This window comes from Cucumis sativus, chromosome 3, assembly GCF_000004075.3.
Source record: "Cucumis sativus cultivar 9930 chromosome 3, Cucumber_9930_V3, whole genome shotgun sequence".
NCBI lineage: Eukaryota > Viridiplantae > Streptophyta > Magnoliopsida > Cucurbitales > Cucurbitaceae > Cucumis > Cucumis sativus.
In genome coordinates, this window is record NC_026657.2 from 25,283,358 (window position 1) to 25,408,334 (window position 124,977).

Sequence of the window (124,977 nt, forward strand, 5' to 3'; positions counted from 1 at the left end):
CTGCCCCTAAAGCTAATCCCAAACGCATACGCAGTTTCAATGATGAAAGGTAGGTTCCAATCCGGTAGAGCTAGTACGGGTAGGGTTGTCATGGCTAATTTCAGCTTATCAAACGCCTTTGTTGCTTCTTCCCCCCATAGGAATGAGTTCTTTTGTAATAATTTGGTCAACGGTCCTGCCATCTCTCCATACCCTTTGACGAATCTTATGTAGTAACCAGTCAGACCTAAGAACCCCCTCAATCTGGTTACATCTTTGGGTTGGGGCCAATTTACCATGTCCTTGATCTTGTCTCCATCAGCTTCAACCCCTCTACTGGATATTAAATGCCCCAAATACTGAATCTGTGAATGAGCTATTACGCATTTTTTTTTGTTAGCAACTAACTGGTTATCCCGCATTACTGCAAAAACCATGGCCAAATGCTTTTCGTGCTCTGTGAGATTCGTGCTGTATATCAATATATCATCAAAAAATACCAGTACACATCTCCTGAGGAAGGGTTTAAAGACCAGATTCATTAAAGATTGGAAAGTAGCTGGTGCGTTAGTGAGGCCGAACGGCATGACCAGAAACTCGTAGTGTCCTTCATGGGTTCTGAATGCTGTCTTTTCCACATCCTCCTCCTTCATCCGTATCTGATGATATCCAGATTTGAGATCCAGTTTTGAAAAAACAGTGGCCCCATGCAGTTCGTCTAGCAATTCCTCTATCACGGGTATTGGAAATTTATCCGATATGGTTACTTGATTTAATTTTCTGTAATCAACACAGAATCTCCACCCTCCGTCTTTCTTTCTTACCAGCAAACACAGGACTCGAGTAAGGGCTGTGACTGGGTCGTATTATCCCAACTTGGAGCATTTCAGATATTAACTTCTCGATTTCTTCTTTTTGTGTGTGGCCATATTTGTAAGGTCTCACATTGATAGGTTTCTGGCCGGTTACCAGCAAAATACGATGGTCACACTCCCTTTTTGGTGGTAATCCCTTCGGTTCTTCGAATAAATCCGTGTACTGCTGGAGTAAGACTTGAATCATTGGAGATTCTTCCTCATCCCCCTTTACTCTCTGTACTTCATCCAATTCCCCATCTTCCTCTGCCTCATAGTTCTGCATTTCGAGTAAGAAGCCTTGGTCGTCCTCTTCCCATGTTTTTTCAATAGTTTTCAGAGAGCACTCTGCCCTAATAAGTGAAGGATCTCCTTTTAAGATAAACTGTTTTTTTCCCATCCGAAATGTCATGGTCAAGGATGGCCAGTGTATCTTCATGGTTCCCGTTGTGTTCAGCCATTGCATCCCTAGAATAATATCTACACTCCCAAGTTCAATTGCTAAAAAATCAGCCACGATCGTGATCTCTTTAGGTTTTAGTTCTTCCTTGGCATCTTGTACCATCTCCGATAGTGACTCCAAAAGGAGTATGATTCTCTAACTCCAGTCCCACTTCCTCCACAATTTTGTTGTGTATGAAATTGTGGGTGGCCCCACTGTCAATCAGTATCAATACTTCTTTCCCTTTAATTTCGCCTTTGATCTTCATCGTTCCTTTACTTGTTAGGCCATGTATTGCCTTTAACTCAATTTCGGTTCCCTCCTCCAGTGTAAGCTGATTCAACTCTAATACTTCTTCATTAGTTTCCTCTGTTCTGTCTTCGTCTTCCAGACTTTCTTCTTCATTCATGATAAACAGCATCAGCTCTCTTTTGTCCTTCATTTTGCATCGATGTCCAGGGGAGTACCTTTCATTGCATTTAAAACACAGACCCTTGTCAAGTCGTGCTCTGAATTCCGCATCCGATAAGCGTTTCACTGGTGGTTCACTCTTCTGGTAGTTGCCTTTAATGGGAATTGTCACCTGTTTCAAAGGAAACTCTGTTTTCCTGGTGATTCCCTTCTCCCCACCTTCTGGACCCTTGTTCGTGCTTCCCTTCGCCTTTTTTGTAATTCCGTCCTCTCCCTTCTGCCTTGGACCATTGCAGGGCTAAATTTCTGTCGTTGACCAGCTGTGCCTCTCTCATACACTCCTCCAAGGTTAGTGGATTGCGGCTCACGACTTCAGCTTGCAGGTTCGGCTCTAGCCCAGTCAGGAATGCATCCCTTAACACACTCTCTGTCATGTGGGGGCAGGGGTGCTGAATAATTAACAAATTTCTTTACATAATCGTTGTAGGAACCGTCTTGTTCAATCCTGATCAGTCTCGCCACTAAACTCTTCTGACCTGTGTCTTTAAAAAAATCAAACATCCTTTCTTTTAGATCCTCCCACGATTCCACCTTCTTCCGATTGTGTGACCATCTGTACCAGTCTACCTCATCTTGTCCAAAGCTGACTACTGCTACCTTGACCTTTTCGGTCTCGGGTAGATTATTGATCTCAAAAAAATGCTCTGCCCTGTAAACCCAAGATTCCGGGTTTTCTCCCAAGAACATTGGCATCTCTAATTTCTTATATTTACTACGGTCAACCATGGTCAAGTTCCCTTCGTTATGAACATCGGTTTCCTCAGCTTTTCCCTTCAGTTTCATTACTGAACCGTCGGAGGTCCCAGATTCCTCCCTTCTTTTGTAGCTATGGTTCTCTCTTAGATCCTCAGCCATTCGTTCCATTGCTTTTTTCATTTCTAACAGCATCTCTTTCAGACCCATTATTTCCTTCTCAGTTCCATCCACTCTGTCTTCTATTTGTCTCTGCGCCATTAGTCTAGTAACCACCCCCAGTTTTTTCGGGCTCTGATACCAATTGTTAGGATACTAACAATAATTTAGACCGAAAGGACTGTATAAATGGCTTAAACAGAGGCGGTACTCTGGTTTACTTTATTTATATATAGCCAAATGATTACAGAGTCACAAGATGAAAAGAAATAACAAGGAACAACAAGGAAAATCAAAGAAAGAACATACCGGCCTCCTTGATTTACGAGACCCTGGTGGCTGCTGCAGCCCTACGTTCTAAAAGATAAAAAATACCCTAGCTACTCCATACCTAATACTCTTATTTATAGACTCACATATTTCACAGCCCAGTGGGCCCTACCACTTACGATCTTCCTTCCAATCATTCCTCCATAATATTTTCCTATGCAATTACTTTTCTACCCTTCCTCCTATAAGTATGGATAATTGGGGGTCTTACACTGTGATAGCCGCATTTTAGTGGATTACACACAAAAGTGGAAGTGAGTTGAGGGGAAGCAAAGGAGTTAAAAAAAAAACATGGTCATACTGTCATTGGTTCATATATGTAAATCAAGTTACTGAAAGGTAATATGATGCCTGGTCTTCCTAACCCATAGTAGTATATGTTTCTTATAGTGAAAATTGATGAATTAACATGGATCCATGTGTCTTGGAGTTCAAATTGGTTGGGAAGTTAAGGATGTGGATGCAAATTCTTTACTTGTTTTTGTATTTGTTGGATTACAAGTATCTTCAAGGGCTTAGACTTGAAGCTTGGAGTGCACAGTTTCTTTTCTGAGGCATCATGAAGTAGCAGGGTTGTTCCAATGGATGCACCGAGATGGGTAGCTGCTTTGTCTTTGTTGATATTGATTTCATGGGGTTGGGTAATGATTTTTGAGATTTGAATTACAACATCTATGTAAGTTTTTGTAATTGTTTTGCTTTGTTTTTAGTTGTTGGTTTATTTGATTAATGGCTTGCATGAGATTTTGTGATCATGAATGCTGAATCATAAAGAGACACAACTTTGCTTCATTGTACTTCATATTAGTGAAACATTTTTTATAAGCTTTTTGAATTAATTTGAAGTATTTTTCAATAGAGAAGTCAACTGCTTCATTTTCACTGTTGATTTAGAGGTAGGAATATAAGAAGTTTGATATTTACGACCATTTGTGTGATTCTTTCGGTTGCTGTGAATTTGTTTGATCACTCACATGGTTTATTCTTTATTTCATATTTCATTGTGTTTTTTTTTATAGTCAAAGATTTAATATGTTGTTTATGAAGTTTGAATTTAGGATTAGTGTTTGAGGTTAAGAATATTTTAAAGGACTAAAAAACGCTACAAAAAGTCTTTTATAACATTTTTCCAATGTTATTAAAACACTATTAAAACATTTTGATAGCGTCTTTTCAATGTTATTAAAATAGCTATTGAAACATTTTGATAACACTTTTCGAACGCAATAAAAAATGCTATAAAATGTATTTTATAGCATATTTCCAATGTTATTGAAAGCGCCATTGAAACATTTTGATAATGATTTTTCAAACATAATAAAAAACGCTATCCAATTTTCATTAGCGTTTTTTTTTCATGTTATAAAAAGAATTTATAGCATCATATATGTGCTGTCAATAGAGACATATTATAACGTTTTGCACAACGTTGTAAAATTGTTATAGAAAGTCATGAATTTTCAATAACATCGGCTACGACAACATTTCAAAAACGTTATCGAAAATCAACAATAACGTTTTTTAATACTATCATAACTGATATTTCTTGTAGTGAACTTAGGCATATATGTCCAGTCAAGTTCAACTAATTCTTCAACATTAACATGGCCAGAACTATTTTGATATTCAATACAACACAAATCTAAAACCCTACTTGTACTCAATTGCAACTTTCAACATTTCAAAGGTTGAATTTCATTTATACAATGTACTTTTAAGTATAATAATTTATGTTTATATTGAGAACTATTGATAACATGAACTAAAGATCTTAATATTAATTACTTTAACAATTTTGTTCTTTTGTGTGTAGAAGAGGGTGCAGTATGGAAGACATAGTTAGCAAAACTAAATATAGAAAACTAGTCTATAAGGGGGCAACATATATGTCCAAGGAGGGTTGGGAGAAATGGCGAAGGGCGTACGAATTTGCTAGCCCAACAAAACAATATAAAAATAAATGATAATAACACAGGTATGATAAAATTTTAATGTTAACATATATGTAATATGTTACAAGAATCTTGATTCGTGAAAGGATGCAACAAAGCACTAATTAAGAGCATGTGATAGAGGAATCTGCTTCCCTTATCTCACTGTTGTTGCAAATAATTTTCACATGGACCGACCGCCATGCAATTCCAAAACTTTATTTATATTATATCAAATATTTTATAATGTAACCATATATTATACTTGTATAATTAATAACTAGCTATGTACTTGATGAATGACCAATTATGATTGGCCATTTTTATTATCGAATTAGGGTCTTAACTTAAAGACAACATTACACATATTCTATACGTAGATTATTATTATTATTCTTTATAAACCCAATAAATATTAAATCTAAGGTGGAAATATATATAAAATATGCTGCATTTAATTCTAAATTTTATTATTTTGATTAATATAAATTGTTTAAGAACCGTACTTAAAGGAAAGAGAAGTTGTTTTAATTAAGAAGTGATTTTTTTAATTAACTTTGAGATCAACAAAAATTTCAGTATAAACATTAAACAAATATTTAAGTAATTTTAAAACAATAAATTAATTTTTTTTCTCAGGAATATTTTTTTCAGGGTAATATCCCAATTGAAAATCACGAAATACAACCTACAAAGCTATATAGGTCAACCTTCTTATACACTTAAATTAAAAGAATAAAAAAATAAAAAGAAGAGAGAAAAACACTATTGAACAAAGGAGCCCAACTTGTAAATTAAAAAAGAAAATCAACTAGTTTTTATTTTTAGAGTTTATCTACAATTATGAAAATTATGGTAATTTTTTAGAAATAAAAATTTTAGAAAATGATTACAAAATGAGACTAAGACCTTTCATTTTTGTATGTATCAAGTAAGAAAATTTATGCATTTAGTATACACAAAGTTAAAGTTGATTGTATTTAAAGACTACTAGACAGTTCTAAAGTTTATTATAGATATTCAAAATCTGAAAACATATTTAGATGTTTTTTAGATTTTATTAACCTAATAAATACAAAATATTTCATCAACTATATATTTGTAATTAAAAAGAAAAACAAAAGAGCAAAATAACAACATAAAGATCCCTAGCTTTTCTCTGTCTATTCTTTATATTGTTTTATTAGGCCCTTCAATATTGAAATTTTAAAAAATCAATTAATTCACCTGTCAATGTAATCTAAACAAAAAAGAAAAAAGAAATCTCAAACAAATAGTTTAAACTTTGTTGTAGATTTAAAAGAAAACAAAAGATGTATTAAATTTGACTTTATTATAAAATCAAATTAAAAGTTAGAGTTTAAAATATCATTTTCGTTTCATACCAATGTGTACTCTCATTCACATCGAAGAATTTTTATATTAGTTGTAAAAACGATGAAGGGATTATTTATTCACAAATAAAATAAATTCCTTTATTTTTTTTTTATTATTCTTGATAAAAGAAAAACTTTTTTTAAAAAAGTAGAATAAGTAATTGAAAAAAAAAAAGAGTGAAGAAGAAAAGTTTGGTCAACTAATTGGGTGCGCGCGCCGGGCTGCGAAATTTGTGGGATAAGTAGTTAATATATAGTTTTTGTTTAATGTGAATTTATAAAAATGTACGTAACTAGTACGTGCAATTTATTGCCCAAAACGTCTATTCCATTCAACAATTTCCAAGAAAAAGAAAAAGGAATATGGATTACTACTTTCAAATATTAGTTTAATAATTAGGCTTAAATCTTTAGTAGTTGACTTATCATTCCAAAATCAGTCAAACATGGTAAATATAATATAATAATATAATTTTAATAATTCTAAAAAACATACAATAATTAGGGTGAAAACATGGTGAAAGGGTTTTTATAACAAAATCATCATTCAAAACAAACTAAAAAATATATAAAAAAATATTAAAAAATCCGCATATTATCAAGTTGAAATTGGAAAAGAAACTAAACTAATCAGAATCAAGAATATAGAAAGCACAAATAGAGAAAAAAATCAATAACCCCAAGTATCTAAACAATTTTTTTAAAAAAAGGCTATCGTTTGCTTAGTTCCATTGAAGTAAATAGCTTGAGGGCAAGTGGTGTTTCCAAGACAAAGAGCATTAGTAATAACATTAACAAAAACAAAAACAATCATTTCTCCAGCAGTCCAATGAACACATAAAGGAAGTAACAAAAGAATCAAAGGTCTCAGTTCTTCAAATCCAATGAACACAAAATACCTAATATCTAAACATCAGTCATCAATATAGGTAAGGTTGATACCTTTAAAGAATTATGGCTTTGACCAATCAAAAGTGCAATTGGAGATCAGATTGATTAAGTTAGAGTTTGGATGCAATGGACACTGTTTGCTAGCCTCGTCAGAGCATATTGGAGTTATAGAAGTTGAATTTCGAATTCGTGTGCAATGGACACCCAAAAGTTCATTCGGGTGGTTGCTTGTCTGTGTTTGGACTTAATAATTTTGTGTGTGTATAGCGCAATTGCAATACGTCACTAAGTTAGGTCATTACACATAATGTGCTCACCTAAGCTCTCTGTATAGCATGCTTCAATTCTAAGTGATGAGTCATGAGTCATGATCATAGCATGTAAGATATTCACTATGTGCCTCTTCATCATGTGATGCATAAGTCCTCGTTGAGTACAAGTTTTCCTACCGCTTACCCAAGTGCAAGCGAAACAGTAGGTTTACCTGGATGATCTAGGATCGAACACTGAAAATTATTTATAGACATTAGTTATAGGGAATTACTCATTAGTTAGGCGATATAAAAATTAATTTACTAAAGTATAAAAGAATTAGAACTAGGACTAAAACTACTTATGTACACTAGAGAATTTGTAAAGGGGGAATAAATGAATGTGAGATGAAATAGTATGCAAACTAACTTGTATGCAAGAATGAGTGGAGGAAGGTGTACTCACCATTAGGCGATTAAGCAATGTGAGAGCTTTGATGCGATATAACTTACTCAACCAGCTTATGATATATCTAAGTCTTATTTTACACGACTAACCACACATAGTCTCATTTTACACAACTAAGTCTTATTAAGCGAGATATATCTAGAAGACTTCACCTATAAAACTTATAGAACTTTGCAATTAAGAATGACATCTGTCAACACCTACTATTCACACTTGTTCACCTTTTGGGACACAAATGATGGAAGTTATCTCGAAAGGTGGAGTTTGTCGCCAAACGCCTCCTTACGCACACTAGCCTCATCCTTGCTACTTGCCCTATTGGGTAAGTGGCGATTGACGCTGGCCAAGCGATGAACATAGCTCAACTAATACGATAAGAATTATAAGCTAGACTTCTTATCAAGAACTATCACTAACTTAAACTACCAATAACAATTCGACGAATAAAAAGTCCAGAAATGATGGATTGAAAAGGTATAAACATGTAATATATATAAAGAATGTAGGCCTTACGCCATTTTACAATATGAACAACAGATATTACAAAGTACAAAAATGGAGAGAAAAGAGAATGGACAAATATTACAAGTTAGGAAACAATGGGAGTGTGGATTATTCCCTACTCAGGCGTCAAGCTCTCACTTTTACAATTGATCGGAGAAGAAGAAGAAACCGTTTATAGACTATGGAAAGACTATTCCTTTTCGACACTATCTAGGGTTTTGGCCTATTCAGGCACTACGTCCATTCATGCGTCTCTTTTCTAGGTTAAATGAGATGGCTTTATATAGGCAACATTTGAGAGGGAAACTTCTATTATTCTTAACTTGTTAGTGCCATCCGTCGAAAAGTGTCTGTTGCGCGTCACATTAGCTCCAACTCCCACACTTTATCTTCTAGTGACTCTTCCTCACTTGATAATATTGTTCCTTGCCTGGAAATGTTAATCGCCAGATGAGTTTCCTATTGCATAGTCCTTAAGCGAAATGTTTTCTGCAGTTCACTAGTTTCTTTTTTTGTTCATTATCTTCTGTTTAGACATTAAAATCGTGTAATCATGCATAATACTTATGTAAAATGTATTTTCAAATACTTGTGCGTTTACTACAAAAGTTACGCGTTTTGATCATCTTCTTATACGTTGTGACCTCATCATTCTAATAAAATGAGTTGTATTAACAAGTATTTCTACATATTATTAGTGGTATAAAAAATTTAATTTCGTCCATTGTGGGTCACCTTCAGCTTCTGTGTGGCCGATTGAAATGTGACTTCTGTGTTGTGACCGAAACGTCTGTTCTGTGTGGGCTGTCGAAACATCATTTCTGTGTGGTCTGATAACTTATAGAAATACAAGTTATTATGGCCTTTTAGGTAGAATAATGAGACCAAAATGTATGATAAGTGTGGCAAAACACATAGTTTATATTGTAAATACATAATTATTTAGAAATACACTTTACATAAACTTGATGCCTTATTTGCCCCATTTTTAGTGTCTAAACGCCAAATTACTAACAAAAAATAAGCTAGCAAATTGTAGAGGAACTTGTGCAAAGATGAGGCAAGAAGACCAAATCACATGCGAGAAGAGGTTTGCTAGAAGACAAAAGTGGCAGATGAAGTGATGTGACTTGACGAAAAGGACAACTTTCGACGCTTACATTGTCAAAAAGATGCCTACATAAGTAGCTCCATCACCATTAAGAATGAAACAACAAAATGTCCGAACGGATCGGCCAAATGCTTGAACGAGCAACTACCCGCTCGTTTGAAGAGGCAGGTAGAAACCTAGAGAGTTGGTGGCAAGAATTAGCGTTACTACAATCTGTAAAGCATGTCTTCATCTTCTCTGGTCAGTTTATAGAGTGAAAGCCTATAGTCCGAGTGAAGAAGATCTCATTTCCCTCTCCCCCTAACTTGTAATGCATTTTCTCTTCTTTGTATTTTTTTATTTTTATACATTCTATGTTCTTCATATTGTATAGTAGCTGAAGGTCCACAATCTTTCATACAATATATATTATACCCTTCTCAATCCATCTATCTATGTACTGTTCATTTGTATTTGTGTTATTCGTAGTATAGGTTTATGATGCATGCTTGATAAGAAGCTTTACTTAATTATAATTCTTATCGTGTTAGTCAAACCATTTTCATCACTTTACTAGTGTGTGTTGCCAACTACCCGAGAGGATAAATAGCAAGAACGTGGCTAACACGCACAAGAAAGAGTTTTCTGGCCTTAGCGAGATGACTTCCATTATTGTATCATGAAAGATGAACTAGTGTGGACATCAGGTGCCAAGAGGTTGTTGTCTTTAAATGCAAAGCTCTATAAGTAATATAAGTAAATACTTCTAGATATATATCTTATTTAACTAGACTTGGTTATTTGGATCTCGGAAGGAGACCAAAGTGTGGCATTCAATTAGTTTGAGAGGAGTACGTATTAATCATAAGCTAGTTTAGTGAGTTATATTGCATTGAGGTGGTCGTATAACTTATTCGCCTAATAGCATTAGACAATTCTTCACTCTTTCCTCAATACAAGTTTATTCATGCCCCATTTGCTCGTCCTTCTTTCAATCAATCACCCTCATTAAGTTACTTTTACAACATCTCTAGGATAGTTAACTAGCTATAATTCTTTTACATTTCTTTCAATCTATTTGTCATAACGCCCAAGTGAGAAGTAAACCCTAGAACTAAGTTTTATCAATTCTATGTGTTCGACCCTAGTTCATCCGAGAAAACTATTTTGGTCTGGTTTTGGTCTAGCTAAATATATCTATGTGCCTTAATTCAAGGCAAGTTTGTTAGAATAATTTTCTAAAGACCACACAACTTATTTCACATTAAGTCCCATGAAACAAAATCCCAATTTAAAACAATCACATTTATCAAGCAATAAATCTTGGGTAAGAGTTTCATAAAACAAGCATGGCTGGCTGAAACGTCATCTACTTGTGGTTGATCAAAGAGTTTGTGGGTCGTCGTCGATGAAAAATCGCAAGATTTTGTGTGGTCGATCAGTGAAGATGGAGAGGATTGAGGTTGAGGGTTTTTGGAAACTTTTTTCATGCAAATGGTAGAGAGAAATGGGAAGATGAAATTAGAAATATATTTAATGAAAAGTTGGTAGAAAATAAAAAGTATTTTTATATGTTTTTTTTTTATATTTTTATACATGAATTTTCAAAATGTCAAATAAAAAATGTTAACTATACTTGACGTTTCTTTTTTGTGTCAAGTAAATGTTAACTATACTTGACACGAAAAAGACATCAAGTAAAAACTAACGTAAAATATTTTAAAATTTTCATGAAAACTTTGCTTTTTAGAAGTATTTTGACATTTTTTTCTTTAAAATAATCAATACTTAACATTTTTTAATAAAAAATGTCAAGTATGTAAAAGTTGCTAGTGTCAAGTAAAACAGATTTTATAGTAGTGCGGGTAAGTGTTGAGGCATTCTGTAAAGACGGATGCAAAAGAAAGCACGCAACACAAAGAAAAAAGCATAATCCAAATATTCTATCGCATGAAGGTGAGTAACACAATAAGAATAGCTGGCGAGGAAGGTGTTGCGCTGAGCAAGGCATTGGCAAAAATATCGCGAGAAGAAGTATTTGTGTCCATGAGATTGAGGCGAGTACGAGTGTAAATGGGTTGGGTTGGGAGACATTCTCAACCCAACCCATATTTTTGGATTGGTTTGGTTGCCAACTCAATAACCCAAATTAAGTTTTCAACCCAACCCAATGGGTTGGATTGTCGGGTTGTATTATTATTATTGTTGTTGTTGTTGTTGTGTCTAAATTTAATTAGTGTTTGTAAATGAAAATCATCAAACATAAATCCAATATGTTTTGCATCAAGTTAATAATAAAAAAACTCTCGAAACTTATAAGATTGTTTAACTTTTATTAAATAAAAAATATATATAATATATATATGTGTATTAAGTCGGGTTGGGTTAGGTTGACCCAAACTTTTCAACCCTCCAACCTGAGACCCAACCCAACCCAACCCACATTTTAAACTAACCCAATCTAACCATATAATATGTGTTAGGTAGTTCAGGTTGTTGGGTTACTCAAGTTATTCTTACACACCTAGAGGTGAGGAAGAAATGACAGATAGGCTACTTGTCGAGTTCACGTTGGTAGCATAACATGATACGTTTGTAAGACGACATGTGTAAAGTGCATAAGTGACCCTCAAATGTGAAAGACCTCTATAAATAGAGTTGAAAACCAAAAGAAAAGGAAAGTTTTTCCTAAAGAGAAAAATGTGTTAAATTTTCTGATGAATGTAAGGGGAGAAAGCTATGCATGTTGAACGAACGGCCCCTCCAACCGTCAAACGTAAAAAGGAAGTCGAAAGTCGAGGCTAAGTATTTGTGTGAGTGACAATACGATTTACATGCTTGTTGAGTATGCTACACTATTTGTTTTATGAGCTTTGTTTGTAAGTAATAGTGTGGTTTATTACATTTCTGTTAAAGATCAAATATGTTTTATGAGTCTTATTTCTATGACTGACAGGATCAATTTCATAAATATTTTATGGAAAATAAGTGAAAGGCTAAATATTTTCTATAAACATGAGTATTCCTTGAGAGATGGTAAAATGTGATTTATAATCGGTGATGAATGGTTATTCAGTCCCTAGTATGATTTCTAAAACTATTGTTACGTTCCTCATTCTAAAAGGTGATGGTCTAACATTGCATGTTGAGTATTCTTTTCTTTGTTATGATGTTTATGAAATGCCTTATTTAATCTGTGTTGATCTATACTATGAGTAACCAGTGATATTGTGCTTCCTTAATGTGCTAATGAGGTTGTGACGTTTGTAATGTGGCTTGATCTATCGCATGATGCTGGACGGGATCCTAGGAAACTCGCGTGACAATGGAGAGAGCAGATCCCATGTCTAAGTGATGGGAGAATTCTCAGGTCGGGGTGAGTTATGATGAGATTGTGAGGCTAGACACTAGTAAAAATCCCAGAAAAACTCACATGATGCTGGTGGAGTGTAACTCTCAAATCTTAATGAGGGAAACAATCCTAGCTCTCATGCCCAAGTTGTGAAATGATTCCAGCGTATGGCATTGTAGCACTCGTTGTGGAAAGCCTGAGAAATGTGATAATAAGACGCTGGTGGAGTGTAACTCCCAGGTCTAAGAATGTAAATTTGGCGAGACACTGTTGGATATTCCAGGTAACTCTCGTGATACTGGTGAGAGCGAATCCCAAGTCTAAGTAAGGAGAGATTCTCAGGTCTCAGAATGAGCTTGTTGCAAAATGAGTTCAGCGTATGACGTTGTAGCACTCGCTGTGTGGTTGTTGAAATGTCGTAGTTATGCATTGTAAGTTAACTGTTTGATGCAATGAATCTTATCTGTCATGGCTTGTTGTTTATTTATTTGTGGATTCCATGTGATTTTCCAAAAAAATTTCTTAAAATTCGTCGCTCATTAAGTTCGTTTAACTTACATTTTAAGTGTTTTACCTTTCCAGGTTGTTAGGTGTTAAGGCCATATGAAGGTTAGTTCTAAGGCTTTGTAGCCAAGTTAAGGAGGAAAGACAGAGTATCTTTGTAGTCTTACATGGCATACTAGCCATAACATCTCATCATGCGCTCAAGGAGCAGGTTGGTAAGCGCATTGCTCCTTGACGTAGAGGATTTTCGTTTAGAACAAAAAAGGTCATCCAATGCATCACATTCACGGAGCAGAAGATGATGAGTGTGACAAAACTAAGTCAGGGAGAGGAAACCCTAAAGAATGTCCTTGGACTGGATTTAAGATTACAAATGGAGATTGATGCCCTTAATCGTTGCTACAGAAAGCAACATTAGGCGGTGAATGAAGGGAGGAAAGGTTACAACTTGGTGGAATAAGAAGAATGTGAGAAGACCAACGATGGTTTATCTTATGCAAAGCAAAGTATAATTTTTAATTTGTACTTCTGTAAGTATTAAGTTAATCTGTTGTGTTAATTCCTTGAGTTGTTTCCACTATAAAGAAGGTGAAGGTCTCTAAAGCTCAACTGGAAGAGCTTCTAAAAAACGACAAGAGAAAGAGTTTGTTTCTCTTACTAGGCGTCCAACGCTTTATCTCGCGAGAGGTATATGTTGAATGTCTAGGCGACATGCCCTTCATTTGGTCGCGTGGTGTGACATATGGGGCGGGGCATGATAATTATAGTCAATTTTTTCCTATTTACACATTACTAATTCATTTAAATTTTTAATATTTTTTTCTACAATTTTCCTTGACGTTTTTTCGTGGTTATTTTTTGACATATTCACTTTTCAGTGTTTGTTTTTTTTTCGACAAGTTCACTTTTTGATGTCTTCTTATACTCTTCTTCTTATAATTGTTTTCCTATAACTTACTTTTTTGATGTGCATCTTTTTCTTTAGTAGGTTCAAAATTTGAAAATAGTGCGTGGATTTTCGTTTTCAGCAAGTTGATGTTTGAAGTGTTGATAACCATTTTCTGTTTGTTTGTTTAATTTTCCGTTTGTTTGATTTTGTATTTGAAATATACTGGCAAAATGCATGATAATATCACACATTTATGTTACATATATACTCGCTTATTTATAATATATTTCTTTGTTTTATGATAGGTAGACTATATAATATATCCCATTCTATATATTGGTTACACAAATGTGATTTATTATTTTCATCAAGCATATACTATAGTATTTATTGTATATAATAATATCTCTTTCTGTTTTAATATATATATAGGTATTGTTTGCGTGGCAATTATATGTGATGGTCATTTCAATGAAAAGCACAATTATACTGATTACAAATATGTTGATATTGCATTGCATGATGGAATAACATTTATTATGTTCACATAATCAATTATTTCGATTAAGTTAGGTTCTATATACAATTTTGCACAACCAAAGTTCTTTGTTTCCGTAGGATGTAAGGATCTCATGAAAAATTATTTTGAAATCAATAATGATAGTGATGTTAAATGGTTGTTAAATTTTGTTTCCATTGGTTGTTGAACAATATTGTTCAACAATTGTTGAAGCAAACAATGCTCTAGCATTAATAATAGATAGTAGTACACCAATGACTGGTCAAGCAGTAATGTTGATGCTACTGATGGACGATTCTTTCATAATATTAACGTTTCTAAGTTTTTTCCAAGTTTCCAAGTTAAGTTGGATAACATGTTTGCTTTAAAGAATCGTGATGTGTTATGGCAGTACAGCGTGTAGTTGATGTATCTCATTGGAAGATTCGAGCAATTCGTTTTCACAATGACCATACATGTTCGTTAGACATTGTTTTGGAAGATCACAAGCAATCAACTTTTTTGATTCATCAAGGATTGTATTTTGGAGAAGTTTAGTATTTTGGTAATGAATTAACCAATCCAATAGAAATTCAACATTATATAGAATCCATGGTTTGAGCATCAATTATAAAAAAAACTTGGAAGTGCTAGAGAAGCTGCATTGAATTCATTAAGAGGGTCTTCTGAAGACTCTTACAAAAGGACTCCTTCCATTGCTTATATGTTTGAAGAAACAACCTTGAAACATTTCACGTATTCTTTATTTTTCATTATGTATACACACGTTTATTTATTTTTCATTTGTATACTTTTTTCAAGTCAATAACTGGATTAATTTCTGGTTGGAAGCATGGTCGTGGAGTGATTTATCTGAATGAAACAATTTTGAAGAATAAGTACATTGGTGCATTGTTAGCTGTTGCTGCTCCATATGCCTACGATCGCGGATTTTTTCCATTGGCCTTTTGTGTTGTTGATGGGGAAAAAGATGCTTCATGGTAATGGTTTTTTGTCCATTTGAAGCAAGTAATTGGAGATCATGCCATGTCATGATTGTTTTAGATTGTCACAAAAGCATAATTAAAGCAGTTGATTCAGTACTTCAGAATGCATATCATTGCATGTGCATGATATATCTGTGTAGAAATTTGAAGCTGAAGATCAAGAATAAGCTAAGTGACAGTATTTTATTCATGTATATATAGAAGCTTTCATTGTTGATGGGTCAACCAGAATCAAGTTCAAAAGATACATGTGCTAATTTAGAAAAACAAATTAGATTTCCCAAATGGGCTCGTGCATGTTCTGTGCGTAGGGGAGATATAATGTTATGATCACGACTATATCTAAGAGTAGGTTTGAATGCTGCTTTGTTAAAGGGCAGAGAATATTGAAGAAAAGTCCAAAATGATGAATATAGCCCAAATGACTGAAATAGAATGGGCTTCCTCTTAACCTGAATCCAATGGGATATGAGACTTTTAGGATAGCTCAACCAATGTGGTTGATTCTAATGTGTATCTTATCCTCGTATTTAAATTATTAACTTAACACTATTTATTTAATCCTCGAATATTTTTAATTAGAGTATAACTTAGTGTATTACCTTCACCAACTTGAAGGTTGTTCAATTTTTATACGAACTAAAAAATGAATATTTGTGTTAAGAGGTTTCAATTATTATTTTTTACAATATCCTTAATTAAATATTAACAGGATTTAGTGTCATCTTAGGGAAATTTTAGAAATTATTTGTGAAAATGAGGTGATTTGCAAATTATTTACAAGAATAGGGTTATTTTCTTGTTTTATTCACTTCAGTCTTTTCAAAAGAGACTCAAAGGTTAGTTTTTATTATTTTCATGGCTTCTTTTATTCAATTGTATTGTGCACTTTTTTTTTCCTTTCATATCAATTATTTCTTGTTCCAAGTTTTTACATAATGTTATTTAATATAATTGTCTTATTTACATTTTTATACATGGCTAATCACCTCCAGTAACCAACTCCTACTGAATTTCTTAAATTGCTTGTTTTTTTCTAAAGCATCATAGATGGTTGTTGGAGTGGGTTGGTAAGAGTGATTATCAATAAATGTGGTTATTAGAAAATATTGAAAGGTGAATTGGTTATTTTAAATTTTAGGTTTAGTTGTAAATGGTCTTATGGTAGTAAAATGAGGGTCAAACTATATGTTACTTTCCATTTGTTTATCTATTTATTGTGTGGTATTTTGATGAGTAAACAAGTTTTATAATGGGTTGTTTTAAAAAATAAATATCTATTTTTTTAATAGAGAAATAAATTTGTTGATTTAGTAACTAGTTCTTACTTCAAAACAACTCTACTTTCTTTAAAATTTTGAAACTTGTAAAGATCAAAATAAAAAATAAATTATAAAGCAAAAAAGTAAACAAAAGATTACAAAATATATATCTAACATGAAAAAAACAATTAAGTAACAGATAACGAAAATAAATTAATGTGAAGAAAATAGTGCAAGAGTTCAATTGAATAAAAAAACAAGAAAAAAAAATTCAATCTCTTTAAAAAGTAAGAAAAATAATCAATAATGGAATAAGTCAACAAAATATGCCTATTTTTGCAAATAATTTACAAATCACCTATGAGATCCTGATCGCAATCTGAAACTATTCGTTAAGATCACATATGATCGAAAATGACTACCTTGAGGTTGCACATGATAGGAGTTAGCGACTAGAAGTGTTGAAAAGTAAACTATGTAAGGGATTTTAGCTATGCGATAAGAAAGAGCTACATATTGAGATGGAAAGCGACTTGAGCTTCATTCACCGTTAAGTAGCTGACGTCATAAGGTCAGTAAGCTGGTTTGACCCGATCGCCCACTTTGATCAGGAAAAGGTAGTGGCAGTGTGGTACTGGGGGTGTGTGGACTTATTAGTTTTGTAATTGTATAGTGTAATCCCAATATCTTACGAAGCAGGTTCATCACACGTAAGATGTTCACCATATCTTTCTGTATTATGCGCTTAATTCTATACGATAGGTCACGAGTCATGATCATTGCATGCGAAATGCTCATTATGTACATCTTCATCGCATAATAGTTAAGTCCTCGTTGGGTACAAGTTTTCCTACTTCTTGTCCAAGTGTAAGCGAAACATTAGGTTTATTTGGATGATCTAGGGTAAAAAATAGAGAATTATATTGTTTCTAAATATTAGTTCTAGGGTCTACTTATCGTTTAGGTTTTATGACAATTGAGTTAAAAGAATAGAAAAAAAACTAAATCTACTTATTTACACCTAGAGAGACTCATGCACAAGAGAATAAATTATGGCAAGATGGAAGATTGAGCGAACTAACTTGCGTTAAAGAAGGCGACGAAGGAAGATCTTATGCTATCAAACGAATAAGCTATATGACCAACTCGATGCAATATAACTCACCGAGCTATCTTATGATCAAGGGCGTGCTCCTCTCAGAGTCATTAAACGAGACACTTGGTCTCCTTTCAGATTTCAAATGACTAAGACAAGCTAAATGATTTATATATAATAACACTTATTTATTCTACTTAGAGTGTTTCACATTTAAGGACAAGAACCTCTCGATGCCTATTGTCCACACTTGTTCGTCCTTCGGGATACAAATGAAGGAAGTCATCTTACAAGATTGAGAAAACTCTTTCTTACGTGTATTAGCTACGTCCTTGCTACTCACCCTCTCGGGTAGTTCGTGACATACACTAGCCAAGTGTAGAGTGTAGCTCAACTAATACACTAAGCGATATAAATAAATATTACTTCTCGCAAACAAATCATAAACCTAAACTACAAATAACACAAAAATATATGAGTAGTAGAGGCATGAATGGATTGAAACGTGTGTAAATATACATTGTATTAAAGAATGAAGACCTTTGGCCAATATACAATATGACTCAGTACAATGTAAAGAAATAGTAAAATGGAAAGAGGAAGAAAGTGAAATATAAGTTAGGGGGAATGGGGGATGGACTCTTCTCCTCTTAAACTCTATGCTTTCGTGTTACAATCTGGTTGGAGAAGATGAAGGAATGTTGTACAGATGATGGTCAGGCTAATCCTTACCACCAACTCTCTAGGTTTTGGCCTATGCATACCATATTAGTGGTCTATTCAGACCTCTCTTAGTAAAGATTGTCAACACCACTCCAACTACCATTTTTGGGCGGGAAACATCTATTCCTTTAAGATTGTCAACACCAGCTTTAGTCCTATGAGGTCACATCACTCCAACTACCATTTTTGTCCTTTAGTAAGCCTTCCTCGCATGATGACATGGTTCCTCATATGAAAATGTTAATTGTCCGATGAGTTTCCATCGCATAGTTCTTGTGCAAGATGTCTCTTATGATTCACTAGTTTCTTTCTTTCTTCATTATCCTACATTTAGACATGTCAATCGCGTAAAATAGGCATGATACTTATGTAAGATGTATTTGTAAATACTTGTGTAGGAGTTGACATGACTTGACAAGAGAGACAACTTTCAACCCTGATATGTTCAGAAGATTAGACTTTTTGCCTAAATTTTCCATAAAAAGGAACTTTATTCTTACTATGAAAGAAGGCTAGACGTCTGAATGGATCAACCACTAAAGGTCTAAATTGGCCACCCACTCACTTGAAGAGGAGGGTGGAACCCTAGAGAGTTGGTAAGAAAGAGTAGCTTTTCCACTGCCTATAAAGTATTCCTTCCTCTTCTTCGATCAGTTTGTAGAGTGAAAGCATGAGGGCTGCGTGAAGAAGACTCCATCCCTCATTTCCCCTTAACTTGTAATGTCATTTTTATTTCTTATACAATCTTTGTATTTCTTTATATTGTATTGATTTATATTGTACAATAGTCGAAGACTTTCATTCTTTAATACAATATATGTTTATACTTTCTTAATCCATCCATCTCTATTCTGTTCATTTGTCCTTGTGCTATTTAAAGTTTAGGTTTATGATACATTCTTGATAAGAAGTTTAGCTTATAACACTTATCGCGTTAGCAGAGCTATTTCCATCACTTGGTTAGTGCATATCGCCAACTACCCAAGAGGGCAAGTAGCAAGGATATAGCTAGCTTGCGCGTGCAAGGAGGAGTTTGGAGACAAACCCCACCTTGGAGAGCTAACTTTCACCTTTTGTATCCCAAAAGGAGAACAAGTGTGGATATTAGGTGCCGAAGGTTGTTGTCCTTAAATGTGAAGTTCTATTAGTCTTATAAGTAAATACTTATATATATACCTTGTTTAGCTAGGCTCAATCACTTGGATCCTAACAGGTGACCATGTATGACGTTCAATGACTTCGAGAGGAGTACATCTTAATCATAAGCTAGTTAATCAAGTTATATCGCATTGAGATGATCATATAGCTTATTCGCATGATAGCATTAAGACATTCCTTCATCCCCTTCTTTAATACAAGTTAGTGCACATTCTCGCAACCACCTTTCATTATTTTCCCTTTTGCAGACTCTCTAATTGTAGATAAGTAGATTTAGTTTATACTTTCATTCTTTTATACCTTTTTATTATTTTATTCTTTTATATCGCCTAATTGAGAAGTACTTTATAAATAAACTTTGATATCAATTTTCTGTGTTCGATCCGGGTTCACCTAGGAAAGCCTATTGTTTTGCTTACACTTGGACAATCAATAGGATAACTTGTACAATGAGGACTTGTAAGTGATGGAGGATATTGGAAGCATTTTGCATGCAATGATCCACTCGCATGATGAAGAGATTCATGAAGAGCATTTTGCAATGATCCTGAATCAATGACACATCATGTTATTTAAACTTAAAAGCATTATACCAACATAGGCAACAACATTATTTTCCATGTCAATAAGCCTTTGTTATCTAGAATTAAGAGCCATCACTAAATCTGCAGAGTTGACAAACTAGATCAGGTTGTAGGCATGGTTAAGTGAGATTGACTTGTACAAACCCACAAACCAAACATACAAACAAATAAACTACAACCAAGTGAAATAGGCTAAGTTGCGTGAGATCGACTATCAGCAAGCATTGATCTCACCAACATTGCACAACATACTCCACCATAAGTCTCATAAAACACAAAGTAGTAAACAATCGTGTTGACAATGGTAAACGAACGTTTAGATCATGTCAAAATGATATTCAAATGATCTTGATGTTCTCGAAGATGAGAAAGATGAAGTAGTTTTAAATAATCTTGTTGAAAATAGTGAAGATGAAATAAGAGATTTAAACAAAAGATTAGAAATAGAAGAAAGAAAATATGGAAGAGGAGACAAACAAATAGCAAAGAAGAAGAACAAAGAAAAAGGATGAATCGTTCACAATATTTAAAGAAAAATCTGAAAATTATGAAAATATTGTACCGGTTTCATGAACTTTTGCTTTTTGTTCACAGACCGTAAATATTTTTGTGTTTTGTTACATTGATGAAAATTAACCTTTTTAAAAGTAAAAAAAATATTAAAATGATTTACAAAATATAGCAAAATCCATCAAATTTAATTTCAATTAAATTAACAACTCCCTTGTGTAAGGGAGTTATTTAAGGAAATGTGGGATGTTTTTCCACGTATCTCAAGATCTCTCCACCTTCTTCTTCTTCTGTATGAGGGGAAAAGGGGCGGATGATACATAAAAATGTACGACGACACTTCTGAAAAACCTAAGGAGCTCTTTGTAAACTCTCTGTGAAAGAAAAAATATTCTCTCTTTTTCCCAAAAAATCTTTTTGGTTCCCACAAACCAATTAAACCTCAATTATTCAAAGGATAGAGAGGTTTTCAAGTAGCGGTGGTCTTAACTTTTAGCGTTTAGTAGATATAGAGTCGACAACAAAGTAAGTCCCAATTTCTCTATATTTCCAATTTTTTTAAAGCATGCTTAGCTTTTAGGTTACAGTAATTTAGTTTTTGTAATTTTTTCAATGTATTGGTTTTTCTAAATCCCATTTAAATTTGAGTATAGTGGCTATGTAAATTACTTCCACTGTAAAAAGGGCTTTTATCTCTTCACACTTTCTCCATTTTAATTTGAGTATAGGAAGTAAAATTTTGGCTAAAAGTAATATAGAAATTGACGTTTGAATAAATCCGCGGAAAGAATTAAGTGATAAAATATTTTTATTGTTAGTATAAGTTTTGCGATTAAAAAGTTAATTCGTGAGGAAGTTTTAAGAAAGAAGAATTTACAGTAGAACCTATAAGTCTAAACACTCTCAAAACGAAGTCTCCGTAAGTTTTTTACTAAAACAACTAGACGTTTGAGTAGTCTTCATGATAAGAACCAAGAGTTTTGCGGTCAAGAAGTATGCAAGGAAGCCTTTTAAGTTTAAATTCACAATAAGTGTACTAAGAGAGTAAAATTTAGTTAGTTCACGAGGAAGATTTCTTGTAAAAATATAACCACACGATAAGGTAACTCGCAAAAAGTGTTAAGTGGTTAAAGTTATTTGCGGTATAGGGTTAGACGAGAAGTAAGGTTTGACTAAGAAAATGTAAAATCTGATTTGACAAGAGTTAACGTGTAAGATTAAGAAAATGTCTCTTCTCTCTCCACAAGAAGAAGGAAGAGGATGATTTTTGTTAAAGTGTGGTGAGTGGTTTTCTTCTTAAATTTGTTTTGGTTCCGCTTTACTATTTTGAAAGATGATTTCAAATGAGAAAGTGTTTCAAAAAGATATTTCTATGAAAAGTTTGTATTCTAGCATTATAAAAATCATGTGAAACCTTGATTAGATGATTACGATTTTCATGCTATGAAATGGTTTTGAAGCCATTAGTTGATTCCTTGAGATTATGCTAGTTTTTATATGCACATAAAGAGTTAAGTCCACCATGGGGTGTACCACATGGTGATAAGAAGCTGACTTATGAGTTGAAAGGAGCGTATAAAGCTTAGCGACCTGAGCAACAAAGATGAATCTGTATGTTCTTGGATATTGTTGATATAGTAGTCAAACGCGAGGTAGTGAGACCAAGCGTAGAGAGCGATTTGGGATCCTTGGCGAAAGGAATGAATGTTAACTAATGTGTGTTTATGTGAAACTGTTATGTTATGAATATGTTTGTTAAGCATAAAGAAATGTTTGTGCGAGATGAAATGATTTGATGTTATTTATGTGAAATGATGTTTATGAAAAGGTATCGCGAAAATGATTTCATAAAACCTCACTGTCTTTTAGACATTCTTTCAAAAATTCATCTTCCAGGATCAGACATTTAGGCCAAGTAGAGAAGAATGTTGAAGGATTTGTGGTGAGATGACTCCAAACGTTTTAGAAATAGTTAAGCATTGGTTGTTTGGTAAAAGTGTTGTAATTATGTATCAAACGTCTGCTATTAATAAACGTTTTGGTAGGTACTTATTATACTTGGTGTTTAGGTTGACCACCGTTGCGTTTTGAGTTTTGTTGATAGTATAAAAGGAGTTATGATAATATTTTGCGGTAAGAAAAATTTAAAGTTGTAACAAACTCACATCCTATTCCTACTACTTTGGCATTTTCGTCGCAGTACGGTTTGAGGTGTGACATACTTCACGTCGATGACACTTCACGTCGATTGTAGGTAGTAGGTGGTAGGTGGTGGTACTTCACTGTTTAGACGAGATTTGAACACTTCGCATCAATGACACTTCAAATTAAGGAGTTGATGGGATTTGATAAAAAAAATGCACGGACAGGAACATATCCAAAATGGATTTGATCAAAGTAAATCATAGAAAGACAAAAATTTTGACCTTAGGAGTAGACGGTGACAGAATCTGAATCGATGTTGTTATCGATGGGAGTCGTGCAGATCTGAATTACAAATGAACCTGAACCAATGTTGTGCCCGATTGACGTTGTTTGGTCGGAGTTGTGCAGATCTGAGCGTAGTTGACGGTGGGAGTCGTACAAATTTGAGGGGGCAGTGGTGGCTAGGTCGAGGCTTTGATACAATGTAATTTTACAATATTTTATTCATATTTCAGCTTGTATATTACAATGGCTAAAGGTATCATTAAATACACAAAATAATACAAATAAATCAGGAAAGTTACAAATAATAATAGTGGTCCAATATTATAATTAAGAGCTTACAAATAATAATAATGGTGCCAACATGAGCTTAACTTAACTAACATTTGTATGTTTCCGAAAACAAAAGGTCTCATGTTTAAATCCTCCCACCACAAGTTGTACTTAAAAAGTCCTTTCCAAAATAATAATAATAATAGTCCAATAGTCCAAAGAGCACATATTTATATAGATATTATTATTATAAGTATATGTAAATTTCAAATATATATGAGCATGTGCACACATGTCACAAACTATGTACATTATATATCTCAATTTCAAAACAAAGCAAGAAATAATTAAGGTAACGTTGGTTGAGCTGAAATGTAATCAAGATTATTAAAAATTAGAGGATAAAAAAGGATTCCATTCAAAACTACTCATTACTTACTTAAAAAGTACATTTTCTTTAAAAATAATAATAATAATATTGACTACCTAATTTCATAACCATTTTGAAACTAGCATGAGCAAATATATACATTAAAATTTCTAATAATGATTGAGAAGTAAAGTGAGTGTTAGAATGAACACTAAAATCTATCCTACCAAAATAATTGAAAGAATGGATTGAAACCGAACCGAAAATTAAATTATGGATGAAGTGTTAGTTTGGTTTAGTTTAGTTTAAAGTTATGATAAATAAAAAGTTGGGGGGTTCACTGGGTATTATTTTAGTCTTTAGACATTTCTTTAATATTATTCATTAAACCCTTGTGGAATTTTATAGTATATTAATTAATTACATATATTTTGACTTAATTGATGTGATGTGACAATAGGAAACAGCTTACCTACCAAATCCAAAACATAGGGACAAAATGTGTGTTTTGATCATTCAAATATTTGAAAACTTATGAAGAAGTTACTTTTTATTGGCTTCATACGCAGGACTATCAAACTTAACAAGAAAAGATTTCAAAAATGCCTCCAAAAAACAACTACTTGATTATTCATCATCAAAACTTTGTAAAACCAACTCTTATAAAGAAGAAAAGATAAAAAAAAAAAAAGAACTTGCTCCACAACTACAAGGCTTTGTAAACTCAAATGCTTCTATAAATGGAGAGAGAGATCAAGTTTTTGCTCTTTTTCCTTATCATGATTTATCCTACTAAGATCTTTCTTTATGTTTCTCTCCCAATTCAACAAATTTTCTTCATCTTGATGATATCTATTGCTTGGACAAACCCCACCACAAAAAACCATGTTTTCATACAACAATTGTTGGTTATTAGGGAAACAATGAAGATTAGCTCCATGAGTAGCAATATAAACAGGATGTGGCAATAGCCCTGGATGATGTTGCTGCTGGCTAGCTGCAAAAACCAACGATGTCGGTGCCGGGAACGGTGATGGTGGTGACACCGAGTAATCGCAGATTCGCTTGGCTTTCCTTGCGGCAGTCCTCTCTTTCTTATGAGCATTTTGATGGCCTCCTAAAGCTTGGGAGCTTTGAAACTTTCTTGAACAGAACAAACAGGGGAAAACTCTTGATGGGGCTTCTTCCATTTCAACTACTTTTTCAACAATATTGTTGTCGTTGGTTTCAATTTCAACTACTTTTGAAAGGCTTTCTTCATATTCCATAATGGAATACAATTTAAAAAAAGAAAAAGAAAAAGAGGTTATAATTTTTCTTTTTCTTGTGTAGAGAGGAGAGATGAGGAAAATAGAAGTTAAGAAGAATAAAGGGAATTGGGAAGTTTTTGTTGAGTTATAAGAAGGGTGCAGCAAGAGAGAGCTAGAGAAGAAGAGATTTAAGTTATGGGAAGCTGACTTTTTTGTTAAACAAAAAAAAAAAAAAAAAAGAGTTCAGAAGGTAAATTCTAAAGAGAGAGTTGGAAAATGTGCAAAGAAGTGCTTTTCCTTTGTTGCAAAATAATATAATTAAATGAAGTGCTTTGGTGGCAAAGATGAATGCATGGGCTTGGGAACAGAAGAGATAAGAGAGAGAGGCAGAGATTCCATTTCCCAATCCCTCCATTGCCTCTCTGTCTCTCTTTTGATTCCAAATTTAGCTCTTTTGATAAGGAAAAAAAAAAAAAGATGGGATTTTGAAGATAAAGTTATGTAACATATATTTATATATATAAATGTATCAGTTAGATTTGGCAAAAGAGAGAAAGAAGTCAGATTTGTTTGTTTTTAGTCAGTGGCTCAAAACACTCAACTTGACTCTGCAAAAGAGTAAGTTGTTTTGTGTGTACGTTCGTGGTATTAAGCCAGCTTTTTTGGCTACGGCTGCCTCTTTTAGTTTGGTCATACTAAGCTTACAACTCTCAAGTTCGAACCTTAGTAAATATTTTTACTTGTTTTGGTGGAAAGCTCCAATTCTCGATTATTATTTTTTTAAAAAACAATTGTGAACATGCAAATGGCTGATTTTGATGTGAAGTGTTTTCTCTATAAATGGTTATGGGAGTGAAAAAAAAGAAGGGGGAGGCAGTGGGATGTAAGTAAATGGGTTGTGTTCCCCACCGCCAATCTGATACAACTTTGTCACTTTTCTCCCATTCCTTGCATGCTCATATTTTGCAGATGTCAACCTCCCATATCATCCCTCCAATAGGGCATAACTTTTTTTCTTTTCTTTTCTTTTCTTTTTTCCCTTCTTTCTCCTATCTTCTTCTTACACGTGTTGTTCTCTTTCTCTTTCTCCCTCTTCAATTCAATATTATAAAATTCAACAACTAAACAAAACATTTCAACCCTAAACAATCCATCCTTCATTCACTAAACACAACACAAGATTTGAAGTTCTTGAATTTAAATAGTTTTGTTTCTCTTGTTTGTTGCTTTAGATGTTTTGTTTTTGTTGCTTTAGATGTTTTGTTTTTGTTGCTTTGCCACCATAACTTATTTAGATGTTTTGATAAGTATGTGACAAATAAGATCAAGCTCTAGACATTTAAGTTATATTATATTATAGATACAAAAATTAAGACATATTCAGAAGTCTAAAGATCTATAGATGTTTTAGATCGTTTAAAGATCTATTAGATAAAACAAAGAGTCACAACTTGATAGCAAAATTAAAAGTTTAACCTATGAAAATTTCTAAAACCTGTTACATACAATGAGCAAGAAGCTTATATTTCACCTGTGAAAATTTTGATTATAACTCAAATCTACGGACAAATACGACATTAGATTAGATATTCCAACCATACTTTTGATAGGGAACATATTTTATATAAAATTTATTCACCAAACACTTCAACAAAACCAAGGACACCCTATTTATTTTAATATTATTTTACTCCGAGCATTATTTTAGAAACGTCTCTGAGAAAATGCCAAAGTTAAAATGACAACCAATATGACAAAATGTCTGAAGAATTTTTCGTTTCTTTCTCAACGTATACCTATATCTTCTTAAACTTAAATTCCAATAGTGAATGCCTCTATCAAATCCATAAATTTATCCTTTGCATTTGCCTAGATAAAAGTGTACCATATCAAGTTCATCACATCACATGTGAAAGAGGAGGCCCTCTCAAGCTTTTGCAGCATAGAGTATCGACACGTAAACATTGTACTCAACGACCATAACACACCAACCAGTAAGGAATCATGAACCAGCTACATCACAAAGATGAAGCATTAACTTGATTCTTCTAGTCTTCAGGTTTTCTCAACACAACGTAACTCGGACCTCCGTTCGTCTTTTGAATCCTTGAAATTCTCCTAAGTATTTCTGCAAAAGCATTCTTGTCCTGCATTATGGGATAGTAAAAGGCATCAGATAATTATCATGGTCTATCAAGTTTCAGAATATTATCCTAAGTATTTCTGCAAAAGCATTCTTGTAAAGCGAATGATACAAGACCCGAAACTGCCAGCGCTCAACCAAAATGTGAAACTTGTTTCGATAACATGGGGTGCCATATTGGAAGTAAGAACAATTAATGTAAAAACATGCCATGAAGACATGACAAAAATACCTCCGGAGTTCGTAATCTTGCTTTGAATTTTGCAACAAGATCCTGTGTAGTTACAGGTGTTCTTTGCCGCAAGACAGCCCTAATTTCTTCCTCAGTAACAGGTCCAGAATGCGATGATGGTTCAGTTTTGACTGATGCTGGTGCACCTTTTGAGGCCGTACTTTTAGAAGTTGGCACACCTTCATCTGTAGCCTTTGATTCCTGAATATTCCAAAAATTGTTAGTATACAACAAAGAATTGCTTAGCTGCATTATTCTTCGGATACAAATGGAAGTGCTTTTTTGGAGCTTAAACCATGAGATGGCATGACATACCGTCTCTGTTTTCATTTTCTTTGGAGGTGCACTGGATGGTTTCACATCCTCACCATTTTTCCTTTTCCCCTTTGCCGTTTTTGCAGTAGAAGGGGTTCCCTTGGCAGATCCAGAAGGTGTTGGTTTTGAGGGACTGTTGGCTGCAGCTTCTTCTTTAACTGTATCCTTCTGCTTCGAAGGTAAGACGGGAGTGCCACCAGTATCCTCATCCACCTGAATGCATAAAAGGTATAAACCACTTATAGGATAAATTGTAGGCAGTATAACAATAAGCAAAGTTAAATATTGCAGCAATCATATCAGTTAGGATTCAGAGAAAATAACGTCATCATGGACACTTAACGGATCTTCTTTGTTTACAATAGAGCCTATCCTTTTCTTTTCCTCTTTAGGCATGCCCTGATGGAAAAACTGCTCGTCCCTATTGCTTTTGGTTGATAAAGCATCGAGGTCATTAAATCCTAAATATCGACTGCTATGGCTTGAACTCATTTCCTTTGGCCATTGATTATTATTTACATGACCCTCCTTAACCACTAAGCACTAGGCCACCCCAAGATGGTCGTTTGCTAATGACAGCCCTATCATTCTCCAAAGATTCTGACATATTTATATAGAAAAAATGCAATTGGAAACAGCATAATAAGCTCAGATAATGCTTCTTAAGAATGCATAAAAATACCACAACAAATGATCAAATGCACTTCATACGGATTCCAATCAAAAACCAGCTCGTAGGTCACTATAATTTAAATTTTTTGGATCATGCTGTCATTCAAGAAAAACGACAAGCGCCTCTTACATCGTCATCATCGTCATCATCCTCTCCATCTGAATCATTAAGACCCCCAGTACGTCTGAGCAATTTCTTCAACTCTTTCCCAGATTTGCTCAGCCCCCCTTCCCCTTCATTTTCTTCATCCTCATCTTCTTCATCCTGCAAAGAGTCCATAATTTACTGAACTAGTAAGCTTAGTCATATTAACAAGCCATTTATATCCAAGATGTGATATCTTTGACTTGAAAGGTTTAACTACATGAAAATAGAATAGAATATTAAAAAAAAATAAAAAGGGCTTTAGACAATTCAAGATGTCAACCAGAACTTGAGGGGCTGTTGAAGTTCAATGGAAAATGATATACTGTTCATTTAATCACATGTACATGTGCATGTGACTCAGATGGTCATTCATAATCTCCTCCACCTTCCCAATTTTCCATCACCCATCCTGCATTAGCTTGTCTTTTCATTCCATTTTTCTTAATCTTTTTCTTTGTATTTTTTACAAAAACATTCTAATATTTCATTTCTTACCACCCTTTCCGACACCTTTGAAGAAAAACATATACAGTTACTTCAACTGTTAAAATACAAACAATAGTTTCAATGGATGAAGTGATGTATCAATGGAAGTTTTTTCCTTTTCTTTTTTCACAAGGAAAAGACAACCTGCTTGATTTCTGGAGGTGCAGGAACTTCAGGGGCTAAATCCTCCCTTTCTTCACGATCTGGAGCAGTAGTTTCATCATCATCAGTAAAAATCTCTTCATGCTCCCAATCATCCCCTAGAAAGTTGGACAGACAGGTTAACATAGACGAACAATGCCTCAATGCCCATCATATGAATTAACAGCCAAATTTCACATGCATGGATACAAGAAAGTGTTTCCTTGCCAAACGCTATTAAAAAACCATGGTGATAATGTGAATCTTACTGGAGAACAAAAGCATTTGCTAATCTAATGCTGTCCCCATATCTAAACCACTCATTTGATGCATTTGGTTCTCATATGGTGGGACGGCAACAATCAACAGATGGCAAAGGACAGTTTATTGAGATGACAATGGCATAATAAAGCACTTGACCTAAACAAAATTTTCTTTTATTTAAACGGAAAAGATAACCTTTCTCAATATCATCATCATCCAAATCATGGTCACCACCCCTAGGACCTTCCTCATCATCATCATCACCACCGCCCTTTTTACTGAGTCCCAATCTGTTCTTCCTTGCTGCCTCTTCTTCTTCGTCTTCTTCTCCCCTATCCGAGACGTTGCCTTCATTCTCATCACCCGTAGTTTTTCTCCGTCCCCTACCACTTGTACCAACAGTTTCTTTGTCATCAAACTTCTCAACTTCACCAAATGCAGCAGGACCATTACTTGCAGCTTTCATCATCCATCTTTCATATCCATCTGCCGTTTTCTTTCGATTCTTCATTTTTTCTTCTGCCTCCTCCAATGTAAGTTGCTTATACTGTGCCACTTTATTGAAGTTGTACCTGAAAATTGAGGTCAGTCTTTCTACTACCACCATGCATGACAAAAATTTTCACATGGACAATATAGAAACATCCAAGAATAGGAAAGAATAATAAACATGTATGAAGAAGACTATGCCAAACAAATAAAGGGATATAACCCGATCCATGGCAGACTAACTCAAAGATAAACCATACCAAGAACCTGCAGGAATGGCAGTAAATTCCTTTCCCTGCAATACAAGCAAGTAGTATGTTGCTGACTGTGAACCCTCAAGATGACCTTGGAATTGAAATTGGCCTGTTTCATCTTCCAACAGCCAAGGTCTATTCTTGTACTTTTCCTATGTTAACATAATCAAAATTGATCAGGGTCAAGCAGAACAAGAGTAAAAATAACCATTAAAAAGGAAAGAAACAAACAAACAAAAAAAGAAAGAAAAGGTAAGCAATATGCCAGAAAACAACTAACTTGAAGAGAGAAACAAGAAAAGATAAATGCAACAAGATATTAACCAAATGCATCTCCAGGGTCAAAACTGAGAGCCTGAGTTATGGTTAACACAAGGTAATAATTAAATAGTGAACACAAAACAAGTAGTTATATAGCCCAACATCTGATATGCAATTTGGAACTTTTTTCTTAAAATATCGAATGTGCGTGTCCTCTTCTAATACGTGAAGGGGACACAATAAACCTTTTTAAAATAAAATAAAAAAACTCATCTAATCTAATAAAATAAAAAAACTCATCTAATCTTTCCCAACTCAAAACTAATCAGCATATTGCCCCAACCCAAAGCTAAAGTAAAAAATTTTAAAAAATAGAAAATAATCTTTTTTTGAAAAAAAATCATGTTATCATCAAATCCTCATCTTCACAACTAAGTCCTCACAAAACCAAACAAAAAATATTTAACAGTTCATTGAAGTTCTTCATTTATCTTAGTAGCTCTCCTTTTCTGACCTGTTCTATTGTGTTCGAAATGCTATTATTGTATTTCAGTATCTCTAATGCTACTTTTCGTATTGTATTCCAATGTTTGTATTGTATATTTGTATTTTGCACTATTTTCATTAATTTGACATTTATGTTTTTAGTACCTTTGAGTTAAATTTACCTATATTTTAAAATCTTAGAAAAAAGTATGCCCTCAGTATATTAATTTCCTAGTGTTTTAGAAATGGACGTATCGAAGTATTCATATTCATCTGTGCTTCATAGGTGTTCCCTATAAATTTTGTTGAAAGATAGCATCAATTACTTTTTCCCTAGCTACTCTTAACAGTTATAAGTTATAACTTCTAAAAAGGAAAATAGATATCAAAAGTCACCAATATCCAGGCTTCCAAAACAATAAACTATCCAAGACAAACTAAAGAAAGGAAGTAAAATTGAAGCGAACTAATTACCCGAAGGGCATCCGAAAGTTGGCGTCCTTGTAGACCTTCCTTGTAAAGAGACCATTTATTCTCAGCATTTCTCTTCTTCGAAAAGTTCGGAAGCCCACTCATGAACCTACCGATGAAGTAGTTCTTGTCGTTACTTGCACTTGCTCGAACATTGTATTCCTAAAATATAGTTCATCATGCACTCTCAGAAAGAGAAGGCAGACAGTACTCAATCCACGCTATTATGAAAATTCTTAAATCTGTCATAAATAAGAACGCCTAATCACATGAGTACAAATTTAAAACATTCAAATCATGACGCTCCTTAAGAACAACGAGGTAAAGTACGAACTCTTATTAAGCGAGTTACAGTAGCCCCACAATCATAACATTTGCCCTTGTTCTCCGCCATAGTTTTTCCACAAGTCAAACACAATGTCATATGCTTGCAATTGCTCCCATACAACTCCGTCGTGGATCCACATCCACTGCACGATTGCTTCAGGAGCAGATCGAACGACATCTCCCACCCCTTAATTCAGCCACAAATCTACAATACCCAAAAACAAAAACACAAATCACCACAGAATCCCATATTCTCATATCTATAAATGTTTGGGCATCTTGCTATTCTCACCAGACAACTGACTCTCCTACGTTTGGTTGCTAAGGCAGTCAGTAAGCAACAAGGACCCTCCACATATATTGTGTTAAACCCTAACGGGTGAGACCATCTAATTTGAAACTATTTGTAAGGATTTTGGTTCGCAAGCGCCGTTAAAAGCGATGAAGAGGAAGGCGTTCGCTGTCTAATCATGTGTCGTCGTCACAGATCCGGTGGTGGGTGAAGTTGTCTAGAACGATAGAGGTCGAGCGATGGACCGCGGTGGAGCAGGGGTGAGAGTGAGAAAGAGAGAGAGAAATCCAAAAGAAAGAGATATATATATTACCTCTGCTGCTGGCGACGGCCGGCTTAACGAGGGTGAAGCACGCAGAGGCGGCTGAGCAATAGGGCAGCAGAGAAGGTGGTGGCGACGTGGAGGTGAGAAAAGCTGAGATCAAGGGGAGAGAGCGTGAAGGGCCGATCTCTAGGGCTGCCTTGCTTTGCTTTTTCCTTTATTTTTTCTCCTTTTTCACTATATCGTATTTGTAACTTTTGGTAACCGAGGTTTGAATTTAAATGTCAATTTGATTTTTAACTTCGAGACGATGCTTCTTTGGGGATTTGAATGTAACCAAATCAATGGAACGAGTATTGAAATGAGCGAGGAATGGATGACATGATAGAAGAAAAAATTGTATATATCACCAACGCCCAACTCAAAATACCAAATGATACATTTTTAAAGCATAATGACTATTGATCTTCGGTTGCCTCATCACCACACAAGATCACCAAATTACCCCTCATGTTTGTCTTCATATCTTTTAGTGCAACCTAAAATGATAACTCTTCAAATTCAACCGCGTACTACATTTGACATCTATTAATCCATCAAACCCTAACCACAATTAAGTTCGTCGTTAAAAACCACAATTAAGATTACGACGTCAGAGATATCCCGACACTTAATCTTATGCGTCGGAAGACCCTATATATATTTTTCTTTAAATACCTTCTATTATTAAAATGGAAGGTATTATGTATACAGTCTTACCAAAAAAATTGAAATTAGTATTACTTTCAAAAAATTTATTTAAAGTTAAAAATTGCAAAAATTGAACTCGTCTTACCATTTTTATACGGTAAGTTCAAGCATAACCAAACAAAACAGGAACCAAAATGCAAATTCATCATAAGATTTTCATCATAAAATCATAAAATAAAAGAAGAAAGTTAAATGAAAAATAAACAAACAAATAAATCTACCCACCTTATTAGTCGTCGTGATTTGCCATAACGGTAGCAAATGTCCTCTATCTCTTCTTCTCATATATGTGAAGAAGGAGAAAAAAAGAAGAAAAGAAAAGAAAAAAGAAGAAAAGAAAAGAAAAAAAGAAGAAAAGAAGAAAAGAAGAAAAATAAAAGAGAAGGGAGAGAGACTACAAGGAAAAAAGAGAAGAAAAGACAGTCTTGGAATTTTAAAGGGAAACTCCCGAAGGCCATTCATAATCGCGTCGAGAAAAGTTTAAATTTTTTTAAAAAATTAATTTTTTAAACTTCTCTCGACATCGTTATGCATGGCGTTGGAAAAATTTTAAAGTTTTTTATTGCATTAACTTATGCCGACATCACCTTATGTCCCGTTGGGATTGTCAATCTTTTCTAATGGAGCTTCTACGATGTTGAGAGAAGTTTTTTCTCCCGACATCCGTGTTGTGCGTTGGAAAATACATATTTTCTTGGAGTGTAACATAATGATGAAATTGCTTTCCAGAGAGAAGCACTGAATCAAGAGAAAGAAAAGAAGAAGGAAGAAAAGGAAGGGATGGTGAGAAGAGAGAGATTAGAGAAAGAAGAAAAAGAGAAGAAGAATGGAATAAAATAGAAGAGGTGGTCCGCGGGGAGGAGCAAGAAGAAGAAGTACATGAAATAGGTGCCTCCTCACCAATTGTTAAAACTGAATTATTGATACGATGGCGAAGAAAACCCAGGAAAAGAAGGAGAAGGTAAAATTTGGGATCATGAAAATTAAAGTAGAAGTGCAAGGTGTTAAGGTCTTGGCGCAAGAGAAAAAAGGAAACCAAGTTAAGGGAGTGAGAAGTGCTCATCAGCAAGACGGATAAGGTAGCTCTATCTGCGGAGAAGAGCAAAGGAAAAGAAAAGACAACAGAAGAGCATTGCAAGGAGTTTGAGAGAGAAATAGATGAGTTAAGTTTTTTGGAGGATGAGGTTGTGGAGAAGCAACCACAGAAAAAGAGGGTGTTGGAAGGTCAAGACGCCAAGAGGTGAGTAAAGAAGGAAAAGAAGGCTCAACAAGAAGAGGAGAGCCAAGAAAGCAAAGAAGAAGACGCCCTTTCTGCAGAAGAATTGGACAAGCATTTCATGATTGAGAAGGGGACTCTTCCCATCTAAAGGCCAAATGCCTTCGTTCCTCGCATCACCCATTAAGACACTAGGATGGAAGAAGTTTTTCGAAGGGGTGACTGCGATTCACTAGTTCACGTGATTCACTAGTTCACTTCTTATTAATCTTGCATTTAGGCACTGTAATCATGGTAAAACAAGCGTGAAAGCTTATGTAAAATCTATTTCTAAGAAATTATGCATTTTCAATAAAAACTATGCGTTTTGATGTACTTCTTCCCTATTTTGGTCTCATCATTCTAATAAAATAAGCTATAATAACTTGTATTTCTACCGGTTATTAAGAACTTTAAGCAAAAAGAGGCGATGAAGGGTAAGGAAGATGAGGTTGGTGAGGATTACGTTTTTAAGTTCATTGTTCAATACGTATGTAACCCAATGAAAAAAGGATTTGAAGACATAATTCAATATCAGAGAGCAACCTACAGGAGACGCATTTGCGAAATCAAAAGCAAATAAGCAATTTGAAACTTAAGCTTGACGACACAAAAGTACACAACCAAGGTCAGATGGACCAACTCAAAACAAAGATGACTAAGCTCAAAACACATAATCAAAGAGCTCCAAACACAACTTCAAACCATCAGGGAGCAAAGTGAAACATTAATGGATTTGGTTGAGCAGATCGCCACATGGAATGACACCCCCTTTAGAGCTCTACTAAGATATCAACACTTATTGATGTGAAAAACCATTCCTATGTCGAGGTTAAAGACGTAGTAAGGCCCCTTACGCAACATGATATTGCGGTTTGCGCCACGAAAAACCATCCTCCATCGCTGTCGCAACCTTAAATTTTGGAGTGTTTGTATTTTGTTTATAGGTTGGATCTTAAACCAGTTGTTTAATAGTGGATCGGTGGGACTTAAGAAGCAATATATAATCTCGGGGGTAAACCGGTATTTTGACCCAACTAAGGTTACAAATAACCTGTGAAAGATTAAGTTACTAATCATGGTTATATTAGATGGACATAAATATATCTAAAGTGAAGGGAGTGCAACTACGAAACTTTAATAGAATGACCTGTTAGTTAATGAATATTGATTAGCTTGGTCTAAAAGGGTTTAGCCAGTTAATCTCAAATCGTTGGAGCTAATGATCTATAGGTTCATTAGGCTTCCCTGCTAGCTCATATGAAATAAACTTATAACAATATGTTGGAATAATTTGAATTGTTCGAATTAGGTAAAAAGAGAGAAATTGACGAATATAAGTAATATGATTGTTAGTTATCAATTTGAGACAGAACTTTATGTTTAAATGTGATTTAAATATTAAAAATATAAATATAGATTCATATTCGGAAGCTCAGACTTGATGGAAATGGTTAAAGTTGTAAAAAATCAAAATGTTGATTTTTTACTTTGAAAAGTCGAACTTTTCTGGATTTTATATTCAAATATGATTTGAATTTCGAAAAGTGAATGTGGATTCATGCTTGAGAGGTTGGAATTATTCAAGATGGACAAAATGGTAAAAAATCAAAATATTGACTTTTGACTTGAAAAAGTCAAAGTTTGAATTTGACTTGAATGGTCAAATGACCCTATTGCCCTTGGACTAAGTTAGTGGAAAAATCCAATATTTTGTTTGGGTAATTCCACTAATACTTGGTGGGATAAATGACTATATGAGATGTAGACACCTAACCCACTAAGTTCCACTAATGATTAATGGAATGCTAGGTGTTTAGATTTGGCCAACAAATTACATGTAATTAGGTTATAAATAGAGAAATTTTCAAAAGTAACAAATTTTACAAAATATATATAACTTATAGCAAATTTTATCACTGATAGTCATTGATATGTTATAGTGATAAAATCCAAAATTTTTCTATAGTTTGAAAAAGATTTTTGACCAAAATTTGTAATTTTTAATTACAATATTCTTCCAAATTTATTTCTCTCCCAGTTCTCAAACCTAAATTTTCACTTCCAAATTTCATCTCTCTCTAGATTTCCTCCACCTGATCGGGCCTCACAACCTGGTTATAAGTCTAGAAAATAGCGGGTCAAGTCTAGTGATGGTCTCCAGTTCGTGTTCGTGAGGAGATTTTGAGGATCGAGAACCTACGATGGTATGGCTTTTATTAACCCTAATTTCATTTAATTAAGGTAGTTGTGATGTATGTTAATCTCTAATTAGTTAGATGCAATTAGAATAATTTTTCGATTTGTATTTCCACTACGCTTGTATGCTTTCCATCACATGCAATATAAATAAATACTTTATCGTTTTAATAGAAATATGAGTTCAAATCAGATCATTTCAATTTACTAGGCAATTCGCATATTCAAATCTCTTGGGCTAGCATTTATAAATTCTTTAGAAACCATTTTCTTGCAAATCATTATCATATCCAAATCGCATAAGGAAGCAATTCACATAACGCATTTTATCCTCAACTCAAGCGCTTACCACGCTCTTTTGCTGACTTGCAGCTATGCAAAATAATCTCAATGCAATAGAAAATTCTTCGATAATTCCATCACGCATAACGTGTTTTTCAATGGCAGAACAAACAACAAGCAAATGACATCTCATACCATATCACATAACAAGTATGAGACATCTTATTATTCTAGATCACACAATAAGAATAAGACATCTTATAGCACATTACACGGTAAGAATAAATCATCTCACACTAGATCACACACCAAGTGTGAGGTACCACATCGCGTACGATACCAAAGATCATTTCATCACAATATTTCAACTCATTTCAAATTCAATTCATTTGTAAATCAATTTCATTTTAAGAATTTGAGAACACAATAGAAATCATGGAACTCAAGAATTTAGTAGAGATAAATTTGAGGATTCAAATATAGTGGAAATTCTTTTAATTTGAAAACATTTTAAGAAGAAACCACTCACAATCAACTAACCTCCTTTTTGTTGGAGCTCTTGACCAACTTTTGTCGAAAATCCAAGCTCGTTGTACTTTGAAATCAATGTGCAAGTTCTCATGCTCTTTAGATAATTATCGAGTAAAATAAGCTCTTAGTATTGTATGTTTCCTTTTAAGACTTTTTCACTAAGATTACCCATGCTAGAATGATTACCTCTATCTGACGGTGAGCTTCACCTAATGCTATCTCACTGCATAGCTTCTCCCACCTCCTTATTCTAAATTCAGTTGGGCAATAAAGTAAAATAAACTCACCAGCCTTCTTACACAAGGATGACGTCAACTACTTCATGGAGAAGCAAGCTCACACCGCTATCTCATTGCATAACTCTTCTTACCGCGTAATTGAAACAATACACAGTTGCTTTGCAACACTTCCAGTCTCCAGTGCCCATCGCGTGCAATCTCAATGCATAACCCATTCTTGTCACGTGTAGTCTTAATGCGTAGTACAAATCGCGTTTGGAACCTCACAACTCCTACCTCCTTGATGAAATTTTGTCCTCAAAATTAAGTAGTTTATGCGAAGAGTTGAGGATACTTAATCTTCATTTTCTTTTGGTGGCTTCCTTAACGCCATGATTATTTCATAATACCTTGACCATGGAAATAATTTTTGTTATCAATACTTGTTCTTTCCTATCTAACACACGTAAATGTCTTTCTTCATAAGTCAAGTCTTTCATTATTTCTATGGACTGCTCTTGAAGTATATGTGAGGAATCTAAAACATACTTTCTTAACATGGAAACATGAAAGACATTAGGAATTTTAGACAACTTTGTGGGCAATCTTAGTTTATAAGCCACTCGTCCCACACATTTTAGAATTTTATAAGGTCCTATATATCTTGGACTTAGCTTTCCTTTCCTTCCAAATCTAATTACACCTTCCCAAGGGGACAATTTAAGGAAAACCTTGTCTCCAACTTTAAATTCCAAAGCTTTGTGACGATGATCCGCATAACTCTTTTTCCTATCGCGAGCAATGTTCATATTTTCTTTAACCGCCTTAATGTTTTTTGTTGCCACCTAAACTAGTTATGGCCCATAAAACTTTCTCTTGCTTTCTTCTTTCCAACAAACTGGTGTTCTACAATGCCTCCCATACAATGCATTATAAGGAGTCATTCCAATGCAATGCTAGAATGATAACAATTATTATAGACGAATTCAATTAGTGAATCCCTATCTGATACTATGGACATTAGGGTTCCATATTGGCCTACAATCTTACCTGCATACAACTTGGCCAATTTGTCTAATGGAAAAGTTACTTTAATAGGGATAAATCACATTGTCTAGGTAAAATGGTTCACAATTACCCAAATTCCATCAAAGTCACTAGGATTTCTAAGCAGGCCAAACAAGAAGTTCATAAGTGATATGCTCCCACTTCCATTCTGGACTAGGCAAAGTACACAATAATCCTCTAGTCTTTTGGCGTTTCAGTTTAACTTGTTGACAAATAAAACACTTAGCTAGATATTCAACGATTTCTTGTCAAATACCTGGGCATCAATGGTATGCTTTTAAGTTTCTATACATCTTAGTACTTCCAAGATGCATCAAATAGACTGAATTGTACGCTTTTTCCAAAATACTTTCCTTCAACTCATTATTTGGAACACAAAGTCTTCTTTCTTTTAATAATGCACCATCACTTCTGAACGTGCAGTTTATCCGTCTTTCACATTTAACTTCTTCAGCTAACTTTCTTAGCACAAGGTCTTCCGATTGTGTTTGAACAATCTCTTATTCAAGTGTGGGCTTAACTTGGAATCTTGGTTAGTCGCTATATTACGTGTTGGTTTTAAAGCTAAAGTATGGTTAGGAATGGTCAAATAGAAATAGAACCAAGAAAGAAAATACTTTTTATTGTTTTGACCCATTTTTCAAGAATATTTATCAAAGTTTAGGAATAAAAAATGAAAAAAAAGTTATGAAACAAGTACGATTCTTAAAAAATGAGAGCAAAAAACAAGAACATTATCAAACGAATCCGACTTTTGTGCCGTGACTCATGTAAACAACTACATTATTTTTCCATATGTATGTTTAAATCTATTCACATAAGCATATACATCCATAAATTTTAATGGCAAAAAGCCTATAACAATTGTTTTGGAACAAGCTTCAAACTTTTGCTCAAAATGTCAAACCTTCCTTCTAATTCCAAACCCATGGATCAAATTTTTTAGAGAATTCAACTAAACGTAGTGCCATCAAATCCAAGTATCACGTCACTTTTTTCTTATAACACCCAATTGTATAATATGATTAAATTATATCTTGTATGGTGCATTGAATTAAAATGTGCCTGAGATTCCATTTTAATATATCTTTTCAATTCTGAAAGCATCATAGTATTGACAAATTAAAATGCTAATACAAATGCGTTTATTTAAATCCCCTTGAAAACAAATACTGAAAACACTCCAAATTTAGAGATAAGGGGACCCTTCACATATCTTGCTCATTTGACATGGAAATCACCCAACCAACACTCGGGTATAGTAATGCTTTGGAAAATACATAATTCAAATAGTTATTGATGCATCGAGTAAAGGTAATATATACTCGATAATATAGCTTGATTGACTGCAGAGAGAATGAAAGACCTAATCATCGCAATGTGCAAAATCCACCTCATAACAACCCCTATAACCAAGGAAGGAGACTCCTACCATTTAAAAGCCTTAGAGTTTTTTTTTTTTATATTCACGGGTGTCTGGACCAGCTTACACACACCTCGACTGATCTCACGGAATAACCTGTTTAACCCTACAACATTTGGGTGTCAAAGAAACTCGTAGAAAATTAATTTCTAAATAGATGGTCATCATGGATTGAACTGATAACTTCTTAGTTAGATATGATTCTTTTTTATTACTAGACCAACCCATGATAGTTTTTAAAAGCCTTAGAGTTACCAACACAGTACACGATTTGATCGATTTTCAAAGTAGGAGGGACTTATATATAGTTCAAATCTCTCGACAACATCTTAAAAAGAAATTAAAAAAAATCAGAATATAGCCCAATGAAGACACTTTATCCTGTATTAATCAACTTGTTCTGGAAACATTAAAATATATATATAATCACAACAAATCACCTAACAAACCTGCACATACTTCACAAGCACAATCGAGAGCTGAAAAGATATACATTTGGAAACCAGAAAGGAATGAAAGAAACTACACGTGAATTGCTTAGAAAGAATACTGATAAGCAACAAATAAAAATGTGTAAAGCGTTATTCGCAGGCTAGATATAGATTATCAACATTATAAACATTTACCTCATGACATATTCACTGCTCAGGACATTTGCCCATATTTCACAGCAGGGACATGCCATATCTGTTAACAGCCTTCTTCAAACAGAAAGTCACATCGAGGAGATCTCCCACATTATAGAATCAAGAACAACCAAAGCATCTACGTATAGAGAAAACGGTTGAGTCCTCCGGCTCGGACTCCTGTTCGACCTTTTTTGGACGATAATGCTTGAAGAAGGCTTTTACAGCTCCTTCTACTCCATCCTCGTTTTCCATGGCCTTGGCTAGCTCAAGAGCAGACTGCTTTACCTGGAATGAAAGTGAAACATAAGTTTACATTTTCCGCTTCAAACGAATGAGTTCCTCCACCTTAACATAATAATGTTATCCTTTTTCTTTTTCATTAGAGGATCCCCTCAAACCTATGATTATCTGGTAATGTCAATGATCTTCTTAACTTGCAACATGTAACGAAATATCAATGTCGCACTTTATTTCTTTCTGAGTCAGTCATCAATTGTACGTTTGGCACATCCACTTTCAAATGTACTTCCTAGACCTCCCATTATGATCAGAAACAGAAAACATCATTATCTCTAATATAGTATTGGCAATTGAATACTAAAGAACAGGGGTTCAAATTTACGACCAGTCCATATTGGAAATTTTGGTCTGGCTCCCTCGAAAGCAACCTATTAGTCTTCCTCTTTTCTTTTTCCCTCTTGTAGAAATAAGTCTTCTTGAGCTTATTTTCATACCATCAATTTTCCAGTGCAGGAATCTAAATTGTTTTCTAAGTATTGAAAGATCGGTCAAACTGTTTTCATGGAAAATTCGTAGTGTAAAAACATAGGAATGATATCATATTACAGTATGAAGAGAACTACGGTGGTTACTAAACACCCGAAAGGGAATTTTGTCCGTAAATTAATCCCAAAATCTCCCCTCTATCCAACTCGAACATCATTTCCAGCTTCTTCAAAGTAAATCATATATGATAAAATCCGATTTACGGGTTGTGGGTGGGGGTGGGAAGTTAATTTTGCTTGAACCAAATTACTTGATGAAATGGTGCACATATTTTATTTTATTTTTTCCCTGATGATTTTCATAAGCACAATATGTTCAAGCCTTGATGAACTAACAGAAAGATTACCTTCGGATCTAGCATGAAGTTTATGGCCTCCACCAACTTGTTAAAAGAGAACTCTTCAACGGGAATGGGTGAAGGACCAACTCCTCTAGCATGTACCCGCTCACCCCAAAATGGTTGATCTCCAAAGAAAGGAATGATTGTAGTTGGACACTAGAATGAACCAGGGCAGAGAGAAAGAGAGAGAGAGATGAAAGTTAGCCAAAATCAATCACGTAGCACTAAAAAGACAAGTTTTACAATGTGAAGCATTACAGCAGCTTTTAGTCCAGCAGCTGTTGTTCCAGCTCCTCCATGATGCACCTGTAAATAAAACAATGTAGGGGAAACCCTTTTTCAGATGCAAGAAACAAGTAAAAGAACTAGCAAATCATAGTAAACACCAATAACCCTAGCATAGGATATCCAGCCTTCAGTTAGAGGAATTTGGTTAGTTTGCCCAAATAACCATTCAAGAGGGAAAATAGTGAAAAACTGAGGAAGTATTTGGGTACCTTTTGATAGTTGAGGTTCAAAATTCAGTTTTACCTTACTATTTAACTAGAAGATGTTCTAAGCCATAGTTTATTAGTGTCCACCTTAAATGATCTTTCGGAAAATTTTGACGCCTTGGGACTGGTTAACCCTACCTTTGTAACATTTTATCTTATTTTCTTTCCTATCGGAAAGAGGAAAAATCCCTTTTAGATTATGTGCCTGTGAGGGTCCCCTATCTCCCTATCCTATTAACATTGTCTCTATTAATTAATACAACAAAGTTTGAATTTTTCAAAATATTTTAAGTTAAATTATAGATTTTCAGACCTTTTTAGAAACACCACACAAATCTATATTTTCTCAACCAATAAGAGCTTAGTTCAATCGGCACACTCAATTGGCACAGTATACGCTGAAGACTAAAAGGTTTGTGGTTTAAATCCCCACCTCCAATTTATACTAAAAAAAAATCTGCATTTTCTCAAATTACTATCCCCATCCCTCTAGGAATCTGACGCTATATACTCCATCTCCATTTTGGTCCAAATTCATTAGCAAGTGATTTTTTTTGAATGACAAGAAAGTGCGCACACACAAAACAAATCATGCTCCCAAAGGGCTGGAACACCCATATGCACCCAAATGAGGCGAAATCGAAGAGCTATCTGTCATGTTGGTCTTCCAATTGACAAAAGAATGAGGGGTGGAAGCAAGGGAAGGAGGGAAGAGAGAGCTAAAGAAGAGAACCTTTTTTGGTCAAGTGACCTACATTAACCTCAAAGTTCAAACTAACATCAAATTCATGGTGGAGGCTACTTTTGAGATTCACAGAAAGCCACTGACCTAAAAGTATAGAGAGTAAATAACAACCAAAGTATTGGACCAAAATAGGATTTACCGTCTCTTATATATATAACTTATAGGAGACAGCTAAGACTTCAGACCTTCCGTTTAAACTTGTTTGAGATAAAAGCAACACCAATTTGTTCTTAACCATAATGATGCCCATTTCCAGCAACAAAATTAATTAATCCACTAATCTCCGTGGAGACTATTATTCTCAAGAAAACAAAATCTCACCCAAAAACAGGGTCAAGAATATATTTTAATACAAAAAATAAATGAGTGAAGAAACAGGAAACAAGAAAATGAAGAAGAAGCAGATTCTATTAGTTATCTCCGATTCTTTTAAAAGGAGATGTATCTTTGAACCTTACTTTGCACAGGTCTCTTATTTGTACTAAGATATAGTAATGTTCTGATATACAAAGAACCAGCTACATGAATCAGCTATAAATACTCACCACGGCCTTGCACTGTAAGAAAAGCCAATCGTGAGGGCAATTGTCCAATAAATATACGAAGTCCTTTGGTTCTTCCACTGGAAAGAAATAAAATTTAAGCTAAATAAATTAAATCTCCCAGAGGCAATAATTCCAGGCAGAAAAAGTTTGGGGAGGGGAGCGAACAGGTAGGACTAGTTACAATCGTATTGAGGTCACCAAGACATACTCAGATAGAAATTCAGAAACTTACAATTTCCAAGACCCCCCCAACCTTTGTTGATGATGCCCCTCTGCCCAGTACTTTCCAGCGCTTTTACAATTATTTGGGTCATCTTTGCAGGTTCTTGAACAGGCTGACATACAATGAAAACTAGGTTAAGAACGTGAGAAGGCAATTAACCAAAAAGGCTGTACGTTTCTTGAAAATCAGATAAAAAAAAACAATTTGAATAATTATGAGATACTTCTAGATGCTACCAATAATTGAAACTGAAAAGTATATGTCAGAGATAAGAACATCAAGATAGCGTATGCACTCAAACGGAGAATAGAACTGGGTTCCTTATCAGAAAAGGGAAGTTAATTTGGAATGTGAAGTGAATTTTCTGTTTGAAGAAAGGAAGGCATGGTGCTTGCTGCAAAATCTTCTTAGGAAAGAGCCTAAGCTGATGGCCAGATCGTAGCAGCCACAGCGGAAAGTCTTCAAATGAGAAGTCATTTACCATTTGCAGTAAATCTAAAAAACAGTTAAACTTTCTAAAAAAATGGTTGTGCTTTCTCGTAGGATTTCAGAAGCAATTTATTTCAGGTTCATCATGAACCATGCTTGCTTATCTTCCCCACATGTCTTTTACAGGTCAGTAATCAATTTTATCTTAATCATGGTCCAGGGGATATGACGAGGACATCTCAACCCAATTGAGATATCTGGGATCCTAACCTTCCATTTTAGTGTTTGTGAGTTAAGAGATGATATCTTCCTAACTTCATTTTACTGGATTGTGTGTATGTATATGTATGAGTGTGTGTGAGAAAAACGAAGAACGCAAAAAAAGGAGCAAATAAAAGGCCCTTGCTATGGTACCACCTAACAAGAATAGAACTGAAATATATTAAAATGTAAACGATCACAAACTCCAAGATAAACCAACCATAAGGCAGTTGGAACCTCCCCACGCTTGAGTATGCTAACCTGCCCCAATTCGATCAGAGATCTGATCAAGTGGGAAATTTTTCCATCCCTAATAACAATTGCCTCTCTACCTGACTTCAATCCCCCTCCTCTATTTATAACCAAATACACGAACTCCCTAACTAATTATCTTTATGCTCTTACTATTACTATAGTACTCCTACTACCCATAAGCCCCTATTAGTTCCCACACAGCCCCATTCCAACGGAGTTAGAAAAGACAATCTCCTTTACACAAAGATAGGTCAGAAAAAGGAATGAAGAGTAGGACAAATGGCATGGCAGTACAGAACATTTGGCAAGAAAGAAATAAAAGGATCTTCCAAGAAGAGGGTACCAGATGAATGAATAATTTGCAATCACCACTATTCTATTTGAACTTTTGTACGATTGGTTCTTAATGGAAGTTTCACTCCACTACCAAATAAAATAAAATAAAAGCCTACAACCTTTTATATATCTCTTCCACCTGCCCCAACACAAAGGGAGCTTTTGATGCAAAGAAAGGAGAAACTATAAAAAGCAGAAATATCAAATTAAATGGAGGGAATAATATGAAACACTCACAAGGCTACCAAAACCAATATAGATAGGCCTGTCGCCAGCCTTAAGCCAATTTACAAGCGACTCGGGAGGTTCATAATTTGATGCAAGATCAAGGAAGCAAAATCCGACCACATCCACCTTAGGTCCCCAATCTGAAAGAAACCCAAGTTTTAAAGCTGGAATCATAAGATTCTACGATTCTATATTCTTTTGTAAATGGAAAAATTCCTGAAATTGCAAGCATGATGTTTTATTACTAGAAAAACAACACGGTAAATTTTTAAAAGAGTTTCTTGTTAATATTGCTTTACAGTAGAAAGAACAACCATCATTCAAAGAACAAACCTTTTGGTTTGGGAACAAGATGCGGACTCCATATATACCCATGTGGCACATTTGATTCAGAGGCATGTGAACCACTTAAATATGTGACAGGTCGTAGCTTCAGCCTTTTTTTCCTAAGATCATTAATCATGTCCCGTATCCCAAGCCAAATTAAGGAGTCTACAATTTGATATGAGAGCTGGAAATTAAAAAAGTAAAAAATCAAATTTGATGAAGATATAAAAGAAATAAATAAAAAGAAAAAGGATAAAAACTCAATATGGTGTGTGCACGTAAATGCAGAAAGCAATGCCATAATAGTTACCCGATAGCCAGCCTGTTGCTTGACACGGGATAAAGGATGAGGAAATTCACTTGTCGGCCTGACAAGAGGAGGAAATAGTGCATGATTCAAACTCTCTTACAAAGCATATAGCACAGATATAGGTATATTCACACAATAACAGTAACTCCAGATTGTCAAAAAAAAAAAAGATACACTGCCTGGGCAAACTTACGTCCATGGCATTGTGAAAAATATGTGAATTGGAATTTTAAGTGCCTCGGCCACATGAGTATGTCCTACAGAAGCATTGAAGAGGTTATTGTATAGAGTTTCTTCACAAAAATAACAAATTACAGTCACGTGAGAACTAAAAAGGGAAAAAGGAAAAAAGTGCCAACATCTTCCAACCTCATTACAAAATTCCTCTGCCCAGGAAGAGAGAGAAGTAAAGAGAACTAATACTTCCGCATATATAAGCAAAAGGATACTAGAGCAATAAAATCAAGAGAAGGTTTGATAGGGATGGGACCTTTCCTTAACCTGTTTACCCCCACCTCATCTACAAACTTCACTCAATTGATACAAAATAATGTCACAATCACAAGAATCTAGAAAATGAAACATCATCAAAGGCCAGCTATTACAATATTTACCCTGGTCATTCAAGGCAGGAATAACAACGTACTCTCGCTCTTTGTTTCTTTCCTTTTACAGGGAAAAGGTCGTTAGAGCCTAGACGCAAGGTCTTACCGTAAGCTGGTGGGTTGGCAATGATAGCTTCTGCTTCGAAGGGAATACCAGATTCAGGATCAGGATCTTTGCAAGCTGGAAGTAGTGAATAAATGATTTCCTTCATTTGATTCCTTTGGACTGGTATTTCAGAAGGCCCCGAAGGCAAGAAACCTTTGTTTTTTACCATGTCTGTTGCAAAAGGATAATATAATGCTCACAGAACTATAAATGGAAAACAGTTGTTTTAATTCTCTAATAGAAGTTAATAAGTAAATGAAAACCACATAAGTATTCAATCATTTGAACTATTGTCGGACAAATATTTGTCTTTACATTATACCTATACTCAAAAGCAAAGGCAACTCATGACAGAAAAAGAATCACTAACTTTAAAAAAACACATATACAAATAAATAAAGATTTATAGACAATCTAGAGACTCCTAAGATCATAAATTTGTGAATCAAATATGAATTATGACGCTAAAATTTGAAATAAAAAAATAAATAATAAAAAACCAAAGAATTGGAAATAGAGCCATCGTGAATATTTCCAGAAGGTTTTCAATAAAGCAGGCATCAACTTTCATCTTCCGGACGGTTATTTTCCACAGTTAGTCACTCGCTTGATGGCTATTTAGAGATGAAATTAAGAAGCTGTTGTGTCAACAATACTTATTTTTGCATTCCAATCAAAGAAGACGTCTTTTTTGTGGAGGACATGGTTAACACGCTTGACGCTACTAATTCTCCAACCATTTTCTCATTAGTAATGGTACAGAATTTGATTTGTATGATCTCTAATTTATCCTTGTGGAACCAAGGAAGACGCTAAAGCATGAGATAGACCAGTAGGCAGTAAATAATACAGAAGAGAGAACTTACAGCCAGCAAGAATTTTAGGATCTCCACCTAAAGCAAAAAACTCCAGCCCAGCAGTTAAAACAAACTCCTTGAAATTTGAATGAGTGGCAAGTCTAACACGATGACCATAATCCTGCAAACATTGTAATTGCCCCATGAGAACATAAATTGCCTCAGATATATTAAATAAAAATGATCGATTGCACATTTTTTATATCATTTGTAACAGGAAATGAATTTTGCTGTCAAATGACATGTACATAAGGAAACAAAGCCTCCAAAAAATACCAGAAGTTTCAAATACTTCTCAAATTGATCCGATAGAAGAAATATGGTAATTATATATGAAATAAATTAAGAAGCCTTATCAATCAGCCTACGCAGTATGAGATTTCAAACTTCTTACGAAGTCTCCACTCCTTGGAAAACTTCAATTTAGTTCCAGCCAAGAATTGCAAAGATGCCACAACACCAAAAAGACACTCTGCCTTTAGAGAAGTGACCACTGACCACCAAAGAGTTTGAGTATTAACTCCCTTGATTATTCAACCAAAAATAGTAATGAAAAGAAATACTTCCACAGAATTGTTTGAAAAAGAAACTTCTAGGAAGGGCCAAAACTTGGACAGAAAAAGCCACCTTAGGGTGGGCAATTGTTTCTTTTCCGAGAGATGCAGATGGGTTAAATATTGACTATATAACGTGAGAAAGATAGGCCTTCTTTGCAACTGGTTGTGAAGGCTTCCGAGACTAGCCTACTTTTTGTGGTACACATGTATATCCAGTAAACATGGGAGTGACCTGGAAGCTTTACAAGTCCCAATTCTTCTGCTTCAGTCCAAGTCCCTGCAGTCACATTGCAAACCTGACCTCTTAGCTAAGCTTCAGCATTTAATTTGAGAAACGGCTCCATGTAAGGTTTCGGGAGGGCAGTTGATAGAGTCTCTTCAGGTTTTAGATATACACGTGGGAGAGATGGAAAGGTGTGCCTGTCTTCTTTGAACCAGAGTGTTGTTCTTTGTGGCTGAGCACCCCAAAAGCCAAGCATTTATTTCTTTCTGAGATATCTATATCTTTCCACATTCTATAATAGAAAGAACTCGTATGAGTAAGACAGTTTAATACGCCAGTTTCAGAGGACTCTGATAGACCCCCAATTATACACCAGTACAGTAGAAGGAAGAAGAAGCAAGGTTAATCGCACGTGCTAGGGAGAATAGCCTTAGTTTTAATATTGTTAGTAGATGCTCCATAATAAAATAATAGAGCATAAGTAGGAGTTTGTTATGGAGTTAGTTAGAGTATAAATAGGAGTTGGGTATGGAGTATAAATAGGGGTCTGTTGGGAGGGAGAAGAGTGAAGAATTAAGACTGCAATATTCCTTGAAAGGGAGGAAGGGCAAGGGGTTAGGGTTCTATATTTTTTTCTTCTTTTTACTGCTTGATATTGTAATTCCGTTGCATATATCAATAAATAGAAACACTGAATTATCAGTGTTCTATCAGACTCACATAAGGGTCTGTAGAACTTCGTGAACTCCTGATCATGGATTTTACAGAAGAAATATTCGGGACAAATCCACTTGATCATGAAAGTAAGATATTGAGAAGAACCGGTTGTGAAGATTTTTTTAGGGGAAACATCTTGCTTGGAAGAAAGGATTCCAGTCCCTCTTGAAATGAGGGAGAGTTACCAGTTTTCTTTTACCTTGATTAGTATGTTTTGTTTCATTCTGCCGGTAAGGATATATATATAGGTGCGCATGTTGATCCCTCGACTCCAAGTTTCCTATGCTTATTATGTTTTATTGTATTTCAAGCATTAACCATTTTCATTTTATCCGTTAGAATTGGTAGGCTTGGCCCTTGGAGTATTTTTGGTAGGTAAGAATATGGAAGATTTCCCTTTTTCCTAAATATTTTCCTTTTTTACTCATTGTATTCTATTTATTCTTTTTTGTACCTATTATATAATTCATAAGAAAAATAATAAAACTAAAAACATCTATGGTTTTTCTCGAGGTTCTCAAATTTCCACGTAAGTTTTGGTTTCGTCTTTATTGTTTTCCATATAGTATCAGAGCAAAGCGACAACGAAACCCTAGAAAAAAATTTAGGAGGAACCCACACCAAACCAGTCACTGCCACCGTGGACGTCGTCATGGCAAAATTAGTCCAAATGCTTCAGAAACTTCCGATCTACACAGTGGGACAACCCTCGCCGCCATCCGCGCAACCCTTCGGCTAGAATCTCTCTCATGCGCCACCTCTGTCTGGCATGTGGGACCACACACCTCTGCCAATTTGTCTCACCACCCATCCCATTCTTTTCTACTCGCCGTTGGATCCAACGATCATGCCCTTCCGATAATCCGCAAACTCACGCGCCTCCCATGCCTCTGATTATGGACAGCCACCACAAAAATTGTCAAATCTGTCCATTCGCATGCTGCTGTCTGCCGACCCTTTGCAGCAACCCTTTAATGGAACTGAAGGTGTCCATAGCTGATCAGGGGTTGAAGCGGGAGTCTTCGGCGCATTCCAAACCAACTGAGTTGCCGATGTATTCCAAGAACCCGGTAATTTCGCTTCCTAATGTGCCTTCAAATTATATAACTAACTCTGCTGCCTTTAGTGCTCAATCCTTGACCCATGATAATGAGAAGAATAGTGGGAAACCAATCCTCGTTTGTGAGCACTGCAAGAAACAATAGCACACCAAGGATCAGTGTTAGAAACTCCACGGCCGGTCTCTAAGAGATAACAAATGTTCCTCCAACGAGCAACAGAACTCAGGATGTACCGATGTTAGAGATACTGTCAGCACCTCTCGGTCAACTAGCTCTACTAGCCGCTCTACTACTAGCCAAACCGGCCCTCTTACTCTAGGCGCCATTGCTCAGTTAGGTATGCCTCAGTCCCTTGGCCTTAGTGTTGATGGGAAGAATTCATGGATTTTGGACTCGGGGGCTATAGATCGCTTGATAAGTTCTTCGGAGCACTGTCTCTTATACCCCTGTGCCGGTAATGAGAAAATCCGGAAAGTTGAGGGCTCTTTAGCCCCGATTGCTAGCAAAGGACAAATAGTTATCTTTGACGATTTCTCTCTCCATAATGTTTTGCATGTGCCCAAGTTTTCTTACAATTTGTTATCCATTAGTAAGATCACCTGTGAGCTGCACTATAAAGCTAATTCTGACCTAAATTTGTTTGTTTTCAGGACTTGAGTTCGGGGAGGACGATTGGCATTGACTGACATAGCAAGGGACTTTACATCCTTAATGATGATACCTCCGGTACTAGTATCTCTAGGACTAGTTTACTGTCTTCCTATTGTAGCATCTCTGGACATGACTTTATGTTGTGGCATTTTCGGTTGGGTCACCCGAACTTTACTTATATGAAATATTTATTTCCCCATCTTTTTCCTAAAATCAATGTCTCCTTGTTATTTTGTGATGTGTGCATTCGAGCAAAACAACATCGAGTTTCTTTTCCCTCACAACCATATAAACCCACTCGACCGTTTACCCTTATCTATAGTGGTGTTTGGGGTCCTTCCAAGATCACAAACTCATCTGGGAAATGGTGGTTTGTAGCTTTCATTGATGATCATACCCGTCTTACTGGGTCTACCTTATCATCGGCAAATCTGAGGTTTTCTCTATTTTTCAAAACTTCTATCACTCCATTGAAACACAATTCCATACAAAAATTGCAATTCTTCGAAGGGATAATGGTTGGGAATTCCAAACCATAACCCTAGTGAATTTCTAGCCTCCAAGGGGATTGTTCACCAAAACTCATGCACCTACACTCTTCAACAAAATGGGGTGGTCGGGCAAAAAAAACATCACCTTCTGGAAGTAGCTCGTTCCCTTATGCTATCCACTTCCCTTCCTTCATACTTGTGGGGAGATGCTATTCTTACAGCAACTCATTTAATCAATAGAATGTCTTCTCGTATACTCCACCTTCGTCTTTAGATTGTCTTAAGGAGTCCTACCCCTCTACTTGTCTTGTTTCTGAGGTTCCTTTTTGTTTGTTTGAGTGTACTGCTTATGTCCATAATTTTAGCCCAAATCAAACCAAATTTACCCATCGAGCTCTGGCATGTGTATTTGTTGGGTATCCCCTTCATCAACACGGTTATAAATATTTTCACCCACCGTCTAGGAAATACTTTGTCACTATGGATGTTACTTTCTGTGAGAACCGACCCTACTTTCTTGTTAGCCATCTCTAGGGGGCAAGTGTGAGTGAAGAGTCTAATAGCACCTTCGAATTTATCGAACCTACTCCTATTACCGTGTCTGACATCGACCCTCATCTCATAGTCCTACCCACAAACCAAGTTTCCTGAAAAACATATTACAAGAGAAATCTCAAAAAGGAAGCTTAATGTAATTCAAGTTTGGATTTAATTTCTCACAATAATTCTCTACCTCTAATGGCTAAGAGAAGGGGTATTTATTAAAAATGTGTAAGTACAAGTAGTTGATATAACTGTTTCTATGAAACAGTTTTAACAGTTAACAGTTTAAACAATTAAACTATTTTACTAACTATCTACAGCTGTTAGTTAACAGTTTAAACAATTAAACTATTTTACTAACTATTCTGTATTACATCATTCCACCCCCCTAAGATGGAACTCGACTCGAGTGACCTTAGTCTGCTAAGTTGAAATCGTCTGGAGCATAGTATTGCTTTAAGTCTGCCACATTAAAGACTGGGTGAATATGCATGTCTGGTGGTAGTTCTATCTTGTAGGCATTTTCTCCAACTTTCTTTAGGATACGGAATGGGCCAAGCTGTCTGTCTTTGAGTTTATTGTATGTGCCAGTGGGGAATCGATTCTTTCGAAGGTGGATCATTACTAAGTCTCCTTGGGAAAAGCCAGCTTGTCTTCTTTTCTTATCAGCTATTTTCTTATAGGATTCTGTTGTTTGCATTAAGTGATCATATTAGGTTGCCTAGTGTTAGCAAGTGCCAAATCCCACTGTTTCGGTTTAGTTCCACTAAGACAACGTATTAGGTTGCCTAGTGTTCTATTAGTGACATCGGCCTGTCCATCTGTTTGTGGGTGTGCTGCAGTACTGAATTTCAGAGTTGTGTCAAGTTTCTTCCATAGGGTCCTTAAGTCCTACCCACAAACCAAGTTCTTCCTCAATCTGCCTTTTGGGAAGAGAGACTAGTTTCTTTGGCGTGCTTGTGTTTGTGCTATTATGTGGCTTTTGAGGGATGAAAGGAATTGTAGGGTTTTTAGAGGGGTTGAGAGAGAGGCTAGAGATTTTGGTCTCTTGTTCATTTTCATATTTCTCGTTGGGCTTCAATCTCGAAGGCTTTTTGTAACTATCCCCTTGACATGATTTTGTATAACTAGGGTCTTTTCCTGCAGTGGGATACACTTCTTTTCATTGAAAAATAATGAAAGAATACAAGGACATACAAAAAACAAGTCCATCGAAAAAACAAGCCCACTACAAGAAAAGTTTCCAACTAAGCAAAATGTTACCAAGGAAATAATTACAAAAAAAACTTTGAAATCAAAGTCCAAAGAGAAACATGGGATCCCAGTAAGGACCAAATCTCTTAAGTTTCCTTCTCAAAACCTCTAAAAACTCTCTTGTTCCTTTCACCCCAAATATCCCAAATCACAGCACACACCCTTGCAAGCCACAAAAACCAGTCTTTCTCTCGAAAAGACAGATTGCAAGAGAAACTCCTCTACATAACACGGATCGTTCTTGGACCAGCAATCTGAAGACCAAACTTTTGAAAGAAACAAGACCACACAAACCTCACGTACCGATATGTTGGAATTTGTCCTAAAACTCATAGTTTGTAATCATATTCTACTCAATAAAGTCGTTATTGATACTATAATTTTAAAGCCAATAAACTAGGGACCTGAAGCTATTATTGAGTAAAATTGAACTTTATGTAGAGACATAAACGTGAATCAAGTTCGAGTATATAACTTAAATAGTCTATAGTATATGAATATGATTGGGCACCTTATTCTAGGGACACTATGGATGTGGCCTACTTTGTAGTTAGTACAAACGATGTGATCCTAAATCGTTCATGTAGAGACATGGAAGTGGGAGCATCCTATGTAAAGAGTTTACATAAGACTGAAACAATGAAATAGTCGCTTTTGGGTTATAACGCCGTTGACTTTAATAAAACCGATTATTTCGTTAATAGATATCCAGTGTAACTTAATCTTAATCTTGAGCTAACTATGAACTTCTATTCACACAAAATTATCCTTAGATCTGCATAGGTGAGGATAGCTCAATGGCGCTGGCCCAATAAGCCTCCCATTTCAGGGGTAAGACCGGGTGGATAGCTAGGGATATAAGGTGCAAGACAGAATTCACCCAATCACTCCTACCCGTTTTAGGATTAATAGATAAGTTGTTCCCTTAATGACCGAATTCGAGTCTTGAACAAGGGGCCCCACCCTCTCATTCACCTGAGAGGGATTCGGTTTAGAGGTTGGACTTTAAACCAATTGTTCGATAGTGGATCAGTGAGACTTAAGGAGCAAGATATAATCTCAGAGATAAAACGGTACTTTGACCTAGCCGAGGTTTTGAACAACCTGTGAAGGATTAACTTACTTATCATGGTTATATCACATAGACATAAATATATCTATAGTGAAGGGAGTACAAATACGGGACTTTAGTGGAATGACCCGTTAGTTAACGAAGGTTGATTAACTTGGCCTAAAGAGTTTAGCAAGTTAATCTCGAATCGTTGGAGCCCATGATCTATAGGTCCATTAGGTTCTCCTGCTAGCTCACAAGGAATCAACTTAGAACATTATGATGAAATAATTTGAATTGTTCGAATTAGGTAAAGAGAGAAAACCCGACGAATATATTTGATATAGCCGTCGGATATAAGTTAAAGATAGAGTTTATGTTTAAATATGATTTAAAATATGAATACAGATTCATATTAGAAAGCTTGGAATTAATGGAAATGGTCAAAGTACTAAAAAGTCACAGTGTTGACTTTTGACTTCGAAAAATCAAAATTTGACCGATTTTATATTCAAATGTGATTTGAATTTTGGAAAAATGAATGTGGATTCATGCTCGGGAGGTCAAAACTAGTCAAGACGGATAAAATGGTAAAAAGTCAAATTGTTGACTTTTTACTTTTAAATGTCAAATTACCATATTACCCTTGGACTAAATTGTTGAGATTTGGCAAGCACATTGCATGTAATTAGCAAGTGGCTTCGTATGCATATGTGACACTTAGTTGTTGATATACCAAGTGTGGAGAATGAGAAGCTCACTACATGCAATTTTGCATGTAGTTTGCTTATAAAAGGAGTGGACTATTCCAAATGAAAGATAAGTAGTTTTTGTTTTTGGATGAAATTGATTTTGTAATTTTGAATTACAAAATCAAACCAAAAATTCCTTTTCTCTCCACAAGATCTCAAAGCTAACTTCTTCCTCCTAAATTCATCACTCTCTCTATTTTCTACATCATTTGAGTCCCACAACTTGGTTCTAAGTCTGGAGAATAGTTGGTCAACGCTATTAGTAGTCCCGACTTCCAATACGTGACGAGATTACGACAATAGAAAAGCATCAAAGGTGAGTTTTTCTATTAACCCTATTTTTTTTTTATTTTAGGGTTGGTAATGTATGTTAATCACTAAAGTGTTTAGTTGCAATTAGAGTAAAATCCGATCTTTATTCCGCTGCGTATGTCTACTGTTTCCATCACGAAAATCCCAAAGCATGTGAATCAGGTTTTCCTCCGCCTTCCAACAGAGAATACAACAAGATAGGCCCATAAGCGTAGGTCTCAATAAGCCTATCCAAGGTATTCATGTGGCCTAACAAAACTTGCCAAATAAAGAATTTGATCTTCTTTGCTATCTTGATCCTCCAAACCTCGCAAAACACCAACTTAAGGGCTAGGCTTCCAAACACGAACATTCCTCCTCCCTTCCCTAAAGTCACACTCATCGAGCAAAGAAAGAAGGGATGTCATTTCTGTCGTATCCCTATTGGATAAGCGACGACGGAACGTGAAAGAAAAAGATACTGAGCTTTCTGCCCAAACCAAAAAGTCAGAAATAGGATGGTTTTTAAGAAAGGACAACTGATAAAGATGAGGATAAGCCTAACAAAGGGGCTATCCCCAACCCACTGATCTTCCCAACTTTGGTCTGTAATTGTCTAAGATCCAAAAAGAAATATAAGAGTAGACTGAGTAGACTGGAAAGGAAATGAGAGATTCATCTTCTGCAAGTTTCATTAACTGGTGAAAGAACAAGGGTTCATCTCCCATAAGCTAGACGGAGTTGGAACAGAAACATATCCTCGTTATTTATAATGGACAAGAGGTTGAAATTGCAAAAGGCCTATACAAAGAAAAACTTAAGGCTTATGAGAGAAATTAAACCTCTTTTAGAAAAGGAAATACTTAAGGCTGCTACCAAAACCAGAAGTTCTTTTTTTTTTCCCTCTCAAGGCATAGTTTTCAAATAGTAGCTTTTACGTGAAACCCCCATGGGGGGGGGGGGGGGGGGGGGAAATTACTACAAAAGAGCTCCAACTCCAAACAAGTTTATGAGTAATTAGTTTAGTAAACAAAATTAAAGTGAAAATCATAGAAGTTTCCACACCTGTAGGCGTTTTCCAATTGCTACAAATGGCTGTACATCTCCACGTGTTCCAACAATAAGCATTACTATTTGCAAAGGTGGAATATCCTGGAGGTCTGCCACATCAGGAGGCTCTTCTTCAATTAGATCATGAGGGACTTCTTTTGGACCAATACCAAGAGGTGCTCCAACGTCTCCAGGGATTTCAAATTCCACAGTTCCATCATCCTTCACTGTGGCTATTCTGTTTAACAATTTCAGCTGTACAGTTTTAAAAAGTTAGTTTACCAAAACCTTTTTCTAGGAATTTTCCACCAATTAATATCAAAATGTGCCTGTTATTACAAAGTCGTTTTTTCTTTTTTTCTTTTTTTTGACAAATTACAGTTTCAGATTTTTAGGTTTAAATTTTCTATCTAGTCCTTAAAGTTTCAAGGTGCCATTTTAATCCTTGTGGTTTCAAAAATAGTTTTAACTCGTCCCCATTCGAATTGAGGGTTAGTTAACTTAACCGAGATATGACATGACAACTAAGTGTTGACTAGGCTTTGTTGACTTGTATTGTTTGAAATGAGATGGCAAAATTTAAGAATTTTATATCTAAATTTTATTATGTGGCTTTTTTATTCTATTTTCTCTCTCCCATCAGCTCTCTTCTCTCATTTTCCCCCTTCCACTAGTGTCTCCCCCCTCCTGGTTTGTTCCCCACTCTTGCCAACCCCCTATCTCCCCTCTCCTTTCAGTTTCTTGTTTTCTTCCCATATCTGGTTTGTCTCTCTTACTCCTGCACTGACCCTCATTCTTACTCTCCTACTTGTGTAGCCGAAAAAAGATATTGATGAGTTCATAAACCAGTCAACATAACCAACTTTGATTGTGTTAGGATCCCACCTAACAAGAATTATCTCAAGAACACAGGATGAACTCAAGAACAATCAGATATGAAAATATACGAAATATATGGTATAATATCACAAAAACAAAGTAACCCCTATCCTTTCGATAGGACTAGACTCTCCCAAATTCCCACACAAGGAAACCTCATTACAAAATTCTCCACCCTTTTCCCTAACCCCTCTTCTTCTTCTGTATATAGCAAAAAGACCTAACTTACTAACTATTTACTAAAATGCCCCCAACTAATAACCATATTAATTTTCTACTACTCTTTTATTCTATCCCACTGATAGGTACCGAGATAATTAGTGGGGTTAGGGGTATGAGGGTAATTAGATAAAGAGTTGGTTACTAATAGTCAGTTACCCTTGTTGCACTTGCCGATTTATTGTTTTGCTGAGTTTTTAGGAGAGATTTGATTTTGGGACTTTACAATTCTGCATTGAGAAAATTATTGTAAGAATTGGACAAATGAGGGAAATGAGAGTATCTGTATGAGTTGTTTTCAAATTGGTTCTTTGATTCTTTCCCAACTCAAGATTTCTTTTTTTTTTTTTTTTTGAAGCGGAGACAAGCCTCTTCATTCATGATAAAAGAGAGACTAACGCTCAAAACACAAGAGAACTATACAGAGTGCAAAAGGGCAAAAACAGATACAAACAATAACCAAAACAAAGACCGCAGTAACAGCGAGCTAATCAAAATCTTCTAACCTGAAACAACAAATGGGATCTAGAATGTAAACTAGGTACAAAGTAATCAAAACAGATTATTTCAAAGTATTTGATTGCTAAGGTGTAGGAATTTTTTGTTTATTTAAAGTTCTAAAATTTAGGAAGAGGAAAAAAATGTTAAAGAGAGAAGTTTGAAAGATCGAAGAATGAAACAAGGGGGTTAATAGGGTATTAAAAAAGTGAGGGAAACGGGATGACAAATGAGACTAGTTGATTGAAGTAGATGAGAGAAGAAATGAAAAATGGAGACGATTGGTCATTAGATACACATTTTCTGTTTGTATATTGACAGTAAAGACATTATCAACTTCTTTTCAAAGGGTGAGAGTATTAATGCAACTATTGAAAATTCAATAGTATTTTTTAAACGAGACACAAAATATTCACGTTCATATACTAACAATAGTGCACTTTTGAATTTTTTGGAAGTTCGAGCACGGTAATGGAACTTTTAGAAGTACAGAGTTATTTTTTAAAAAAAGGAAACAAGCCTCTCCATTAAGAAAATGAAGAGACAAAGTAATGTTTGAGTACAATGAAGAGACAAGATCAGATTTCATCTAACAGTAAGGGTATTTTTATTTTTTATTTTATTAAGTTTAAAATAAAATGAAACTTCCCAAAGTTTACAGACATTCTCTAGATAAAGTTAAAAGTTTAGGAGTATTTTCTGTAATTTAGATTTTTTTTTAGGGTGACCCTTGAAATCCTCTAGACAAAAGAAGAATATAAAAGGCAGAGGAGATATATCATACTGCATCTAAATGAGGTCAGTTAGATTCAAAAACCAAGGAGTGGTTGATTTATAAAACAGTAATTAAAAGATATCTTTCAATATACCTGAAAGAGAGTTATCTAAATGAACTTATCTTTAAAGAAAAATAAAGAGGAAAAAGAGGGACTTCTGATTAGAAGAATGAAAGTTGAAACAATAGAAAAAATCCAGGTCCAGCCTTACATGACTAAATTGTAATCTGCATACATGACTAAACTGTAATCTGCATTATACCTTATGTTAGGCAAAATAATGTGTCCGCAGTATTATACCTTCCTATGAACAGGAATCTTATCATCAAATATTTTAGCTGCCTCTTCAGGAAGAAACTTATTATGTTTGTGCACCTCAGTCTTTGATCTTTCTAATTTATGTTGACTCGAATCAGATTCCAACTGGTCAATATTTGATGTCTGTATAGGCATGGTGTTGACTTTAAGAAGAGTCTTGCCAGAGATACCTGAATTTAGAGAAAAGTCATCTATGTCAGTTGTTTAATCAATTTTGCTTCTTAATTTTATGTGAAAGCGTAGTTTCTCCCATTATATTTGTATTTAGATGAATCATGAACATGTCATAGTTTTAATAAGAATAAAAATGAGAGGCTCCAATTATATCTAAAAAGAAGTGAAGGGGGAAATACTGTATCAAAAAAAATGATGATTGATGATTATGATAAGATTAAGAACTGTCAAAATCATAAAACTTGTTGAAGCAACACTAGGAAGTATAAAATAGCATAAAACATTTCTTTTCTTCAAAAGGATCTGTCTAAGAAGAACGATTATCTTCTGTGGGAGCTTCAAAATCTCCCCCCTTGCTTCAAAATCTCCCCCCTCAACAAGATCTGGAACATCGTCATCCTCCTCCTGAGTATTCTTTGCATCACCACCTGCACCAGGTACTTGCTTTTTAAACTGTTCAGCCAATTCACACAAGTTGTCCAAGTTACCAGGTCCCAATTGATTGACGATACCAGGCAAGACATCCTGCAATTTCTTTGTTTGAGGAGAACCACCAACAACCCACATGTTTGCTGCAATAGATGCTTGAACCTTCAGGTTTTCAAATTGGATAGTCACGTCGTCCTTGAAAATGCTTAACTCCCAATAGAAGTAATGGCATTCATCCCAATTCTCTTTAGACTCTGGAGCCTTTTGTCATCAGTTGTGATGGTCTTATGAACTGCCTTCTTCTTTCTTCTCATGTACCCTTTCCACCAGTGCGATCGGCACTAGCAATCTTTCTAAGACTCTCCTGATCCATCTTTGGGCTAGGGTTTTGGAGTTAGGGGACAATACTGAGGCTTGCAGAAGAAAGACTCCTGGACGGCGCAAAAATGATGACGGACGATTGAGTTGATATATCTAAAATTATTATAATGTGCGATTCATTGAAATAAATAAGGGTAAACATACGAAGCATAAGAAATTCTCTACCCAAGCCTTTCACTAGCTGCCACTGTGGCTAGACATAGTCACATTGTTATCGGTCCAATTCGTTGTCATTCATCCATTGTCGCTAAACGTAGCTGCATCACCACAGTCCTGTCTGCAATTTTAGCTTCCCCACTCACGCCCACTAAGGTTTTCTGACTACTCGATGGGCTAGTTTCAGGAGTTGTGCCTCACTGTTGATTCTACCATAAGTACCATTATCTTCCTCTGCCATTTATTCTAACTGTCCTCCATCTACTTTGTCACAATCCGTACAGTTGTCTTGCTGGACAGAGATTTCTCAAGTTTGTTTCCCCTACCTTTTCTGTTTCCCCTTCTTTTGTCACCTAAAGCTCAAAAAAAGGACGCTGACAACAAAAGAAAGGGGAGATCAGATGCTTCTACTTTTTGGGTGAGGAAAGAAAAGGTAGTAGTAGAAATGACCTTCAATTCTATGTTGGTGATTTATGGACTGCTGGCTCATAACTCTTGATCAGACATTCATAATATTTTAGAGGTTTCTTTTCAATCCAAGATTCTATAAACCCCATTGACGACCAATTCTGGGAGAAAATCTTGAAGTTGAAATCTTATTATTCTGTTTGTCCAAGGAATAAGCTAAAAAGCATCGTTGAAATTAGGCGAGTATTATTTTAGTTGGAATTTGACGAAAGTAGAGGAAACTTGGAAATTTTCACCCAAGAATTGGGATATGGTCCCGACTCTCAAGATGAACACTCATCCAAAATTAGTTAAGACATATGGCTGTTGGATTTCTTGGAAGAACTTACCTTTGCCTTATTGGGAATGTTCTTGTTTCGAAGCAACTGACCAGCATTTTGAAGGTTAGTTACATTGACAATATTGATTGCACAGTTACTATACTTAAACTAGAGAAAAATATTTGTCGTTTAATCATTTGACACACATTTTCTCACAAAGTACAACCACTTTCACGACCTTTCCTCTCGTACACTCATTCAGTGATCGCTCCTCCATGATCAAAAGTTACTTGAACCAAAAAAAAACTGAGCTCTTCTTCAATAAGGATCCCATATCCTCCCCAATTGTTATGATATCGAACCAGATGAAGAATTTGATGTTAGTATGAATAGTGAGGTAGGTCAAGCCAAGAGATGTACAAAGTCTTCACAAAAGAACCCCAACTGTTGGTTAATACTGAAAACAAAGGCTGCTTAAAAAAATTGAATTGAACTATAAATTTTAATTTTAATAAAGGTTCCTGCTGAAAATTGAATTGAAAGCCGAATAAAAGTGTTAAAATGTGCATAAATCTTCCCACAAACTAGTTGAACGCAAACAATTTACCACCAATCTTTTTCATTTGAACCAAATCCTTTTTTAATGATATCTTGTCAAAAATCTCAACTAATCCAGTCACAAGCCTTCTCAACATCTTATCTTGAAAATGATGCATTCCTTCTAAAACAAGTAGTCTTCTTCCTCTTTGGGGGGATGAGTATAGAACTATTCCATTGGTGCAACTGTATTTACAAAAAGGTAAGAGTGGTTAAGTAAATCCTCTCCAATTAGCATAAACTAAAGGTGCCAAAAATGAACTCCATCAGCTTCGACAATAAAAACCCTCCACCACTTTCACCACTCCTGAGTACATGAACAGACTAAGAATGTCCACCACCAATTTAAACAGAAAGGGAGAAATAGGGATACCTAGCCTAAAACCTCTCCACACAAAAATCTTCCCCCAAGCCTGCCATTGACAAAGATGGAAAAGTTCGCTAACCAAACGCTATTCCAAATCAAAACTCTCCACTTGAACCCAAAACCTTTATTGCACAAGAGTCAACACCTTATCCAAGAAACCCCCCATCCACAGTCATAAGCTTTCTCAAAATCAACTTGAGACCGACCCTTTCCTTCTTCCTCACCGGTCACCCAATAATTCTCAATGGCTACATTCGGAATCAACAATTGATCTAAACTAAGGATAGAGGATCTGTGCATCATCGTTCAATCAATGACAACTGATCCTAACATTCTACGCTCCCATTCCATAATTATCAGGGCAAGAGATAACGGCAGTAGTTGGCTATTAATTTAGTAAATGTATCAGAATGAAACAGCAATGGAAGAATACACTTTTAAACAAGAGTACTACAAGAAGATTCATAAAACGCAACCACAAGTTCACTCCCTAAAAAGCATATCAAATCCTCCTTACCAAACAAAAAAGAAAGTACAAAACAGATCCATCTGCAGAGTCCTAGCAGGAAAACAAAATACAAACCGTAAAACAAGCAAAAGAGAAGCAAAATCGAAAAAGCAACAACCTACAAACCTGGAGAGCAATCTCCACCATCTTCAATTCGAACTTCCTTGTTTGCCATTACATCGGCAGCAGTAGTAGTAGCACCAGCACCAGCATCACCACTACCATTCTCTATCCTCGCATCAAGCTCGATACTAACGCTAACTTCGGAGGAGCTGAAAGTGGAGGTCGGATTCCTGTCAAGAGTTTCCCCCATGGGCGCCGGAAATTCAGATCCAAGGATTCAGAGGGGAAAAAGTTTGGATTGTGAGGAAAGAATTGAGTTAAAAGAAGAATCTTTCTTGGCGAGTTGGATGGAAATGGAATGATGTTGTAAACCCGTAACGGCAGATTTGATACGTGGCAATTGATTTCTTTTGCATTTCTTTTCTTTTTCACTTTTTTTTTTCTTTTTCTTTTTCTTCTGTCGTCTTTCGCTGTCTTTGACGGTTGCGACTCGATGAGACCCGGCCGCGGCTTCAGTTGCTTGTCTTTCCCTCTGCCTTCTCATTTTTGGGAAAATTAGCTTTTTACACCCTACATTTTTACATAAATATACCATTTACTCTCTCTCTCTCAACATTGCTTTGCTTGATACCAATTTAATCCAACTATTTTTTTTTTATTTGTTTTTACCTGTATTTCCTTCTCGGAGGCTTCCGCAACAATGTGAAGAATTCTTTGAATTAAGGGGAGACTCGATGGACATAAAAGCCGACTAGATGCTAAATATGAGAAAACCTTCGTTAAAAGGGGGAATACCCCAAAAAAAACAAATCTCATGCCACCCCACCATCTCCCCTCCCCTCCCACTCCAAAAGTGCTTCCCTTGTTTTTTTGAATAACGAAGTTTAAATGGTTTTATACCAAATGCATAACCAACATAAATCATAAAGTAAAAAAGAAAGCATGACTCAAACCAAAACTAGTAACCTAGAATCGAGATGGGCATAAGAAGCTAGACTAACCCAATAGAAAATCTATGTCAGCCAAATATGAAACTAAACAGGCATCTCAACCAAGTTATCTTATTATTCTAAGATGATTCTGAAATCTTAGGAATAACCTATGTCAACTTTCTTTATAAATACATCTTCATAGCTTCATGTGAGGTAACTTATTTCTTTTTCTATTCTACTTTTGTCTATCCTTGAGTTTGGCAACAAAACCTGCCAAAACCATTTTTATTTGTTTTGCATATTCTCTCTTCTTCTAATTACAAAATATGAAAGTTAAATGTGTTTTCCTTTTTCAAAATTTGGTAGGAATCTTTTTGTTTTTTAAAATTAAGGATCTTGTTAGAGAAGTTGAGAGTCTCACACTGAAAAAAGTAAGGAGACCTATACTCCATGTGAGATAGATGGGGTTACTCCTCTCATTCTCAACTTGTTTTGAGATGAAACCTCGTACTATCAAATTTAACACATTTTTTTCTCACTCAATATATTGCAACTTTTACATCTTGTTTAAGTAAAAATATTTTGAATTTTTAGTCAAATTCTAGAAACAAGAAAGTTTTTTTAAATTTGTGTTTTTTTAATTTTTGAAATTTGACTTGATTTTTTAAAATATTGATAAAAAGTAAATGACGAAGTAAATTTAAAGGTGAAATGATCTATAAACTAACTCTTAAAAGATGAAAGACTAAAAATAAGATAATTACCACATTGGCCTTCATATTTAACTTGTAGTGCTTGAAATTTGTACTTATTTTCTTAAAACCACGTTACCCTAATTTTGATTGTTTCTAGCTAAACTATTTTTTTTAGTTTTTAAAAAGGAGAATTTTTAAAAATAGTCAAATAAATTAAAATATTTACAAGCTATAATAAAATTTTGGATTCTATCAATGATAAAAACGGATATACTTCTATCACTGTCTATCAATATAACTGGTAGAAGCATATTAGTGCCTATCGATGTCTATTATTGGTAGAATCTGAAAATTTTGTTATATGTTGTAAATATTTTATTAAATTTGCTTTTTGTTACCATTCCTCTTTCAAAAACTTGTTTGGTCTTTTAGAACACTTTTAAATGGAAAATTGTATCAAATGACAAAAAAAAAATAGAAAAAATAACTCATACCTCTTTTTTGCATATTGCAAATGTGACAAGTAATTAAATATATCAGATGGCTATCAAAGAGTCATTCAATTTTAAATTTGCTACTTTTGTAATTTAGAAAATGTAGTGACATGAGTCTTATTATCATAAATTTTTTGTTATTTTTGCAAACGCCCCATTTTAAAATGTAGAATAACAAGACAAATAAATCATGGCAAATTTTAAAAACCTAAAACGTTATAAATCGCGATCTTAAGTTCTATTTGATCATTATTTTACTTTTGTTTTTTAAAAAGGTAAGCTTATAAACACAATATTCATTTACTAGTTTATTTGTTTTGTCATCTACTTTTTATAAGTGTTTTAAAACTTTGTTTGGCTCTCCATTTGGTGACCAATTTGTTTTTTATTTTTAACTTTTGAAAATTAAGTCTACAAACACCATTTTTACTTTTATGGATTATCGGCAATTGAACAAAGTGACAATCAGGAACAAATATCTTTTGCCGCAAATAGATGATCTCTTCCATCAACTAAAATGAGCCTAAGTATTCTCAAAGATAGACTTGCATTCAGGCCACCATCAACTAAGGATTAAAGAATCGGGAATACCAAAGACAACCTTTAGAATGCATTATGGGCATTATGAATTCTTGGTAATGTCTTTTGGATTGACGAATGCCCCAACTGCTTTTGTGGACTTAATGAATAGAGTGTTTCATCATTACTTGAATCCATTTGTTATTGTATTTATTGATCACATTTTGATTTATTCACAAGACGTGGTAAGACACTCGGAGCACTTAAAAATCATGTTACAAACTTACGAGAAGAGAAGTTTGCAAAGTTTAGTAAATGTGAATTTTGGTTTAATCAAGTAGTGTTCCTTGGACACATTATATCTTCAAAAGGATTAAAAGCTGATTGACAAAAAAGTTGAAGCAATTGAAAGTTGGGAACGCCCCAACACAGTTTCTAAAGTTCGAAGCTTCCTTATTTGGCAAGCTATTACCGGCGCTTTGTTGAAGGATTTTTCAAACTAGCCCTTCCTTTAACAACACTCACAAAGAAGGTGACAAAATTTAAGTGGACATATGAATGTGAGAAAAGTTTCCAAGAGTTAAATCGCAAACTTACTAGTGCACCCATTCTCACATTGCCTACCCCTGGAAAAGAATTTGAAGTCTTTTGTGATGCATCCCACCAAGGTCTAGGATTCGTTCAGATGTAAGGTAGGAAAGTGATAGCCTACGCGTCCAAACAGTTGAAATTACATGATCGTGATTACCCCAACACATGATCACAAGTTGGCAGCCATTGTCCATGCGATAAAAATTTGGAGGCACTACATATTTGGAGAAAAAGTGTAAAATTTTCATTGATTGAATTTGAGACAGAAGCATTAGATGGAACTCATTAAAGATTATGATTACACTATCGCCTATCGTCCTGGAAAGGCTAATGTTGTAGCTGACGCATTGAGTAGAAAGACCTCAAGTAAAGAGAATAAAGGGAGAATAGTCTTACTAAAGGAATTGAGCGGTTGCAAGACAATCTTAAACTTAGGGTCAATTGAAAATTTGATAGCTCGATTTCAAGTGAAGCCTACACTCAAAAAAGAGATAGTTAAATCGCAACTTGAAGATCCTATATCAAGGAAGTTAGCTGAGAAAGTGAGATGTAAAAGGCGATCAAACTATGCGTTTAGAAGTGATGGTGCATTGTTAGAGGATAGAAGATTATGCGTTCTAAATAATAAGGTGCGTTAAAAGAAGGTATCTTAGAAGAAACTCATAGTTCAGCTTACGCAATGCACACTAGCAGTACCAAGATGTATAGAACTTTGAAAGCCTATTATTGGTGGCCAAGTATGTGGCGAGAAGTAGTTGAATTTGTGACTAAATGTTTGATTTTTCAACAAGTCAAACCATAATGCCAAAAAGTTAGAGGATTATTGTACCCTTTACCAAGTCCAGAATGGAAGTGGGAACTGGCTCAATTGAACTTCGACCCAATTTTGGCTCAAATGATGGCAGTGGATGAAGATATATTGGTGTAAGGGCTGAACTGCCAACGTGAAAGTACTAAAGTCAATAAAATGATGGCAAAAAGTTGGTTTTAATTCTTAATAAAACATTTCATAGAATTTCAAAGTTTAGTGTTAAGTAAGTTTGAGAGCTAGTAAAAAAATTAAAACGATATGGACATCTTGATTGTTGAAGTTAAAAGAACAACAAACTGAAAAAAACAAAGAGAATAATTAAATAAAGTAGAAGATTAGTGATGCACGAGACGATGACAATGTATTTCAAATAATTTTATGAGAGTTGTGGGCAGGCTTTTTCAGTGGAAGAAAAAAGAGATATGAGTTTATAGTGAACCTGATTTTTTCTTTCTTCTTCCTCCTCCTCATTCACCTTTTATATTGCTGAAATCTAGGGGAAAATGGGAAGAAAAAAAAGTCTTTTGGAGTTGGGAATGGGAGAGAATTAGAGGGGAAAAAAAGATGCCATAAGAAAAGGGAGGGATGAGGATGCTCATATTAATTGCTTTATTAAAACCCCTTCCCACCCAATTCCTCTTCACAAATATGTATATATACACCAAGTCTATAATTATTGTTCAAAAAAATAACTGTTCTTGGAATTTTGATTGCCTTGAACTTGACCTCCAATCCATTCTAAGTTCTAGTTGTTTTCGGAGAATAATTTTTTTTTTTTTTTGAAAAAGAGACAGCTTACTAGTTTCTTACTTGCACGCAGAAAATCGTTTTGAAATGTTGAGAACCAAATTTAAAAAACCAAAAACATAATAATCACTTCTGGTACAAACTATGTATAAAAGTGGAAAATGGAAAATAGTCACCAAATGATCCATTAGTTATTGACTAACATTGCATCTTTTGTTTATGTACTCTTGATTTATGAATTACATTCAAGAAATGGCAATCCATAACTTTCATCTTCAATGACTGGTAGCTGAAACGACCTTTCATAGGACTTGTGAGGTTTTTTCATCTTTCCTACTTATCTTTGTAAGATACCTCTATCAAAAGGAAGAATCATTTAGACAACTATTTTTTAGTTTTTATCGTTGTATAATGCAATGCGGCCAGATTTTCTGGATGTGCAGAGAGCTATTGTTTTAAGCCTTTGAACACAAACCTTGGGAGGTTAGATTTTTGTTAGGCATCTCTCTTGCTCTTGACTTATTCAATAACGTGTAATTGATTTCTTACATTCTCTAATTATGACTATGAGGTCTTGAGCTTATCTCTATGCTTTTAAAACGTTGTGTTGAATTGAAACTTCAGAATTTTCTTGTAACCAGTTAGATTATCGTTTTTCAGGCATTTGTTGTCCTTAAAGCTGGTTAACTTATGGATATGTGTATGGCTAAGATTAGAATAGAATAATCTTAGTAAGTTGTAGCTGTGCCAAAAATATGATGGATCTATCATTTAGTTTTCTTTCTAGCATCTTCAACTAATATATGTTTCAAACCCCTTCTTGAATTTGGAATTAGATATTACATAAGTCTACGTTAGAGGAAGAATTTTCCCCACATCCCCATTAGAAGCGGTGTAACTGAGTTTTTTTGCTCATTTCTAATAGGCGTGAAACTGTATACTTATGATCATATGTTGGGTGACTATGAGTTTGTGTGATAAATAGTGAGATGGAGGTCAAACTTCCAAAATAGAATATGGATAACAGGAAAGGAAGTGTTTATGAGGTTTCATTTATAGTTGTTTTCTGTCTGTGAGTTTCAATGGATTAGGAGATGAAGTTAAGAACAGGTAATTGTCTCAAAGTGTCAAATATAGCAAAGTTTAAATGTGATTTCAGAATTTATGACTATATTGTAAAGGGTGTCTATTAGTCTTATGGCTAACAACGCATTGCAGAAACCAATAATCTGTTTTTTCCATTCTTCTAAAACAGACAGAAATGACTAAAGACTTATAGGATCTGCTCGCAGAGTTAACATGGCATCAATTAAGAGACTGGGAGGCATTAAGCCTAAATTACAATAATTTATTTCCAAAGTCTTACTCATGTTTCATAATTAATTACTTTTTGATCATTGGCTTAATTACTCATGTTTCTAAGCCAAGACTTAACTGTAGAGTTTTTTTTGGTATTGAAGATTTGGTTACTTGATATTTCTTTTTTAAGTCAATTTAATTAGTTCTAAAGAGATATTGTTACATTCGAACAGTTTCATAGGTTTTAGAAGTGCATCTTTACTGGTTGCAAATGCAATTCGAGACAACTCTTGATACATAAGGCTTTAGAAATGTATGAGTTGGAGGAATATAAATACTTGTTGAGTTGTGGATTTGTACTAAGATATTCTTTCAATGACAAATCATTGGTTAAGAATGTGTTGCTTTATGATGATTGGGGTGAGGGTTGTTGTGGAAAAGGATGTTTGAAAATGTTTTCATTACTTGTTGGCTTTAGAAATGTATTCGTTGGGGGAATATCAAATACTTGTTGAGTTGTGGACTTATACCAAGATGTTCTTTCAATTACTAAAACCATTAATTATTGTAACTAAAACCATTGAGGATACTCTTGGAAGCACAATAGCATGACCTCTTGACAAAGTTATTTTAAGTATGTACATTCCTTAACTATTAACTTCTAGTTAGCTTTTAATTTTTTCACTAAAATCTTTGTGTATAAACTTAATTATTCATTTAGTTTTTGTTCATCATTTTTTGTGTGGGTTGATAAAAGAACAATTGTACAAAGCCCAAGAATGTCATTATCAAGACACAACAAGGTTCAAGTGTTTAGATTTACATATCCTATTAACTTTTTGTAACTATAACTTTTTGTAACTAATGGAATGATATAAGCAATGTAGGAAAAAAGTCTACGATATTCTATTACCTTTTTGTAACTACTACCTAGGTTGATCATTGTGTTGTGTTGAATGATATACTAGTCATCTTTGGCGAGAACACATAAATAGCATTTTGTGCTAGGTAATATAAATCTTTTGTGAAAATAACATTTTGATGGTACGAACTCTTTCTATATTATAAGCTTTTTAAATAGATTTCTTTCATATAACTGAGATGTATTTTATAGGTTGATGTTCAAAATTGAATATTGGTATTTAAAAAATGTTTATTGTATATAAAATATAAAAAAATATTATATTATTATAGCTTTTATCTAAAGGTATCACTAAATGTTTATATTTGTTAAAAAAATGCTATTATAAACAATCAATAACCTTTTATACATGCTATAAAAAGTTTTTCACAATTTTAACAAAACACTATCATAAATAATATAAATAGAAGAAAGGCTATTACAAAATTATTTTATAACCTTTTCGAAACGATATCAAATTGCACACTTTTTATAACTTTCATAAGACACTATAAAAAGTTTTTCATAGTTGTGATAAAACAGTATGATAAATGATATAAATATAAGATAAGCTATTATAAAGATGTTTTTATAACATTCTCAAAACGCTATCAAAATGCGTGTTTTTTATAGCTTTCATAAAAAAGCTATTAAAAGTCCAAATTTTTAATAACGTGGGCTATCACGACCTTTTGTAAAACACTATAAAATGTTTACGATAGCATTTTTAGTGAGCTATCGTAGACCTTTTTTTCTGTAGTGAACACTGAAAAGTAGTGTAAAACAGTCATGAAGACTTATGCAAGTTTTATTCTTTCACATTTATGGATATGCTATAGAAGCTACACATTTTTTATACATTATCCTGTAATTTGACTCTATTGTTCTACCTAAAAAGTCATAATAACTTGTATTTCTACACGTTATCAAGGAGGAATAACATGTCTCATTCGAGACCAGTTGGAGAAGAGCATTGGATACTTGAAGAAGAAGATGCAATTAATTTTCTCCTTTTCTTTTTAATTTTTTTCTTTAAATGCACAAAGCCCTAAGCCATTTATAACCCAAAGTAATAGTAATAATCAGTTTTCCTCTCACAATATATAGTAAATATACATACACATTTTTTTTTTTGCAAAGGACATACATATTTTTTCCTATTCCTATATTCACTTTCCTCATTCAATTCCTTATCCCTTTCCCACCGATCAACGTCTCCCTTCTCATTTACTCATTTTTTTTTCCAACAATAAATATACTCCACAAAAGTACCCATTGATTTTCAGCATCAATTATACATATATATAATCAATAATATTTCCACAAGATTTCAAATTCTTGCTTAAATATATAATTAATTTCAATTTTAGGTGAGAGTAATTGTAAAAATTAGTAAATTTGACAAAATATTTACACCATATAAAAATTTCAGATTCTATCAATAATAGTCATGGAAAATCACTAGTGATAAAAGTCTATTAGAAACTATTATGGATAAAATTCAGAATTTTGCTATAACTTGTAAATATTTTAAACTTATTTTACTATTTTTAAAAATGTCTTCCACGAAATTAAATTGACGTTTCAATTCAAATAAACTAACCGCCGATAATAACTCAATCTTAAATAGAATTAAGACAATTAGATTAGAAATTATCTTAATTTTAATATATATATATAATTATCTTAATTTTAATATATATATATATATATATATATTAAAATGTCTTTGAACATTGTAGTTTATGTCAAAAGTACCCTTAAACTTTCAAAAAGTGCAAAAGAATACCATTGTGGTTACTTTTGGATGAAAATCGTTAAAGTTTTGTTTAAAAAATACTGAACGGTTGAAGTATTTCATAAATACCTTTGATAGAACATAAAAGAAAAATGTAAAAAAAAATATTCACATTGAACCAAATTTTACACTAACTTTCTTCCTAGCCAAAATAAAAATAAAAAGTTCAAGTTAAAACATAAAACTCCACCAATATCTACAAACCTCTAAAATAATTTTTTCCTTAAAACATACTAAAACAATAACTAGTAAAAAAATGTATTTGACTATTAACAAACACTAAAATTTTTAAAATACGTACCTTCAAACTTTCAAAAGTTTAAAATGTTCACTTAAACTCAAAAAAAAAAAAAAAGTTTAAAAGATACTCTTGTTATATAGAACAATTCGTTAATACCGTCCTACTTTCCATCATATATATATATATATACTTAGTATGTAAATACTCTCATCCTTTACAGACGTTTCTTTTACAAAATACCAGAATCTATTCAAAGAAAGATTAGCATAGTGGAATGCATATGTGACCGAAACAGAGAGTACTTTTGTATATATATAACAAGCCAATGATATTGATTGGAGGGTGTGTATTAACATATTGAGTGTATTGTATAGAATATGTGTTTTTTGGTGGTTTGTTATCTCATCATATGATCTTGTTATGTATCCATATTATTTGAGTTAAATAAGTTATTTCAGTTTTTTACTCTTTGTTTCGAAAAATTGAAGATATCACTTTCCTCTCACCACAAGGGTATTGATTGGAGGGTGTGTGTATTGTCATATTGAGTGTATATTGTATAGACTATAGTTTTTTTGGTAGTTTGTGATCTCATCATATATATATATGATCGTGTAATGTATTCATATTATTTGAGTTAATAAATTATGTCAGTTTCCTTACTCATTGTTTTGAAAAACTGAAGATATCATTTTCTCTCTTAATAACTGATCTATTTTTTAAAATATCTATATTGTGAGTAATACTTTCAAGGTTCACACACACAAATGACAAACTGAAAATTTTTAAGATGAAAATTTATGAGGAAATAAGTATCCTAATATTTATTATTTCTCTAATTATAGGAAGAAAAACAATTTAAGTAATTATATTAATATTCAACAACCGTTATTTATCTTGGTCAAAATGTATTAAAAATGGTATAATCAATATACAAATTTCATATTGATTATATAACAACTGTTCATATATATATATCTCAAAGGGTTGCAAACATACACAATTCTAATTAAGAAAATGAAGACTTTGAATACTTTGTTTATGGTTTTGATGTTTGTAATTTTTGCATTGACGATCAATGTCGATATCTGTTTTGCAGCATCCAAATTCATACGTCCATTGACGCCAATGACGGTGACAATTATGAACTGGCAAACAAATGATACTCTCTTGGTACACTGCAAGTCCAAAGATGATGATTTAGGTCAATATAATTTTACTCGTCCTTTCTTCTTCTCTTTTTCTTATTTTTTACATAATATTTATGAGGTTTATATAACTTCTGTTTGCATTTGTTCTTGAACTTTACAAATTTATTTGTTTAATTACTAAATCGAATTGTTTTAGTTTATTTTATTTTATCTCTGTACTTAGGCTTATGTATATAAAAACTACATTTACTTCTTGGTTTTCGTGTTTTGCTGTTTGCGTTTTAAAATTGAAATAAAAAGCATAACCCATTTGTTTCATCTTAGCAAATTCTATAAACCAAAACATGCTTTTAAAATCCAACCTTTTCTTTTTTAGATTTCATAAAAGGGAGAACAATATGAATGAAAAAAATGGTTGCATGCTCAAATTTTTCAACAACCTATTTAGTGCTCATTAATGGTTTAATATTTTACTCATAGTAGTGATCAGGTTCACATGCGGATCATTCCTTTTTTAAAGCAAAAACAAATGCATGAAGACAGAAGATATTTTTACAAAGATTTGCAAACTAGATTTATTTTAATAGTTCATAAACTAAACGTTATTGATGATTAAAAATTAAAACTAACTCTAAAGTTTAACGAAGTAAAATAATGTGTGAGATAAAAATTATGGATCTATTATTGACTTTCAACTTTCAGGTGAGCATGTGATTGACATTGGAAAGCTATATGAGTGGAAGTTCAGGGAGAATTTTTCTGGAACGACCTTGTATTGGTGTAACTTTCGCAACAAACAACAACATGCAACATTTGAAGTTTTCTGGCGAGAGTCCCGGTCAAAGTCATGGCTTGAAGATCATTGTAAAGATTCAAATTGCCTCTGGACAGCTAAAAACACAGGCTTTTACTTGTACAATAGCTCCCAAAATAAATTCGAATTCATTCATGAATGGAAATCTTGTACTTCTTAACAGTCATGTGTGAAAAGTACAAATGTAGGCACAGAATTAATTAATAACATGTATGACAATTAAAGATAGTTGTATTATTTGTACTACATCCTTTACTACATCACATGACCACAGATAAATATTTTAAATAGTAGTTTTTTTTCCATTGTTTTAAGGAACACTTACAAAAATGACAAAATAAGTTATAATAAATAAGTTCATATCACACGCATTTTATTATTTACGAAAATGACAAAAACGAAACCCAACCCACACACCAAGTCCAACCCACAAATGATGCTTTTTATGTGTTTTTTTTTTTTTTTTTTCATTTTTTCTTAATGGAAGCTTAGTTATTCTAAAATAGAAAAAAAAAAAGAAGCCTAACTTTTGGTTCTCTTTGTTTGAACCAAAACAAAACTTGTGGATTGTAAAGTACAACCACTACTTTGACCTTGTAGATCTTTTTATTCGGGAATTATACCAAGACCGTTTATGTGGAAGTTGATATTTGCTTGTGGACACGTTCTTTATAGGGTACTTGGCAAAACAGTGCACCACGAAATGAGTATGTGGTGTAACTCAGTTTCTAGAGAAGTAGGAAAGCTTCATGTTTCTCAGGTTCCTAATCGTGTAGGCTTTTCAAAGGAACAATACTTGGAACAACTTAGAGCGTAGTGCCTTGTGTTTTTAGCATTCAGATTGGACATTCTTCTAACTCGTATTTGAGTTAGAACAATATAATTATTTGTTCTAGTAAGTTGTTCTGAATTTCATGTTTCATTTTTTTTTTGTCCGAAAATGGTTTGATGCCAAAGAAACTGCATCTTGAAATTACCCTCTGGAATAATTTTTGTAAAGAAGGTAGACCACCTTTATTATATTATTTGTATATTTTTATTTGGAGCACGCACGCACATGCGCGCACACACACATTTATAAACAATATTTTTTTTGCAATTTGAAAATAACTTACTGTCACCTATGTGGGCTTAATCCAAACTTTTGTTGTCTTTATTGAAACTTCTCTAGATAGTGAACCTAAAGTTGTCCATGAGAAAACACATTTTCAGGAAGATATATTCCAACATTAAGAATTGTTTGTTCTTGTGTTTTGTTAATGTTCATTGCAAAGCATAAACGAATGGAGAATTGTTTTCTCTTGATCTTGAATGGATATCCATTGTCATTTGGTGGATTTAATGGTATTTGTGGAATAAAAACTTGTTTTTCTACATGATCACCCGCTGCTATTTCAGCCTGTATAATATTTTTTCTAAATGATCGACATACCAATCTTGTCAAATTACACAATCCATTAGATAGATCCAAAATTCTCAATAACAATGTTGGTAGAAAAAAAATGGAAGATTTTTTTCAATTTTCAAGTCTTTAAATTTGTATTGTTAATTAAAATTAATAAGATATTTAATTTCTAAAATGTAAATGAAAACTATTTCTATTCCAACTTTTCAAATCCTACATCTTTTAATTCCACTAGACTTATAATTAATTATTAATTCTACTAAACTTAAGTATAATTAATTTAAAAAGTAGTTGGAGACGGTGAATCTTTTATAATTATTTATACTATAAAAAATAAAATTAAAAATGAATTTACCATAAAACGAAAAGAGGGAATTGAAACATAGAACTAAACTCAGTATAATAGAGGAAAAAAAGTTTATCTACATTGATGCTTTTATGTATACTATAGGTTTTGCCTCTAATTCTTATAAATATATAAAAAAATGGATGGTTTTCTCATCAATTATATTTTCAGTAACTATCTTTCTCTCATTCTTTTTTATTTGTTGACTTCATAATTTAAAAAACTAAAAGAAACTTTCAAAATTTTTATTTGGTTTTTGAAATTTCACTTGGAATTCAAATATATTTTTAGCAAAGATGAAGATTATAAAAAAAACAAACAAACATGAATTTCAAAAAACGAAAAGCTAAATAACAATAATAATAGTTAGAAAATAAAATCTTATTTATTTATTTTTTGTTTATGAAACTTCTACTGATTTTCATAGAAACTTTCATTTTTCTAACAAAAAGATTTTGAAGTCTTAACAAACTTTAAAAAAGAGAAGAAAATGATTTTTTTTAATAAATTTTACTTAGTATAAGAAAACACTAATAAAAAGGTGGAGCATGGACGAATCTATTAAGGGGTTGGGGCACGTACCCCTCACATTTCCGATTTATGTGTTTTAATATTAATTTTGAAGTGTCAAATTACAATATATCTTAAAAAATATATATTTTTTTTATTATATTCAGTTTTTGGTATAGTGAGTATGCTTCCTTTAAAATCACAAGGTCCTGGATTCAAAATTCCAAGTATCCATTTTTTTTGTTAATCGTGTCAATTATTTTTTTTTGTTAATCGTGTCCTCCCTACATATGATTTCTAAATACGTCACTGGTTGAGAGCCTTTTCTTTTTACTAGATGTCAAGTTGTTTTTACGGTGACAATATCTCTCTACATTTCTAGTGAAATCTTTGAATTGAGGGAAAAGATTATAACTTTGATCCAGAAAGAAAAAAGAAGTTTATTATTATGTTAGGTGAGGTTCAAATTCTCCACCATGTATTCCACTAAAACAAAATGTTCCTAATTCTCATGTGATTAAAAGTAATTAGTTAGATTAGAACAGACATTTTTCTAATGAAATAAAGACAAACCAAAAAAAAAAAAAAGTTGCAACTACCCACTTTGATGGCTGTGATCATCCTGACGAAATCAAAAGCCTAATTTCGCGGATTTTTCATCGAAACTTTGGCGTCTTCTCAGAGAAACTCTGTGTAAAGTGAAGCTGAACTACCATTCATTTTCTTTCCTCTTCTATTTATTTACCTTATTCCTCTTCATTCAAACTTCAAGAATTTGGAATCTAATTCATTAACGTTCATTGTAGAGCGAAGTAGAAAGAAAAATGGAGAAGGCATTCAACAGACAGAAGGTTCTTCTTCAACATTTGCAACCGAGCTCTTCTTCTGAGTCTGCTTCACTTTCTGTATGTCTCAATACCCATTTTGTACTACTTTTATTTATGATTCCCAGATGTCTATTTTAGGGTTTTGTTTCATTTTTTGAACTGGGGTTTGTTTTTCCTATTGAGTTTTTCAATTTGTGTCTGAATGAACTTGTTTTTGCTTTGGTGCTGATAGACTTCGGTATGTGTTGCTGGCGAAAGTGCTTCAAATTCATACCATAGAACTGCTGCTTTTGGGGATGATATTGTCATTGTAGCGTAAGTTTTTTTTATTGTTTCTTTGTTAGCTCTTTGTTGATTCTGATATTCTTTTGCTGAAAAAACTACAATAAATTGAAAACAGAGCAAATCGTACAGCGATATGCAGAGCAAAGAAAGGGGGTTTCAAGGATACTCCTGCGGAGGATCTTCTTGCATCTGTTTTAAAGGCATGATTAATTCATTCATTGGTGTTTTTTATATTCTTCTCAAGTATTAAATTTTGTATTGGCTTGTTTAGTTTCACGTATATGTGTTGTTTACCACTTAAACTTGTTCTCATTAATCACCTGGAAATCACCTACTAGTCACCATTAAGATCTTGATGAAGCTAGAAACTTTTGAATGGTGGTCCGTAGGAAGATTTGTACTCACACTCTGAGCAATCATTATTCCTTTTCTTTTTATGTATGCTTTTTTTTTCTAATTAAGAAATTGAAGAAAATGAACTTTTTTCAATGTGTGTATTTTGAGAACGCACCATTTCTTTCCTTATTTAGTTTTTTAGTTTAACAATTTTTCATTGGAGATTGAACTGCTGACCTTAAATGAGGGAATGCCTGCAACTTACAGAAAATAAGCTCACTTTGGCAGTGGTTGTTGTTGCCACCATTTGAAGTCGCCCCATAAAGTTATTCAATTCTGAACCCCCTAAGTAATTTCATTTGTGGATGGGCATGTCTGTTTCAATGAATTACAACTTTTAGGTATTTTTGCTTTAATAGCAAAATGTATTATGACGTTACACCATCATTTCCTTAATCAATATTGACGTTTCATGACAAAATTTGGCTTGATTATTGTAAATATAGCAATAACCAATGCTTTGTGATTAGTGATGAGAGTAAAGACTCAATTCAATATTCTGCCAACTACTTAATTAATCTTTGTTTCATTTGATTATTTTCATAGATCTCTCTTGAAAAAAAAAATTCAAGGTTCTCGAAACATTGATTGTTGATGCAGGCTGTGATTGAGAAAACAAAGTTGAATCCGATTGAAGTTGGTGATATAGTAGTTGGCACAGTTTTGGCTCCTGGCTCTATAAGAGCCTCTGAATGCAGGATGGCAGCTTTCTGTGCTGGCTTCCCTGGTATAATATATAATATTCAACTTTTCTCTGCCTTTGTGTTCCATAGAAACAGTTTCAATTTCTCTCATAAGTTTTGGCCCAAACTTGGAGTGTTTTCCATTTAACCAACGTTTGAAATCATGAAAGTTATTTATGTTATAAAACTTAAATGTGAACTGTGAATAGAGGTGATAGCTTTATCTCTATGGGATTTGTGAGCTCCAATTCACATCTTCCACAACCATTTGGCTTACGACTTGGATGTTTTTTCTTTTTTTAATTATTCTTTATGCATCAGATACGGTAAGCATAAGAACTGTCAACCGACAGTGCTCGTCGGGCCTTCAAGCAGTTGCTGACGTAGCTGCTGCCATCAAAGTTGGTTACTATGATATTGGTGAGGGCAGTTGAATTCAAGAACCCAAATTGGAAAATAAAACAGATTTAAGCTATAACATTTTTGAGTTCTTTAACTTAACAAGATCTGTCTTGCACTGTAGGTATTGGAGCTGGGTTGGAGTGCATGAGTATTAATGACATTGAATTTGCTGTTAGCGACAATCCCAATGTATACTTACCTTTTAAATCTTCAATGAATTTGATTGATCTGATTTACCTTAAGTATTAACTGCTTGAAGTGGTTGGCAGTTAAATGGCATTCCACAAGCTCGAGATTGTATGCTTCCTATGGGCATCACTTCTGAAAATGTTGCCCAACAATACGGTGTGACTAGGGAAGAGCAAGATCAAGCTGCTGTAAGTTCACTGCACTTAACACTTAACTCGGGTCTACTGATAAAATTGGGTCGACTGAGCTCCTAAAACAACATTTTATAAATGTTGGTTTAAAATTTATATACTACGAACACTATCTGTAACTCACCATTTCAAATTTGATAATGCTTACGCACGTAATACCGTTTTTTTCAGCAATAAGAACTCGTCATGGAATCCTTGACAGTATTTCTTAATAATTTTTTGTATTTAATACTCTTTGTTCATTTCTTAGACAGTGATTTCATCTTGAATTAGCGATAGTATGAAGTTCCCCCACTTAACCGCACAAAGGCTTGCTTGCATTTACCATAATACTCAGCGAAGAGACATGTTCATTAACAAGACCATTTTAAACTTAAACATTAGTGACAATTTGACATAAGAGTGATTTCAACAGGTTGAATCGCATCGGCGTGCTGCTGCAGCAAGTGCATCTGGCAAATTCAAAGATGAGATCATCCCTGTTTACACAAAGGTAATTGCAGAATGGCTTCTTTAATAATGAGATATTGCATGTTCATTTGTTTTCTTTATCACTTACAAACTTTTCACCATACTCCAAAGATCATCGACCCAAAATCTGGTGTTGCGAAACCCGTGATTGTATCTGTCGATGATGGCATAAGGCCAAGCACAAACATGGAAATTTTGGGAAAGCTGAAGCCAGCATTCAAGAAAAATGGCTGCACAACAGCAGGTTTTTACTTTCATACAATTTGGTTTGGTATTATGTTTGTCGATAATAGGGTTATGGCTTAAATTAATGCTATTTCTATAGGGAACTCTAGTCAAGTTAGTGACGGAGCTGCTGCCGTCCTCCTCATGAAAAGAAGCTTAGCTATCCAGAAGGGACTTCCTATTCTTGGTGTCTTCAGGTACATCCATTCTGTTACAATTAAACCTACAAGCGAGTTTGTCTATGTGTTCCTAAATTTATGTTAGGTAGGGAGAACTAATTTTGAAAAAAGATGACCGAATGCCTTGAATTTGGTATGTGGCGCTAGAACAACCTAGTATGGGGTCTCACTGATTGTTTAGAGAAGTACAATATATAAACTCTCTAACCTAGTGTTGGTTCTCCTTCTGGCCCGTAAATGTAATTAATACACTGTTAGTGAACCACGTATTTCTCCATGTTGATCTCCTACAAACGAATTCATTCAAAATGATTGAATCCTGAAAAAACATGCTCATGTTCCACCTCTTTTATCATATCTTTTTCATTTGAAGAAGTATAAAGTGTGGATAATATCTATCTTCAAATGGAAATAAGTATGATTGAAATCCAAGCGTGAGATTTATTTTTTTACCGTATCTTCGATCTACATTTTAAAATATGTGTGTGTGCAGGAGTTTTTCAGTAGTTGGTGTGGATCCAGCAGTAATGGGAATTGGACCAGCTGTTGCAATTCCGGCGGCAGTCAAATCTGCTGGTCTTACTCTCCAAGATATTGACCTTTTTGAAATTAATGAGGTAATTTACTTTTCATTGTTTCTCACTGATTAAGAAAATGAAAATAAGAATCAAAGATTTTACGGCTTGTTTGATAAATAACATATGTTCTTAGAAATGAATGTGTTGGACAACTTTCCCATTTCTTAATTCTCCTTTAGAAACATTGTTAAAGTTGTATATAAATTTTATTATCTATAAAAGTGGTTTATTATTATTATGTTTTATTTTAATATGCACACAATTTTTGGGTTTTGCAGGCATTTGCATCTCAGTATGTGTATTGCTGTAAGAAACTAAATCTTGATACTGAAAAGGTGAATGTTAATGGCGGTGCAATTGCTCTGGGCCATCCTTTGGGCACAACTGGTATTCCTTCATACTCTATCTAAATCTCCATCTCCATCTCTGTCTCCGTTTATTACCAAACCGAATTCCGTTTATTACCGAACTGAAGTTCGTTCATTGGTCTAAAGTGTTTGTGGGCTTAGTAGGGTTGGAATGAACCATCTTTTAGACTCCCAATTGTTTCCGTTATAAACTTTTTTCATCTAAAGCACCTTTATTAAATTTATAAACCAACATAACCCTTAAAACTTCAACTTATTTGGATTTAACCCAATCCATATGGGGTTGGTTGGGCTTTTTGGGTCATCGGGACGACCCGAACATTTACACTGACAATGACAAGGTTCTAAGGTATTTGGTATTTTATTTACTAAGCTATGCCCTAATCAGTACCGGTTTGTCTAATCACAACTAAGAAAATAAATCATGAGATAAGTATGGTGATGATAAATGTTTTTTTCTCCTTTATTTGGTGTCAGGTGCTCGATGTGTGGCAACACTCTTGAGTGAAATGAAGCGTCGCGGAAGGGACAGCCGATTCGGGGTGATCTCCATGTGCATAGGTACGTACCTCTCTCTCTGAGATCTGTCATTTTAGTTCTAATGGAATGAGAATTTGGACTTTAGCATTAGATTGACCTCAGCAATTGAGTCGGGTTGAGTCGAGTCAATTGACTTTGAATTACAATCGGTGGTGTATGTATGCAGGCACAGGGATGGGTGCTGCAGCTGTGATTGAAAGAGGTGACTACGTTGATGAGCTTCGCAATGCAAGGCCAAGCTTCCACTAAACTTGAACTTAAGATTTGCTGCAAGTCATTTTTGGGCTGTCAATTTACTCTTATTTTTCTCTTAATGTACCAATTTTTATCAACTCTCCTCACTCTAAAGAGAGTGTAATTTGGTTTTGTTTCGATTCCCGTTTTCAAATTATTGATCAGTGATAGAATAATTAAATGGAAAATTAAACGAAAAATTGTAGTGGATAGCTTTTTTAGAATAATATATTCACTTTTTTAAAGGAGAATTGTATTAGTAGTTTTTACCAAATATGACACATTTTTCAATTTTATAATTACAAGAGAATTTTTTTTTTGAAAGATTTAGAGAAAAAACCTCAATTTCACAAATGATCCAAAATTAAAATTTATCTTTTTATTAGGAATTTCTATCTTTTTAAGGAAAATTAGAATCCTATGTATAATATTAATTATATAGGATTTTTAAAATTAAATTTAAATTATTACATTGTATTCAATTTATTATCTAAATAATAACTTTCTTATCTTATGTATATTACTAATTATATAGGATTTTTAAAATTAAATTTAAATTAAATTTTTAATTACATCATATTCAATTTATTATCTAAATAATAACTTTCTTTTCTTATGTATATTAATTAATGTATAACTTATAAATGAAAATAGAAAGATTTATTGAAAAAAAAGGTGAATATAGTGTTTCACGAATGTTCTAAATTAAGATTTATTTTTTAAATTAAAATTTCATATATTTTTAAGACAATTACAACCTTATGTATATTATTAATTATATATGATTTTTGAAATTAAATTGAAATTCTAAATTGAAATTGTTTCTTTAATTAAATTATATTTAATTTATTAATGAAGTAAGTTAATGTATAACTTTATTATGAAAATTAATGAAAATAATTAATTAATTCTATATAAAATAAAAATCTTTTTCAATATGTAATCGTTTAATAATTAAATATAATTGTATATCATTATTTTCATCACCAGTTATTGAATCTGTGAAATTTATTCCGGCCGGCAACGACTTCGTTTTCTCTCGTTCAATTTCGATATTTTCTATCATCAATTCCAACGTTGTCTTTCTTCTTCGATTTCTATTTCAAAAAATTGTTTTCTTCTTCCCTTTCGATTTGCTACAGAATATACAGTTAGTTTTTTCTTTCTTTCATTTTTCGTTTGGTATATTATGTTTTCTTCCGTTTCGTAGCATATATTTTGTTCTATGATTTTTTCTTATTGCGTATATATACCAATATATACACAGGTTATATATCAATTCAATATTTTTTTTTTATTTCTTACATATATGCTACAAAATAATTCATTTATGTTTTGTGATTTGTTCCATACATACTACTGCATATATTCAATAATATATACACATATTTTTTTTTCATGCTTTGTGATTTTTTCTTACTGCATTTATATATCACGTATACACAGATTATGTATCCGTTCAATTTTTTTTTTTAATTCTTACATAAATACACTATTGCATAATACATATATTTTCTATGATTTGTTACATATATACTACTTCATATATTCAATAATACATAAATGATGTTGTCTTGAATATATTCAATATACCCTAATGTGTTTCAAATACGAAATATAACTAACCTTAAATTTTTGCCAATTTTTTCTCGAAATATCACTCTACCAATCGGTTGCCGATATTCTTGTTCTTTATCGCTTATACTTCCCCCAATCTTCTATTATTCGACGTCTTTTGTAAAATGGAATCAATATTCAACGTTTTCGAAGAAGAAAACTTTTAGTTTTTTTTTTAATTTTCTAAATTGTAACCCATGTCCCTGATTTCTCTCCTTGTTGGTCCACCTTTTATAAACAAATTAATATAAGAACATTTCATTCAAAAAATATACACTGCATTATTCAATATATACGATAATTAGGTGAAATATATGAAAAACAATGCAAATCTAAAGAAAGAATGGAGAGAGAGAGATTGGAAAGTGTGAGAGAGATCAAGAGGGAATATTTTTTTAACAAAATCACTAAAATAAAAATAATTACGAGAAATTTTTTATTATAATATTACCATAATAGAATTAATCACTTACCATATTTACAAAGAATATTTAATAAATGCAAATATCAATCATGGTCCACTTTTCTTTTTAATTTTTCTATTTTTAATATATTATTAAATAATAAAATGGGTAAATTGGTCATTTAGGCCTTACATTTGTGTAAAATATTAGTCAATTTAGAATATTTCTGAAAAATTTAGAAAATTTAGGTCAATCTTGTAATAGACTATTTTAGTAAAGGATCAATATATTTTTTTAATCCTAAATATGTTATTATTCTTAAACTACCTTTCATATATTTTTTTCCTACTTTTTTTTTAGACCTAGTCATTCTTTTTTGTACATACTCTGCAATTCATTCTTATTCATAGTAGATTTCAATTGGTTTCTAAAATCGGCAACAGTGTCTTCATTTGTGAATTGTTTATCAAGTCGTTCAAAAATCATATGAAGATGAATTTCTGATTTTGATTTTGTCCTTCGTTATTATTAATTTTGATTTATTCCTTGTGGTTCTAGGGGTTCAACTTTTTTTTTTTCAACCTTTGATTGATTTTTAAGGGTTTTTTTCTTTCTTTCTTTCTTGTTTTGAAGTGGATACAATACAAACCAATTTTTAAAGTTACGTCTACATTGACTAAATGGGCAGAGTTAGTTCTACAAAAGAATCAAGAACGGACTTTGACAATGAAGGTCAACCCAATTGATTGTTACCAATTCCATGTTAAAGATTTAGATATAGAGGAGGTTGTAAATCTTCATACTCAAGAGTGCACTTGTAAGGAGTTTCAAGCTAAGCAACTACCATGCGCACATGCCATTGTTGTAGCACGAGATCACAATATAAATGTTTATAGTTTATGTGCTAACTATTACACTAATGAATGTTTGTTGGTAGAATATTCGGAGGTTGTCTACCTAGTTGGGAATCAGTCGAAATGGAAGACAAGTGAAGAATATGTACATATGACTATCTTACCTCTGAAAGTAGTCAAAAGAGTTTGTCAACCGAAGAAAAAGAGGATTCCAAGTGTCGGTGAAGCGCCAAAATTGCATAAGTGTGGCCGATGTAAAGAAATAGGCAACAATAGATTAACATGTACCAATCCAATTTCATACATCGAGAAGTCAAGCATACAAGATTAGTCTCTATCTTGGTATGTAGTATTAGTTTTATACTTGCATTGGTAATGTTCTTATATTTGTCCTTATATGGTTTCTGTTTATTTGTCTTCGTATGCAACATTGATGGTTTCTGTCTTAATATGAATGATGGTTTAGGTCTTGGTAACATATTTTGAGTAACTTCAATGTGTTATTGATTGGTTCTCTAAATGCAACACTGATGGTTTCTGTCTGAAGATTTTCTTGGTTTGAAGCTATAGCTTGGTGTGTAACGTAAAGAGAACCCAATGTGTAGTGTAAATCATTCCCCAAATGTGTTTTTTAAACTAGTGCATGTCATAGCTTGGTTTGTGATTGAGTTGTTTGCAAGATCACGATGTAAAAAAAGTTTCTTGTTTTAATGCGGTGGAAGATGATCATAAAAAAGTTTCTTGAGTTGTTTACAAGATCACTAAAGTCATCTCTCTGACAAATCTAATTTGAAAACTAATTTCCTTCTACAACTTGAAGACTTTCCTTCTCTTTTTATTTATCCTACTTTGTATTTTTTTTATTCTCTGGATATAGTTTGGTTTTGATTATCACCTTTTGGTTTTGGTTATCAAAATCAATGTGAACATTTTATAGAAAATTTACTTATGAAATTTTTTGTCACGATGTTTGTATTACTTTGCTTGTAACAACCATTTTATATGTTATTAGGCCCAAAAGAAACTTGTAACAGTCAGATTTCCAAAAATAAAAGTATAGGAATATGCTTTGCATGTTTAGCTAATTATTTTGTGCTTTTTTAAGTTTCTATTCAATTCGTAAAAGACCAACAGAAAGGAAAATGGGGGCGTGGGGTGCTGCAACTGTATCACATAAGCTTTCTCCAAAAACCAAAAGTTATAAACACTTGATTTGGTTTTATCTAAGTGGAATTGCATGTTCTTTCAACTTACTCTGATTCTATAAGTTTTCCTTTCTATTTGCTCTCTAATTGACATTCTCTCCTTCATCTTCTTCTTTACTTTTCATTTGTTTTGTTAGATTAAAACAATGTTTTTAATTGTTATAGAAACTGAGTTTTGTTTTGTTTTTGTTTCAGTTTCTAGGGTCGGTTGTGTTCGGTGTTTTTTCAATCCTTTTCCCCCCTTGAAAACAGAAGCTTTAATCATAGTTTATGAAATGCATCAACAAATGAAGAAGATAGATATGAAATTCAATGTGGAAGAAAATGATTCAACAGAGCTTCCATTTTGGTAAGCTAATATTATTAACTGCACTGCACAAGGGAGCACCTTAAAGGAAGGGCGTCAAAAGTTCATTCTTCATCGTTTCTATAAGTAGTTTGTTTGTTTGTTTGAGATACTCACGTCCTTGCCAAGTTCTCTGCTTCTTTGTGGGCTTGTGTCAATAATCTTTTCAATAGTTCTCTTAGCTTTATTTTGCTTGATTGGAGGATTTTCTTTTAGGTAGCTTCCTCCTTTTATGTGTGTCCATAAGTTCTTTCATTTTTTTTCTCAATGAAAACGTGGTTATTCATTAGGAAAAAAATGTACGTTTTTCCTATTAAAAAATGTGTTTATTGGTGTGCATAAGTTCATGGTTTCTTTTGAAGGTTGTACTAGCTTTCGATTTTAAGAGTTTGGTTTTCATAGCTTTATTTTTTGTTTTCAAACTCTCCAAGTCTTTTGGCAAATACATTGAAAATATTTTGTTTTTTCAATGTTTATATTCTCTTTGGCTAAACTAACTCTTTATATTAGTTTATTTGATGTATTATATGTAATTTTATTTTTCACTCATTTCCAAAGTTCATACGCCTTAAGTTTCTTGTTAGAAAATATAAGTTATAGCAACACCAACAGACTGAAACATGCACTTGCCAGTTTGAAGCTGAAGAAGTCTTGAGTAAGGTTGAAGCTGAAGATAAAAATATGCAGGGATGGTTTGTTGTGTACATTATGATGCAAAGCAGTGACAATATCCCCAGCTCCCAGCTGAAGGTTGCTGCAATAAGATGGTTTCTTTGTTTTATTCTAGAGCTTTTTGTGATTCTTGCCTAATTAGGCATTGAATCATGTGCCTCTTGAGTCTGGAATAAGCAGGGAGGTTTTCTTTAGAGCGTTCCTCCCTACAATCTCCCTCTCTCACACACATGAAATGTACTTTTCATTGAAGAAATGAAAAGAGATTTCTTCAAGTGGAAGACAATAGAAAGACAAAAGAGATTACTATTTGGTTGAAGGCTTTTACATATTTTTGTATCCTTATGAGGCCATGTTATCTATAGTTTTGATGGCAATTTTTTATTCCAATTGCTTTTGTTTGGGTCGAAGTTTAATTGACGTGGGTTGTTTCTTTTAGGAGATGATGTTAACATTTGAATCTTAATTTTGTAAGTTGTAACCATCAAATCCACAAAAATTAGCTCGTGTAATAAGAAAATTGATATACTTGCTCCATTAAAAATTATGATGTCCTTCTCATCCTTTTTGCTATTGATTATTCTACATTTAATACTTACTTTATTTTTGAAGAATGAAGATAATTTTTCCAATATTAGTTTTGCAGATTCTCCCCAATCAATAAGTAATCTTACACCATGTTTTGAAAACTTTTCTTTTTCTTTTAAATTAAAATACAAAATAAATGAGATATGTAAGCATTTTCATTAACTATGTACATGCAGACAAAATTGAAAAATGACTATTACTCATGTAACATTAGAAAGTACATAATAATAAATGGTCATTTAACGCTAGAAAATCTGGTAATAATGGTCATTAATTCCCAAAAGTAGAGAAAAAATAATTTGTATGTTGTTCTTTTAGATGATTTCCATTTTCTTTCTCTACATATAAAAGGCTTAAGCTTGTTCACATCATATATTTTCATTGGTTTAAGCAAAAACTCCTTAGCTCCTTCTTCCAAACATCTTATTCAACCAAAACAATATGATGACATTTGTTGCTCAATAAATCAGCAGCCTCAACTCTGTCCTTGATCACAGGGAGGTCTAATAACACAGCAAAAACAAAATAATTCAGACAACTACAAAATGAACCTTAATAATTATGCTACATCACTGCAAATATCACCAGAGGAAAAAGACAAGCTAACTAGTAATAACCTAGCTTGTCAAAGAATCATTCATATCAAATGGATGAAATTCCAATTTTCCATATAATTAAATGTTATGTTATCCATTTAACCTGAAGTTGCAAAGATAAAAACGACTGCATAACAATATTAAACATCTAATATCCAGATGGAGCATAAACACAGTTCAGATTCAATCAAAACTCAGCTCAAATCTTTTTCAGATTTTGTGTTTGGAAGAAGATGGAGAAAGAATAAAACATTGCTTGGAAAAGAAGAAGAAGAAGAAGAAACTTGCCTTGATCTTTTTGAAAAGATCATAGCTTGTCATCTCTGGCATACAGTAATCTGTAATGATCAGATTAACTTCAATCTCCTGCAATGCAATATCAAAATCTAAATTAATTATCAAACAATGCCTAAAAAGAACAAACAAACATCCAAATTAAGCTTAAATATATGTGGTACTTGATGATCTTTAGAGGGAAATAGGAGAATTATGGCTGGTTCCATTTCTTTCTCTAACCAAACCCAGAAGCTCTAAATCTTTGCTTCCAGAATCCATAACAGTAGCTCCTACAAAAAAAACAAATCACCTGTGTAGTCTTCATATTATAAAAAAAAATGCAAGATAACCACATCTCAAATGATGTTTATGGGATTGTACATACTGCACATTTGAATTTTTTTTCAAACGAATAAAATAAAAATTTCAGACCATAAAATAACAATGGTGCTCATTCCATTACATCAATTGATTTATGTACATAGTTCGCAACATATATGATATACAATTCCTTCAAATTTTGTTACTAAAAGTCAATACATAGGAGTGTTGGTCCATAATTGAAATGTCAATTGTTTTCTAAAGTAGGACATCTTTTCTTGACATAATGTAGCTACATCTAAACCAAAAGTTTCGTATTCGAAATACTTAATGGTGAATACACCACAATCACTATTGTTGCGTTGTGGAATGGAGTCAACAATGACAAGTGGCCAAGGTTCCTTGTATGTTTACGATCCACCTCTCCTAGCAAAGAATCCAGTAGTATCTAGCAAAGAATCCAGTAGTATTCTAGCAAATTTGGCACCATCTCTTGAATCAGCATTAATATGCTTCTCATCTCTTCGACACTCATAAGCGACAGAAGCGAATCTCATACCTTGACTTGACAACTTACCAAGTCCAAGCATAATAGAACCCAATGATTGACATAAATATTGAATGGAGAGTAAATGTAATCAACACTTGTCCAAGGATCTTGAAAGCCTTGTTTTGATCCGACAACATAGTCAACCAACTGATACTCCTCCTTCCAGTCAAACGGTCAATTCTCTTTAATACATTCTTGGTATTCTGGCCATTTCGCAACTAATGATCACTGTAAAGAAAAAAAAATATACATGTATATGTATTTATGTCAGACCGAAATACAATAAAACAAAAAGATAAATATCAAAAGCAAATTTATAACATAAAGTATGGTTGCAAATACAAACCATGAAGAGTGTGTCTACAGTTGTGAAGTTTTGAGCAGAAGGTATCATTGTTGTCCTAATCTTGAAGCGAATGAGAAAAAAGAGTGCATCCAAATGCTAATAGAAACAAAAGAAAACATTGAATGTAGATTAACTTTAAACCTGTAAAGAAAACATTATACTAACAAAAAAATAAGAAAAGTCTTTACCTCATCCGCCAACCACCGACAACACATGAAGAAGTCTATGAAATATTCCTTCGATTTTGTGCCGTGAAAAGTTTCATGCACTTCACCTCTTGTACGCTTGTCTGTAATCCAAGCTTTGAGTCGATCTAAATCAACGTCAAGTATTTTGTGCATAGGATCATAAACGGATGGTTGAGACTGAGAGGTGATGGTGGTTGATTTCGTAGACTGTTTAATTAGAGATGTGAAGGGGGTTGACAAGTAAACAATTGCACGCTTCCTACGTGCGGGCCAAACTTGTGGTCATTGAGTGGAAAAGAGTTCTATTTCCGTGACCTCTGAATCAAAATGGGTAAGAATTTTTTTCTTCAATTTCCTCAATTTCAACCTCATCGTCAACGATGTCTATTGGCTCCTCCAAACCAATATGAACCTTCTTCTTCAACACGTCGATTGTGTCATCCTCCTTGTTGTCTCCTTCGACACCCTATGGAAGGTCAAAATGCATTAGTAAGGATAATGATATAAACTAAGCATCAAGATTAGCTATGTCAAAATGTATTAGTAAGGATAATTTTCACCCCATTACACAACTTTGATTCCTAACCTTTTTTTTGAAGTTCAACGTGTTTCACTCCATTATTTGTGTCATCCTCCTTTGGCACCCTCAACCAAGAAGGAGTACCGGGTGTGTCAACATCTTGGGTTTGGGCATTATGGCCTTCAAACCCCGTGCAGCCTCCTTCACCCTTTGAAAATGTCAAAATATATTAGTAAGGATAACTTTGGAAATGTTAAACAACAACTTTACTTCTTAACATTTCTTTCAAGTTCAATGAGTTTCAATATAGTCGACACCATGACATTCAATTCTTCAACATTTGATTTTAGGCTTCCACGTTCATTCTCAAGAACCGCTACTCAATCTTTGAGTTTCCGAACAACCTCTTTCATCTTAGACTTTCACTTCTTTTTCTTACTCTTTTTACAGTCATCTTCATCATTACTAACTTCTCTTGCTCGTTTTGAACCACCATTCTTTCCAGGAACGATGTTAGATGGATGTGGTTTGTCAAAAAGTTCACCTGAAGATATTCTTAAATGTTTCTTCTCTTCAGGCGTCATCTCAATTACCGTCTTAATTATGAACTACAAAGTGGAAAAGCAAATGTAGTTAGGCCAAACAAAAAGAAACAAATTCATGCATTCGGTAAGTTAGTTACTATTGGTTGCTACTTACCATTGGCGAGTCAAACACCTGGCTCTAGGGCATGAGACTTCGGAGATAGTTCACACACCAACCTTAGCATTCGTGGTATGAAATCATTGTTTACTTTATGTACACCACACTCAGTGATGGTTGGTATAGACTCATATGCCCAAACCTATTTCATATTCAACAAAACAAGTTTAGCAACTGTCCCAAGATATATGTATATATAAATGTGTGCATAAGTTTAAAGTAGGAAGTAACATACCTGTAACGCATGCGAAAAATCTCATGATAGTACATTTTGTCTTAGTTGACTTCTTCTTTCCCTTGGCATGTTGCATGTCCAAGGCTCGTTTTAAGGCACAAAACGTGCGTCCAAAAACCAAGCCTCCTCAATCATAATTGTTAAATGTGTTCCAATCATCTGCAATCCTAAATAAAGTTCAGTCCACTTTCGTCTGCCTATCTTTTCCTAACAATGACAACTCTATAAAGTACACTAAAGCTAATTTAACTATGTCATCGTCATCTCCCTCGTATTCCATAAATGTGTCCTCTAAGTCACTTACATTAATAGACTTTTTTTCTTCGAAGAACTTGCCCAACAACCTACTATTCCCCACCAATTGAATAGACTCTGTTGGAGAACTTCATAGACCCGTTATGATGTTAAACTCTCTCCTACCAAAAGTACACAAAACTCCCCCTATCATGAAACTGATAGGATCCTTTCCTTCATTTTCCACCTCCCTTAACTATAAGTAGTGGATAAGTGGCCCATTAAAGACGATATTAAGATCCAAAAAGTGGTCAAACTTTGTATTTCTAAATAAGGTTAACTGATCCGGTTTCAATTTAGCCTTAATATTACGCGTAGTATTTTCTAAATGAGATAAAAAGCTTACTAAAGCATGAAAATTGTGAGAATGATCAATCTTGTACATGGGTCCGTCAGTTGATGTCAAAGTCATATTGAAGCCTGGACAAAAAAGAAACAAATAAAATATCATTGCATAAGAGACTTACTAAACATGTATACATTGAAATTTGGATAAGTGCGAGATAAAACATTAAAGCCCAATAAACTAGCTAAATGCATAGGACCATTCTAAACAATTTAGGAAGGGTAGAAATATTAAAGGCTAATAAACTTGCTAAGTCTAATAAACTTGCTAACCCTAAACCCTTAAAGCCCAATAAACTAGCTAAACATGCATATGACTATTCTAAACAGTTTAGGAATTGTAGCAGTCTCATTTTGAAACTCGTACTAAAATTTTGGTACGTACGAGATAAAACATTAAAGGCTAATAAACTTGCTAACTCTAAACCCTTAAAGCCCAATAAACTAGCTAAACATGCATAGGACCATTCTAAATGGTTTAGGAAGGGTAGCAATCTCATTTTGAAACTCATACTAAAATTCAGATACATGTGAGATAAAACATTGGCATTAAACTTGTTAAGTCTAATAAACTTGCTAAACATACATCGAACCATTCTAAACGATTTAGGAAGGGTAGCAAATCTCATTCTGAAGCTCCTGCTGAAATTTTGGTAGGTGGGAGATACGTGCAAGATAGGTGCGAGATAAAACATTATGGCCCAATAAACTTGCTAAACATACATAGGAAAATTCTAAACGATTTAAGAAGGGTAACAATCTCATTTTGAAACTCCTATTGAAATTTTGATACGTGTGAGGTACGTGCGAGATAAAATATTAAAACATTCTAATGAATTGCTAAACCTAGTAAACTTGCTAAACATGCATAAAACCATTCTAAACGATTTAGGAAGGGTTTGAAACTCCTACTGAAATTTTGGTAGGTGCGAGATAAAACATTAAAGCCCAATGAACATATATTGTAACACCTTTACTAAAATGAGATTGCTAGTGAGGGGTTGACAAATTCATAAGAGAGGAGTTGACAAGTTCATAAGAGCCTTACCATAGCAATAAACATGTAAAAGGGCATGCTAAATAAACATGTAAAAGGGCATGCTAAATAAACATGTGATAGGGGTTCACAAGTTCATAAGAAGCTTGTACTAAATTAAACTGCTTGCACTCTTGAACATACATTGTAACACCTTTACTAAAATGATTAATAGTGGGAGGAAAGCTAAACATAAGAACAAAACTCATTGAATCATTTGTTTTCAAATTCTCTCTAACAAATGAATCCTAAATAAACTGGTTCGACATAAGACAAATTAATATGGGGAGCTACTTGGTTATACAAGGGAACAAAGATTGCATTTTATTGGAACTACATCACTAAAATCATCAACAAATTAAAGTAGAGAACAACAATGCAACTTTTGATAACCAACAAAGTAAAAAACATCAACTCTTCTAAAAATGATAATGTCTTTCAACATTGTTCTACTGGTAGCTTTACTGAGTTTAGATGTGATACCAAATATGCCAGAATTCATGTTCTAAACTCCAAGATAGAAGAGCTGATGTTTTTTTCATCTCGATCTATTATTACAGTTTGTGGTGAGTGAAAATGGTCTTCGCCCAATATGTTTATTAATTATATGGTTCTTCTTTCTAAAAACACAATTCATGTTCCACGGCTCTCTATGTGTGTGTGCATGTAGGACATATGCATTTATTCTCTACAAATTTAGTGGTATATGTAAAATGTGCCCAACAAAAATCTCATATATTTCAACAGACAACTTAAACAACAATGATTTATAAAAATAAAAAAAATAAAAAAAATAAAAAACTCAGATTTTATTACTCACTTAACTTCAAAGAGGATGGATACGACATTGAAAATGGAGAGGAGGGAGTGGAGAAGAAATGGAGAGGTCCGGTGAAAACGAAGCTGAAATCGAAAAGGAGTGGAGTAGCATTCACCGGAGTTGAAGTCGAAATTAAAAACAAAAAGCCGTGGAGAAGAAATGGATGGAAGAGATGTTCATTGGAGGCACCGAAGTTGAAGTCGAAGTGTGGAAGCAAGAGAGTTAAAAACGGGAGAGTTGGAGTTTACTTTTTTTTAATGTTGTTTTGTTTTTAGGTTGAAGAGAAGAAACGAAGAATTAAATAGGGGAAAATTAAATAAGGGTATTGTGGACATTTCACTCCAAATTTGTCATAAATCTCTACTTTTTGAAAATGAATCATAAAACTCATTTTCTACTTCATCTTTAGCCTATTTTTTGGCAATTTCCCAAAATGTTTCTAAAAAAATATTTACCAAACAAATAGGGAACTAGAAACAGAAAAAAAGAAATGAAACGTTAGCAAACAATTCTGATACTTTATCTTAAGATGCCTTTTTTTCATCTCGATCTCGTCCTACGAAAACCCAAAAAAGCATGAATCGCCTTGCTAAAACTTGTTAGATGAGGGTTTGATTTACAATCAAAATGTTATTTGAAATGAATATTTTGCATACATATTTTGAAGCATTTTTTACAAACAAATCCTCTGGTTTTGAATAGAATCTACAATTCCCATATAGCAAGCTGATGAAGCCATTGGAGATCATTTGTCTTCTTTCGCCTTTCAAAGCTCTAGCACAACAACTGTTCATTCATAGCAGAGAACGAAAGTCAAGTCAGTTCCTCATCTCTTTTTTGTTCTATAATAATTTTTTATAAGTGATCAGTTTGATGAAAATGGGGATTACAATCTTACATTCAGAATCTGTAGTGATCCAGCTTCCTCTTCTTGGATAATATTGATTGATTTCATGAATGGCAGTGGAATTCAGAGTAATGGAACAGTTCTTGAAGGGAGACACCGCCGACATAGATGAGTAAGCTGAGGAAATGGAGGAGCAGCTTTCAGCTTCCCATCTAAAACTGATCTTGGGGGAGTCGTTACTCTCTTGATCATCGTTCAAGCCTGCTTTAAGAGTTGCTCGGTTTCGTAACTGTGAAACCTGAAAAGAAGTTGCACAATTTTAAGTCATTATTATTATGTGTCTCTTCAATACAATACTGTATCATTCATACATAAATATTTTAGGCTTTGTTTGGAATAACATTTCAAAATGTTTAGAGCTAAGCAATTAAAAACTAAAAAGTTATTCTATATCGACCCCTAAAATCGGTTACTTTTGGAGAATACAATATTAAATTTGTCTATTCCCATTAGCTTAAGCTTTTGGTCCACCAAGGATTTAAGATGTTACCTGAGAAGCTACTCAAAGAGGTTCTATGTTCAAGTCCCTATACTATTATTTCTAGTTAACATTGATTTTCACTTTTTAGATGTTTTGCATATTTCATTCTTCTAAGTGAGAAGGAGTGGTAGAATTAGCTATTCATTAGTAAGGATATGTGTTGGTAGCTATAATGGTGATACTAATACCAATGATTTGTGGTTTGGTTTCTTTCATATTCAACATGGATACAGATCAGAGTCACTATTCAATATGTATTTGGTAATGTAAGAAAAAACCAATGAAAAATAAAATCGACTTGAACCTAAGAGCTTCTTTTGGATTTAAAGTTTAATATCATATCAGAACAAGACGTCCGAATTCGACTGATATTGATGCAATTCATGTTTTGGGTTCCACAAGTCAAGTTAATCCTAAAGCCCATACTTAGAGATGCTATTAAGAGTATATGTACTTCAACTCTTAAGCTTAAACTATTGAGTTATGTGATGGTTTAAGTAGTAAGTGATGGAAATCGAATTTTGTTGATTACTTGTAAAAATAAAGGATTTCCAAATATCCAACAAACGAGAGGAAAAGTTATTAAGAAGTTAAGAAAATCACCTTGCCAGTGATGAACTTCCCTCCTTTTTCTGATCTTGAAGCCATAGCCCATCTCAAAAGTTCCTTCATTCTTGATTTGGCTTTGGTTTTATTCTCCCCGTTGGCCAAAACTTTCTTCTCACTCTTATTGCTACATTGCTCTGCTAAAGTTGCATCAGTTATAGGCAAGACTTTGGTGCCTGCATGAACAGAATCTGCCTTTTGACCAATCTCTATAATTCCTCTAGTAACATCTTCTTTTTTCATCTTTTGAATCCAATACTGTTGCATATTATCAAAGCCTTGTGTTCTTGGTCTTTTTATATTAATGGTACTATAAAAACAAGACTTTGAAATATCCTTTCTGCACAACAAAGCAAATGATTTCAACTTCTTTAGATCAAATTTCCTCCCTTCAAATCCCTTTGATCTTTGAGAATTCCCACAAGAACTAGACACCACTATCTCCTTTGTTCTAGCAGTTCCTTTATCTGTCAAAGAAAAAAAAAATAGTTTCATAACACTTCAAACAAATCATTGCCACTTTAACATTTTATCAAACCGGTACTGTGCATTTTTCTCTTACCACAACTTGTCCTCTTCTTAGTAGATTGTGTCCTTTCTCTTTGTTTTTCATTTGTTTCCTTGAAAACCCATTGCAAAACTTGCTACAATTCATCAAAACAACAGATACCCATTAAGCTTTAACACAGAAGAAAAACACATTTCTTTAGGGAACTTTTCACAAAGCAAGAAGTTTTTCTGAAAAGAAAAAAGCCTTACCTGCATGACTGTGAGTGATAAAGTGAGGTTTTCTTTAAAAAGGGTTATGCACATGTCAAAGAAACATGACAAAATTTGAGTCAAAATGGAAGAGATCTGTTCTGTGCTGTCTCTTTGCTGAAGATTCCCTGTCTTCACTGTGGAAAAGGCTGAAGGGAAAAATGAGAATGAGAATCTAAGGAAGATGGTGAAGACAACCAAGCAATAAGGACAAGAAAGAGTTGGCATGTGAATGTGAGTGATTTATAAAGAAATGTTGTAAAGGGACTAAGGATTATGATTTAATTATGAGATGCTAAAAGATTGTTACCATGTGGTTGGAGTTGGGGCAATTGGAAAGTTAATTAATCAAATACATTTGTGTTCAATAGGCCAATTTGTATTATTAGATGCTAACAACTCTACTGAAGTAATATATAGATATACTTAAGATGAAGAGGTTGGTATTTCAAACTTTTACCTGCAATTTATACTTAAGAAACTAGAAAAGTAAGAAAATCTTAGGGGACGTGGCACTTGTTTTAACCATACACTTGGATGGATATGGATTATTGATTTAGATTGGTCCCAATTACATGGGCCTATGGCTTTTAAGTTGAGACTATGATTCATATATTTGGGAAAGAGTGATTAGCATTCTTTTTGCATTCGAGTTGGTTTATTGATGAAGAAATATGTTGTAGATATGATCATTTATTGATGGGTTCGGAGAAGAGAATGTCCTAGAAGCTGTTTTTCCAAAACATATGTTTAGATGAGAGAATTTGAATGTTTGCTTCTTTCATTCATTATGGACCATACTTTTTAGATAGACTAATATTTACAGCATCGTTTATATTGATAGACTTTTATTATTGATAAACTTTGATAGATTTTGCTATATATATACAAAAAAAATTAATTATTGTTATATACTTTATTATTTTGAATCTAATTGCTATGTTTGCAATTATTTATAAAAATTATTGTTATTATTTAACAAATTTGATAAAAAAAATAATTTTAAATAAATAAATTTAAATTTTATTAAAAGTACTTACACAAAATTTTAATAAAGTTATTAAAAGTATGAAAATTGAAATTGAAAATTTTAAAATATATAGACTAGAATATAGAGTCGAAAGACAAAACAAACATATATTTTGTGGTGTCTAGATTTTTTGAAAAAGATTCATTTGTTTGACATTGTTTAGGCTAAATTATGGAAATACCTATAAACTATGTAATTTGTATAAAAAATAACTTTAAAAAGTTTAAATATTATCCTCAAACTTTAGAGAAAAAGAAAAGGAAAAAACATTCAAAACTACATCATCCTTAATTTTGGATCCAAACCATTAGAACTTTGCAACAAAATATACATTTTGAACTTTCAAATATTTCAATAATACCCCTAAGCTTTTTAAAAGTAAAAAAAAAATATTATCTTTAGTAAAACAGTTAATACTCTATTTAAAAAATATATTTAAACTTTGAAAGTTGGATGAATACTATCAACCTTTGAAAAGGAAGTTTAAAATGCTCGTATCATCACTAAATGATCAACTTAGAGGTGTTTTAAAAAATATAATAAAACGGTAAAATATTGAACAATAGTTTTAAAAATGAAAAAAAAAAAAAAAAACTCGTAGAATCACAATAGGAAATATTAAAAATAGTCGTGATTAATTGTCATCTAGCCAACGTAATATATTTTTTGGTAAATGATTGTTTAGATTTGACTACATTTCTTACAAGATCGTTTAGATTTGGGTAACGATTTTTTTCAAGATTCTTTGGGTTTAAATTTGAGTAGATGATCGTTTAGATTTAAATGTTTAAATTTGGGATTGTTTAGATTTGATCGTTTAGATTTGACAACTTTATTTGATAATTTAAATTTGAGTAGCCAAATCTCAAAAAAAAATTTCAAGATTTTTTGGTACACGATCGTTTAGTTTTAGTATACGATCATTTATATTTGAAATACAATTATTGATTTTTTTAATTTGACAGCCAAATCTAAACGATTTTTTTTGTAAGATTATTTGATAAACGATGTTTTAGATTTGACTATTTTTTGTATATGATCGTTTAAATTTAGGAATCCAATATCCCAAGAATTTTTTTCATAATCTTTTATATTTGACACACAACCTTAAACAACCAAATAACAATTTGAAAAAAAGAAAAGAAAAATTGCAAAAGAAAGAATATGGAAAAGAAATGACAAGCAAAAATTACAGAAGAATAGAAACAAACAACGGAAAGAAAAAAATCTCAGAAGAAGAAGAAAGACACAAAAAAAAAATGGCAGAAGGAGAAGAGAAAAAGACGATGAAGATGAAAATGAAGGACAAACCTGAAATATTTAAATAAAATGATAAGTTTAATGAACTTTTTCATTTTGTTATACGGGTGTAAATATTTTGTCAGTTAGTTATATCTATAAAAATTAATCATCCATTTTTAAATAGCTTATTAGATGTCATGATTTTTTCCATACAGATACTCTCATTTTTTTTCAATTCTAAAATCAATTTTTTTGACAACCAAATATAAACCAAAATTCCAAGTTAAAGCGTAAAATTTCACAATATCTTATGGTATGTTAAAATCAACCCCTCTTTTTAAATGTTACTAAAACGATATGTCTATAATCTATATCTATCTATACTATATTAAAAGAGGGAAAAATAGAATAATTTTTAATTCTCTTGTTATCTCTACAAATTTTGTAAATAACTACTTTCCTCTTCCACCTTTAGAGCACAACTTTTCTAGAGCAATGTTAGAACACTAAATATGCAAAGCTTATGTTGATGAGATACAATTCATTGAGTGCAAGTCGTTACTCATTAGGTCCTTCGATCTTTGGAACACAACTCTTCAAATTTAAGTGTTTATTGATTGTTTTTGTGTAGGATATTACACATCAAATGAATGTATTCATATAATGGATGTATGTGATCCATATAAAAGGTGACCTATCAAGTCTAGGTGTTTGTTGCGATATGCTCGAGGTTGTCCTTTATATCTTTACTCTACGAAATAGATTTATTACATGTGAAAGTTAAAAGTCGAATAGGTACATTTATGTCAAATAAACAATATTTGGATATGGTTGGTACATTGGGAATATTTGCTTCTATTACTACTTTTAGAGTTTTTTTTATTCTTACAAAGAGATTTTGTAATACATATATATTTATAAATTAAAGTGTAGAGTAGTAGAAGTTGTTTCAGTCTAATTTATAATAAATATAAATAAATTTTCAAGCTAAACCTTTAACACGTAAAAAATAAAATTATAAATCACAAAATTTTTAAACATGTACAATACACGTCATTCATTATTAGTATCTATTATAAATGTGTGGCAATTGGAGATATTAAGAGTTCCATATTGGAAAAACCAAGGGGATTCATATTCCATATAAGATAGATGAGTTACTCCTCTCATTGCCAATTGATTTTGAGATGGAACTCATACTATCAAATTTAACATGGTATCAGCGTCCATAAGTCCAAACAAGTATTTGATCCAATATAGGTGAACCAAAAAGAGGGAGCATATTGGAGATATTAAGAGTTCCACATTGAAAAAATCAAGGAAACTCATACTCCATATAAGATAGATGAGTTACTCTTCTCGTTGTCAATTGGTTTTGAGATGGAACACCAATATACTATCAAATTTAATAGGAAATGTAGGAGAATTTTTTATCTTCTATCTTGTCCCAACCTTTTTTTTTTACTAAAATCCTATTTTACCCTTCTAGATGGAACATGATTCTTGGAGTATATTTGTCCATAAAGTAACTATGAGTCTAATTAGGTGCAGTTGGTATTTAAAAAAGTGAAATAGTTGCAAATTTTCTTTTATCTGTTACTTTATTTAACAACTATAAGAATAGCTACAGGAACAGTGAATATCATAGAAAGCTTTGTTAACTCAGTTCGAAGAAACTCACCTATATTTGAAATAGCTTTTTAGCTTGGATAAGCAAATATTATTTAAGATTCAAATGAGTAAATAACTTTCAATCTACTAGGAGAATAGATTCATTATAGTATATGCACTCTTTATAGTTATTATCAGAAACTAAGATTAATTAGGCTCTGTCTGAAATTTATTTGACTCTAATGAAGATAAACAATAACCCCTAAAATAGATGACCCTAAATCAAGTGACTTAATTAATATTCTTTATATCTCTTATCAATAATACACTGAACCAATAACGAAGATATCAAGCAATCTTCATGAAGAAATATCTAAGAAGGTAATATGTTCCCTTCATAAAGATTCTTCACATGATACGAAGCTTTCGAAATCTATACAAAAAGAATACCTTGAATGACAAAGACCTCCTTTTATAATGGGGAGAAAGATAAAAACAGATGAAGCATTGAAAACTCGCTGAGCTTGTAAAGAGATGATCAGTAGATTTAAAATTACTTTTTGAAGATGCACACAACAAAGATTTTTAAAAGATAAAATATGTTTAAAAAATATCTCTAAAGATAAGGAAGGTATTTTATCTTTCTTTAAAGAAAAAGAAACTAGTTTAATATTTGTAAAAAATGTAACACTATTAAACTTAAGTACAATTGATATTAACAAGATACAACTCTTCAAGATGAGATATAATTATCCAAACGTATGTGTTTGTTGAGTTCAACGAAAACAAGTGATATTAATAAGTTGCGACTATTCAAATAAAGATGGTTATTGCATGTTGAACTATTCAAACAACAATTTCACTTGTTAACACCTGTCTCTTCATTAGGAGTATAGTCAAATAATACAAAAAGGACTCACAAAAGAATATCATCTATGATCAAGGGGAATCTTCATAACCATTAACAATAAATACATATATAGTAATTTGAATCACAAAAAGGATCAATAAAGTCTTCATCACTGCAAATTTGATAATATATATATATATATATATATATATATATATATATATATATATATATATATATATTTCTTTTCTCCTACTAATTATCCTCAAGGTTATGATCCAAAACTCAACATGACTCTAAAATTTCAATGTGTTTCTGTTTCGGTGTATTAAGAAACACAAATGGTGTGTAGTAGCACTCAGCTACCCAACGTTCAGCCATGTTTAGACACTTAAATTATAAGTTTACTCAATGATTTCATTAATAATTATTTGTTTTCTTCTTACTATAGTTGATATAGCTCAACAATTTTTACAATAACAAAAAGAGAGCATCAAAAATAGATAATAGTAACTGAAAGTGAGACAACCGGTAATATCCTCTAGCTATATCCAAAATAATTAATTGAGAGAAGACTTTGTTAACCCAATTTGACAAATACCACCTACGTCTGGGGAACTTTTTTGCTCATATATAAAATATTATTAAGATTCAAATGAGCAAGCAATAATATTTTAAGTTATAATAAAAACTTAATCAAAGATAGACTCTCCTGAATTTGTGTTTGAATCTATGTGAAGATAAATCCAGGTTCCCTTGTGTTTGTGTTTGAATCTACTTGAGGATAAACTCAACTTCCCCTGAATTTATTGATCGCAGTTCAACTATTTTAGTGTTCTTTCATATTTCTTATCAATTGGTACACGGTGAGAGCACTTGTAGATCTTAAGCAACTTATCATAACAAAGAAGGTAATTCAAATACTTTCAAGAACAATATTTTCTTAAAAGAGAACTCTCTAAAATAAATTTTCCGTTTACGCTCACCGAGAACCAAGCGAATAGCTTAGTTATTTGAGGCCTATGATTTTCTTCACGATCTTCTTAATGAAAAAATATAGATAAAAGATTCCTATAAAACACGAAAATATTTTACCTTTAACATAAATAATATCCCTTATTTAAATAACCAAACGTTATTAAATAAAATGAATTCTTATTAATTATTTTTGATAAAAATCCCAACAAACTCCCCTTTTTTGTCAAAAAGAGAAGAATTCTTTTTATTTTCGATCAAATGCCCCTTAATAACATATCATCAATAATGAAGCCATAGAAACGATAATAATAATAAAGAGTCATCTTGAAAAGTAGTGTCTTCCAGAATATTACATGAAGCAGGAATCAATAAGAATCATCAATCGGACAATAGTCAAAACAGAAGTTATACCAGAAGTCACAACATACTCCCACACAAGCATCAAAACATCAAAATAGAGGCAATACTACTGTAGACAAAACATACTACTCATTTGATCCATAGTCAAAACAGAAGTCATAACTACATAACAAAATAATCATAACTACAAAACTCTCCCCCTTTCAACGCAAAAAGAAGTCATTCTCAAGACAAGGTGAATTAGAGTTATGGGTTGAAGGATGTAAGAACTCCCTATTGAATTCCCAATTATAACAAAATTCATTTCATAAACAACATTATTGATATTATTAGTCACATACACTCTTCTTTATAGAAATTTACTATATAACCTTGGTTACACGGTTGGTTGATACTAATTAAATTTGTCATGAGACCTTTAATATGACCTTTAATATACCTTACATCATCAAGTTTTGGAAGATTTGTATTAACAATATAATTTTATTTTGCCAATATTCTTCCTTTTGCTCCATCTCCAAAAGTTACATGCCCTGAAGGACATTCTTTTAATTCTGAAAAATATGAGCGATCGTCAGTCATATGCCTTGAGCATCCACTATCAAAATACCAATCTTCAGTTGATGTTTGAATCGTAATGAAGGCAACATTACATTTATCACAGGATTGTTTTACTCTCCACACCATATTAGTTTTCCTTGACTTGTATACAACATGCTTAAATTTCTGAAGTGCATGATTGAATCTTGGTTTGTAGGACATCTTCGGATGATGAATCATATACCTTTTTAATTTAAAATAGAAATGTCAATATGACCTTTTATACCATAGTAATGACAAGTTCATATCTTCAATTTTTTATAACTAAACTTGTTTTCGACCAACTCTGCCGAACTCTTTTCAAAATCTCTCTTGATTTTTACTGGAACAAAGACAATCAAGTTTTTTTGTTTATCCTTATGATCTGACGAATTATAACCAAGACCATGCTTATTTAAACTCGATTTTCTAGTATTCAGGATTTGGTTTAGATCATCTATGCTAGAATTCAACCTTTTTACTAATCTAGACATATGTTCATACTCTGTTTGTACCTCTTTCATTTTAATTTTAACGAAGATATTATAGTCAACAGTCGTTGATTTTCATCCAACAACTCCTGTATTTTCTCCTTTTGAGCAGAACGAGCTAAAGAGTTTTTCCTCCCACTGATGTTGCAATTGATCATAAGACAAGGTATTCTCTTTATGTGAACTCAAGTCTTGAACAAACAATACAAAATCATCTCTTGATAGGATATTGACAAAAACTTTAGTATATTCTCCTTCCACGTCACTATCATTAGACTCTTCATCTGATAGAGTAGCACCAAATCTTTTCTTCTTTCTCTTCAGAAAAGCAGGGCATTCAACTTGATAATAGTCATACTCTTCACATTCTCTGCACTTAAAAGACATGTACAGTTTGACAACAAATTTAACAGCATTCTTTTGATAAGCATAACTTGTGCCATCTAATATTGGAGGACGAGTTGTTGACTCACCTTTCCTGATTGATGCCATTGAAGATTCAATGAACTTGCGTCAACCCACTCTGATACCAATTAAAAATAAGTGAGACGATCAATAATATCCTCTAGCTATATCTTATGTAATTAACTATGAGAATAAGTAAAGAACAAAAAGAATACAAAACACAAAAGACATTGTTAACGTAGTTCAGCGAATTCCACCTACATTTGGGGAACTTTTGCTTAGAAAAAAATATTATTAAGATTCAAATGAGCAAGCAACAACACTCTTAAGTTATAACAAAAACTTAATCAAAGACATGCTCCTCTTGAATTTGTGTTTGAATCTACTCGAAGATAAACTCAGACTCCCCCTATACTTATTGACCAAAGTTCAACTATATATTTCAGTCTTCTTTCATATTTCTTATCAACTGGTACATGGTGAGACCACTTGTAGATCTTTAGCAATTTATCACAACAATGTAGGTAATTCAAATACATTCAAAAACAATATTTCCCCACGCTCACCAGAATAAAGCAAATAGCTTAGTTATCTAAGGTCCACGATTTTGTTTAGGATCTTCTTCAAAATAGCAAGGAGAAGGGAAGTAAGAGGGTTTTGAAGAAGAGGGAGAAAAATAGACAGAAAGTGAAAAAGTGTTAAGTCATGTATTAAAGAAGAGGGGAGAAAGGAAATTGAAGTGAGATGTGATCAGCCATAAGGTGTAGATAATCGTTAAACACATTTTCTTAACCATTTTTCTAAAAAAGTTGAGAGTGTTAAAAGACAAACTTTTTAGTTTTTAGAATTCAAAAGCATTTTGTAACAACTATTAACCATTTTCTATTCATAAAGTATTTTAAAATTAACGAAAATGGTTGTTTTCTTTTTTAGAACTCTAGAGATAAAAAGATAAAAAGTTCAATGTTTTTTAATTAATAATTTAGATAAATCTTGCAATTATGGTATCGTTCTTGATTTAGCTAAAGACAAGCTCTTACTAGTGGGACAGGATGGTTGGTTGGTTGTTTTCTTTACATATATATATATATATATACTGAAAGTTTTGTTATTGTATTTATTTGCTCTTATGTCCTTTGTTTTATGTAATAAATATGGTTTCATTCATCAACTTTAGTTCGTGACTTTTCCATTTATTCTAAAAAATATGTCGGTGATATTCTTAGTGTAGGGTTGAGTATGTATGAATGAATTCTCAAAATCATGTGGTGGGAATGAGACATAAACCGAAGTTGATGGGAAAAATGGGTTTTTATTTTCACATGTTGTCTACATTTGGAATGAGTTGGGAAGACAAACTTTTGATTTTATACACAAATTTATTTCTCCCATCATATTCGACTCTCGTTTAAATATTAAAATATATACATACACGTTATTGATGGCTAAATTTAACCAAAAGGACCACTAATAATGAATTTGGTTTGTTAAAGAATTAAGAGATGATTTGTAACCAAGAGACTTATCATGGACTTGGTGTGTGGTTTCAAGTCAATAATAATGTAGAAGCCTAGCTAGAGATGGTAAGTTGTTTTTGGCAAAAGAACTAAATTTAACTTGTATGAAATTACGATGAAGTATCTATGAGAAAATAAACTTAAGCTTTCTCGAACCCTCTTCAAATTTGACTAAAAATTGTATAATTTGGTCAAATGAATGTGGTAAATCGAGATCTAGAAAGAAGTGAAAGTGGTAAATTGAGATTTGCAAAAAAATAAGCAACCTCAACCTCCTAAAGCTGGGGCTGGTAGATTGACCTTGAATGGTAGAATTTCTTCTTTTCATTGCTTTACTTTGTCAAATTGTTTGGTTTTTTCTTTTCCTTTTTCTTTTTTATTTCAAGTTTAAAAGGTACTGGACTCTTTTTGTTTAGGTCCAAAATGACTCGTAATATATATAGGTTCCACACAATTTCTTAGTGGGAAAAACACATTCTCGTAAAATAGTTGTATTAATTGATCACGGTCTAAACTGATCAAATTAAAATTAACGATAAAAACTTAACTTAACTGACATTTATATGTGTTCAGAATCAAGATTTGTGATTACTATCAACTCAAAGTCAAAAATTTGATTTTCTTTCCTCAAATTCAACATTTTTATTTTATATAATTTATTTTAAACTAAAATTTAACTTTAATTTTCATTTGTCTATAAGTTTTAAGATATACAATTACGATCGTGTTTTGTATACAGTTACGATTGTATATATGATTGTGTTTTGTATATAATTACGATTGAGTTTTGAATTGAATTTCAAAAGTTGATGTCCTCTTTTATCTTAAGTTCGATTTGCATTATTCAACGTGTATTTGTTGATTTAGAAGAATCAAATTAATTAATTTAAACTAGTTTTCATTAATTTTGGACTGTTAAAACAAATTACAAATCTTTTACCATCATATTTATTTTAAACTAATTAATTGAAAGTGAAAAAAGTAAATACCATAAAGGTATACATTGTAAAAAGGACTGAAATGTAAAAACGTAATATATTGAAACAAAGGTTTGAAAGGGTAGGAAGAGGCACCCAAAAGTAAGAGTAAAATAAGTAATTTTAAAGCCTTAAACCAAATAAAAAAGAGCAAAAAGAGACAAAAGAATATAAAAAAAAAAAGGTCCAATAACTTTAGACTGGTTACTATAAGTTGGTAAATGTACTTGTTTTAAGTAAATGATGCATATGGTCCATAGAGTTTGAATATATTGAATGACATTATTACATCGCTATCACATTATAGTTTGCGTTAAATATTCATATGTTTGTAAACGAGACGACAAAAAGAAAAATTAAAAGAGAAAAAAAAAATGCAAATAAGTTTGAAGTTTAGATCCATTGTTTGTGTTGTAGCTTCCAACACCTTTCCTTCTAAAATCTCATAATAAACCAAGTTAGCTTACGTCCCATCTTCCATTTTTCTAATTTCAGCTTGACGTGGCATTTGGCTACACCATTTTAACACAACTATTTATCTTCTTTTATCTACCAAATGGTTTTCCAAATTTTATTATATTGTTTGCTACATAAATTTTACTTAATACTCCTTTTTCTTGCTTAAAAACAGCTTAATTTTTATTGATTTTCTTTTTTTAATATTTTAGGTTTGTCTTTCTCGCTTTTGAAATTCGTGTAACTCTAATTTTTTTCCTTCTTTCTTTCCATTTTCTTCACAGCGGTGAGCGGTGTTCTCCTTCTCTTCATTTTCTGTAAGTTTTCTTTTATATTTTTTTGAAATCATGATTGTTGTTCTACAATTATTATTACAGTTTCTCGTGGACTAACTAAAACTTCAAACCATGGTTCCCTAGTCTTTACAGAATTTTCAATATTCTTTAAATTTCAAAATTTCTAAGAAGCTTAAGGATATACCTTGATGAAAAGTGGAATTTGTACTGAGATCTTAAGTATTTATGTCCAAACTAAATAGCCCATAAAAACAAGTATAGTAATTTTGGGCTGAAAGAGATTTTTACTTCAACACTGGGTTAAAAGAGCATATGGGTGATATTTCAAAATTTATAGAAAGTACGTAGTTGTAGGAATGTCTTGGTTGGAGTGTCATGAGAATTTAAGAAAAGGAAGAATGTCTAGAAAATGGCTAGAAGACAAGAAGGATGAGTAAGGCATGGAAAGTCAAAGAAAGGGGCTAGGGCAAAGACAAAAATTGATGGGCAAGGCATGGAATGAAATGATGTTTTGTTATTGTTAAGTAGGAGACGGAGAACATGTAAATAACCTAAGAAAAACCTAGGGTAGACTAGGAAAGGGTGTCAAGACCTAGGCAAGCATGCATAAAGTAGGTGATAGATGTCGTTTTCAAGCCATGCAGCCTTTCTATAAATAGAGATACTTTGAAGGAGAAGAGCATTACATCCATCCATGCCATTTCCTTGATTCCACTTTCTAAACCTCACAAATTGAGTTTGGTTTGTAGTCTTCGGCTGTCAGACAAATTGGAGCAAAGAAGGTTCGAGTTTGAGTTCAGAAAAAGGAGGAATATCAAAATTTGGGTCAATCTGGACAAGGTGCACTTCTGAAGGGCTATGGAGCATATTGTTTGGCATTTAGAGTTGAACATTTGAGGTAAGGTATTTGAGTCAATTCTAAGCAACTTTGTAGAAGAAAGTTTCATGATTCGAGTTCTAGATTTTCAGTTATTAAGTTCCAAAGTCAAAGCATGTTTTTGGTCGAAAAACCCAGCTTCTGGGCATTTCCCTGGGTGGCCGAGTGTCATGGTGAGGCTGCACGAGAAGGGCATGAGGGTGCCTTGTGGGGTATGATGGGTGCACGACCATTTTAGGTCATTTTGGGCATTTTGGGGTGTTTTGCCAATTTTTCTTGAAGTTTTGGTATTTTCTTATTATTATGGATTAATTAGAATATAAATACCCAATTTTAAGGAAAAGTGATAATTGGTGAATTTCTCAAGCTAAAGAAGAAATCATCAAGTGAGTGAGTAAAATTGGTTTTAAAATATTATTTGATACCATGATTTGAACCATACAAGTATTGGTTTGTGAATTCTTTATTCTTAATGATTTCTAAGAAAATTTGTAAGTAATGATTGCATTTAAAGACTTTCTTAAATGTTTATACTTTCCAAGCTAAAGTACAAGCTTGTTTAAATGTTTTCATGGAATTATGCCAGTACTATACAATTATCTCTAAATGGGCACACCTATAGAATTATCTCTAAATGGGCACACCTATAGTTCCCAATCTGATTATTAGTGTGAAGGCTTTGTTGCCTATGCGAAAAGGGTTAAGTGATATCTGACCTATACTGATATAATATGTTTAAATGTTATGAATGTTTGAATCTTATGAAAATTTTCTAAAGAATTATTGTACTATGTTTTCATGACTTCTATGTTTGCATTAAAAAGCATCATAGCATAATTATTTGGAAATTATGTTTCGAAAATATCACTCGTTGGACATTTTAAGTTCATTCTTTCAAAATGTTTTCTCACTTTCAGGTAAGGATCATCTTGCTCTGAGATGAGCTTATTGCTTTCATACCAACCAGTCTTTTAGATGGAATACAAATCATTATAGTTAATATTGTGTAGGGGAAAAAATCAATAAGTTGAAGTTGTATAGAAATCTAATTGAGTCAAACCTTTAGAGGTAACATTATGTATAATTTAATCTTGTAATGGGTTGGGCTACACTTGAATTTCCTTAATACTAGAATGAGATTTATGTTTCCATTGCATTTTAAAAGATTAAACGAGTAGGGTCAGCAGATATCATGATGTTAAGAGATGGTATTGGTTGACTTCACGCCATCTCATGGGTCGAGAGTAGGTGGTCCGAGTGGGGGTCTGATAGTATGGTATCAGAGAAAGTTTGGCCTTAGGGATATAAGAGTCTAAAGTTGTAAGTATGCTTTAAGACACTAGGATTCTAAAGTAAATCTAGAAGAGTAGTATTAAAATATATGTAGACTGGCTGGCAATGTAGTAAGCAAATAGAGGAGACATGATCTCACCCAAAGCATTGTAAGTATATGCTATTTTTCAAAGGTAAAACACAATTCATAGATGATGATTTGTGTCACTTGTAGGTAGCTTAGAACTTAACTAGCAATGGATTTAAGAGCCAAAATTTTAAATGATGGTTTAATAGCACTAGGAATTTTAGAGTTTAGTGGATCTATAAACTGTACGGAGGCAAATAAGTGGTTAAATCATCTGAAGGACTTTTTTTGGACAACAATTAAGATGCCTCGAAAACCAGAGGGGTAGAACTAGCAGAGATAGTACTTAGAGGAGAAGCAAAAGACTGGTGGAGGAAGGTTAAGTTAGAATTAAATCATGGGAAAAGAACAAGGTGGGAGATGTTTAGGGGAATGTTCAAGGGGAAATATTTTTCTGGACATTATTGTAGCATGAAAGAAAAAGAAGAATTCATCCAAGGAACATATATTATTACAGAATATGCAGAAAAGTTTAAGAGAGAGATAGAATATGTAACCATACCCTAGCGAATGGAGAGAGAAATATGCATGAAACTCATCGAAGGCCTCAAAATAGAATATCACACACCAGAAATTGTGGAATATAACTGGACTAGCCTATGCTCATTTGCAAAAATAACGAGGGAGATGGAAGAAAAAGTTGAAGAGAAAAACAAACTAAAATCTAATTGATGTAGGAATCTGTGGGCTCTTTTTTAGTAGGAGAGAAGTCTAGAGGAGGTACAAGAAGACGAGCATGTAAAAATTGACAGAAATACCATGGGGGACCTTATTTGGAAGACACACAACAACGTTTCTACTGTTTTCAACCAGAACAATATAAGAGAAGCTGTGTATTTCTAAAGATGGATCAACAAAGAGAAATGATAATTGTACCACCTCGTTTTATGAGGGCCCTGCAAGATGAGATCAGGATGCTTGGGATCAGACCAAATTTTTGTAGCTGAAGGAAGATGACCAAAATACTTCATAAAAATAGTATATATATGCATGTAGACATTCATATGTAAATAGTGTGCTAGACTATGTAGTAAGTCCATAAAAAGTCATCAAACCATGTGAAATTGAATAAGGTATCCTTTTCAGTTTAGTAGTTCTTGACCCTGCTTATGAATTATGTTAAACAATTACATAATGTAGGATTTCTAAAGATGACTCAAGAAAAGAGAAAGCAAAAGCAGATAGTGAAAGAAGAAAACATCCCATAAAAAGAAGAGAAGAAGATATACAATCTGCAGAGAATCTAGTGTCTCACAACAACCAATACTAGGAGAGAACAACGCATATCAAAAGTTATTAGAAGCATTAAATTTCTTAGAACCAAATCTGACAATAGACGCGACATCAAAAGATTGAAACACTTAGGAGCTACAATGTTTGAAGGATAAACTGGCCCAAAAGATGTTAAGGATTGGTTGAACCTATTAGTAAAATGCTTTAGGGTAATGGTCCGGAAAACAAAAAGGTTAGATTAACTACCTTCCTACTACATAAGAAAGCAGAAGGATGGTAGAGATCAATAGTAATTTGAAGGGGAGGTATGGAAGAGATGGATTGGAAAACCTTTAGAGAAATTTTTAAGATAAGTATTATCCAACAACCTATTGTGAAGTGGAGAGAGAAGAATTTCTAAACTTAACTATAGGGTCACTTTCGGTAATGGAATATGAATGAGAGTATACTGCACTTTCACGGTATGCCTAACCAATTATTGCAACTAAAGGAGAAAGATGCAGGAGATTTGAGAAAGAGCTAAGGGAAGCAATACGAACCTCAATAAGTGTGAAGCTAAATGGACCAACTTTTCGCAACCAATAGAAAATAATTTATTGGTAGAACAAAGTTTGTCACGAGGGAAAGAAGACGTTGAAGGGAAGAAATAAGAAATAAGTATAGATAATCAAAAGCGGGGATTCCCAAAAATATGCAAAACATGATTATTAGACACGACCTGGAGGACGATCTTATTAACAGGAAAATTTAGGAAGTGTCTATCAAGAGAAATATCATGGGCTTAAGAGACACGTGATGAAACCCCAGTTTCTAAACTTGGATCCACTATCAATGGTGACAAAAGAATATTTTGTGCATAATGTCAAAAATATCATCGAGGGCCATGTTTAAGGACTACATGTGCATGTTAATACTGTCAACAACAAGATCATTACATGAAAGAATGTCCAAAACTCTAGGAGGATAGAAGTGTGTCACAATTGGTAAACCAACTTAAGACTACACCAGAAGGGTCGGGTAACGCCAAACAAAAAGGAGTATTAAGATAATATGTTAGAAAATTTTCTTAATTTTATAAATCTTTCTACAATTTGGTTATTAAACTTTTCTTAAGAAATAATAGCAATAACATGGAGTGAAGGTTTAAGGAAGTAAGTTACGATCTGCATTACTCAAATTTTGAGGACGAAATTTCTTAAGGAGGGAAGGAATTATAAACCTCGGTTCTCGAGTCTTTAGAAAATTTTCAGTATTTTTTTAAAATTCAAAATTTCTAAGAATTTTAAGGATGTATCTTGGTGAAAGTAGAATTTATACTGGGATCTTATGTATGAATTAAAGAGCCTGTAAAAATAAGTATAGTAATTTTGGGCTAAAAAGGAATTTTACTTCAACACTTGGTTAAAAGAGCACGTGAGTGATATTTTTCAAAAATCATAGAAAATACCTAGTTGTAGGAATGCCTTGGTTGAAATGCCATGAGAACTTAAAGAAAAAAGAAGAAGGGCTAGAAGACAAGAAGGATGGGAAAGACATGAAAAGTCAAAGAAAATGGCTAGGGCAAAGACAGAAAGTGATGGACAAGGCATGGAATGAAAGGATGTTTTGCTATTATTAAGTAGGTCGGAGATGGAGAACATGCAAATAACCTAAGAAAACCTAAGGTAGACTAGGGAGGGTGTAAAGACCTGGGCATGCATGCATAAAGTAGGTGATAGATGTCATTTTCAAGTCATTCATTCTTTCTATAAATAGGAATGCCTTGAAGGAGAAGAGCATCGCATCCACCTGTGTCATTTCCTTGATTCCACTTTCTAAACCTGACAATATGAGTCTAGTTTGTAGTCTTGAGCTGCTGGAAAAATTAAAGCAAAGAAGGTTAGAGTTTGAGTTGAAATTAATGATTTCAATTGAAATGATTTCTAAAAAGAGATTTATATGAAAGCCTTATGTAGTATTTCAAAGTATGTTTATTGAGATTGTGAATGTTTGTGAATGAATGTTCAAACCATTAGTTATGTTTCTACTAATGATCTATTATGTGCACATAAGAGTAAAGACGATCATGTAGAAAAGGACTGTATGGTGGAGTGAAGTTTACTAATGTATAAAAGAACTACATTGTGTTTAGTGGCCTGAACAACAAGAACGAAAAAAAATATTTGTAACGACCCAACTTTTTATATTAAGTGGAGGTTATTAATTTAAAGATAAATAATGATTTTGACAATTTCTTGAAAAGCGGAAAACTAAATTTTCACTAAAAATACCTTAAAAACATGTTGTGCAACTAGTTCTACAATTTTAAAGATAAAAATAAATAGATAAAAATGTATAAGTTCAAAACATTGAAATGAACCATGAAAAAGAGGAAGCAAAACGGTGTCCCCATATGTCATGTCACAAATCCTTTAGGTCGCTTGCCAACTTTCCTCTATCTTTACCTTTGTTGAAAATATTAAACATAGAAAAGGATGACTATAAATATATACTCAGTAAGGGACCTACTACTAGTCCCACCACTAGGTGTCTGTTAACTTCTGCTTGGTCTCGAGTTAGTTGTTTCTCTTTTGGGGAACTTAGTTGTTTTATGCACAGTTAATTCTATACAACAAGTCAATGGTCATGATTACTATACGTGATGTACTCACTGTGTACGTACTTCTTTATCGCATAATTACTAAGTTCTCGTAGAGTACAATTTTCTCTACTACTTGCCTAAGTGCAAGCGAAGCAGTAGGTTTACCTGAATGATCTAGGGTCGACACAGGGAATTGATTTAAGATATTAGTTCTATAAATTATCACTTATCATTTAGATGGTATAAAAGAACTAAAGAATAATGAAGTTAATGAATGAAAGAATACGGTGAACTACTAAACTAAGCCTCAAGAGTCTACAAAGAGGGTGCGGGATAGTGAAATGGTAATACGAACTGACTTGTAGGAAAAAGGAAGAAGGCCTCTGCACTATCAAATGACTAAGTAGCGTGATACCCTTGATGCAATATGACTTACTTAATCATGCTTCTTGAAAAAACAGATGAGATGATAAACAATATTCACCAGCTATGACTAAAGTGATAACTTTATAAATAGTTAATATAACAAAGGTTAAATGACCTTTTAGCTATATTACAAGGTTTTAACTATATGAATAACTAGAGTACACAGAAGACAGATAACACAATGCACTTTGGTAACCTAGTTCGGCAAATACGGCCTACATCTGGGGAGCTTCTTTGCTCAACTAAGAAATATTATTGAGATTCATCACTTGTAACTTCTTACAACTATTACATTAACAAGTTATCACCATAACTAGAAATAAACTCAGGCTCCTCCTAAAGATAATCAAAATTTCTTCTAAGATGCGTCCAGGCTCCCCTGACTTTATGAATTGATCCGTCAATTCAATTATATTTCTTATCTTCTCAAGAACACTACACAACAAGAAGCCTTCGATATCAAGCTCAATATAATATACTCATTAAACTTTCACCTTGATTGGCTTCCCTTGACGAGTACGTTCGAATCTGCTAATTGTTAATTGTTTTCGTCAAAGATATATACATCAATATTCACATGTTTTCGTCAAAGATATATACATCAATATTCACATATATATAACTTCTCCTACGATCTGTTATGCACATCACCTTTTCCATCTAGAAAGGAAACAACCTTATACTAAGATTCCTTGATATTAGGAAAGGTTGGTATAAAAATATCACTTCATAAAAAGAATAATTTATTTGATAAAATATCCTAACACTTCTTATTAAGGCTTGCTTCTCTCGAAGTCATTATACGCCACACATAGTCGCTTTTCAGGATCCATATGACTAAGCATGATTAGGTGAGCTATATCTAGAGGAAATCACTTATAAATTGTATAGGATTTCACGATTAATGACAACAATTTCTTGGTTCCTAACGTCATCACTTGTTCTCCTTCTATAATACAAATGTTAGAAATGATCTTACAAAGAAAGAATATTCTTCCTTGTCCGCGTTAGTTAGGTCCTTGCTACTTTTCCTCTCGAGTAGTTGGCGACTTACACGAGCCAGATGATGAAAATAACTCATCTAACACGATAAGACTTATGAGCAACACTTCTTATCAAGAACTTATCACACTTCTAAATTTACAAATAACACATTGACTGAAGGAGAGTGAAGACATGATGGATTGAAATGGTATAAATGTACAATATAATAAAAAATGTAGGCTTTTGACCATTGTACAATATGAACATAATACATATTACACAAAGAATACAAAAATGGAAGATAGAAGAGTGTGAAAGAATACAAGCTAGGGGAAATGGAAATTGTGTTCTTCACCACACTACTCTAAGCTTTCACTTACAACATGACCGGAGAAGAAAACTCTCTACATCGTTCATCTAGACTCTCTCTTTTGAGGTTCGTTCAGATCTTCCTCTGGCCCATACAAGGCTACTTTGCTTGGTGGGAATGAAGTCATTTTATAACCAGTTTTTGGTGAGAAAATTTTGTTCGTCTGAGATTGTTAGCACCGATTGCAACTTTATGAAGTCACAACAACTCTAACTACCATTCTTGTCTTCGAATGAACCTTCCTCGCATGATGATGTGGTCTTTCGTTTGGAGATGTTAATCGCTAGATGAATTCCTACCGCGTAGCCTCACGAGATGTGTCCATCGACTCACCAGGTTCTTTCTTTCTACTTATCTTGTATTTAGACATGGCAATGTGTAAAACAAGCATAATACTTATGTAAGGTGTATTTCTAAATACTTATGTATTTACAACATAAGTTACACGATTTTAATCCTCTCCTTAGATATTTTGACCTCATTATTCTATTAAAAGATACTATAATAACAGGTATTTATACAAGTTATCAACGTGCTCCCGAACGCACGTTATCCAGTTATCCAGTGATCCGATAGGGACACATCTGAACTCTCAATGAACCCAAAAGAAAAACCTAAGACCCCGTCAGACCACTCTCAATGAACCCAAAAGAAAAACCTAAGACCAGACCCCGTCAGACCACTCATAAAACATAACATGACAGGCTAGATGGGACCACATCGATCATCAAAAGAAATATATCATGACACGTGTACACCTAATCTTAATCTTATCTGACCTTTAAAATTAATTCAATTGCAAGATTAATTTTTACCTTAATTTGGTTTTTTTTAATTTATTGATTTACCAACTTTTGTAAGAAAAAATTTATTTAATTAGTTTTAAAGTTTTGTGGGTAGTTCGATTAGGTGGAGAATTACTCAATATGGTAACTTTTTGAAATTGGTTTTGTTAATAAAGGTTCCATGCCGTTTTGAGATGAATTCTAATATTGGTATTATTTTCAAATCCAAAACGGAATAATGTTTCTGTGAAGCTGAGTCATATTGTGTTATTGCAATTTAAATGGAATAATGTATGGAAATTAGTAGCAAAACCAACGGATGGATGCAAATGTTATCGGCACAAAGTGGATCTTTAAAAACAAAATCAATGAACAGGTTGTAGTAATCCGAAATAAAGCACGATTAGTTGCTCAAGGATATACCAAATTGAAGGTGTAGATTTTGATGAAACCTTTGCTCCAATAGCTAGACCGAAAGCTATTTGCCTTCTGCGCAGAGGATCAAGTTGTATCAAATGGATGTAAAGAGTGCTTTCTTAAATGGATATCTGTACGAAGAAGTAAATGTTTCTCAACCTAAAGGATTCATTGATCCAATCTTTCCACATGTACGTATTCCATATCCACACCTCATTAAGTCAGTGTCTTTGTTTGAGATAATAACTCGTACCCTCTTGCATCATATGAACGTCACATTAAGTATATTTTCGGGAAGATATTTTACCTTATTTCAGTAGTTTAAAAAACTCTGGTTATTCTTCCAGTCAAGTCTCTTCTAATACGCACACCCATTTTTTCCATTGTGTATCTTTATTTAAATCAACACAACAAATTCTTTTTCCTCAATCTAAGGAATAACTTTATTTAGAATCCTTTATAATAGGAATTTAGTTTATTTGAAAAGATTTAGTTTAACAAACACCTTCAATCAATTAACAATTAAATTAATTATCCAACACTACAACCGAAGGAAACTACAATAATGTAAAACCACCACACTCACCGATACAACTTACCACAAAATTCCGAACAATTCACAACTTCGAATAACTGGAATCGACGGGTGTATAGATCAGATTTAATCGACAAATGAAATAGACTTTAGCTCACAACCCACGGCTGAAAGGTGAAGAGTCACGCTGCGACACTTCAATAGACGCAACGGGCTTGGGTCTGGACGACGGCCGCTTCAACTGGGTAATGATGCCGACGAGATGATAGGTCAATTAGTGACGTTCCTCGTCACCTGGAGTGGAACGCGGTGGCGCAAACGTCGAAGGAACTACGCGTGGATGAATCATGACTTGGCTGGTTTCAGCTTGGTCAGAAAATAGAGACGAGATGCGACGCCGAGAGTTCGAACCAACGATGAGCAGTGGTTCGGCTTCAACGGAGACAGTGGCGATCGGTGACGGCGTGACCAGCTGACGTTCAAGCGAAACAGAAGGTAATGGTAGGAGGTAGGCGGCGATGGTACGAGGAAGAGGAAGAGTGAATGAGAAAAAAAATGGTGTTGCACGCGAATCAATGAAGAATTAATAATATTATTATTTAATAATATTATTATTTAACCTTTATTATTAGTAATCTTTTTTATAAAAACAACCCCCTTCACTTCACACTAATTCCAAAACACAAACCAAATTCCTTCAAATTTTAATAAAATTTTGAAAAATCTTAACTTGAGAGACATACCTTGATATTTCCGAGTCTTACAGTCAATTTTGAGAAATTGTACTAATTTTTTACTTTAGTGAGGTGATAAAATTTTCTTTAATTTAGTCTAATCGATGGAATGCTCTCTAGTTAATATGACATTATTTTTAAAAGAAATTAAACAATATTTTCAATTCAAGATTTGAAATTTGATCACTATTTTGTAAACGGGTGTTGTGGGATGCTAATATCTTCAAATGACTCTTGAACTCAACTCTAGTTTTTGCAGACCATGTTTTTATGATTTTATTTAAAATTTATTTACTTTATTTCGGTGCCCAATCACACCATACAAAAGATTTGTGGTGACTCCTATTTTGGTTTAAAGCCAATCATTTTGAGGACGTTGGTCGCTCCACGTCGTCTTTGGCATGTGACAATAATAGACTAGTGGTCCTGTCGAAGTCACGTTAGTCATAAACATAACATGACAAGCAACTGTCGAACTCACTCACATCAGTAATAAAAATGCGGTGATCATGAGGGACACCCATATGGGTACGACCCTAATCGAGAAAGTTAACAGAACTCTCATCCATAGCATGTAGCATATCCTAAACATCATAAATCTGACATGAATATCAGTCATAACGTTCTTATCGTGTGTTATTAATATTTCATGTATCATGACATAGTAGTCATATCAGCCATAACATATCATTCATATCGGTCATATTAGTCATAACATATCAATCATATCAGTTATAACATGTATGTCATAACATCTCAGTCATCCATATCAGTCACGTTATACATCTTAGCTACATCACTACATAATGGGAAAAAACATGCAAACTTTTAATTTTATTTTCGAAGGTCTAAGAGTAGAATCTTTTACATTAGCTAAAAATATTCTCTTGCTGATAGTTAAAATCTTCAAATTAATTCAATCATAATCATAAAAGAAAATTTGAGAATCATAATTAATAAAATTAATTTTGGCTTTCATCCAAAATTCTCCTAAATTAAGTTACCCAAATTTGAGGTTGAAACCAATTCAACCTTAATGAAAAAAAATTGTCATTTAAATCTTCAAAATTGGTCAAAGGGACTTTCGAAAGGCATACATCATAGATAAAAGAAACCTGAACTTTTGGACATTTTGGAACATTTATAAAATTTATAGTAGATAAACAGTTTTTGGTATAAAAATCTCTAGATTCTATTGTTAGCATAATCCTCACTCATGATCTACCTCTAATCAATTTTGAAAATTGAATCTAAATTTTTGCAATTACTTTGGTTTGAAACAAATAATCCATATCATACTCTTTTCTTTTTTTCAAGTTATCATACACTATTTTTTGCTATCAAAGAGTTATCAGCTTTTAAATTTGTTACTTTTATAATTTAAAAAATATAAATTTGCTACTTTTACCATTTAGAAAATATAGTAAATATAGTAATATAAATTCTATTATTGTAATTTTCTTTTACTACTCTTACAAGTGGTCCTAAATATTTTGGCTTAATTGCATCAATTCTATATACTAAAAAAGAATAATTAAACGAGTAATATTTTTAGAGTTAATAATTAAATATATAACATTTTAAAATAATTAATATATAACTGAATCTATTATTATAAACTTCTCTTTAGCAATGTGAGCTAGTCAAGAACTACAATCTAAATTTTTGTCATTGAGTTATAGTGAACTATTTGGAGTAGGCTGTAATTTAAAGGTCTTTTAGGGGCATTTTAGTCTTTGCGTGGAAGTAAAAACCAAAGAGAATTGGAAAAGAGACGTGGGAAATCGAATTACATTAATAACATGGAACCAAAAAAGCAACCTTGCCCCACAAATACAATGCTGCATTCCCCACATTATCTGAAAAGAGATAGTAAAAGAAAAAGAAAAACACTGCCTAAAAACGCTGGAAATTGTAAAAACTGAATTTCAAGCTATCAAAACAAATATGTGATAATTCATCCCACTAGCCAAGGCAAGCATTTTAGCTCAAGCAAGAGGTAGGAAGAACAAACAAATACGATTTGATTTCGTCTAAGCCTGGTTTCCTCCGCTCCCCCTTGCGCGACCTCCCATTCGCCCCCGTCCACGGCCATAACCTCGGCCCCCTCCTCTGCCTCTTTCGTATCCAGCTCCTGCAGTAGGATAATAATTGCTTGAAACGCCTTGTTCCCACAAGAGCATTTTGCAAATATTACACGATCAGACGTCTAAAGAGCTACATACACCCACCCTAAATCACTAGTTATAACTTTGATAAATCAATGAGTCAAATGACTTTCCAGACTCTCAATGTATTGTGTTTATATTCAAAACATTCCTGCAGTCAACTCAAGAACATACTTCCGTGCATAAAGAAAGAAACTTACCACGGTAGGCCCAGCCTCTACTCCGCCCACCTCCTCTTCCCCAACTTGAGTATCCACCGTTATTATCTAAGATGAAGAAAGCTCACGAGAGTTAAAAATCGCACTCCAGAACAATATCAAGTCAAATGCAATACAGTGAAACCTTTAAAGCATTACTTCTATTGAAAATATTCGACTCTTCAATATTCACCTTGATAATATCCAGGTCCACCTTGGTAGTTGTCAGATCCACCTTGGTAGTGGCCATAACCACCTTGGTAGTGACCATATCCACCTTGGTAGTTTCCGTATCCACCTTGATAGTTCCCATATCCACCTCTTCCCCAACCACGCCCTCTCCCTCTACCACGCCCTCTTCCTTGGCCATATGGATCTGCAAAGTGGTAGTGATATGTCAAATCCCAGACAAGGTAGAGTTTCATAATCCAATAATAAAGTGTTGCTGAAATCACCTTCATTGACAGCATTGTGATAAACACGTGGTTGTCTGGGTGGTGGTGGTTGTGGCAGCGGCTGCTGATTGTTGTATTGTTGCTTTGGCTGTTCCACAAAGTGTGGAGCTTGATACCTACACAGAGAAATTAGTTCGTCATCATACATGCAGAAGAAACCAAAGCATGAAATATGAAAGAAAAGTAGCTAAATCCCACATTTTATACCAAATTTTAAAGTTCCCAAAAACAACTTACCCTGGAGAATTTTTATTTAGCTCTCGATTGGATAACGTAATTGAAATCATTGAGACATGACGAGTCATCTCCACCCTGTGTGACATGATAGAAGTTATTCCTTGCACATCTAAAGAACTAGGCTACTTAGTACAAACCCATAGAACATGCAACGAAGTTGCCAGCAATGCATATAGCGTGAGAGAAAATTAACTAAAAGTAAAACACAAATAAGCTTTCAATTATTTGTTGTACAATTAACGTTGATTGCAGAGAGTACGAAAACTTACGGTACAAGACCTTCCTCAATGGGTTCCCATACATCAGTTATGCTGACTGAGCTGATAGCAGTTTCTTGATGCAATCGTGATATTCTCTTCTGTTTCGAGGATACACATGGCTTATGAATTATGAAATAGACAATATTTGCACTCAAACGCACAAGTAGTAGTCCAAAGGAAAATTAACCTTTAAAATTTCTGCAATGGCCACTGCTTTACTGATTGCCTGACCCATTGCTTTTAAGACGATCTCTCTGACACATTTTTCCTGAATAAGTTCCAAGGTCACCAATATTCTATGTATTACAGTTTTTTCTGATAACCAAAACACTAAAGACAATTATTCAAACAAACAACATACATAGAAGAAAATAGTGGTTAAAAAATAACAGGAACAAGATTAAAAAAAGAACAGAGAAGAATAAGAAGACGAAGATGCACCAAGGCATTAAAGCTAAAGTCATCCATCTCTAGAACAGATAACAGTAGTGCATCAAAGTAGTGGGCACATTATAAATTAAATATAAAAATAACTTACATGATGTTTAAACCTTAAATATAGAGCTTGGGGACTAATGTTTTTATTGCTTAACTGCATAGTTCTAGTTCAATGAGTTTCGTAATTAGTCCCCATCCTCCATAGTCAATCAGTCACCAATTAGAGTTTGTTCATTATGTCTTTAGAATCCTCCGATATGTTTCATCATTTTTATTCAAATATTTGTTCATTGTAAAAACAGCAGGCACATCCAGTAAAACTAATTACAACCCAAAAAAATATCAGATAAGTCATCATTAACATTCTAATACAATAAAAAAAACATCCAACGAAAAATACCCAAAATGATAAAACATTAAAACTGTTCCAAATAAAAATAAATAAAATAAAAAACAACAGGAAAGTTGAAGAGAAGAGACACAGCATTGGCAGAAAATCAGGAAGAGGGAGTCGAATTTAAGGAGATGGAAGTGAAAGAGAAAAGGGATTGAATGAATGAGGAGAAGATATACCTGAAGAAGTGTAGAAGCATAGGTGATGTAGTTACGAATAGCACCTTGACTAGTGATTCGGATCTCATTTTCGTTAATGGGTGATTCGGGTTTGGGTTTCTCGACCTTTTGGTATCTATCCATGGCTTGGTGAACTGAAAGGGAGAGTGAGGAGGATGATGGGTTGAGAGTAAATAAATCAGCAAACCCTAACGGGCCACAGTGGAATTTGTGTTAACTGCTTCGCTTCCGAACAACCTAAAACCTCTTCGATGAAGGTTTTCCTTTTTTTTCCTTTTTTTCTTCTTTATGAAAAGGTTTCAAAGTACGGAATTTTTAACAATCATTTACCTCTTCTTTTCTCTTTGCACCCCCACATTTATTTATTTAAGTTCTAGTTCCGTTTCCAAAATTTTAGAATTTAATTCTTTGTTTTATAATTAGATTGTTTATAAGATTTTATTTTAAATTTGAACTTTTTCTTAATATCGTAAATTGGATTGCATTCTATTTTTTTTTTAATTTTTTTTAATTTTTCATAAATACAATCGAAACACACAAATATCTACCGTTCGTTGTTCGTGTAATGAAATAAAAATTATATGAAGCTAGTAAAAGAATTTAATAAATCTTAGATTTAGCATTCATATTGGGGTGGTTCATTGTTTATCTTTCTTCTTCTTATTTGCGATTATTTCTCTTCCAAATTTCTTTTAACTCCTCTTCCATATTTTCTTTATTCTCTTCTTATTTATCTTCTCTTTCTTTCTCAGAGCTGCTCTTCGAGAATATCAAGATTGTTTAAATATCACTTTGATATGATCAAAGAACTACACAAATGTATAATTTTCTACACAATTACACGATCGTGTATCATTTACTACATGATCGTTTACGAGAAAAATTACACAAAACATTTCTTCCATCGTGTAGTTCTTTTTAACGATGTTGATACTACCTACACAATCATTTATCATTTACTATACAATCATATATCATTTCCTATATGATCGCATATCATGAACGTTTAAAAAAAAAATTACATTGATACGATGATTGATTAATTGCGTGTTGATTAAGACATTTTTTTTTTATTGTGTGTCTTTAGACTTTTTCATTAAATTGTTTTATATAGTGTAAATCTTTGGCGGGTTTGTTATATTTTTTTTATAAAAACTCAATATTCTTTTTTTTTAAAGATATCAATTTTATAATTTAACCTTAAACCTTTTACAAAATTAGTTTCTTTTAAAGTAATTAATATGGATAGGTGTACCACCTCCTTTGAGGTTTGAATGGCTTGTAGTCATAACAATGGATATCCCAATTATTGAATCCAATATGTAAGGGTTGGGTGGAGTTTTATACTTAGTCCATGAGGATGTACCATCCAATACCATGACATCTACTTCAAACAATATGTCAAATGATCTTCTTTATTATTCTGTCCATGAAGTCTCCACAATATCACTGCATAATTATGGAGACTAATTACGGTGTACAATAGCTCATCTAAATATTCTTTTGGAAGTGCACCAAAGAACTTTCACAAACGCCTCCATGGAAATCTCCAATTACAACTAAATTTTTAGGACTTCGATCAAATATTATTTTCTTTAAATTATATATATTTTAAATACCAATAAATCTGGGTTGTTATGATATTAAAAAAATATGTTATAATATTTAATTAGAGTATTTTTTTAATCAAATAATAAGTCATTAGTTCTCTTTGGATAGCAATTTTAGGTATAATAATCGAGAAGATAACAATATTTTTAAAATTTTTGTAAATATAGCAAAATCTATCGGTGATTGACTCTCTAGTCCATCGGTAACAAACTAATATTTGTAACATGATCTATTACTGATCTTAATAGACTCTGGCAAACTTTTCTATATTTGAAATCCTTTTAAAATATTGTTATAATGTCAATTCTTTGAATTTAATGATTATATTTATAACTACCCCTATTCAAATTTAGTATATTATTTTTAATAATATTTGTAATAATCGCGTAAAACTATTGTAATAATCGCGTAAAACTACGCCCGTTGAGCTATGTCGATTTTGAAATAAGTTTTTTTTAAGTGTTCAAATTCAATTTAATTGTAAAAATAAATAAATAAAATTATGAGTTAAACTTCAAAGATATAATATCTTTGTTTGGATAAAAAAAACCATTTATTTCAACTATTTTTGATAAAAAAAAAACATTTTTAAATACACTCCAAAAGTTATTTTGAGTATTGTCAAACACTCTAATTTTATTTTTTTCAAAACGACTCTTTTAAAATTAAAAACTTGAAAATGTATTTCAAACACATCATAAATAGGTGATAACTTTTTTAGTACATCAACCTTAGGGATGAGAGATCAAGACCTCCCGGACGATTGTCTCCAATTACCACAAATATAATCTTACTTTGACAATAAATTGTGAAACCTACACCTCAAACAGTTAAGGTCGTGGTTGAAAATTGTTAGAAATAATGTTCTTAAATTTTCATCTTAAAAAACTGACATTCTTTTTGGAAACTCGTTACACTAGTTGTTTTCGGTACATCTAGTCTAAAACTTAACCAACGAGATTACTTAAAAAATTAACATTTTCAATGTTATCAATTGGTTTGGCTTTCTCATTGAAATCTCGGTCAACATTAACCCTATATAATTATTTCAAACCATATAACAAATCTTGACTAATTCTTTTAAACTTCCACAAAATATTTGACTAACTCAATCAAATTCTTACCATATTTTTTACATCTTTAGCATAATTTAAAACTTCTTTCAATTCCAAGTTTGTAAAACTTTAAATTCAAATTCGGTCTCAACCACGACATCTAAGTCACCACAATCTGTATGAAGTAATCTCCCAACTTACGTCCATTTGTTTAACAAAAAATGAAAAAACTCTTGCAAATTCTCTCCACTGCTGTTACAACATCTTCACTGCCTAAAATCTCTAATTCTCTCTCTTCTTATTATTCATCTTCTTATATCTTCTCTGTTTCTTCTTCTTCCTCCTCATTTTTTTTTAAATCTATCTGTCAGACTGTTTTAGAAAACCCAAATATATAGAAACATGAAATAACACTCAGATTCTCTATATTTCTCAAATCTAAATTCCTTTTTGCAAATTTTGATTTTCAATTAAGTAAGTCAATATAAATTTGAGAAAGATTACATATATTTGAAAAAATGGGTAGAATCTCGGTGTTAATACTACTCGATATTTTGTCGAGAAAGCCATAAACTACAAATAAGATTATAAAATGTAAAAAAAACCAAGTTAAGCAAAATGTATATATTTTTTTTAGTAAATCTAGATAGCTAGATGTAACAAAAGCAACTATTGTAACGAGTTTCCAAAATGGGTGCTAGTTTTTTTACAATATTCCTTCATCTCAATTTATCTTGCATACCACATTGTCATCTAGTAGAATTTGTTATGCATGTTCAATTAAGTCTTTGTACTATTTCCTTGGCTCGAGCGTTT

The 124,977-nt window shown here is 33.2% G+C and overlaps 6 protein-coding genes, 3 long non-coding RNA genes and 1 pseudogene across 19 annotated transcripts; 3 read left to right on the plus strand and 7 right to left on the minus strand.

Annotated features, from left to right (window-relative positions):
* Positions 1–24,457: 24,457 nt before the first annotated feature.
* On the minus strand, positions 24,458–25,477 carry LOC116402943 (protein LATE FLOWERING). The gene has a single exon (XM_031883458.1). It carries the CDS (start codon positions 25,360–25,362, stop codon positions 24,829–24,831), a length of 534 nt encoding a protein of 177 aa, XP_031739318.1. The 5' UTR covers positions 25,363–25,477; the 3' UTR covers positions 24,458–24,828.
* Positions 25,478–26,990: 1,513 nt separating this feature from the next.
* Positions 26,991–33,020, minus strand: LOC101207693 (transcription initiation factor IIF subunit alpha). 5 transcript variants are annotated; one of them, XM_011653337.2, is made up of 11 exons: positions 32,639–32,946; positions 32,326–32,542; positions 32,041–32,238; positions 31,710–31,868; positions 30,495–30,640; positions 29,941–30,317; positions 29,485–29,600; positions 28,837–28,971; positions 28,035–28,247; positions 27,720–27,920; positions 26,991–27,491 (listed from the first exon to the last, which is right to left on the minus strand). In XM_011653337.2, the coding sequence occupies exons 3-11, from the start codon at positions 32,209–32,211 to the stop codon at positions 27,393–27,395; spliced, it is 1,617 nt and encodes a 538-aa protein (XP_011651639.1). In that variant the 5' UTR covers positions 32,212–32,238; positions 32,326–32,542; positions 32,639–32,946; the 3' UTR covers positions 26,991–27,392. The 5 variants fall into 5 exon arrangements, with proteins under 5 accessions (XP_011651639.1, XP_004152016.1, XP_031738319.1 ...); XM_004151968.3 differs by lacking the exon at positions 32,326–32,542 and having other exon boundaries at positions 32,639–33,020; XM_031882457.1 differs by lacking the exon at positions 26,991–27,491 and adding an exon at positions 27,530–27,585 and having other exon boundaries at positions 27,719–27,920; positions 32,326–32,948.
* Positions 33,021–40,671: 7,651 nt separating this feature from the next.
* LOC101207940 (sterol 3-beta-glucosyltransferase UGT80A2) lies at positions 40,672–63,022 on the minus strand. Of its 4 annotated transcripts, none has more exons than XM_011653339.2 (14): positions 62,579–63,022; positions 59,103–59,290; positions 56,446–56,685; positions 47,799–47,910; positions 46,933–47,103; positions 46,415–46,478; positions 46,222–46,279; positions 45,918–46,095; positions 45,594–45,724; positions 44,085–44,187; positions 43,853–43,929; positions 42,327–42,374; positions 42,075–42,224; positions 40,672–41,227 (listed from the first exon to the last, which is right to left on the minus strand). In XM_011653339.2, exons 2-14 carry the CDS (start codon positions 59,253–59,255, stop codon positions 41,060–41,062), a joined length of 1,653 nt encoding a protein of 550 aa, XP_011651641.1. In that variant the 5' UTR covers positions 59,256–59,290; positions 62,579–63,022; the 3' UTR covers positions 40,672–41,059. The 4 variants fall into 4 exon arrangements, with proteins under 4 accessions (XP_011651641.1, XP_004152017.1, XP_031738215.1 ...); XM_004151969.3 differs by having other exon boundaries at positions 62,587–63,021; XM_031882355.1 differs by lacking the exon at positions 56,446–56,685 and having other exon boundaries at positions 62,587–63,020.
* On the plus strand, positions 49,780–51,211 carry LOC116402675. Its single transcript, XR_004215167.1, has 2 exons — positions 49,780–50,684; positions 50,998–51,211. It is a non-coding gene; the product is annotated as an uncharacterized LOC116402675 (long non-coding RNA).
* LOC116402674 lies at positions 59,297–62,569 on the minus strand (annotated as a pseudogene).
* Positions 63,023–76,380: 13,358 nt separating the features above from the next.
* On the plus strand, positions 76,381–81,590 carry LOC101208182 (3-ketoacyl-CoA thiolase 2, peroxisomal). The gene is made up of 15 exons (XM_004151970.3): positions 76,381–76,470; positions 76,584–76,682; positions 76,837–76,919; positions 77,005–77,089; positions 77,886–78,012; positions 78,290–78,388; positions 78,492–78,559; positions 78,640–78,747; positions 79,166–79,243; positions 79,333–79,465; positions 79,547–79,643; positions 80,119–80,242; positions 80,482–80,590; positions 81,049–81,132; positions 81,278–81,590. Exons 2-15 carry the CDS (start codon positions 76,602–76,604, stop codon positions 81,358–81,360), a joined length of 1,359 nt encoding a protein of 452 aa, XP_004152018.1. The 5' UTR covers positions 76,381–76,470; positions 76,584–76,601; the 3' UTR covers positions 81,361–81,590.
* A 6,747-nt stretch (positions 81,591–88,337) lies between these two features.
* LOC116401680 lies at positions 88,338–93,241 on the minus strand. 2 transcript variants are annotated; one of them, XR_004214867.1, is made up of 7 exons: positions 91,406–93,241; positions 90,766–90,924; positions 90,528–90,672; positions 89,895–90,436; positions 89,309–89,774; positions 89,121–89,216; positions 88,338–89,002 (listed from the first exon to the last, which is right to left on the minus strand). It is a non-coding gene; the product is annotated as an uncharacterized LOC116401680 (long non-coding RNA). The 2 variants fall into 2 exon arrangements; XR_004214866.1 differs by having other exon boundaries at positions 90,766–90,932.
* Positions 93,242–93,751: 510 nt separating this feature from the next.
* On the minus strand, positions 93,752–96,218 carry LOC101208427. Its single transcript, XM_004151971.3, has 5 exons — positions 96,014–96,218; positions 95,817–95,898; positions 95,252–95,721; positions 94,159–94,405; positions 93,752–94,046 (listed from the first exon to the last, which is right to left on the minus strand). Exons 1-5 carry the CDS (start codon positions 96,065–96,067, stop codon positions 94,027–94,029), a joined length of 873 nt encoding a protein of 290 aa, XP_004152019.2. The 5' UTR covers positions 96,068–96,218; the 3' UTR covers positions 93,752–94,026.
* A 10,510-nt stretch (positions 96,219–106,728) lies between these two features.
* On the plus strand, positions 106,729–112,299 carry LOC116402557. Of its 2 annotated transcripts, XR_004214997.1 has the most exons (3): positions 106,729–106,826; positions 107,555–107,703; positions 108,600–112,299. It is a non-coding gene; the product is annotated as an uncharacterized LOC116402557 (long non-coding RNA). The 2 variants fall into 2 exon arrangements; XR_004214996.1 differs by lacking the exon at positions 106,729–106,826 and having other exon boundaries at positions 107,216–107,703.
* A 6,631-nt stretch (positions 112,300–118,930) lies between these two features.
* On the minus strand, positions 118,931–121,795 carry LOC105434931 (protein FAM98A). 2 transcript variants are annotated; one of them, XM_031881767.1, is made up of 8 exons: positions 121,496–121,795; positions 120,672–120,752; positions 120,494–120,582; positions 120,225–120,299; positions 119,988–120,103; positions 119,726–119,908; positions 119,536–119,601; positions 118,931–119,301 (listed from the first exon to the last, which is right to left on the minus strand). In XM_031881767.1, the coding sequence occupies exons 1-8, from the start codon at positions 121,616–121,618 to the stop codon at positions 119,201–119,203; spliced, it is 834 nt and encodes a 277-aa protein (XP_031737627.1). In that variant the 5' UTR covers positions 121,619–121,795; the 3' UTR covers positions 118,931–119,200. The 2 variants fall into 2 exon arrangements, with proteins under 2 accessions (XP_031737627.1, XP_031737626.1); XM_031881766.1 differs by having other exon boundaries at positions 118,931–119,331; positions 121,496–121,794.
* Between the last annotated feature and the right edge of the window lie 3,182 nt (positions 121,796–124,977).

Excerpts from the sequence above, each read along its gene's own strand:
- LOC101208182 (XM_004151970.3), top strand. The coding sequence starts at position 76,602 with ATGGAGAAGGCATTCAACAGACAGAAGGTTCTTCTTCAACATTTGCAA. Across the intron at positions 78,389-78,491 it reads AGTTGGTTACTATGATATTG|GTATTGGAGCTGGGTTGGAG; the intron begins GTGAGGGCAGTT and ends CTTGCACTGTAG. Across the intron at positions 78,748-79,165 it reads AAGAGCAAGATCAAGCTGCT|GTTGAATCGCATCGGCGTGC; the intron begins GTAAGTTCACTG and ends TGATTTCAACAG.
- LOC105434931 (XM_031881766.1), bottom strand. The coding sequence starts at position 121,618 with ATGGATAGATACCAAAAGGTCGAGAAACCCAAACCCGAATCACCCATT. Across the intron at positions 119,602-119,725 it reads TGGACCTGGATATTATCAAG|ATAATAACGGTGGATACTCA; the intron begins GTGAATATTGAA and ends TCTTCATCTTAG. Across the intron at positions 119,332-119,535 it reads TAGAGGCTGGGCCTACCGTG|GCGTTTCAAGCAATTATTAT; the intron begins GTAAGTTTCTTT and ends TGTGGGAACAAG.
- LOC116402943 (XM_031883458.1), bottom strand. The coding sequence starts at position 25,362 with ATGGAATATGAAGAAAGCCTTTCAAAAGTAGTTGAAATTGAAACCAAC.
- LOC101207940 (XM_004151969.3), bottom strand. The coding sequence starts at position 62,773 with ATGGGGGAAACTCTTGACAGGAATCCGACCTCCACTTTCAGCTCCTCC. Across the intron at positions 56,686-59,102 it reads AGATTCCTGTTCATAGGAAG|CTGAAATTGTTAAACAGAAT; the intron begins GTATAATACTGC and ends AAAACTGTACAG. Across the intron at positions 46,096-46,221 it reads AGCAACAGGCTGGCTATCGG|CTCTCATATCAAATTGTAGA; the intron begins GTAACTATTATG and ends TTTAATTTCCAG.
- LOC101208427 (XM_004151971.3), bottom strand. The coding sequence starts at position 96,067 with ATGTGCATAACCCTTTTTAAAGAAAACCTCACTTTATCACTCACAGTC. Across the intron at positions 95,722-95,816 it reads TAAGAAGAGGACAAGTTGTG|ATAAAGGAACTGCTAGAACA; the intron begins GTAAGAGAAAAA and ends TTTCTTTGACAG. Across the intron at positions 94,047-94,158 it reads GATCACTACAGATTCTGAAT|TTGTTGTGCTAGAGCTTTGA; the intron begins GTAAGATTGTAA and ends ATGAATGAACAG.
- LOC101207693 (XM_004151968.3), bottom strand. The coding sequence starts at position 32,211 with ATGTCGTTCGATCTGCTCCTGAAGCAATCGTGCAGTGGATGTGGATCC. Across the intron at positions 28,972-29,484 it reads CACCTCCAGAAATCAAGCAG|GATGAAGAAGATGAGGATGA; the intron begins GTTGTCTTTTCC and ends GACTCTTTGCAG. Across the intron at positions 27,492-27,719 it reads CAAGATTACGAACTCCGGAG|GACAAGAATGCTTTTGCAGA; the intron begins GTATTTTTGTCA and ends CCCATAATGCAG.